This window comes from Oreochromis niloticus, linkage group LG22 (genome assembly GCF_001858045.2).
Source record: "Oreochromis niloticus isolate F11D_XX linkage group LG22, O_niloticus_UMD_NMBU, whole genome shotgun sequence".
Classification (NCBI taxonomy): Eukaryota; Metazoa; Chordata; class Actinopteri; order Cichliformes; family Cichlidae; genus Oreochromis; species Oreochromis niloticus.
This window is the reverse complement of record NC_031985.2, coordinates 38,854,001-38,987,445: the sequence shown is the minus strand read 5'-3', so window position 1 is coordinate 38,987,445 and position 133,445 is coordinate 38,854,001. Positions and strand designations below refer to the sequence as shown.

General features: G+C 41.3%; 1 protein-coding gene across 4 annotated transcripts; it reads left to right on the top strand.

Annotated features, from left to right (window-relative positions):
• The first annotated feature begins 24,312 nt into the window (after positions 1 to 24,312).
• Positions 24,313 to 131,957, top strand: thrb (thyroid hormone receptor beta). 4 transcript variants are annotated; one of them, XM_005459724.4, is made up of 11 exons: positions 24,313 to 24,691; positions 85,248 to 85,311; positions 103,421 to 103,490; positions 105,608 to 105,658; positions 121,503 to 121,603; positions 121,679 to 121,826; positions 122,503 to 122,708; positions 123,685 to 123,771; positions 123,920 to 124,066; positions 124,225 to 124,483; positions 126,038 to 131,957. In XM_005459724.4, the coding sequence occupies exons 3-11, from the start codon at positions 103,484 to 103,486 to the stop codon at positions 126,277 to 126,279; spliced, it is 1,248 nt and encodes a 415-aa protein (XP_005459781.1). In that variant the 5' UTR covers positions 24,313 to 24,691; positions 85,248 to 85,311; positions 103,421 to 103,483; the 3' UTR covers positions 126,280 to 131,957.
• Positions 131,958 to 133,445: the final 1,488 nt, after the last annotated feature.

The window sequence follows — 133,445 nt, the reverse complement described above, 5'->3', positions numbered from 1 at the left end:
TGTTGATTCGGTTGTTTATTATCATTGGAGAGAATATTCCAATTAGTCATTAAATATTTTTATGCTTTTGTTTTTACAGATTTGTATTCCTCCTGTGTCAGGACCTGCTGGGACATTTATAACATCTTTCCACTAGTACCTACTCGACTTGACTCTGTTCAGTTTATTACATTTTCCATTACAACTGAGTACCACCTCAATGGGCGTGGTGTCACTATAGCAGCTAAAAGCCCCGCGACACAAACATAACACAACAATGGAGGGCGTAGAGTCGATGGTACAGCTGTTGCTCTGTCTATCTGGTGGTTTTGACTTTTGTGAAGGAGTCCCTCTCATGACTCATGACTATTTTCCTCCACTGCTGAAAGTGTACTGTGCCAGACAGAGGGCCTATGGTCAACACATGAAGGACCTCTTGGATAGACTCGATTAAGACCAAGGGACGTTGGTAAGCGATCTGTGGCCACTACAAAGACCTCAGCAGGTCTGAGCTTATGTATAAATTCATATTTAGTTAGTTTGTGTCACATGGAGGCATCAGAGCAAGCTGAAAATAAATATCCTCTTGCTATGGTTAGCGTTAGTTCTGTTGTACTTTGAGCATAAAACAATGTCATTCATTTGAAACTGTGTCTCTGACTATCTGATGATAGTCTGTCTTCTGTTCCCTGATTTAAACCAACTTTGAGAGAATTTTATCTCCCTTTAAATCCTAAAAGCTTTACTGTGTTAAGCAGTTAAACAGTTTAGTGGCGGTTCAAGTATTCACCTGAGAGGTGTATTCACTGTTGTTAGACGATTAACTGAAAAACAAAAACAATAGTAAAAAATGAATTCAGACACTGTCCAGGGTTATTTGAGTAAAGATTACATTAATAATATACCACAGTAATTAACTTGGACGCTCAGTACAGTTACAGTGAGGTGCTTTAGCATAATAACTGGAGGAAAATAATCAGAGCATTAAAACGTGTGTAAACGTATATATTCAGAGATACAGTATACACTTGTTCTCTTCAGGTACTGCAGATGCACAGGGTGCCTCACATACTGCACTGCTTGCCACTGACTTCCTAATGTACACCCCCCCCCCCCAGCCCATCCCACTGCCCATTCAGTGGCAAAAGATGATGCTGTTATCAACATTAAGGGCTGAGAGTGCATTCCTCTTCCTAGGAACATTATCTGAGCCCTACTGCAGACAGCCAGAGAAAGGAAAGAGTGATTGCAGCAAAGAGGGAGAAAACTCCTCTTTTTGATGCCATATCAACTTGGCACTACTTATCACTCCCATTTGCTGCTGAGCCAGACTATTACCAGAGTGGCTTTATTCACATAGTTCCGACACTCAATTAGTCTCCCACACCCACTTGCTCTGTAGAGCTCGGCACCAGAGACCCACAACAACAGACACGGAGCAGGGAAATGCAGATGAGTTGGCCCACATCAACAGATCAAAGCTCAGTGTTTTGAGGAAAATTCACACCTCGCTTGTGTCTGAGGGAGCGATTGCTTTGTACAAAATAAATGAGGAGTCAGGTCTGTGTCAGTTCAGTATTTACACTGTGATAGAAACAAAAACATAAATAGTGTATATCTGACGTACCACACAAACATTGACCAGCTATATAACTGCTTCACCACATAGTTATCCAGTCATTCAGTGATATGACAGCCAGTCCTGAAACAACAGATTCAGATGTAGCCCAGAAACATTAAAGCACTGCTGAGTTTTTTCAAAGGATTACAAACCAGGTAACATCCATTTTTCTTTTTTACATGACTATATTTGTATATTTGATCTATTTCTGTGAGTTTGTTAGCACCCTTCTCCTTCTATACAGCTGGATAAGGCTCCAACACCTCCACTGCCCAGAACTGGAGTGAATGAATGAATGAATTATTAGGATTTTATTGAATTGTTGTGATCTTGTGGATTATCTATTAACCCTTTCACACACAGTGGTCACTACAGTGGACAGCTATTCAAAGGCTGTTTCCTTGTATTTGTGTCAGTGTTGATGGTATCCTTGCACATAAACCACTACATTGGACACTGATGTGTCACTCCACAGCCTGCCACCCACTGGCTGTTTAATGTTACTATAGATGTATGACGCGTTTCATTGTAATTATTGTTATTTAACCCTGTCATACATGAATTATGACAACCTCAATCAGGATTTTTTCTTAACTACTGAGGGGTCTGAAAAAATGCTTTTGCCATGATGTAATCTGTAATTTCTACAAAGTATGCTGATCAGTGTAATTTTCAATGATTGAACTGTAGTAGAGACGAGCAAACATATTGGTACATCTGAGAAGAGAGAACTTTTGTTATGAAAATGATTTTAATCTTTTACACATGATTGCATTTGAGCTTATTAAAGAGCTGTGGCTCCTGGTCAAGTGAAGGTCAGAAACTCTTGGCAGGCGTTAAGGATCAGCCAATACACGGTGAGGACAGGAGCTCTGAAAGGAATGGTAACACACCTGCTTACATACGCCTGGAGTGATTTTTTATCTTTTATTACTTATATTCTTTAGAGTTAAGATTTAAGTTTTTATCATTTATACCTTATATCTTTTGAGTAAGTTTTAAGTTTCAGTTCAGTTTGAGTAAGTTTCCTTCATGGTTCGAGTGTGACATTTACCCTAGAAATCACACAGAGTTCAGCTGTGTAGGTGCACAGGCCTGATGTCTGGCTAAGACGAGCAGTGTGAGGAGCAGAGGTGCAGACGGGGGTCATGACACATACATAGCCTACACAGCAGGCACCCACACATACACACACACTCACATCCACACACACACACACCATAACAGATCTATTTTGGTAGGTAAGAAGTCAAGATGTGTTTTTGCTGCAATTGCAAATTGTGCCGGCAGATTGTCAGATGCTTACAGGAAGTGTACCTGATCTACGGGAAGATAAGGAAGCGTACGTGGGGCGACACCGGGATGGAGATGAGACGTGATGTTCTGTAGACTATGTTAAAGTTAGCAGGAACATTTTGTGGTTTAAGTGATGTAAGCTGTACTTTGTCTATTTTTGCAAAAGAGGGGGCTTTGTTATTGTACCCATATAAAACCTTTGTTTAATCATCGTGAGTTCAGTTCGATTGCTGACTTTGCCCAGCGTCGGACTCCACGCGTGTAATCAATAAATCTTTGCTTTGATCACATCTTCCGGACCAGAGTTGTTATTTGCTTGTGAGCCCTCCGTACTCCTTTTCTCCAACTTTTGAACCTTAACACTACTTTATTCATCTTTATTCATCTTTTTAATGCCTAAAGATGAATAAAAATACTTAAGAAAAAAAATCCTCATGTCCTGATGTCATGCATGAAAGGGTTAAGCTACACTGCTCAAAGATTAAAGCAAGGCTTCATAAATACAAGGATCTCAGTGGGGAAAAATCATTCTGGATATATTAACTGGGTAATGTATGCCACATTATTTGATGGAAAATTATCAACCTACAGAAGGCTGAATTCACAGACCAAAAATCAACATGCAGGCCTATCTGTTTTGCCAAAATGTCATTACAGCAACTCAAAATGGTCTCAGCAGTTTATATGATGGTATGCAAAATCCAATTCTTCATCCTTTATGAACTGCTCATATACTCCACATAAGGCCACACATTATTGTACACCAGGAGGAACCAGCGTAGGGTTGCCTAGCCTGTATAAGTCTGTGCATCCCTCCATGGATATACCTCACTGACCCATCACCAAACTGGTCATGCTAAATGATGTTACAGGCAGCATAACGTTATCCACAGGGTCTTCAGTCCCCTTCACGTCTGTGACCTGTGCTCAGAGCGAACCTGCTGCCATCTGTGAAACACAGGGCACCAGTGGAGGACCTAACAATTCTGGTGTTCTATGTGAAATGCAATCAGGTTCCACAGTACAGGGCTCACTAGAAGATGCTGGGCCCTCAGGCCACCTTCATTGTTTGATCAGAGATATTCACACCAGTGGCCTGCTGGAGGTTATTTTGTAGAGCACTGTTCCTCCCTTTCTTGGGTGTTCAGGGGTCAGGGTTGTCACCGAGAATGGCTCAGACCTCGCAGAACTGCTTATATGGCTTTTACTTACAGAATGTGTGTGAACTCTTCTTTTTTTGTTTCTTTGCATTTTGTAAAAATCTTTAGTAGATATACTTTAACCTTAACTCTGTGGGGCATGATTACAAAGGTTTCACATCAGTTAAAACAGAGGAAATCATGTGAAATCTGTGGCTATGATGGATGACTTTGTGCCTTGGTTTTATCAAACTCTGGCTGATGTAATTGGGTCCTCCTTTGGGTCTGGGGAGCTTTGAGGTAGGGGTGGACAGGAGAGCAATAAGTACAGGAGTCTCGATACAGAGACTGAACCATGAATGCATCATCACAGAAACAGAAGAATTTATCACCATCAGATGAAAATACTGACAGTGGAGGTTTATCAAAGGCCCCAGCATTCGTGAGTTGCTCACTTCATCTCAAATTCAGAAACCACATGTGTATCCATCTCCTTCCTTCGCCCTTTCTGGATTTTCCCAACCTTTTCACTGTGTCGCAGTAGTTAAATGACATTGTTCCAAGCTTTTTGTCGAGAACAACACCCCTCATTTCAAATGGATGATGGTCTATGTTCACCCTGTGGTGCATGATTTCTTATCTTTGTCGGCAGGCAGTGGTATAAACTCACCAGGCACCAGAGGACCATCTATTTGCACTACAGCTCAGGGGAAGAGGTCAGTGTGAGGGCATCCCAGGAAACAATAACACAGAGCAAATAATGACACAATACAATAGAGTCCTCTGAAAATGGCTGAATTGTCATCAGGGTTATCATATGTTGGGAAACATTGTGACAGAGATACGGAAAACAAGTACTCCCCCTAGTGTTGAAACACAGCTGGTCTGATCATACTTTATAAACCCCACCTTCAGCAGCATGATGATGCAGTGGACTAACACTGTTACCTCACAGGGTCTGAGTGTCCAACCACCTTTCTGTGTGGATGTTGCATTTTTATGCTTTTTCATTAAAACTAGATTCTTCAAAGAGTCTGAAGACATTTATTTTAGGATAACAGCTGATTGTAAACTGGCCCTGTGTGGTGTTCGCTCTCTCTCCCCAGTACCCCTGTGTTAGACTCTATCTGCTACATATCTATCATGGACAATTACAAATAGGGAACTAAATAATTTTGTTCACCACACACTAACAGAACAGCTTCACTGAACTCTACCATTGACTCTCCCGGGAACCAAGTCTCTGGAAGTCTACTACAAAATGTATTCCTTTGTTTGCTGTTGTGATGATGAAGCTGAGTGTTGTCTAATATGTCGGTGCAAGATCTCACATATGCACATTTACACTACCAGTCTAAGGTTTGGACACAGCTTCTCATTTAATGGTTTCTGAGGTCATCACCTGAAATGGTTTCCAACAGTCTTGAAGGAGTTCCCAGAGATGCTGAGCACTTGTTGGTCCTTTTGCCTTCATCCCAAACCGTCTCCACTGGGTTTAGGTCAGGTGACTGTGGAGGCCAGGCCATCAGGTGCAGCACTCCATCACTCTCCTTCTTGGTCACAGAGCCCTTACACAGCCTGGAGGTGTGTTTGGGGTCATTGTCCTGTTGAAGAATAAATGATGGGATGGCATGTGGCTGCAGGATGCTGAGGTAGCCATGCTGGTTCAGTCTGCCTTCAGTTTTGAATAAATCCCCAACAGTGTCACCATCAAAGCCCCCCACACCATCACACCTCCTCCTCCTGCTTCACGGTGGGAACCATGCATGTAGAGACCATCGTTCACCTTTTCTGCCTCACACAAACACACGGCAGGTGGAACCAAAGATCGCAGATTTGGACTCATCATCAGATGAATGTATCCTCAGCAGCAGAGGGGACTCTTGGTCTTCCTTTCCTGGGGCGTCCTCATGGGAGCCAGTTTCATTGTAGTCTTGATGTTTTGTGCGACTGCACTTGGGGACACGTTTAAAGTTTTAGCAGTTTTCCAGACTGACTGACCTTCAGTTCTTACAGTAGTGATGGACTGTTGTTTCTCTTTACTTAGCTGATTGGTTCTTGCCATAATATGAATTCTAACAGTTGTGCACCAACCTGACTGCTGCACAACACAACTGATGGTCCCAACCCCATTAAGAAGGCATAAACTCCACAAATGAGCCCTGACAGGCACACCTGTGAGGTGAAACCATGTCAGGTGACTGCATCATGAAGCTTATTGAGAGAAGGTCGAGGGTCTGCAGGACTGTCAACAAAGCAAAGGGATCTAAAATATAAGACATATTTTGAGTTATTTTTCAATTTTTTCTTTGCTACATAATTCTTCAGTTTGTATAATGTGAAATAAAAACAGAAGCACTGAACATTATAACCTCTGAGATGGGGACTTTGGTTTGGGTGAAAAAGAAATGGTTGGACACAAAACTGGAAGCAAACCAAGAATGCTTGAAAAAAACTAGAAAGAAAACAGGTGGAGGACAATGGCCGTCAGCCCAAGATGAGAGACATGTAGAAATTACTGGGCAATCATCCATAAGTGGAATATAACCCAGGCATGAGGGTTAAAGTGATGACATCCTGCTAGGACTTTTAATTTGTAGTTGGAATGTTTTATATCCCCTGCCTGTCTGTTAAATCAATGTGAATTAACAGTAAGGGCTTAATTGCCAGTTTACTAGACCTGGTGAGGTGTGGCTACAGTAAAAGCATGCGTTTGGTGACTTTGGAGAGTCACCACTTTCAGATTTTATGTTCTTTGGGGTACCAACTGCTTTAGCTCAGCTTATTAAGTAAAAGACCTGGTGTCAGTGTTGACACCAGGTCTTTTGAGTCTGTGAAGTCTGTTTTGTTTTTTGTTTTATCAGTTTTGTTGCTGGGATTTCCTTATATTCTTTTTTGAATTGCCATTACAGTCATAACATATGAGGTGTTTCTTTGTTTTTTGCTGTTGTTAATTGAAATATAAAATTTTAGGTTTTTGTAAATAAATACAGACACACTATTTATTCTGACCATATAGATATGAGCTTAGAAATATGAGGTTTGATTCAAGTAATTTTGTGCCAAAAAAAAATATTTAACAACCCTTCTAATTCCACATTTTTCAGTATTTGAGTGGAGAACAGTTCCTGTGTATCAACACTTGATGGTAGCAGCTGACCATGGATTTCATGTTATACAGTTTGACACGGTATCACCAGATAAAACCATTTGTACCATAAAGCTGCCACACAAGCAAATAACATATGTGACCACCTCCTGTTTTATATGTGCTTATACCCTTCAGTCAGGAAAGACACTGTCATAAACGATCTGAAGTAAGAGTGTGTGTGTGTGTGTGTGTGTGTGTGTGTGTGTGTGTGTGTGACAATAAACAGCAAGATTCATAGATATCTCAATGGGTCAGAAGTCCTACTTGTGTCTTTAATAGATTTGTGGGCTTAATCAAACCCAGCAGATAATAAATGCGACCAATCAATAACCACATGCTTTGAACGTCTTGATGCATTCTCAATCATCCAGGAAAGTAAATCTCCAAAAGTTGAATCTGTTCATCTGGACGTAGCGTTTTTTGGGAGAAACGTTTCGTCACTCATCCAAGTGACTTCTTCAGTCTCAGCTGACTGCAGGTTTCCCCAAACCTTATAAACAGTACATTTACATAATGACTGAAACCAGCCCACTGAAGGTTCAGATATGTGGATGACACCTGGGTGAAAATCAAATCTCAGGACGTTCCACATTTCACGGATCACTTTAACTCGGTGAACCGACACATCAAATTCACCAGGGAGGATATGAAAAGTGGCAGGTTGGCCTTCTTAGACTGTGAGATTTCCATCAGTAATGGGGGACATCTAAAAGCTGACGTGTACCGTAAACCTATGCATACAGATCAGTATCTAAGGTTTGACTCTCATCTTCCACTGGAGCACAAACTGAGTGTCATCAGGACGCTACAACACAGAGCGAACACCATCCCCACTGACACAGCGGCCAGGGAGGCAGAAGGACAGCACATCAAGAAGGCCCTGAGTAAATGTGGTTATCCCAGCTGGACTTTTGTCAAAGCTGGGAAGGCACCTAAAGAAAGCTCCAGCCAATCCAGGAGAGAAGGACAACCGCTGCCCAGGCGAAAACCTGTAGTGATCCCATATGTGTCAGGAGTATTGGAGCAGTTGAGACGCATTTTTTCTAAACACCGGGTCTCTGTGGCTTTTAAACCCCAAAATACGCTGCGCCAAAAACTGGTCCACCCCAAGGATCGGGTCCCCCGACACAAACAGAGTAACATAGTGTACGCTGTTAAGTGCCAGGAGGATTGCCAGGATTTATACATCGGGGAAACCAAACAACCTCTAGCGAAGCGGATGGCACAACACAGAAGAGCAACCTCATCAGGCCAGGACTCTGCAGTTTATTTACACCTACAGGCCAGTGGACTCTTTCAATGATGAGGATGTACACATCCTGGACAGGGAAGAACGCTGGTTTGAGCGCGGAGTCAAGGAGGCCATTTACGTGAAAAGGGAAAGACCATCTCTGAATCGAGGAGGGGGCCTAAGGGTACATCTGTCACCATCTTACAATGCTGTGATTGCAGCCATTCCCCAACTCTCTGTGAATGGGACTCGTGGACATTGATCAGTGTTCTTTGATCAGTGGGTTTTGGTCAGTGATTGTTGATCAATGGTCATGGGAATTTGCATAATTATGATTAAGGAACTGACCTCACAGCCCATTGTTCCTTCAGTGGGCTGGTTTCAGTCATTATGCAAATGTACTGTTTATAAGGTTTGGGGAAACCTGCAGTCAGCTGAGACTGAAGAAGTCACTTGGATGAGTGACGAAACGTTTCTCCCACCAAACGCTACGTCCAGATGAACAGATTCAACTTTTGGAGACACATGCTTTGAACACGGTTCCAGAACATAGTTGGGACATATGCCATGTTTCCAAGACCTTGCATAATAGGGCATTGTGTGTCCTCATGTCCACACTTGATATGTTTATTACCTGAGTCAAATACTTTGAAAGATGGAACAATGTCTTACTCTCTCTTTCATTTTGTTTATATTGAAGATTTTAAAAAATACCTTAATCAAATTACAAGATGGTCTTCATGCAGTCAAACATGAAGATTTTCTGTAAGTTGTACAGTTTGTAAGTTTAGTAAATTTATTCATCTAAATGTGTTTAGAAATTAAATATGACAGCAAAACTAAGTTTGATGTCTGTTACATTCACAAGAACGTCAGGACCGAAGTCAGCAGAAAACCATTCAGCCAACATTAGATTCTTCTTCTTTTAGACATGTGTGCTTGTATTTTTCTCATATTTTTAAAGTTTTCAACCTTATTCAACACAAATGTATAATGTGGGGAGTCTCTTCAATCCTCTTTCAACTCTGCTTCCACTTACGTTCATCTACAGATACCATTCAGAGACCCCATTCAAACTTTAAAGTGAAGACAAGACATTGAACTATTTGGCTTGTATTTATCCTTTTAATGTCTTTTATAGTTTTTCTTCAGTTCCAGTTTAAGTGTCATGCTTTTTTTCACCAGTTTCACCCAAATATTCTGGTTTGTCATTTAAGATTGTTGAGTTTAGACATTTAAAATACACAATTCCACTATTCCAGTGATTTAAAGAATATGAGCTTTTAATATTCATTCAAATGTTTTCTGCCTCTAGAAAAACTGACTAATGACAAAAGAACAAAAAGAACAAAAGAACATTTTAAAGAATGTACATTAAATGAAAGAGGTTCTTCAGTTGGTGGAACATCACACACTGGTGGCCGCACTGGTTATCTAGAGTCACCAAAGCGGCCGGGGCGCCTCCGAGAGGACGCCCCGCATGGGTTTTGGGTCTGATAAATGCACGCATACCCGGAGGGTCAGCTCTCGTTTGCATGTATTAGCTCTAGAATTGCCACAGTTATCCAAGTAACGGATGAGCGATCAAAGGAACCATAAGTGATTTAATGAGCCATTCGCAGTTTCACTGTACCGGCCGCGTGTACTTAGACCTGCATGGCTTAATCTTTGAGACAAGCATATGCTACTGGCAGGATCAACCAGGTAGCCCCTCGAGTGGCGGCACAGCTGTGTGCGTGCTCATTCGAGGCTACTGAGCCCTCCGAGGCCCCTTGCGGGGCCCCGACCAGGGTGAGGCTTTCCGGACGCAGACGGACCGGGTGGTCCCCGGTGTTTGTGGCTGGGGGATGCCCGGTCTCCGAGTGGGCAGGGTTTGAGGAACCGTGTGTGCTGGAAGGGCGCCTTCTCTGAGTTTAAAACAATGCTTAGAAAACACTGGAGTGTGGACAGGACTAATGCATAAATTGGAAGCCTGACAGCATCTGGTATATATACATCTTTGGCCATTTGGATAAACTGGCCCTTTAAACAACCCAGAGGGAGAGACCTGTGTAATCTCTAGGGTCTAAAGCCCCACAGCTCCATAACAATAACAATAATATTAATAATAATACCCTGAATAATTAACGCATGAATCATCATCACTGATTCACAAGCTCCCGATTCGATTCGGGGATATTTTGCCTCAGACAGTCAGAAATATTATAATTCTGATCATTTATCAGTACATATTCATATTTTTATATCTATAAAAAGAAAGCTGACACTTGTGAGACTTTATCAGAGGTGTAAGCAGCAGATGCCCTTGTGCCAAAGAAACAGAGCATAAAACAGAAAAAACATGAAGGAGATTTTCCTGTCCTGTCTTTTTATAGCAGATAACCTTAAAAATATTCTGCAGTAGAACAAAAACAGAAGAAAACCATGAATCAACATATAAACATTACCTGATGCTGCTGAAGTGAAGCAGAGCAAAGTTACAGAGGTTTTATTGGAGACACAGCAAAGTGTTTTGCAATTTGGCATCATTTTAAAAAGTTTAAATTTCTTCAGTATTGAACAGCAGAAATGAGGCTTTCTGCTCGAAAGTCAGTTAAATTAAAAAAAAAAAAAACAGCGGCTGACAGCGCTGTGAACAACGGTAGACTTGTGCATGATAAGCAAGTGAATAATGCAGAAAACAGATTTTTAGATGGGAAACTTATCTTAAAGTACACAGACAGAGAGAGAGATGTGCAGGAAGTGTGATTTTATCCTGGTGGAAGCAAAACAGCAAAAGTCAGACAGCTCATTGGCTGTATCCCAATTCAGGGTCTGCAGCCTTTTCGCAGCCTCAACGGTCCTCAAGGGCCGCGTACTCAAAGACCGCTAAGGCCGGAAGTGCTAGGCTTGTGAAATGGGACAGTCTAGCCTCCGTTGCGCTGCCCAGGTTGCCTAGCAACCATGATACCTGGAAACATGTAGTTGACAGAAATGAAGGAGAACATATTTTGTTCATTTGTTTCTACAAGAGCTCTGTGTGATTTAATAAGTATCTGAGGCTGAGACCACAGGACTGTAAAACATGATTGTTGGCCTTCATATCTGTACTGAACAGTCATTTAAGATTAGCTAGTAAATAACAATTAGTTAATGTTGTTCATGAGACTAAAGTCAGTGTAAATTTGATATGGCCAATATCATAGTTATTATATTAATCATTATTAGTTATTACAGCAGTGAGTTTGAACTCTCAAATCAAATCACTTTTATTGTCACATCACATGTGCAGGTACACTGGTACAGCACATGTGAGTGAACTGTGTGTCAAATACTGAGCTTCAGTAAAGATTCAAGTTGCAGTTATTTATATGTCCTATCACCTTAAATCTTCACTCAAAGACACTCAAGTATCTCTGACAGTGTATATGTAGGTGTATTATATGAGACAAATATTGTTCCTTCGGTATGTTGGCATTACTGAATTTGGCTCAATGCTTACATATATGTGTAAAAAGCAAATGTACGAGCTGTGATAACTGTTTCTGACAGAATGAAGAGTAGACTGATATATTAAATATTCCTTTATTGGGTGAGAAAATCAGACCATGTCATAACTGCTTTAAGTCATACAGAATAGATATCAGAGCCTTAAACAGGCTGACTTCTGCTAAATGGGTCAAACTGGGCAGAAAGTCTACAAACACATAACATCCTTATAGAATATGATGTAACACTATAGATCAACTTAGCTCAGAATATATAAAGCATATAAACAATTACAGCAATATGATGCAACAAACACAGCAGTGCTACTAATCCAAAATACTCAAAGCTTCATAGAACTGAAACAAACATTTATTTTTAGCTCCATTCTGCTGCTGATACATACTTTAGGTTTCTGAATATGAAACTTGTTGCTGCCTTTCATAGTGTGTAACTTGAAGGCCCTGAGTACTTTCTCCCACACTGAAAACACTGGGATGATCAAATTATTTGAACATTACCTAATAAGACTGATTCAGGACAGACAATTAGTTATGTTAAACTTTCCTAGCAGTCCTTCACAAACAGGGAACAGTCTGTCTATTCTCTCCATCTGTCAGCTGCTGCTGGCTCTTCCTCCTCCTCTTCCTCACACACTGCTGAGTTTGTCCTGGTGGATCATCAGGGGTGCAAAGCCTCACAGATGATGTGCAGCAGTGGGTCCCTCAGTCTGTCCTCACTCTGGACACTTGCAGTTGTCACACATGGAAATCAAATGTGTGATAAGCTGCAGGACTCAAACACAAGTGTAACTTATAAATACATGTTCATACTTTTATTCCACAATCAGAGAGAAAGAAACAGAGAGAGAGTGCAGGACAGACAGACAGGTGACAGTCTCAGGTGTACACACTGCTACAAAACAGCACAAGAGAAGGAGGATTTAGTGTTTGTGTTATTACGAGTGCTAAACAAGAAGAGTTCCCAGATGGTCCAGTGGACACATGTGTGACTGCTGTGATTAAAGCATCTTTCTTTCAGCTTAACGAGTGAACCGTCAGCTCGTTCAAACACACGTTAAAGTCCGTTTGGCTCGACACCACCGAACAGAGGCAGCAATATAACATAGCTAACATTAACAGTGCAGTGAATCCTGCTTGTGCCGTCATATTCAGGACTGCAAACCGAGCAGCATCACTGACTTTCAGCTTGTTGTGTTTGTGGATATATGACTGACTTTAATTATCCATAAAATCATCACATTCTCTGTAAGACTAGGGTCAACTATTGAACGGCGTATATTTTAAAGGCTTTAAAACCAAGTTAACGCTTAAAGTACAAACATCACTAATGTCACATAAGTCTGCCAACATGTGGCCAACAGTAATGTTTTAATGTTCTTTATTATTAAACATTTGCACATAAATAAGTGACATAATATTCAGTACTTACTTTTAACAGTTTACTCTTTGGCCGCTCCGCTTCTGCCATCTGCGGCAAAATTATCCACACCGACTGCCGCGCTATGAATTGTGGGATATGTTGGGCCACGAAGTCTACACCGCCACGTCCTTAAAATTCAGGGAAATGAAGGACGCATTTGAGAGCATTTCGAGCAGCCTTTGAATTGGGACAGCCTTCGGCGCGTCGCTGTGACGTAATCGGCCTTAAAATGCGGCCTTTAAGGCTGCAGACCCTGAAATGGGATACAGCCATTGATTCTGAAGCTGCAGGTTTTGTCTCTCCAACCAAATTTGACTGAACCAGCTCACTGATTCTGATGCGTCAGCGGGTCCGCGCTTTGTGTTCAGGTCTTTGTGCAGAATCCATGTACCTGCTCTCATTTACGTTTATAGCTGTTTGGTGGTTGTCGAAATTTGGTGAGGTTTAACCTGAGATTCTGGTGTTTCTGGCAAAATAAATTTATATTTAAAAATCGATTCAGGATTTTAATGAATCGATATCGTTTTATTCAAGCTAGAATCGATTTTAATCGGAGAATCGATAATCAAAACCCACCCCTATTCACAGGAGTTCAGGAGTGAGCCATGAAAGTGATGCTGCATTAGAGTCTGTCTCTGGACTGGCTGTTTGCTGCTCTGTGAGTTCAGCAGGAGGTGAACCCACAGCTTGGGGCGACTCCTTGGTGAGTGGAAGGATCATACTTCAGGTTCAATATTACAGTTACGTTCTTGCTGGTCTGAACCTCAGACAAGAAGTGGTCAGAAGAATTGAGTCAGCTTTTTGAAGTTCTGCTACAGAAAGAGAACTAAGGCAGCCACACCTACACCTGTGCCTGACAACACATGTTAATGATTTGTCTTCTCAGTGTTTCCATAATATTTCTGGTTGCTAAATACAAATAAAAGCAGAAAATTCAGTTTTCAAAATTCAATACTAAAGTCCAACATTATGAAAAGTTACTCCAAACAGTGTACAAAGGATTTTTTCTGTCCACCAAAGTAAATATGAGTCAAGAGGTTTTTGTAACTTTAACGGCAGTCAGAATTACCAGTGTTAGCAGAGCTACCTACCTACTGTAGCTGACTGCAGTCTGCAATCTACTGGCATCTAATGGTGAAATCCTGTAACTTTAATAATGCTTGAAAATAGGCCAGGCGCTGCACTGCTTCAGCCTGAGCCTCTTCGGTCAGCACACAGTCTGTTTCTGACCTTCAGCACGATGGCGCTGTGGCTTTTGTTTGCTTTGTTTTGTTTTTTTAAACACACTGTACTACACTGTACATTGTAATTACTGTAATTCCAATGTCTGAAAGATTACTCTAGAGATTCAAAGTCTACTTTTGGACACAAAAACCATTAACTGAAGTATAAACGAATGTGCTCCAAGGTTCGGTCAGAGCCCACACTGGGTCAGGATGAAATTAGATTTAGTCACTATCTGCAGCAAATCAATTCAATTTACCACCAGAACTAACAAATATTTCTATAATTAACACACTTTCCATTGTGTGAAGACATCATTAAGACATCTGCAGGGATGTGTTATGTGCTCACTGCAGTTAGAGTAGTGTTACTAGAAATATTAAGACCGAAATGGCAACAATACATTTTAAAGGGCCTAATGACTAAAATACACTCACTGGCCACTGTTTCAGGTACACTTGCTCACCTACTCATTAACACAAATATCTAATCAGGTGGTCACGTGGCTTGAAATCAGTGCATTTAGAGGTGGGAAGTACAAAATTCGGGTATCTGTACTTTACTTAAGTTTTTTTTTCTGACTACTTTTTACTTTTACTGCCTAAGTTTTTTAACAAGTACCTTTACTTTGTACACTTTATATTTTCAAAACAGGCTCGTTACTTCTGCGTTAACCCGTTTGGGTTGAGTTATTATTTCCTCACTGCGAGCCTCCAAACATCAAACCAATTTGAGCATAAACACTAACATATGAGAGGCAGTCCTGGTCATGTAATAACCAGCAGAGGATGTGGCACGAGCCAAAGTCAGGGGTTAAAGGTGTGATGTTTTTTTGTTGTTGTCGTTTGTTTGTTTGTTTTGCCACGACACAGGAACAGCTGCAGGTGTCCGTAACCTGCGACTGCGATACTACTGCATCTAGCTAGCGGTACTGAAGAGGAGCGAGCATAAAGGGAGTAACATTTCTGAAGTGGGAGGTAATTTCAAATATAACGTTTCTATCAGCTCAACAAACAAAAACTGTTGTCTCACAGTGTGCTGCAGCTAAAGGTCCAGCTGCTGTAGTTCACAGGGAGAGAAGACAGAGAGCTAACTTCACTCAGAGATGGAGAAAGATAAAGAAAAAAAAAAAACAGGAGAGGAAGAAGAGAGCTTAGATTTAAAGGTTATATCTATATTATCTTATTTTTATTGGGTTATATTTTAGTATAGTTTTTGAGTTCAGGAGAATATTATCTAACGTTAGATGTACCGGCATTGTTGTGTGCCAGGCATAGATTAATTAAATTAATTAATTAAAGTTAAAAAAATTACTAAAAATACTACTGTTAAAAAAACACTCCAGTAAAAGTACTGATTCAGCCTTTACTGTACAGACTCTGAAATGTACACAAAGTAAGAAAGTGAAAAGTAGCTCATTGCAGGAGGTTTCTATTTTAGTGCACAGCTAACTGAACCTTGTGCAAACATAATGAAATAATATCAGTAGATGGGAATACAACCTTTAGTTAGAGCTGGGCGATATAAGATTTTTTCATATCACGATATGTTTTTTTCATTTCAGGCGATAACGATATATATCACGATATAAGCCAAATAACTATATTTGTAAGATTTAAATGTGCCGTTGCTCACAAGTAAAATGTGAAATAATTAGCAGCCTGTTTTAATTAAAATATTTATTTCCCATAATAAGTTCAACAGGGTAGATGTACTTAAGGAACATGAGACTTCAGTTTCAGATAAAGGCAAATATTGTAAACTACACAAAAGGCAGCCGCTAAAGCGTTTAAGTTTCAAAATAGAACAAACAAAACAGACTACTAAATTGTCAATTCCACTTAGAAACAAAATTTTAATTCTAAAAATAAATCTTAGGTCGTTTTACAGAAGAACAGACAAAATTGACTAACTTTTGTCAATATCAAATAAACTGAGAACTAAAAGGAAATTCTCAGGCTACGTCCACACGTACACGGGTATTTTTGAAAACGGAGATTTTCCGTTTTCGTTTTAAAAAATAATCCCGTCCACACGTAAACGCAGAAATGAAGGAAAACGCTGCTAGGAACATGCCAAAGCAACAGGTGGCGATATATTCCTAACCGTGTAGAAATGTTGGCCAATCAGAAGTCTAGAAGCCTCGGTAGGAAATAGTAAACAAAGATGGGGCATAGAAACAGAACCGAGTCGTATGTGTGGAGGGACAGTAACTATGTGTGTATATGTAAGCATTTAAACACCGCAGAGAGTACAATTAACAGTAACAGTATTGTAGAAATTCATTTCACCGAAACAATAACGTGGCGCACAGTGTGACGTCAAAAAAGGCGCACACCTTTGACGCTGCGTTTTCTCTGTTTTTCTTGTCCACACGTAAATGCAAAAACGGAGTTTTCGAAAATATCCACCCTGGCAGGCGTTTTTAGAAATCTCCGTTTTCAGTGACTGAAAACGCCGTTTACGTGTGGACGAAAGGTGCAAACGCATAGAAAAATCTGCGTTTTCAAAAATACCCGGGTACGTGTGGACGTAGCATCAATCTCTCCTTGTTGTATAGCTTAGCTTTTCAAACAGTTTTAACAGTTACTTTAGTCTGACAAAAGCCGAATGACGAATTAGCGCTTTCAGTCAGAGATTGAGCATGCACCGCTTTATTGTATATCCAGACTTGCTTTCGGCACAATTTACAGTGCGCGCTACTGTTTTTTGTCAGACTTGAAATAGCCGAAATACCTTCACACTACGGAACTTCTGTGGCCCTTCCGTTCGACAAGCTCTCCAGCATTGGAACCATCATCTGTTTTTTCTTCGGTAACCTTCGCTCACGCTCTCGGTTGATTTTTCTGTAGTCGGCAAACTCATTTCCTTCATTACCTGGGCGGCCCGGCTGCAAAAACAAATACACATGTGCGCCTTGGCGCTTGTGCTGTACGTAACAAGTCATGTGACGTGACGCTGCGGCTGTGATTGGTTCGGCTCTGCGCTACTTAATTTGGATTGGCTGTTCTTTTTTTTTTTTTTTTTTTTTAAGAGGACAAGAGAGATGAGGTCTATCGCAATAGTTTAATTTTTCTATCGAGAAAAAGTTATTTCGCAATACATATCGTTATCGTTTTATCGCCCAGCTCTACCTTTAGTCTTTGTAAATTAGAATTATACTCAGCTTGAATCTGATGAAAAAAAAGGAAAATCATATATAGATATATATAGATATCTATATATGATTATATATATGTTGCCTACGTTGTAGAGGGTGACTTTGCCTCTAAACTTGAATATGTGAACAGTTAAAGTGGATTCAGCAGGTGGGGAAACCTAAAAATGGTTGTAATGGCTCAGCGTGGGAAAGAATCAAACTCACAATAATTTCTATCGAGTAGATTTTCTTAGTGTACAGGCTGTGATCAGCTGATCAGATGTACACACATGAATTCATCCAGATGTGAGCAGATGTTTCCTGAGCTGTCCTGGCTCATTTCCACCCTCTACACTGACAGTACACTGTTTATGCCGTCTGTTTTCTAGATGGTATAAAGTTGGTATGAATGTAGAATTCAGTCAGTGGATCTCAGCATCATCAGCTAAAATTCATATGAATCTCTGCGACACTGGATGTGACCTAACTGTCCGTGAAACCACAGCCACTGTGCAGCAGTCACACGCTGTTCTTTACTTTAAATCAATTTGTTCTCATGTAAATGTGTTTTCTTCCAACAGGATATCTGGCAATCACAGCATTTATCAATATTTAACAATGTTTGCACATTTAACAAAATCCAAAAACACACCTTTGATTACTGAATTGCATTCGTGTCATCAATGAATCTGAGTGAACATTTCTCCTACATTGACATTGTGGGGTCTTACAATATAAAGTGGATTGAGACAAGATTTGTTGAATAAAGCTGAAGGGATCTAAAGAAGGTGTTCCTGAAATCTGGGTTTATTAGACCAGGATGGATGGATGACCACAGCCCTCTCAGCACAGGGCTGACAGGACTTTTCCCCATATAATAAATAAAACACTGAATATATTAAGACAGATTACTATACCAAACTTACAGCACTACAATTCAAAGTGTTTGTTCTGATGAAGGCGTTTAAACTGTAAACAGCAGCGTAGTGAATAAGGATCTGTGTCCACACGTCTCCTGTGTCCACTAATCCTCAGCAGTCACAACGCTCAAACGCCATACTCCAAAATCCTCAGTGCAGCTTTTTCTCCACTGTGCTCAAGATGCTCTCAGCTGTTTAAGTTTGAAAAGTTTGACATATTTCACAACCAATAAATGTTAGAGAAGCCTCTGAAAGCGAGGTCACAGTTACTTCCCAAGCAAAAACCTCTGCTTGTGCTCACATAAATCGCAACAAATAATAGGACAAAACTGCAAAGTGACACAAGAGAGTAGGGGAAGAGCAAGCATGAAGTGAGACAGTGTGTCTCTGTGTACATGTGTGCACACATGTACACGGTACCGCTCTATAAACACAAATGTGAATCTCAAAGGAGAATAACAGAGAGCACAGATTTAAACCATGCAGAACGGAAGCTGTGACTCAAAGAAGGCGGTGAGAAGATGACTGGACTAGAGTAACGATGACAGTATTGAGATGGACAGCGTGGGAAAATGGTAGCGGTGTAATGAATAGACTAGCAGCCGAACAAGCAGGCGATTACAGATCTTTTTTAACTAACTCGAGAGGCCAAAGCAATATCTGCCTGGAAGTCAAGAATGTGCTCCTATCACCCCAATTGGTCCTGGAATGTGGAAGGCTAGAGTGCTATTTATAAACCCTCAACAGAAATGAAAACGTCTCCCCTATGCAGCTGTGCAAAGAACAGAGGTGTTCTGGGCACTAAATACAGGATGAACTTATACTAATTTAGCTAAGGGAAGCTACCAGTCCACTTTTTTAATTGTTTCCAATATCTCAAGTATCTCTCTATTTAGAAAGTTTTACATTTTTGTTGATAAAGAACAGTCTCTGAAATTGTTACATTATGTCTACACTGTAGCTCCCAGAACACTTAATTTGATGGATTTTCTATTCAAACTGATGAACACAAATAACTAAATGCTGTAACAAGAGGTTACACATGTAGCTGTGGGACCACCAGCTGATGGACTCAGTACCATACTTTAAAGTCCAGCTTACTTAATGTTACCCTCTCATGGCTGCTGGTCTGACCACATCTATAAAAGCCAGTATTAAGTTCTTGTTGAACCCTTGGTACAGTCATGCAGTGGTTAGCACTGCCAGCTCACAAAGTGCTGGGTTCAAATCTGCCATCTGGCTGGGTCTGTGTTTTTAGCTGCTAAATGTGTCATGTCTGCTTCTTTATTATAAAAATAAGACTGACATTAAAATACCAGTGTCTTAAAAAAATCTCGAGTCATGTGGTAAACTGTGGAGTGAACAAGGTGATGAGCATGGTCACCTCTTAATTCTGTCAAGTTTCTTAGAGCTCACCTTACAATGAAATGCCTGTTGGACAACATGATACATGACCTGATACATGATGCAGCATTTTGTCAAGCATTAAATAGATATCTCAGGATTACATCATCAGGTTGGCCAAGCAAACTATCAGGGGCATTTATACATTTATGGTTAATGTCAGTTGACCTGCATCATCATCTGTGAAACAACTGGGTAAGGTGTGTGTGTGTGTGTGTGTGTGTGTGTGTGTGTGTGTGTGTGTGTACTGGTCTAGAGGGATGTGTTGATGTTGACTGTAACACCATTTGACAGCTCCCAGAACAAAATGCCCTAGTTGCCAAAAGGACTCAACTGCACACAGATACTTTATAGGTGAAGAAGATCAGAGGGAAGATGGGTTCATGAGGTCAGCTGCTGACTGCATTAAAAGGCTTGTTAACTTAGTTTGTTAAGTTAACTTTACAAGGGTTAAGGGTTATGATTTCAGAAACCCTGAAAACTCTGTCCATATATAACAATAATAAATCTAAAAATCTAAACTTACAGTAAAATTTAAGTTAAATTATAACAATGGCCAGACAACTGTCATTGAGTTTAGGACTAGAACTGAACTAGACAGAAATAAACCAAGAATTTGCATGCTTATGCTCTCAAGAGACACAGCAGAACCCACAAGAAATGTGGAAACAGAAGCCTTCCTAGAGCAGGCTTTTCTTAGTGGAGTTTTATCAGCAATGACCGCCCAAGCAGCTCGATAGCTAAGGAGGCTTCATGGCCGTCACACCAGCAAATAGGCCCTATATTGACAAATTAACCAGATTTTCTCAAGAGATCACAAAAGTCTACACACCAACATTATCATGTGTTTAAAGCTTTGAGTTTTCTCCTCCACAGTTGTTATTGAGGCCATCTGCCTGAACTTTAAGTCTTGACCTGAATCCAAAAGGATAAATTATTATTTTTTTAAATGATTATTGTTTAACTGGACAGCTGAACTATGTGAGGTGGTGAAAAGATTGCAATTTACCATTATATCCTGATTATATCGCTATATAATAGTGAAGTCACTTATGCTGTTGGATGTGCACAAATACAAGCAACACTGTGTCATGGTGCTGGGTCCGGTGACCTAGTGTTCATGTTTTTTTGAGTTTTGTTAATATTCTTTGGTTTTGTGTCAGTCATGGTTTTGGTTCTCTTTATGTGTTTGTGCTTATGTTATAGTTTTTTTTTCTGTCTCTGTGTCATCCCGGTGTTTCTCGTTTTTAGTGTCTCCATGTTCCAGGGGCCCTCTCTGTCTCTTCAAATCAGTCACACACATGAATGTATGGACTGGGAATCTAAAAACTGTTTCCCAAGAGACTTTGCTTTTATCTGAAATCCTGCTTGAACCTTCTCCCCTGTCCGTCTGTGTCCCTGATCCCTGGGCAGCTCGGACGCAGCTCCTCCCTGCACCTGTACCACTTCCTCAGGTAGGAACAGCTGGCGTTCAGTCGTTTGCGGCTCCCCAGGTGAGGGCAATCGTAAGCCAGTCCTCCTCTGTACCCGTGCCTGTTTCTCAGGTGGAAGCGGGTGGTGTCTGGTGGGTCCCTGCAGCTGTGTCCAAGGCAAGGGCAGCTGTGACCCCATCCTCTCCCACACCAATATTTCTTCCTTGGGTGGAAGTGGCCGGCGCCCAGCTAGCTCCTGCGTCTGCTTTGGCTCCTAGGGGGAGGGCGGTCAGGACCCAGCCCATCCCTGCACCCATACATGCTCTTTGGGTGGGGGCAGCTGTTGCTTGACCAGTCCCGCCACCCACACCAGATCCCAGGAAGAAGATGGCCAATCCTCCACAGAAATGTTTTCTTCCTGTGGCATCTAGAGGCTCAGGAGAGCCTGTCCAGTGTCATGTCACATCGGCTGGAGGCTCAGGTCAACCCGTCCAGAATCCGGCCACGCCAGGCTGGGGGTTCAACTGAGCCTGCCCAGTCTCCTGCGGCCTCCACACCGCCACCTGCTCCAGCGACCAAGGTGGTGGGTCCGACTGCACCCGCGCTCATGGACCTGCACACCGCCAGGACCTGCTCCGCTCAAGTTGGAGGTCTGCACACCATTAAGACGTGCTCCACCCGAGCAGCCTGGGGTCGTCACCCATCTGGCCCAGTTGGCCATCAGGACCTGCACGTCCACGTCCTGCCAGGACACGTACTCTGAGCCACTGACCGTAAGGATTTTAGGATGGACAATGAGTTAATTATTTATCCATTTTTTCATTTAAGAAAATGTTTTCTTTAAAAAAATAAAATCAAATATGGCATGTAAATACAAAGGGGTTGTTTTTTTGACAAATGAAACAGATGATGGATGAAATATTCTTTTTTGAATATTTATTATTGCTCAAGTATTCTTATCTGATTATTCACTGGAATATTGAATAGATCAAATCAAATCAGATCAACTGCATGATCAGATTGTGATGTGGATTTTAGATGCTAGGCCAAAACCCTGGGATGTTTCTTTGTGGTGAGGGGTATTTCCTTACAGGTTCAAGTGACCACCCTCACTGAGTATGCTTGGGTGATGTGCTTGGTCTTCAGCAATATACAAAATAACAAAGTGTCCCAAAAAAAACTGTGCAACACCAGAAAGAACAGAACAATGTAGGCGCACAACAGTGCAATAGGAAAGTGCAACAATGACAGTGGGTTGTGCAAAAAAACTGAGCATTGTGCAAAAGGTACTGAGATGTATAAAGGTGTGTGTGTGTGTGTGTGTGTGTGTGTGTGTGTGTGTGTGCGTCAGTCCAGTCTCTGAGTGTTCAGCAGTCTGACGGCCTGTTTCGTAGTCTGGCCCGAATGCTCCGGTACCTCTTGCCAGAAGGCAGCAGGGTGAAGCCTTAAATGGTTTAAGGCAAGTCAACTAACTGAGGTTAAGAGTCTGAAGAGAGTGTGAAAGCAAAAGTGAAAAAAAGCTGGTTTAATATAATTACAAGAATTGCAAACTGGAGCTTTTGGAGTGACACTGACTCTTCTCATCAGTGAAAATGAGACCTTAAAAATGCTGTGCAATCTGACTATATGCTTGAAGTGATCTACAGGAATTAAGAACAAACACTACTTCGCTAGAAGCAAAATCCTTGTGAAAGCTGTGATAAGTGCCAAGCCAAGTCTTTTGTACAAACCACAGTTACACTGATCACTAACCAAAGCCCACATGTCACTGACTCTTAGTCTTAAAATGGTTAACAGATCATTTACAGTTGTATGAATCGTCCCTGTCAAGCTGTGATCAGACAGAATTCTGTCCAAGGTTTGAATATTCAGTCCTGCAAAAAATTCATTTAAAACTATTAATAACATAGTAGATGCACCTGTGGTATAAATGTGAAACTCATCAGTAATTTTCAGACCTCTTTGACCTTGACACCAAAGTACCTGAGATGAACCTATGGTAATAATTTCAAACTTCTGCATTGTCTCGTTCTCAAATGTTGACATTTACCAGATTTTCAGAAAACTTGACCTCTGATCTTTACCTTGAAGCTGTGGTAACTAAGATTCAAACTCATCCAAGACTTTAGTAGATCCACCTGTAGTGTCGATTTCAAACTCCGATGTCACCTCGCTCTCCAGTCATTACACTCACAACTTGGGGGGGTTGCCCGCCCACCTGGCACGGTGAGGAGGATCCCCACAAAAAGGAAAGGAGTGAGCGACAACCCAAAATGTTATATTTCTGGTAAAAAGAGTAACTTTTAAAGTCACAAATTTATTACATCACAGTATTTTGACATTCAAGTTCAGATGACCTAATTCTCTATGATACAGCCAGATTAACATGCTTCTTCTCATCAGTGGTTTACTTAAACAGTTTTCACTGTTGTTGCCGCAGTCTGTGAAAACAAGAGCATTGCTGTGGAAATTCTTCCTTATTTAATGTTCTACACACACACATGAAATAATGAATCAAGTAAATGATAGTTTATGTGAAACAAAGAAACGATTAGAAAACAGTATTCAGGTTTCTGCATAAAGCATTTGTTACATACTTGTGTGCACACGCATAACTTACAAATCTCTGAAAGGATGTATCTATAGAAAGTGACGCAAAAATGACTAAAGTGGAATAGAGTCCAATATATGTGCTATATTTAGGCCAGTGTTGCGTATATATACAGTAGTAGTGTATTACTAAGTAGCCCACCTCACACGAGTGCAGAATAAAGCTGGAGCGGCGTTTCCTGCCCTGTCGGCATGTACCAGGCGGGCCTACTGTACCAGCAGCCAACCGCCATCGAAAAAGAGCGAGGAGAAAAAAACTTGGAGTTTGTAATAAGGGCGAGGCTTATTTCGCTCAGTTCCTGCTCTGCTCTCTAATTCCCCACAGCGTTCAGTCGGAGAGCTGCAATTGTGTCGTCTGTAATGTGTCTGACCTCTTTCTTTTCAGCGTTTGTTTTCGCTTCCACGTTGAAGTTTTCAGCGTCCAGAGCAAACACTGACACAGTCGCTCACACCGTTAGCTCACCCTGCACTCAGTCCACTCCGCGCGCATAGACCTCGCCTGATTTGCACTGGCGCGGGTCATTTCAGGTTAAACCCTGGCGCTGTGTCCCGTTCACTTTAACCGACGGAGATCAACGCTGGTTCCAGTTGAGGCGGAATGCACACCCACTGGGACTCCAAGTGATATTTGGACACGGGCTTCGTCTTGCATATGCGGTATGTTTGTTTTAGAGGGTGGGGTTGGGGGTATTTTTGACAGCAGTCTTGCTATTAACAGCAGCCTCTCCAAAAACTAGCTGTGTGCCACTGTGGTAGCTAAATCGCGGTGCATCGCGCTTCCTAAGCTAATGTTCATATTAATTTTTAACATAGCCGCAAATGTGTTTATGTCCTATGAAGGGACGGCGTATAACGAACTTCATTCACAATTCGTGCAATTCATGTGCCTTGCTAATCGCTAGATTGTTCGTTCGTGGACAAACGTGACTTGGACCTCAGCAGAACTGTCGGGTTCTGTGTAGCAGTTCGGTGCGCAGTTCTTTTTGAAACAGCAACGTTTCATAACAAATATTTAAACATAACAGCGATCTGACCCTGCTCTCCATGTCCACGGCGGCTTGTGTTGTCGGAGTGAGACAGCAGGAATAAAAGAAGAATTTCGCTACAAGTTAAAGTTTTATTCCTTTCCCGGTGCGTTTTACCGTCGCCGAATTGTACACTTGCTTGTAATAATGCAGAAACTTTCATCTACGTTTTTTAATAGTTGGCTAATGTCAACAGAAAGCGAGAGGCCGTGCAGTTGTCAGATATTTGGCTCGAGGTTCTGTCAGGAAAACAGAACAGCACGTACCCCAGAATGGCTTTGATAAGGACTTGAGGGAGTTGCTTTCGGGCCCAAGTTATCGTTTCCCTCATAGCTCAAAGTATCCCACGAGCAATAAGCATGGCTCGGTTTACTTCTGTCACTTGACTTAAACTCATGTATGTCACCTAGATTTCCGCTTTAACCTTTGCTTTCGGTTTAACAACAGGAACTTTCACTCAAGTGTTCAGTTAACATCTGGCGTGTAAAACAAGCAGACCCCTCCACAGTGCATTAGCGACTTTAGTGTTTGGGATTACATGGAGTCGGCGGCGCTGGATGATTGGCTCTAGTGGAAAGAGTCGTTCCCAAGTTACAAACAAGCGTCACCTGTCCTATGTGCCTTGCCGTAGTGCGATATTCGTTTAACAAGCTGTAGTGATACCTTCACGGACTGTTAGAGAGGGCGGGGGGTGCTAACGCGTGCAAGGCTGAGCGAGAGAGCTGATTGTGGGAATTTGTGTTCGTTTGTTTTTGTTTCGTTTTTGCCTTGATGCTGGGATGAGAGGCTTTATGGGCTGCACAGCACTTAGTATATGACTGCAGCTGTTGTTCCAAGTAAACAGTTACTCCATTAATTCAAGTAAAAACGTTGTCTCTGTGCCCAAAACATCGAAAGATCATTTCAATTATAGAATTCGGAATTAACAGACATTTTCAAGCACGATACGTTTTATTTCAAAAAGGGAGAAAGTAAAGGAAGCAGTGGTTTTGAATGAATGGTATTTAAGGTCATTCTGTCTTTGGGACTTTTTGCTAGAGCGTGTGAGGACAGTATCTAGTCACTTGTGATATCAGTATATCCAATCTGCACTGTATGTAGTTTGCAGCAGAACCAGCTACAGCAAATAGATGTAATGTGTTGGTTGGTTGTTGTTAAGCATTTGATGTGTGCATTGAAACCTGTTTGAATGTATTTAAGGTGGAGCCTTGACAGTTGTCAGTTTTGTCCCCTAATAAAGAAAAGCTGAGGGGTAATATGGCGTGCCGCAAAGTAGGTTTTTGACAAGTCCGTTAAGAAAATTCTGAGAGATCAAAGGTATTGTGCAGATTTCATTTCTAAGAAGCTTCTATCAGCTGTTCCATTATTCACAAGGGGTCGTGGCAGCAAATAGCTCTGCATATTTGATTTGGCAGATAATTATACCAGATGCCCTTCCTGATGCAATGCCAGGGACCTTTTGCATGTTAGACAACTGTGTAAACTATTACACTATTTTGCTACTGTGCTCAGTGACCGTGTACATTCTTATTTGTAGAGTCTACATGTTTCTGGGTCATGTTTATCAACCAGGGTAAGAATCCAGATCAATTCAGAAGATGGAATTTCAGAGTTCCCAGTCTGAATAGGGTTTCTTACTTGGAAAGTCAGAGCAGCACTACCAACAATCCAAGATGGCGGCAATGAACATAAACAGTAATAAAACTGAAACTTTGAAACTGTCATGCCACTTTTTCCATTTGTGACTCACTAAATAAGCACTGACCAGGCTCTATCATGAATGTACTGCAGCAGTCCAAAAACCCCAAATACAAGTCTTATGCTGCGATGCTTGTGATGCATGACGGCTCTACCTTACTAAGAAGCTTTCTTTTGAATGCACAAACTCGGGACTGAAAACACTTCCAAGTTCCGACATCCAATTTCCGAGGGAACTGTGACACAGTCTCTTGTTTGTCCATTACTTGAAGTGATGATATAACAATGAGCAATAACATTACAGACCAGCCAACAATGCCCCTGTGATGAGTTCACACAGCAAGACTGTGTGAACTTATCTGTGTACGCAGTTAATGGGCATGCTAATGCAAACAAGGCACATTAAAACCACAAATACTATTTGAATTTAATGGGAGCGATTTGACTTTTTTACTACCGAAGACCTCAAACATCTCCCAGATGACTGCGCGTAGTTGTGGCAGACTGGCTAGCTTTGCCTGACAGTTTGCACTTGACCTCATTTACTAATTATTATTTAAAGAAGTTCCACACAGGGCTTATTGAAGCTGTAGTCACCTATGGTTTTATACTTTTACTCTTTTCATGTTTGTACAGTGCCAATAAATCTAATCAGTGTCACACTATCTCACAGTATATTTGCTTGAAGTTGGTAGTCCATTCTTTTATTTGTGTTGTTTGCAAACAGCATTGCTAGGTGCCACCTTCCATTGCCACTAGATCGTCACATCTCACCAGGCACCGGTAAGAATGAGAGGAAAATGGATGTTTTAGAGCAGCGGTCCCCAACCTCCGGGCCACGGACCGGTACCGGTCTGTGAGTCGTTGGGTATCAGGCCCTGAGAGTTGAGGCTCGGGTGTGAAATTGATGGTTTTCAGGGTTTGTATCGTTAACTCGGTTTCCCTGGGTCTTTCCCGTGTTGTAGTTGTGCGTCTTATTTTGAAAGAAACGTTTACGCGTTACCACAGCGACCAGAGAGCATTAAGGGGCAGAGAGGAGGATGGTACTCTCAGTGTTGTTGGTGCATTTCAGGAGGACGCTGCTAATAAAGTTACACAATTACACAGTGAATTCACCTTTATTGTTATATTTACAAAGTACCACCGTTTTTGTCTCGGTCGTATCGTTTTATTTTGTTGTATTTATCCGCCACACCTTAAAGGCCGGTCCGTGAAAATACTGCCTGACGTTAAACCGTCCGTGGAGCAACAAAGGTTGGGGACCGCTGCTTTAGACAAAAAAAGGACTATTTGGTTAAAACCCATTCTCATCCTAGTGTGCAGCTAAAACGCACATTTCTCTTGTTTCCTCTGCTGTGGCTTATGTTAAATTTATTGAGTGTGGTGTGTGCAAAGTCTTTGGATACTTTCAGTATCTTTTTTTCTTTGGCCTGATTGTTTTTCGTGTCTAGAAGCCTTATTAAAATTTGTGTGCACATTCTTTTAATAACCATGCTGTGGTAGTCGTAATCATCATTTTTGCTTACAGAATGAGAAGTTTGGTTTGCTTGAACAAAGCAGTCTGGGTTGGAGTGAAATTCAGAGTTCATGGAAATGCACTAATTGTAATTTTTTTGGACTGATTTGAAGTGTATAAAGTGTATAAATTCCAGTTGTCTTTCTAAGAACTATACCTGACAGCATATACCAAGAAATTCTATTTTCTTTAATGCAAAATCTAATTTTCATTGTAAAATAAATTATTAAATGTATCCCAGATTGCTCTAATTTAAAGCATCTTCTCTCACTGGAACAGCAGATAATAAAGTCACCTGCTTCTGGGAGGAGGGTTAAATTGTTAACTGAAAATGAGTCGCTGTGCAGCCAACTTCACCATTTTACTTTACCAAACAAGTACTTTGGATTATTTTGTGTCTTTGCTGACAGTGAGGAAATCCCATGCTAAGGACATGTTAGCGTGTAGGCGTGTGTGTGTGTGTGGCTACTTGCTTGTGCCACTGTGCATGTGTTGTGCATGGATGAAACAGACGGGCTTATAAATAGTTATATGGGAGGCTGAGCGACGATCACCGGTCCAGGAACGGTGAAATCTGCTGATTCTGGTCCCTGGTGGTCTGATTGGTGCGTCTCCAGAGTCTCCAGTGTCCCTGCATTAAATGTTTAGGATGATCTTCACCAGGTTGCTCTTACTCAGATGATGTAATGGAGGCCTTCACTGTCTCATTCAAAGTTTCAGTTGGCCATTCAAATGAGAAGCATTCAGCTGTGATTTAAGAGACCTTATAACTATGCTGAAATACCTGCGCTGTGCACCTGCTCCTCTTCTGTTCTGAGTGCTGTTGGCTTTGCAAGTCAGAGTGTGCATTTACATGCAAGTGCATGCAGACTTGGTTGAAGCTGTGCAATCCTCATTATGGTTCTTATGTGATAACCTTGTTGCATTCCAACGGATATGAATTTATCAGTTTTTTAAAGAGAAAATGTGATTCTGTGGTAGCAGAAACATTTTGGATCAGCCTGTATTTATTGACAGCTGCAAAGATATTAAGTGCAGTTGTTGGCCTGATATCTTAAGCCAAGAGTTTAAGATATTTGTTTGTTTTTGTGGTGAGCTAGGTGTTGGAAGATGTAATGGCACAGAGAGCTGGATGTCAGGGCTTCATCACAGCCTAAAATCAATACTCCAGTCCCTGAATTAGTCCAGGAATCAATCATAGAGTATTGTACTGAGAAGAACTGAACTGCACCTAATCACGGCCTACTACAATAACTGACTTACAAGATCACTACAAAAGAGCTCCTCTCATAGCAGAGTGCATTACACTCACTTTTTAGATGACTATAAACACAGTCTGGAAGCTCAAAGCTGACAGAAGGCAAAGTCTAAGTTAAAAATAATAATACAAGTGTAATGGTACCTACTTAAACTGTTTCTGTTAAGTTTATCTTTAGATTTTCACTTGGGAATAAAAACCTTTAATTGTTGTTGTTAAGGGGACATTTTGACCCGTTGGCATTTTAAAAATGGTAAAACTGTTAAAATAAAACCCATCTTTTGCTAAAATGGGCTAAAGCTTTAAATCCACAATTTGTTAATTTAGTTTTTGGTGTGTGGGCTGAAAAAACAAACAAACCACTTTTACTTAGAACAGCTAACCACGTCATTTTGATCCAATACAAATAAATGTCAAACTGCTGCTACCACTGGGTTACTTACCAACATGATCATTTGCACACATTTTGATGGTAAGCTAGCTAAATGTGATTGGTAAATATACTGGACTTCTTCAGCTAGCTGCTTATTTATGATTTGGAAGACTGAAGGCTTACCATAGGGTTTTTTTGTCCTCCTAAGGAAGTCGTGATTTAAACTCTTATAGTACAATAAAATTCATGATTGCGTCATCATGAGGCCTAATGTGCCCTCTTCCGTCCTAAAATAATTTATTGCAGTTACCTTCATTTGTCTTGCAATTTTCAATATTCAGTAATGGGCACGAGTTAATGTTGTCCGTCCCGTTCAGCACTGGGACTTGTAAGGAGAGATTGGCTGGTTATTCGATCTAATAGACAAAGCTTTGTCTGGCTGTAATCAACTTCTCATGCATTTTGCAGGTGTTAGATTGGTGACACATCAACTGGGAGCTCAAGTGCAGGGATCCAAATGTCCACACTGAGACAGGTCTGATGGCACTTCCCTTGGTCAGTGAGGGAGGATTAGAGCGGATGAAATCCTGGTTGTAGACTGAGTTTGTGCAACATGTCAAACTGAAAGATGGCTCTAATCGTTGCATTATGGCTTCCATAGTTGCATTGCCACACCATGTGCGCAGTGACAGTGAGAATATGTCAGTCTCTGCTACATCAGTTTTCACTATTTTTATTTGACCCTGTGATGTTTGGTTATAACAGGATTTTAGACAGGTTACTGGTAGCCACTTTTAAAATGAGCTAGCTGCCTGCTGTCGGTTTATTACTGAACACAGTGATGCCCATAGAGGCAGCTGTTGTTATGGAGTTTCCTGTTTGGCTCTGGTGAGAGCTCGACCGACAGAACCTTGCTTAGCACCAGTACTTCAGGCAGCTGGGCCGTGGTATGCTGTGACTACACAGGGGGAAAACATAAAGTCTATCGATATACATCACTTATAGGAATAGGGGTGGAGTGGTCTAGTTCCTTGGGATTGTTAGTCTGCCTCCGTGTCCGTCCCACCTATCGGGTCTTGCACTCGTGCTACAATCAGCTGATTTCAGTTGGTGTGTCAGAGAAGGGAAATAGCGACACAGGCTAAAGCATGGATTATTTTTATTGCACAAAAGGACACGATAAATGGTAAATGTCCTGCATCCAGGATAGAAACAACCTCACTGTGCTGCTAACACAACTTTGGTTCTCTGCAAGCATCTGCACAGACAGCATGCTAACGCTAAGCTAGCCAAGAACCCAGAGTGAAACCTGAGTGAATGCTGAACACGAGCAGCCAGACCCTGAACGTCAACAGGTAACAAACAGATGAGCAGTCAGGCTGCAGCCTCCCCTTCTCCCTGTTCAGGTTCCTAAAGCAGAATCACTGTGTCGATCACTTTTTGTGCTGCTTTTCAGTTTCACGTTGTGCGGTCAGCTTTGTATTCACTAAGATCTTAGAGACGTGTGTGTCCTCATCAGGGATTTGAGTTGGTGTGTGAGGGTGTAGCCTCAGGTTTATATTGTTAAATTATGAGACCGTGTGTTTCACAGAGTAACATGAAAGTAACGTTACGAGTAGAGTAATGAATTACTTTTCCCTGGGAGTGATTACGTAATGTACTGCATTACTTTTAAGAAAAGTGTTCTGTGTAATATGTGTAATCATGACAAATAGAAAGGAGCATACCTCCACAAACATGCACAGCATCATATTCATTTGCATCAATGGAATTTCTTTATTGCTGCTTAGTGATGAGGGTGACTCTCAAAACGGAGCCAATGAGAATCAATAATTCATATAAATCAAATCATTGGAAAGCTTGAAAGTTCATTTTCACTCCAAAGTGAAGGTATAAGTCATTTATTTATTTTCTGTCAAAAGTTAAACAATGTACAGATAAATGTACTATGGAACATCATACCACAGTATTTTAAATATAAAAAAATATGAGTTGAATAAAATAAATGTTAAAATAAATAAATTCTGACCAAAAACAACCAAAATGGAAAACTACATTCTTTGGTCACTTCCAAATAAGTAATGTAGATATTAGTACATAATACTATAGCATTTCTATATATTCAATGAACTTTTAGACGTAAACAAAGGGGAACATAAAGAAAACTGACGACTGTGTCAGGCTAAATAAATAAAATAATAAATAAAACTTCAAAGAGGCACAAAAAGGCGGCGCTGCCTCAGTGAGGTGGGCTGTGAGGCTTGTAGCTGTGATCCACTCTGTGGCACAAACTGTACCTGGATCAGTGAACTTAGTGTGTGTGCAGGTCACGCGTGCACTTATGTTGCCTTTGTGAAAAAATGCTCTGAACATGGCCGCAGAGTACGCTATTCTGCTTCTTTGTCTGACTTTAAATAGATAATAATCCTAATGTAAGTCAGTTATTCTCTCGATAATTATATATATCACAGTGTAGTGCATTTTCTGTAACTTCTTTTACATTTAAATTAAGTCATCAAAAATGTCATTATTTGGCGTTATGTCGCACATGCACAGGAGCTGAGCTATCAGGGAGAGACGAGCTGTCGGCAGGAAACCAGCCGTCTGTCTCTGGACACGCTGTTTGACTATGTTGCTGTGTACTGGGCCACGTTGCGGATTTCCTCCAATACTTTGGCCTGTGATATACACTTGTGTGAAGTGTTTTCAGCTGGGCGTTGTGTACCTGGAGTCGAATGCTTTGACCAATGCACAGAACCCCATAGTTATCAAAATAAGTTGTCAAGTCTTTATTTTATGGTGCGCTGCGTCTGTCACAATGTGGCTAGAATGAGTTCTGTCGACTTTATTTTGACAATCTCTCATATTTCTATAGAGGAAAAGTTATTTTGAAATGATTATCATTTCATTGCCCTGTCCTACAAACTCACAACTCACTAACTGGCCTTGAGGAGTCAGATGAGCTTGGGCATAATAGAGATGATCATGTGTGGTAAATCAGTCCTAGCTAACCTCCCTGTGGTCCCGCGTTGTTGCTGACACAGCACTTAATCTGCTGTGTTTTTTATAAAAGGCCTTTGGATCTCAGTTCCCATCCACATGAATGCAGCATTCCTTCAGTTGTGCTTGTCAATGAGCTGATGCCTTAAATGTTCTTCAGGATAAACACGTTCACTAAGTTTTCATGTGTCTAAGAGAAGCTGGTAAAATATGAATGCCTCAGTTATTTCCACTTTGAGCAATGAACTTAGTGAGCAGCAGTAAGAGCACGGTGACGTCTGAGCCTTTAGGTTTTTTCTCTCACTGTTGGCTGCCCTTACTTATTGCCCTAAGTAGATGTGGGGTCTTGTTGAAGCTGAAGGCAAGACCTGCAAGCAGTACTCAAACATGCAGTATTTTGTAGGTTGTAAACCCTTTAAACTAGTGGCAGCTAGTTTTTTCGTTACTCAAACGACTGGAGAACTGGGCAGGTCTTAACTGGTTCAAAACATACTTAGAAAACAGGAAATACTTTGTATCAATAGGTAACTTCACATCTGAGCAGACAAGTATCACATGTGGAGTTCCCCAAGGTTCCATCTTGGGACCCCTTCTGTTTAACATTTACATGCTCCCACTGGCACAGATTATAAAGAACAACAAAATAAACTATCATAGCTACGCAGATGACACACAAATATATATCACAATGTCACCAGGAGACCGAGGCCCTGTACAGGCTCTTGGTAAATGCATTGAGGAAATTAATGACTGGCTGTGCCACAATTTTCTCCAGCTAAACAAAAATAAAACTGAGGTAATAGTCTTTGGTGCAAAAGAAAAACGATTACAGGTCACCAGAGAACTTCAATCTATACACCTAAAAACCACAAACCAGGCGAGAAATTTGGGTGTAGTGATGGATGCAGACCTAAACTTAGAAAATATATACTGTTTTGTTTGTTTGTTTGTTTGTTTGCTTGTTTTAATCAAATTTAAATCATGCTTTTTGTTTTTGTTTTTAATGTCTCTGTAAAGCACTTTGAATCACCTTGTTGTTGAATTGTGCTATATAAATAAACTTGCCTTGCCTAAAACACTTGAAAGTCTCCGTCAGGATGGAAACTGAAACAAACCTGATAAACTGTTTTATGTTTCTGTGCTGGAGTTTCACACAGTTTCATTGGATGACTGAGTGAGTGGTTAATTAAGTGGCTGTACAAACCAAACAGGTGAGCTGAACAGGTGTAAAAAGACAAAGCTCAGTAACAGCCTTTCTAGTTTGAACATTATGCTCTTTTTATTGGACCTGATACTTCATATATCCCACAGACCACATCTGTCTGTGTTCTGATCAAAGGATTTATCCAGCTGATGGCTCAGACATGTTGTGTTTCATCACACTGGCTCTTTCTTTCAAATGCAAACCTCTGCTGTTCTTGACCGTAGTTAAAGCTCAGCTTTATGCCTCAGGGATGTGCGATTGGGAAATCTTATCTTCAAAAGACAGCTGAAGTCTCATCCCTGTGAACCCAACACGGGGTTCTATGAACTTGTTATGGATTTCATTATTTCATGGCAGAACTGTTGTATTTTGCATTTTACTATGGTTGGGATTGTTGTTCCTAACGTTTTCTCCCTGCTGCAACATCTTTGGCAGTTACTAAAAGTTTGACTAATGCAACAGTTAGTGTCCAAAATGCTACGATTATGTGTTCTTTTATGGAATTCAAATAGTGGTGTTGCCACTCTGCTCAGGAATGCTTGGACACAGCTGGAGCGTGCTGCAGCAGCTGTTTAGAAGATCAAATCTGTCAGTTTTTGCTGTGCAGAGATGTACTCGTCATAAACACAAACCTTTGTGTTACATTGGTCATTATCAGGGCATCAAGTAAACAAAATGTATACCCTTTGGAATATGGAACCTCACATAACATGGCAAAGGTTAAATGTAGTGCGTGAATAGGCAGGGGGATTTCAGGCACAGCTAGTGTCTGTTTGGATACATGACATCAGTCCATCAAACCTGTCAGTGTTGCCACATCTGTAACGAGATCTTTGTGTCTCCTGGAGGTTTTCCAACAGTTAACTAAAGCTAACACTTATGCTAAGCAATATTTGGCTGCCTTTCTTTCAGTACTTACTGCAAACCATGCTCAGCTGGATCCAAGCCTGAACTCTGATTGTTAAGTTAAAATGGTCCAACTAAACGTCTTTTCATAATATGGATCACTGCAAAAGTCTGCTTGCTATGTACTTGAACAGTATGTTCTCAAAAAATGTAGACGGATAGAAATCCTGCCAGTTCTTTTTTTGCCGATGGTGTGCAAAGCTGTCAGCTGAGCGATCAGCAAAGATCTCGTCTCTCAAAGTTGATTTTTGATTTTGTTTCTGTTTTCTCTTTCTGTGATTTTCTTTTCTTGCTTGATGATTGCCAGAAACAGTACATTTAGTTTTCTTTACACTCTTTCTTATTACTACATAAGTCCATATGTGTTATTTAATCTGAGCCTGACATATACTTCCCCTTAAGTGCTTCCCATGGAAGGATTTCTACACTTTGGGGGGTAATTGGACAGTTCCTGTCTGCTGTGTTAACAAGTAATGGGGGACTTGATTGAAATTAACCCAGAGCTTGTTGGTTTGAGTCCCTGTTCAGTTTAACATCAAAGGCTGAGTGATTTGATTAATGAACGGCTATTAGTATTACTATCATTAGTAGTAGTAGTATAACACACACAAGGACTTTCTTATATAAAATAATAATGTGATTGTGCACAAAGTCAGATTGGTGTTATTACATTTTTTTAAATGAATTTTCAATGAATTCCCTGACAGTCACATTAGCCGTCTGTTGTCATTAACGTAGCAGACTGCAGTTATATAAAAGATGACAGATAGCAGATGGAATATTGAGCTGTGGCATGCTGAGGATTGCTGGCTGTGCAGAGCAGCGAGGGAACCACAGCTGGACTGAGGAGAGTCCAGAGTGTGGAGAACCAACCTGAGCAAATAGAAATACAGAGCAGCCCGGTCAGATGTGCTTCGGCCTGAGGAGCAGAGGGGGGCAGGTGGGGCAGCGTGAGGCCCACGCTTACATTGATTTATTAAAATGTGCTTTTTATGTTGTTGTAGCCAGCTTTGGGTCAGTTTAAGCACTCAGTCAGTTTAGTCGTTCACACACACGTTAGCGTTATGCTAATGCTGTCCTTCTGCAATAATAGAATATGAGTTGATGGAGACGTACATCAGATGTACACGTCTGTGTGCCTTCCTGCAAGATGAAATCTGTGAATCCTACGAGGGACGGAGAGAAAGCATGAACATAGTGAGACTGCCTTAATTTCGTGGGATTTTCCCGCGTTACAAGTGCTACATTTGCAGGATTTGATGACATAATATTGGCAATGTAAGTCTCGCCCTGTACACGGTCCCGTTGTCTATAGAAAGTATTTGGTTGGCACTACAATAATGTGTGAAACTGTCATAGTGACGAGGAGGAATAAGTCTTGACAAACTGTGCTGGGTGGTGTGATCTGTGCCTGGCTGTACATACTGTACTCTGCAGCTGTCAAAAACAACTGCTCACATACAGACACAACTGTCCAACCTGTTAAGTCATGAAAACATGCGCCCTCGTGTTGTCTCGGCTATCAAGTGTAGCAAGTTCATTGAATTTTAACTGTGAAATGTGTCCTTTACACGTTATTTTTCAAGAAAAACAATGAGTGACAAAGAAAATAAAAGGCCACAGTTGACCTTTGCAATGATGCCACACGTTATCAAACGATCACTGCTGCCAGTGAGTAGAACATCAGTTGGGCAGTATCATTTGTGCCCACGTGTGCTCTGTGCTTAGAAATAATGTGAATTTGGCTGAGTATGCTCATTAAAAAACACAATGTTAAGAGGTCTGGTACTCCGCGCACACGTGGGATTATGCTTAGAGCGCGCACCTTGGCATTGCAGATTATAAGCTGTGAAAAACGTGGTGTTAAAATTGGCTTTAAGTGGCCTTATTGGCCCTATTAAAGGAGTAGCTATGGTTAACATTAAGGCAACAGCATTAACATTTGCTGCTCTTTCAGTATTATCAGTCGTACCTGTCAGTCATTACTAGTTCATAAACTGTGTTAATGTAACAGGTAACGAGGTTGTTTGTTCTAAAAAGTATTGTGTTGCTTTGAAAGAGCCAGACTGAGGCTGAAGGCTGGCAGCCTTTGGTAACAACTGTATTTGATCAGCAATGTAGTGTCATGTCAACACAAGCACAGCACTGCCTGACACAACCAGAAATACTCCTTTGTTTTTGCAAAAGGTATGTTACTGTAGTTTTTGCACTACGTTAGACAGCTTAAATAGTGTCGTCTGTGTATGGAATATACCTGATTAGTTTGGTCTTTTTGGTTCAACAAGCATTAAAGATGTACGGATTTTATCGTTGTCCTGATCCTATCCACTGCTCTGTGTTTTACACAACCACAGCACTGTAGTGAGGCATAACAAAAGCAGTGCTGTCTGTGTGTCTCTGACTCCTCTTTGACACACAACGTCAGGCTTTGGCAACTCCCTGTAAACCTGCCTACAGGCTGAGATGGTAACCACTTCTTCTCTTAATACCTGCAGGCAGGGGTGTGTCTCAGAGGGGCCTGGTTCAAACTCATTGTGAGCTGTTGTAATAGAATTATAATTATTTCTTGGGCTGCAATGGTTCATTGATAGACTTGATGCTTCATATGATGCATGAGTCTGTAGAGCTCACCACGTAAGTCGCATGCTTTTCACCCACATTTGCACCTAGACATGCATTTGAAATGTATCCAGGAGCAAACCTTTGAATAAACGGTATGACGTTAAGCCCAAGCAGCTCCGCGTTTTCTCAACCGAATGTCTGATAGCACAGCAGCAGCAGTGAAGATGCTGCCGTAGTTTAACGTGGAGTCTTTCTAAAACTGCAAAAAGCAAAATGCCCAACTGTTACCAAGACGGTGAGCTCAAGTGGTGTGAAAGGAAACTTTTTTTGTTCTCTTTTGCAACTATAATCAGCATTGAGGTCTTTACTGAGAAAAGCTGCCAGGAGTCCTTAATCAAACCGCCTGGTTAACAAGCTCCAGCGTGAAGGAAAGCTGCTCCCATCTGCTGCCATTTGTTTTCAAATCATCCAGGAGACACAAAAGACTCACAAAAATTCTTTTTTGCTTCTTTTAATATAGGAAAGGATTCCAAGAAGACAGACTAAAGGCAGGATATTAGGTATACCTCACTGCGCTATTTTTCAAGTTCAGAAAATATTTTCTTCAAAATAAAAATGATCGTTTTTGGCACATAAACACAGTGAAAGGATGTAATTCTGTAACTTTTTATACAATATGTTTGTCTGAAACAGGTCTGTCCTGTAAATGAGACGCTGAGTCAGTGAGACTACTACTATAAATAAAGGTTAAATTAAAAAAACTGTATATAAAATGTATGAAAACTATGAAAACATTGCTGCCAATGAACAAAAACCAATGAACAGTTTATTTTGCTTTTGAATATTTAGTATTGCTCATTAATAAGACAAAAGTATTATCAGATTAGTCGGTGTCATAATTGATATAATACTCAGTTACTAAAGTTATAAATAGCTACGGGCCTATTTTGAACTAAAAGTGAACAGCAGTAAATGTCAGTATTGATGAGCAGTGTCAATGTGAGTATTAATAATATTGTATCAGTCCCTGTCTATGAGTTTGACATAAGCCTCATCAGGACAGAATAGCAGGCAGAAACCATTAAGCCTTTGGCAACGTCCTATTTTCTTTTAGACAAGCAGCTCAAACTTCAGGGCGTGACTGCTACTTTACCCTAGTTTGGATCATATTTCCTTTTTTGTGCATTTATATTACTCCTGGTTAACTAAGTCAGCACTTGGAACATCCCTAATCACATTACATTTTGAATCTGTAGAACTACATTGGTTTGGATTTTTAGCAGATATTTCAGTAATACTATATGTGTTTTAATACTTAAAAAATCCTTAACACATCAGCTTGCCCAAAGGCATCTCTGTATTATATAAAGGGTTGAATTGTTCATTTACCAACCTGGAAATGTGGAGTAATAATCAGCTGGATGACGATGGAGACTGTTCAACAAAATTAAAGGAGCACTTTGAAAAAGTAATGCTGGATATTGGTACTGATACAGCCTGGATCATTTTCTGTCGATGGAGTTATAAATTACTAACAAACAGAGGGCTACATTCAAAGAGACACTTTGTGTGGCCCCCACGTGCTTGTGTATTGTGGGGTTGGGGCATGCTCCTGATGAGATGACAGACGGTGTCCCGGGGCACGGCCTCCCACGTTTGAGCCAGGGAGCATAACGTTCTCTCCGGCTTTTCCAGACCCCTTCACATCTGTCACCTGTGCTCCAGGGGAACCTGCTCTTGTCTGTGGAAAGCAGCGGGTGCCAGTGGTGGACCTGCACATTCTCAATACCAGTGCTGGGCAGTGCGCACAGGGCCAATGAGGAGGACGTTGGGCCCTCAGGCCACCCTCATGAAGTCTGACTATTTGGCCATATTCACGCTGCCGTACTGGTGGTCATTTTGTAGGGGTCTGGTTTCTGGAGTAAATACTGACACCACTGATGGGTTAAGCAGCTTGTATGGCCCTGTGCAGCTCCTAGAGTAACTGCCTGTCCCATGGAAGCTTTTCCATGCTCTTGAGACGGTGCTGGGAGACACAGCAAACCTTCTGACAATGGCACGTATTGATGTGCTGTTGTGGAGGAGTTGAACTATCCGTGCAACCTCAGCAGGTATCGCCTCATGCTACCAGCAGTGACCCTAAAACTGAGTCGTCCAATCGTCAGTGTGCACAGCACAGTCCGATAATTGGTCCATCAGGGTCACACATGTCGGATTACAAGCTGGTCTCTTTCTTGCATACACAACACCCTCACAGCTACATGCTAACACGTCGTTCCTGTTGGAGCTCCTCACTGTAAGTGCGGACACAAACTTCCCCATAGTAAAGTATAGGTGGACCAGCACAACAGTGTTCATAACAACAATCCTAACTGGGCGCTAACCCTTGCCCAGCTGGAAAGACATTTTAAAAGTTAACAAGGGAAAATCACTGAAACAAGAGAGACGGCCACAAGCTGCAGCCTCAGTAAAGCAATGTTATGAGCAAAGGATCAAAGCAGTCGGAGTGAAAAGAGAAGTAAAAACCAATGAATGAAAAAAGACCAAAGGGTTGATGTCCTGAAAACTTAAGCAAGTATCTGAAACCTTTAATAATGGGTTTAATGTCTGTTTCACATCAGAAATGTTGATATCAGTTACAGGAACTTGAAATGTTGTCATTGACAAGAGTTAACGAATGAAGAAACTCTGAGGCTTTACAGAGCACACGTTTGCAAAGAAACTGTACTGAAATAGAAATCTGCTGTTAGAGATATGAAAAATGTCTTTTTCTACTTCTTTTGTTGTTCTGTCTTATTAGTATGGAAGTGGAAACTAACAATATGTCACGACTCTGGGCTCGTTGTTATTGGCTGTTATTCCATCTATTAAAAGAGATGACGTCATGTGTTTGGGCCTATATAAGCTGGTTTTCTTCCAGGATGGCAGTCCTCCTCCCAGGAGGCTAGGCCCTTTCAGGCACCCAACGCTGGTTGTCCTTATTCTTTGGATTTGGTTGTGTTGTAGTCCTTTCTAGTTTCAGTCACTTGTTGGTTAAAGATTAGCACCTAGTTTTCGTTCACTCTCGTTTCCCCTCAAGTTAGGGTAAGTAATAGTGCTAATAATGCTAAAGTTGTTGCTGTCTGGATCTTTATGTCCTAAACAACACGAGCATAACATGAGTAATTGCTGTGGCTAATGTTAGTATTTGCACCGGTCATATGTTGGTTTTTGTTTTAGAAATAGTAATGTTTTAATAGTTTTTATAAAATGTCAAAACCTAGGTACACCTGCTGTTAGTGTCTGTCTGCAGTGGTGCTGTGCAAAGTTGTGTGTCGGCTGGAGGAGGCCAACGCAACACTGTTGGTGTTGATACTGTTGCAAACGAGTATCTCCATTCAGTATTAGTTTTTGTATCAATTAGAATCCAAGTATGTTTTCTTTTTTCTGACTGATACTCTCTTGATCTGAGCCCTCAGAAACTCTTTCTAATGATATGGAAACAAATACTTCATTTCTGAGCAGTGACTACTCCATGAACATCGGGTCAGCTGATGTTTCCATTTATCAAAAAAAGCATATGTATATTTTATTATAAGACATGGCAGGATGAAACTGTTTTTTAAATATCCTGCATAATCAAAATTAAAATGACAGTCTGTATTACAGCCTGTGCTAACATCATCAACCAGTCTGTTAAGTATTTAGTAGTAGATGATTTAGTTTCTTCCAACACTGCACAGCCCAAATATTTGGGACATAATGTTAAAAAATGTGAGTTGAAACCCAGAAACATTAAGTTTACCAGGAGGAGTCTTCTTTTACAAAGAGCTGACGAGGCTGTGGCCCAGCAACAGACAGAACAGCCTGCTGCTGTGTTGTTGGGTCAGTTACTAAATGCCAAACACAACTGAGCTTCCTGTAGGTGTTTTGTAACATTTCTATATTCCACTAGTTTAGAGGAGTTTCATTTTATTAGAGAAGCGCTTTGCCTTTAATGTGTAATAGTAGGAAGTCATAGTAATCGTGTGTAATAGTAGAAAGTTGAGGCTTGTTGAGTTTGCCTCTGCATGACTCTCATTTTTGCCCTGAAGAGTTTTTTTCCACAGTTGAAGCGAATCGTTACTTCAGTGTGATCTTTGAGTCTCAGTACATGTAGCCGAGTCCAAACTCCGGATGGGTCATGTAAGGATACTCAAACTTAAAGCTGGTCCAGCTTTGTTTTGGCTCACTGCCTCAGCCACTCGTGCTCTGCCTTTCTGAGGCTGTTTGCAGCAGTTTACTTCTAATATCTGTATGTTTGGCTGCGTGTACAGTAGTGCCCTCAGTCCTGACCAGACTTCCTGCCAGTGTCATTCATAATAGAATAGTAAGTAAGTGTATATATAGTTCAATTCCACCATCAGGCCAGGTCTTTCTGTGTGGAGTTTGCATGGGTTCTTCCCGGGTCCTCCGGCTTCCTCCCAGCGCCCCCTGCCACCCTGAAGAAAAAAAAAATTAAAAAAAATCTACATATATATAATTTCTACAGTCATTGGTATAGTCCCACTATAAAGCCATGACATTACTATTTTTCTGATCTGAGCTGACAAGGCCAAAGTGAGTAATACACACCTTAAACATATAGACATAGATCAGTTGTGCTCTAACTTTATTCAGTAAAAGTTCAACTGAATGACTGAGCCCATAAACTCATCAGGATGTTCACAGATGTCAGGACGAGCGGTCTGTTTTTATTGTGTTATTGTAGAGTCTTTACCTTATACTATAAAGAGCCTTGAGGCAAGTGTTGTTGTCATTTGGTGATGTATAAATAAAATGTAATAATGTAAACTTCCTAGCGACTTGTATTGTTTACACACATTGTGATCTGAAGGCTGCGATTATCTGAGCCAGAGCTAGCTGGCTATGACAGATCGATGTATATGGGGGCCTGTCTGTAGATAGAAGATAAATACATACTGCAGGGTTGAACGATTGGCAGATGGAAACTTGACATAGCAGGCCAGGACGGGGGAATGTGTGACAGAACCCATGAAGGCTCGGGCAGGTTGTTGGCTGCAGAGCAGCAGGGGAAACAGCTGCAGTGAACAGTGAGTCTAGAATGGGGCTAATTCTGGCCAAGAGTAAAATATGGAGCAGTTCATCTGAAATGGACCGGTTTGAGGTGGAACAATGTGGACAGTGGATGCGAGGCTCATGTGAACGTCATGATAAACTTTCAGTGCTCTAGATATACAATCATGACTTTATTAAAATGTTTTTTATTTAATTGTAGCCAAATGTGAAGGCAATTCTAAAATGAAAGCAATGACCGGTTCACCTTCTGACCTTCTGAACCTTAGTGTGGCCTATCCCAGCTATCACAGGGTGAGAGGCAGGGTCCACCCTGGACAGGTCGTCAGTCTGCCGCAGGGCTAACACATAGAGACAACCATTCACACTCACATTCACACCTATGGGCAATTTAGAGTGACCAGTTAACCTAACCCCACTAACTGCATGTTGTGGAGTCAGACAGAAATCGTATCATCTGTAACGGTGACAGGAGGTTTGTTGAAACAGTAGATGATGTGTAATAGCTTCCTTCAACAGAAAAAGGCAAAGATCAGAGAAATTAAAAAAACTTGAAAAAACTATTTTTTCTGCCTTTTATTGGGTAGTTTTTCAGAGAAGAAAGGCGGGACATGTGGGAAAGAGAGCATTAGACTACCATGCAGCACCGGTCCAGCCCAGTGGGCGTGGGATTGGGACCTCTGCTGTTTGGGACACTTTCACCCATGTGGAATGTCCCTAACCACTCACTCAGTCTTTTTAAATGAAATGTGGCTTTTTATTCACTGTGGACTGTGCAGTCCTTTGCTCTCAGGCAGTGCCAGCAGTTGGCTGATTCTTTTGATATTTTCAGGCAAAATGACTGCAGATCACGAGACACTGATCGGTGATGTATCAGTCTGTGTCAGTCGGGCTGCAGACTGGATCTATTTGACCTCAGAGTACTGAGGCGAAAGTCAAGCGTCACATTGGGAGGTAGTTTACCTTGTATTATAAAACAAATGATGCCTTTTAAGTTGTAGCAGTCATGCTAGAGCAGCATGATGTGAGAGAAAGTTTACTGTAGAAATGCTTACCGTATCTTCACGACCATAAGGTGCACATTAAAGTCTTAGATTGTATTCAAAAAGTGCGGCGCGCCCTATAGTGCAGTGCGCCCTGTGTGTTGTAAGGAGGACGTAATAGAGAACACCATGAGAACGCTAAAGGGGGAAGTGTGGGCATAGATTGTACCGGTATATAAAACCCGCGCCCTATAATCAGGTGCGCCTTATGTGTGTGTTAAATATAGTAATGGCACACATAACCGAGACTGCGCCTTTTAGTACGGTGCGTCTTATGGTCGTGAAAATACGGTATTGAAGGCAGTCTAGCAGTCTAGCTTTGGACTGCACCTAAACGACCTCTAATGTAAACAATGTCATTTTCTTTTGCTTCTCACATTAGAGGAGAATCATTTTTAAAGCATCTCTGTTAAATCATGTCACAGCCTTAACAGGAAACAGGAAGTCCACAGGTTGAAAGGGATGAGGGCTCACTTGGAGAAAACTCATAATTGCCCCCAAAACGTCAAGTTTCCTGGGAAGTTAAGTGTAAACTAAGCCGACTAAATAGTTTAAAAGCATTGCATTTAATTATGATCTTCAGACAATCTTGTTCTTTCTATTGCATTTCCTCACCCCCTCCTCAGCATAGCACTGAGCCAGCCAAACAGAAGGAAGTACACATGACAGCGAGGCACAGAGGAAACCATCACAGTGTCCTGGGTCCTGTCTCACTTCCTGTTTCTTTGTTGTTTGCTGTTAACTGGCTCTGTATTTTCTCCAGTATATAGAATAACATGGGCTGAGCAGTCTGGTATTTTGTACTCAGCTCCCCTCAAGTCTGCTTTCTTTTATGACTTATTTTTTTTTTTTATTCCATCTATTGCGTGTGTGTGTGTGTGTGTGTGTCTTTTCATTATAAAACTGGGTGAACAGGAAATAAAATATGAAGATATGGCAAAATGTATTTTTGTAATTGATCAAAAAATGTATCAAAATTACAAAGGACTAAGAGCCTGATAGTTTGATCAGCACTGCAAAGAAAGAATACTTTTAGCATTTCACTTTCAGCATTTAGAAAATAAAGACGACACATTGTTGACCAATACTGGGAGAGAAAATTCTCAGTGTCAGTGTTCAGTAATTGGGGTTTTGAGAGACATAAGGCTAATTAGATTTACAGGCATCTAAGTAATCAGATGACTCAGCCAGATTTGGAGGAAATGGCTGAGAAGTAAACAAAAGGCTTTGGTGCTTCTGTCGCGGCTCTCCAACTGCTCTTAATGTTGGATTGAGAACAAATCAGATTTGGCCTCGCACCTTAACCTTTTTACTGCGATTAGTTCCAAGTGTTTTTATTTGAGCTAAACCTGCTTTGGTATTTGCTTTGATAGAGGAAATGAATATGGAAGTTGAAAATCTAAAACAAGTATAATCATTTGGAAAATAATAATAAAATTAATAGAAACATTTGGAACTTTATCAAAAATTGGTTTTCCTGGGATTGTGCTAGAAAAGGTTGTAACCTATGCAAGGCATCTAAAAATGGCCTTGATGGTCCAGGTACAAGGCAATGTGTGTGTGTGTGTGTGTGTGTGTGTGTGTGTGTGTGTGTGTGTGTGTGTGTGTGTGTGTCTACTATAGATGCCTTGATAAAACTGGGAGTAAATGGAATAAATAGATGTCATGTTCAGTTGCAAACCATGTAAATTAGACAACAGTGCACCGGATTGCTACGAAAGCACAGCCTGACTTTCTCGCTCACCTTCTGGAACCACAAAGCTTTAAATATTCTCTTATAACTAATAATTTTGAGTCACTCAACAGTTTGGATCATTTGCTCGACTAAATGTTGCTGCCCTTGCTAATCAGCCCCTCACAGTCTGATGGTGGTTACCTGTGAGTTTGAAGATGTTGCTGTGCAGCAGTCTCTACAGTGCCTACCTGCCTGCAGACATGTGCTCTGCTCTCTCTCTGTGACAGTAGGATGAAAGTAAACAGAACAGTACTTGGAGTGGTTGTAGGTCAGTTGTGTTAGAGTAAATTGACACATGACCAGCTGACCAAAGGGCAAACTTGTGTACCTGGTGCTTCTTTTTTAAACTCCTTGTGATTCTGTACAATGATTCAGCCTAATCATTTAAATTAAGCAAATTAGCAGTCACAGGCAAGTAATGTCTGTCTATCTAGTGTCTCTGCAAACTTATGATATATATATATATCACAGTTTTGGATCAATGTGATCACTATCGCTGTACTGCAAAGCAGGGGTGCAATATTAGTTTAAATGAACTTCCTGTTTACTGAGGCTGTCATATGAGGCTATGGCTTTTGTCATTTTCTAACAGTTGAGTAGTGCATTCTTAGCTTACTTAGCCTCCAGGGTGGTTTTTAATTGGCATTTCAGCAAAATGGCTCAGAACTAATGTGTCCTTTATTCTGTTGGGAAGAAAAAGTTCTTTGACATTTCTTTAAGTGTAACCCCTGTGGATTTAAAAAACACTGATGTTGATCACAGAGGTTACTGTGCAGCATACAAATGTAAGGTTTATTAATGAGAGAAAACTGCAACAGTTTCCAGAAAGCACACACGCACACACACACACACACACACTCACTCAAAGAAAACACTGAAGTGCCATTGGATACATTAAGTAAAAGATGTAGCCATGTTTTAGAATTGTTGATGTTTATAGTTTTAGTCTGTATGCGCCCAGTTGTTTTTGCACACAGCTTTCTGTAATTTGTTGTTCTTCCTAAAACCTTATCCTGCAAGGCTAACATCTAAATAGGCAGTGCTGCTAAATCACACCACAATTTGGAAAGCCAAGTACCTCACACCTACATTATAAGTGTAGTTTAGTCCATGGACTTGTACAGTAACGTGCATAAAGTCTCGAGCCACTCATTTCTCTGCATTGTGCTTCCAAGAAAACAGATTTTCTAGTAACTTGTGGTCTTGGCCAGTCGTTCCCCAGGCTTCCTGAAGGCCTTTCAAAGTTTGTCTTTGGATATTGGCTCCTTTTTTATTTTGTTTATGTTTAACCTGCCTCAGAGTTTAAACCAGTGTTTTATCTAGAGCAGGGCGATATGGCCAAAAATATTTATCACGATATACATTTGAAAATTTGCGATAACGATATAACTGACGATATAATTTCTGTGAGACAAAATACAACTCCACAACTTTACTAGCGCAAAAAAACCCCATCCATTTATTTTCACTTCAACAAGCAGCTGTTTTTTATGTGCATTAAAGCTATACAAACAGCGAGCTAACTTCCGCTAACTTCCTGCTAACTTCTAATTCCGTTAAATGTAATGAATTCTGTTTTCATGGATGCCTGGATGTTAAGCATCATTGTTACACCTGGTAAAGCAGCAACGCTGATCGTTTTATTAAAGATGAAAGAATTTAGACAGTTTTTAACTCTCAGTGATGCTGCAGTGTTCGTTTGACTTGGACCTGAAGCGGACGGAGTTTAGGACCCAGGTTACTCTCAGATTTATGAGCACAAATACGGCAATAACGACGGCCCGCTTGCATGTTCTACAAAAAAAAATTGCTTTGTTGTGTATCTGACGGACAAACACCAAACCAGTTAAGCTGCACCATTTTTACAAACCAATTCTGGTTCATCCGTTTCACTCAACAACCCGCTTTCACCCTTCTCATTCTCCGTTGCTGCCGTGCTTTTTCATCCATGTGTGTATGAAAACAAAGGCACTGCACATGCGCGTTTTACCCATATTCTATCGCGATATTTCATTTTCTTATCGTTGCCTAGCATTGTACCGGTATTAACGTGAACGATATAATATGGCCCAGCCCTAGTTTTATCTACACATAAAACCACTTCTTTGATAAGTTGTCTTAACTTGGATCTTTAAATAGTCAAGATCTCTTTTTTTAGTTACAAGGTTTTAGGCACATTAAACACGTTTCTTTGGCGAATGAACACTCCCAAAGATTAGTTTGACAGGTATAAAACAGTATTTTTCCATAGTGTAAGAACATGATTCCCAAAGCGCTTTTAGCTGTTGGCAGTGGAACATTGTCATGGACTGACCTCCCCAGAGCTCAACGGTACTGAAAGAGTGCGGGATGATGTTGACAGAATGCAATAAAAGGCAGTAAACTTCAAAAGAAGAGCTTTCTAATGTTCCTAAAAAGCCTGGAGAACATAAATAAATTACAATAAGGCTCACCTGAGAGTTCAGGCTGCGTTGAAGAAAAGGCGCTCATACCAAATAGTCTTTCAGGCTACTCTGAAAGCAAACTCTACTTCTACCTTCTGTGTTTGCATGTTTCAATGAATTGCTGCACCTATTTCCCATTTTCCTGGCAAAATATAGGAGAGAGGTGGATGAAATGTGTTTAATACGTGGTAGGGGAAAATATTCCACTGTTCCCTGACCAGGTAGAAAGAAGTCTATTACCTCCACCAGAGAAGTGTTTGGCAGCGTCTGTTTGTGCTTGCATGTTTTAATTCTGTCAGTAAACATGATGGCTCAAATCTTAAAATAAATTCTGATTTAAAACCTCAGTAGGGACGTAGAGTGGGGTCATGTTAACTGTCCATTCAAATCTGGCTTACATCCACCACGGTCCTCCAGGTCAGCTTCATTATTTATTGGGCGAATATTGACAAATAGCCTTATAACTTAAAAACAAGTTTGGCGTGTATTAGCTAAATAAAGTTGAAGAAATGAAATAGTCACTGACTGCCACTGAAACTTAATCAGTGCTGTTAAGCTTGAGACATCCTCAGTGAGTAATATGCTGATAAAGCATGTGTCGCTAAGCTTCTGCTGGGATTACTTTTACAGTGGTAATCTTTGAAAAGCCTGTTAAACGGTAATAAATACTCCAGGAGATTTCTGTGGTGATATCTATTCTGAAGAAACGGGTTACCACAAAAATGTAACAGACAACTTTGTTGTCATTATACAATCTTTTCACTTTCAACTGGGGACAGCTCTCTTAACCAAAGTGTGTGGGAAGATACTGTCACAGGAATTTAGCATTTTCAAATTATAGACTTCATTTACAAAAGACAAAGATGGCCAGCGGGACGCTGATTTTGGAATCCGATGCCCACATCAGTTTTCTAACAACGCGTCAGTATCCTGAGGAGTTTGATAATCGAGCCTGTTCAAGGTGAAACATTCAGGAAAGGGAAATTCTTTTTGGAAATGTGCCTACTTCAGCAGATTAAAACCAGTAGTTATTTTTGTGGAGTGAGTGGTGACAGGAGCAGTGCTGCGCTTTACCATCATATGGAGGGAACATGTATGTTGGATGTACAGTGGTGCAGTCTTCATGTTCGTTTAATTCACTCTTTCCTTTCAGTCACGATACATTTATTGTGATACACGAGTTCATCTAAATGTGCCCGTTTATATAATGTTAACTAAGCGACCACAACGATGACTGTGTTAACGAGACTTAACAGCCAGGCTGTGTCGTAGCTTCCTTTCCTTTATGAAGAACTCTGTTGTGCAACAAATGAAGTGAGCAAACAGTTTAACCTAACTGGAGGAAAATGACAGAGATCTTTACTGACACTGATAACGGATCACTCAGTGGACCAATCAGCTTTCAAGCTTGCTGCTGACAGTTTTCTTTATTTAATGCATTTCATGTCACTGATAGCTCAGTGGTGTAGTGGTTAGCACTGCTGCCTCACAGCAACAAGGTCCTGGGTTAAAATCCAGGACCTGGGTTTATTCACCTTCCCAGTTTATCTTTGTAATCTCTCTGGCTATAGTAGTAGCTTTCTGAGGTCTGCACTGATGTGACAGAACTTGAGTCAGAATGATAGGAAAGAACTGTTGGTTGCCAAGAATTCACCCTGTCACATATCATGGATACTGTATGTGGTATTGCAGGTTTGCAGGTCTCAGTGACTGCATGGCTTTGATTAATGGCCTTTGCAGTTGTTCTAAATCAAAGAAGAACCCAGATAATAACACGTGCGTGTCTGGAACTGCCTTTGGAGCGAATCTCTGAGCGTCACTGAGACAAACACAGCTCACGTGTCTGTTCCAACATCAGTGTCACTTCTGACAGTTGGCTCAGCTTTTGTGTTTCATTGTATCAGATCATCTCTGCTGCTTTGAATATGTACCTAACTTTATCCATGCCAGACTCTCTGTCCTATAGTGGAGTAACAGGTCCAAAGACATGTTGCATTTGAATTTTTGTCTTTATTGCATTATCATTTTTTGCAGAGATAAGTAATAAATGAGTACCTACCCCACTGTGACTGGAAAATATATGTTAAAATTGTCATTTGCTACAAAGAGGCACGTTTGCGTCGTCCACAGCAGCTAACCCTGTGTGGTGTGGTTCAAACACACACTTCCTTCACTGTTGTTGCCGGCAGCATTTCATCATAGATGTGTTGTCTGTTCACCGCATGCAGAGCAGCTGCACAAAGCTCGCCTTTACCAGACAGCCAAGGCCAATACTGATATTTCAGAAGTTTGATGGTTTGATTTCTGAAGATATTTGTCTCTTGTAACCTAGAATTATGTTTTTGAAATTTTTCATGTCTCACTGCTTATGAAACGTTTCAGTTTTTGGCGTTTACATCCCGGCACCTGTCAGTTTGGTTGGGCTTTAAAGAAGATACTGGCAAAAGTCGGTCCAAAGATATCTTTATGTATATATAAATGTATTTAACGCTCAATTCATTGAAATAACTAGACTGGTTTCTTTGACCAAAGCCAATCGTTCTTAGCAAAGAACAATTTGTCATGCATCTGAAACAGGAGGGCTGACTGACACGAGAAACTGATGTCTGTTTGTTTTCTTTCTTCTTCTATGTGACTGGATAATGGGAACCATCCACTGACACCACCACAGGTAAGTTTTATTCATGGTTTTATTTCATGTTGAAGGAGAACCGAGTACCTCAGCTGTCAGGTTTAACAGTGTTGTATTTCCTGTGCGGCAAGAAATATTCCATTCCCATTTGGTTTTTGTGTATTGCTGTTAAGTTGAGTTTGTCCTGGATGGTTGTTTGGCTTCCAGCTGGAATGTGTCATTTGTGCAAAATTGTAAAAAGCAAAGTTTGAAATCTGACATTTAGCATCTCTTCATATTCATGTTTAATTTGCTTGGAGTTGAGTTGTTTGCTTGCGTGGTATATGTTGATGCTCAACATATCTGCTTTAGTTTCAGGTCACAGGAGTTGCTGGTCCGCTCTGTGCACTGAGATCATTTAACTGGTCACTGGTGATTCTATAAAAACAACCTATTTAAATACCATGCCTGATATTTAAATAGGTTGTTTTTATAGAATCACTTGAACTGTTTTGCCATCAGATTTGTCATATAGTTTATCAGTTTCTGTAGTATTCCTGAGCAGATAACACAGGGCCTTGTGTGCATTTAAACACTATATGCGTATCTGTGCTTACAGCACGAGCTCTAGTTGTGTGGCCTGATGTGATCTTATTATAATCAGGAGTGGATTTATGTTAGGTATGAGGAGCTTATGAACCCCCTGGCAGCCACCGTGGAGTCTGCGCTGTCTTTTCATGCTTCAAGGAACGTTGGAGAAAAAAATGGTCTCAGGCTTAGATGGAGTTGAATTATTCATGGCGATAGAGTGAGAGGAGAAGTAAAAGCCTTCATTTTTGCTTTCTGCCCCTGGCTGTGCTGCTCTTTGGTGTGATTGGGTGAGTAGGGGTAAGAAGGCACATGATTATGCTTGTAGAGTATCAGTAGCACATGGACTATCAGGGTAAGAGCGTTAAGAGGGTAGGGCTGCTCGATTATGGCAAAAATGATAATCACGATTATTTTCACTGAAATTGAGATCTCGATTATTTGACGATATTTATTTAACAATAACAATGTATTGAATAATGGCTTTAAAGATTGTCAAAAAATAATATAAAATAGTGTGCAAATACTGATTACAGTGCAAATGTTTGCAATATAAAAAATAAATGAAAAATGTAAACATCTATGTTTAGTGAACTTCAAAATCCTGCATAATATTTGATCCACGTCTGACTCCGCGAACCCATAATGTTTCCACACCACTGAAGTCGTTTTACCTCTTTTCAACCAGCGGCATTCTTTCTTCAGCAGCCATTATCCTCTCCTCTACAAATAACTTCTGCTTAGCTTTCCGAGCTTTCCGAGCTTCCCTCGGGTCCTCTTAATTGTTGTGACGCGTGTTCGAAACGCAGAGAGGTGCGCTCGATTTGCCACACAGAGCAGCGCGAGAGTAAAGCACGAGGGAGGTGCTAATAATCGGCTCAGTCATTTTTAATGATCGCTGAAAGCCCAGATCGTAATCTAGATTAAAATTCGATTAATTGAGCAGCCCTAGCGGAGCGTATCAAGACCCAGTAAACCCACTGGGTACCAGTCTGTAAGAGCTGTGAAGGATGTCAAGGATACCGATTTCTCCACAAGCAACAGTGGCTGGCTACTCTAACTAATTACTAATGATTCTGCTGATTCACTACCATTAGGGAGGTTTGATGTCTTTGGCATTGGCACAAAGTGGACCTGATGTAAAATTCCTGTTACCTGTGGATATGCATAGCCTGGGAGGAATGACTGTTTTTGACCTGTATATATTTGTCTAGACTGGTCAGTTTATCCTAAATCAGAGATTTTCTATTGAACAGAATGAACTGTTTGTCACCCAAGTGTCATACAGGCCTTCTGGACTTATTTTGTACTTTTGGCTATAAATTTACAAAATAACTCAAATCTTTGAATCTCTTTCTTGAATTTTCTCTCTAGCCCATAACAGTTAAACAGTTACCTGATGTGACGTGCAGTAAAATCGTCTTTCTGAATTTTGTTTCTAGCACAGGCTGTAATGGAGTTACTGGTAGAGTTAAAGAGAAGGCTTAGTCAAAGCAGTCAGATTAAAAGGACACCATTTACCTTTTTAAATAAGGTGAATATCACACACGCTTAAACAATGTCAGAGCACAACTGCAAATATGCTTTTGTGTGGGGAATTCAAACCTGTGCAGCAGCCTTACAGTCTGTGGGTCATCTGCTCAAATCTGTGAGCAAAGGTTGCACCTCAACAAATCTGCCCGTCTTTGTGAAATATGGCCATTACAGTTTATATAATAACAGCTTCTGTCTGTACTGCACATGCTCAGCTCACCTGTTGATAAATAAGCTCACTTTCCCCCATGTATATCTCTACAATACTGTGTAATAATAATCATAACTGTTGTTGTTGTTGGTATTAACAAATGGTCCACAGTTGATGTGTTCATCCACCTCAGTGCTCAGTCCTGAAAGTTTCAGTGAAGTCTGTTATATTCTATGAAATGTATCATCACTAATGTAAATGCTCAGCAGTGAAAGTCAGTATTAGGTCTGCAACACTGTAACAGCACTAAAGTCCATATTTACCTGTGAACGTGGTGACTGTGGACCAAAAGAGCCACACCGAGACCCTTTGGAGGACGTGGTCTGTGGAGTGGTTGGTTTATAGTGTGGACGTAGGGCTGCTCAATTAATCAAATTTTAATCTAGATTACGATCTGGGCGTTCAGCGATCATTAAAAATGACCGAGCCGATTATTAGCACCTCCCTCGTGCTTTACTCTCGCGCTGCTCCGTGTGGCAAATCGAGCGCACCTCTCTGCGTTTCGAACACGCGTCACAACAATTAAGAGGACCCGAGGGAAGCTCGGAAAGCTCGGAAAGCTAAGCAGAAGTTATTTGTAGAGGAGAGGATAATGGCTGCTGAAGAAAGAATGCCGCTGGTTGAAAAGAGGTAAAACGACTTCAGTGGTGTGGAAACATTATGGGTTCGCGGAGTCAGACGTGGATCAAGTAGACATAGTGTGGAAACTTTGCTACGGTGTCGTAGCTGCACCACAGAGCAACACTACAAATTTATCAATCATTTGAAGACCGCTCACAAAGTGACATACGATCAAACAGGAACATAGAGAAAAACTCTTGACAACACCTGCTTCATCCTCACAGACCTCCATTCACGCTACCCTGTACAACGCGACTAAATATCCCACCAGCTCCCAGAGACACAAGGAGATAACAAACGCGGTAACGTTTCCCTCGCCAAAGACCACTGCTCAAATAACACAGTGAACAACCAGTATTATGCAGGATTTTGAAGTTCACTAAACATAGATGTTTACATTTTTCATTTATTTTTTATATTGCAAACATTTGCACTGTAATCAGTATTTGCACACTATTTTATATTATTTTTTGACAATCTTTAAAGCCATTATTCAATACATTGTTATTGTTAAATAAATATCGTCAAATAATCGAGATCTCAATTTCAGTGAAAATAATCGTGATTATCATTTTTGCCATAATCGAGCAGCCCTATGTGGACGTGATTTGAGCTGTCCACCAGGTATCTGGTGTATTTTAGCTGAATGCCATCCTGTAGCCAGGGATGCTTTGCATTCTGGGACACAGCACACGCCTTTCTTTCTCTTGCCCCAGACACATCTGACCAATAAGAGGACTAAATGTGATGTGTAGTGACACATTTTTCAGTTTTTTTCTCTGAGAAGAAAACCCCGGGATAAATCTACAAGTTTACAAACTGACCAAACGTAATGAACTATAGGTGTGAAAAGACCTTTAAATGGCGTGGAGTGTTTTCCATTGAGATACTGTGGGCAGAGATGCTTTAAACTAAAGAAGACAGCAAACCAAAACAAAGCAGCAGGGTGTTGTTTTATTGGGGTTTTTCCCCCAGCTGTACAAAATACAAACATGGATTTGTTCTTTGTTTTTCAGGCTTGGGGGATTTTGTATTTTCTTCCTGTATATGTAGATCTATATGTGTGTGTTGCAAATGTATTGGTAGCTGTGTCATGGTGGCTGTGATATCTTTTTAATCTTATATATTGTAGAGCAAGTTGAATGACAGTGGAAGGAGCTGTATAAATCTATTGAACACTGTGCAGCTTTATATTCAAACTCACGCTCTTCTTTCTTATCTTAGGTTCGTACACTTTTTCCATTCCAAGTGTAACTAACATGTAACATTAACCATAGATATGCAGCTAGAAAGGCGCTTTTGTCCGTCTTTTTGGCTCGTGGCTGGTGTGCCTTCACCTTTAAGAGGTGCTGGAATGGGAGCTTTCAGCGCTGTTGCCTGTTATGTAAGACTTTGGCTGTGGCGCTCAGAGCTGCGTGGTCCCTGGGCTGTTCCACTGCCAACAAGCACAGGAGGTTTCATCACCCTGCTGTTTCAAAGGGCCCTCTGGACTCTGGATATTATTCAGCACTGCTCTGTAGTTTGCCTATTTCATTTTCTACTTTCCTCTCTCCTTTACACCAGCCATCTGTCATCCTCCCTAGTAGTCTCTCTCTTTTAAACCCTCTCCCTTTTCCTCATTTGCTCTCCTCTTCTGCTGACTCATTGCACTCTCTGAAATTATAATGCACTGAAATAGCTGACTCCCTTTCTGTCTGTCTGTCTCTCCCTCTCTCACTCACTCACACACACACACAGACACACACACACACACACACACACACACAGACACACACACACACACACACAGTGTTATTGCACCATTTTGTTTTTATATCTACTTGTCCTCTGTGGTTTGCACTGCACTGAGAGTGTGCCTGACAAGAACCTGTGAGCATGGATTAGGCACTCAGATTTGGTTATAATGGTTGATGCCAACTGATTGTCTCTGCCATGATGATGTGCTCAAGCTCACTGGAACTTAAAACCTCCGGTCCAAGCAAGCGTATTTCCATTATAGTGGGAGCGAGGCATGAAGGTTGGGAATCATTTTCCTTGGTGGTGGTCTGCAATAACATAATGTTTTAATTTCAGTCGCCATCATGGCAGCACAGGCTCAGCATTCAGAACCAAATTATGACATCAGATATGAAAATTTGTCTGTTGGAACAAATTGCCTTTAATGATCAAATGCACCAGTTTAAATCCGTTAAGGCTTTATGCACATACCAGTTCAGCTGTCACTGTGTGGGGAAAAACATTTAGCTTCCTTGTCCGTTGTTGGCATGAAAAGTGGCTGCAGGGTTAGCATATTTGTACACCTTTTTAACTCCATGCCATTTATCCATACGTTTTCTTCCACTTAACTGCAGCCAGGTCGCAGGTACAGCAGCTTAAGCACAGTAGCTCCCTCTCATCAGACAGTTCTTCCAAATTATCCAGGTGGGAGGACTGAGGCTTTTCTAGGCCAGCTGAGAGCGACTGAAGTTCTCACCCTATCTCTAAGGAGAGAGGCCAGATACCCTCCAGAGAAAGCTGATTTCAACCTCTTTTGCCCACAATTTAATTCTTCTGGTCACTAACCAAAGCTCGTGATCAGCAGGAACATAGATCATCGAGTATCAGGCCCTGACATACATTTTGTCCTTGACCCAGAATGAGCACTCCAGCTGCTTCAAACTGTTCTGCAGACCACTTCAGTGTGGAGGTCATCACCTGATGAGGCCAACAGCATCCACAAAAGTAGAGATAAAATTCTGAGCTTACTAAATGAAAGCCTTTCTCCACTTACCGCTACAAGTTCATAAAAATTATGACTAGAATCTGTGTCACAGGGGAAGCCCTGACGAAGTGCAACACCCACTGGGATCGAGTTGGCAGCAATGCAGACCGAGCTCTCACTGAATGGCTTGTAGGGGTGATATACCCCAAACTCTTGAAGCACCTGAGAAGGTGTCCTGTGTTTCTATAATGAAATATGCAGCCAAGGATGTTTGTTTGTTTATGTTCATTTAAAGACAAATTAAGCAGAATTTTCAGAATACTTGAACCTTCATCCCACCGTCTGGGGTCCATGAACACTTCAGAGGGAATAATCTTTGTCATATCTCAGGTGGGTTTTTGGGATTTTTCCTATAAATTTTGTCATTCCAATTTTTTGTGACTTTGTCAACTTGTTCCTAATGGTGTCACATCATTGGTTTCTATTTCTGCTTTGAATGTTGTGTTTTTAAAATACAAATGTTTTGGGGTCAGGGAGGTGGGGCATGTCTCCGGTCATACTACATATGAAAAGAAAAACTGATTCTATGACATTACGAGTCCCAGTCTGAGCAGCAGTAACCTTAGGAAAACTCTACTTGACATAGGTGTGTCTGCTCCTCCTGTCACAGCCAGCATGCCCAAAGCAAAGCAGACTGGGTGATATAACTGCATATTGTGTCCTGTAAGCTTTGGTTTTTGTTGGTGTTGTTGTCTCTGATCCTTGTACAACCACAGTAAGACTTGGTTAGCAGACAGCAGAGGATGGAGTCATCTCAGGATTTCATCTCTTTTTGCAGATGATGCTGTTCTCTTGTCTTCATCAGATGATGACTTACAGCTTAGGTTGGAGCAGTTTACCACTCAGTGTGGGAAAAGTGTGGATTAACCCCTTCAGGTCAGGGACAAGGGGCTGCCCCAGGTGGAAGAGCTCCAGTATCTCGATGTCTTGTTCATGAATGAGGGGAGAGTAGAATGGGACAGATTAATGTGACCTGTATAACAGCACAGGACAGTATCCCGTTAGTGTAATATAATATTATACTGCATGGGTTTAAACCTTGCACTTCTAGTGTAGTAGTAGTGTCTTTTTATACTGGAGACCTGCAGTTAAAAATTTATCAATTTATGATCTGTTTTTAAAGTTAAGTGCAGATCGGTAATATTTGTGGTGTACTGATACAGTGATGGTGCATTGTTAATCAGTGTATTCAGTTTTTGTTTGTTTGTTTTTTACTCTTTTCAGTATTTTACTCACAATAGAACATTGGAAAAATCAAACTGAGAAAATGTGTAATTTTAATAAAAATAAATAAAAAGTATTTAGAATTGATGGCAGCAACATGTCTCAGTTAGTACAGTGTGTTACCAGTGTGTAGCATCCTATGTTCTTTTAGCAGTCCATAAACATTTAGGAATTGTCCCAGGTTTGAGACGGATTTCTCAACAGTCCTGGGCGGTCTTGGTCATAATTTTCTTTCATGATACTCCAAATGTTTTCAATATGTGAACGATCTGGACCAGGGGTGGAAATTAGCACCCGCCACTGGCCAGATGCGGGTAAATTTATAAAGTGACGTGTAAACTTGAACAATGCAGAAGCCACCATGGCGGATTTAAGTTTGAACAGAAAAAACTAAGTTCGATCTGCACTCCTGACCTGTCGGGGGCAGCAGTGTGCCTGGGTTGCTGCTAGTCTGCTCCAAACGCCATTATGTGATCCAAGCAGGTACTAAAATGTGACGTCAGTAGCGTCACTCGATGAGTCATGAGCACGTCTCTTTCACGAAAATTTAAACCACCAGTTTTGAAACCGGGCAGCGAGGGAAATGGTTACAAAAAACAAAGCACGAAAAGCCACCGACTGAGCAGCAGGTATATCGTCACCTCGACGTCCATCTTTTTTGTAGCGTTTGTGTCGCTTACTAATTGCGTCATAGGATCCTTGGATGCATTGATATGACGACAACCACGCAGCTGCGATCCAAGTAGGTACTAATGGAAAAGGGGCTTTAGAAGGAAGCAGTAACTTTAGTAATGAGGCGTTACATTTGTGGAGTTGAGCAGGCGGCAGAAACAAACACGCTTCTCAAGAGGTGTTACGTTAAACGGCAGTTTTTAAATGAAAAATGGAAAAGAAGTGACAACGGTGAGTTACACGACTGGCTGGTTTTTGATGAGAGCAGCCAGTAAGTGTTTTGTTCAAACTGTCGGCAGCTGCGCCTTCCAGCAGCAAGACTGATAGCTTTATTGTGGGGACAAAATACTCTAAATTATCGGCCACCGAGGACCTCGGATTGTCTAAAGGCCATAAGGAGGTGAAATGCATCATTCAAGGAATTGTGGCCCTGGAGAAAACAGGCTGTGTTGTGTTGCATCAATTTTTAATTTCCACCCTTGGTCTGGGCTTCAGGCAGCCCATTTCAGCACCATGGCTCTTCTACTATGAGGCCATGCTGTTGTAATAAATGTGGTTTAGCATTGTTTTCCTGACATATGCAAGGTTTCCATGAAAAAGATGTAATCTGATGGGAGCATATTTTGTTTTAAAACCTGTGTATACTTCTCATCATTGATGATGCACCCCCTATACCAGCCAACATGCAGGCTTTTGAAATGAGTGCTGATAACAAGCCTCCTGTTTAGCCTGCGGGACGCAGCATCCATGTCTTACCAACATCATTTCAGATGTTAGTTCTTTTGACCGTAAAACAGTTTTGTACATTTAAAAAAAGGAAAAACATCTTTGCCTTTCCATTCCAGAATCATGCTTATTTTTCCTTTCTTTTTTTTTTTAGCGCAGGGCCAATCATGGCCATCCAGTATTGAATTTTGGCCTTGTCCACTGTGCACACAGATTCCTCTGGATTCTTGGAATCTTGTGATATTATTGTAGATCCCAAATATTTGCAGTTTTATTTGATATATTTTAATCTGAAATTGTTCCAAGATTTTGGGAGTTTTTGCATATTGCTGAATCTCTGCTAATCTGCTTCTGAAGTAGTTTGCCTCTCTAAGACACACGTTCTGTTAGGGCTGTTCGATATAACGATATATATCGGATGACGATATAAAAACTTCTATCGTTTCATTTTACGCTATCGTTTGTTTCGTGGTGTCGCAAAATAAACTGTTTACGGCAATATTTTTTCATCGTTTTGATGGTCACTGTAGCGGCTATATGAATTTCCTAAAGTTCTCTCTTTCTCTTATATTTAATATAACCACACTACAGACGGACAAGTGCTTGTTTTTATGCGTTGTCGTTAGCAACAACGACGGTAAAACCACCTCGTGTCCGCTTGTTTATTTTCCACATAAACCTTTCACAATAAAGCTCAAGATCCTGTTGAGACTTTTCAAAATAAACTGAATCACGTGAAAGATGCAGAGTATTTACGGATGAGAAGCAAAAAAGGTCTCCATGGGAGATGGAGGCTAAAATCAACATATCAGAGGACAGTTGGTTAAATACATGTGGAACACAGATGGAAACTACTAGTTCGGGTTATTGGAGGGAATTCACATGGAAAAATTTTATTAGGTTTTTTATAACCCCCCAAATAAAATACAAACAAAAAGGTCAACCGACAGATGGATACTGCTGGAGAAACTGTGGGGAAAACATGGCAGATCATTTTCATATATTTTGGAAATGCCCAATAATCCAACCATACTGGAGTGAAATGGTCGAATCAATTTACTTGGTGACTGGTCTCAAATTAAATTTGGATTTCTGTACTGTGTATTTGGGCGATATCCCACCAGCAGTCTCCTTAAGGGACAAATATTTGATAAAAATCCTGTTGGGAGCGGGCAAAAAAGCGCTTACCAGGAAGTGGCTGGAGAAAGAGCCCCCAACAAAGAAAGATTGGATAGGAATAATGGAGCAAATATATAGAATGGAAAAACATACATCTCTTTTGAACCTCAAAATGGACCAATTTCATAAAAACTGGAGGAAGTGGGAGAGATTTGTTGAATGTGGGATGATGGGGGGTGGGTTATATAACCAGAGCTTAGCTAAGTATTTTCACACAACCACTGGAAGAAGGAAAGCCTGCTAAGGCCGTGGCCACTGTTTTTAGAAGGCAGCTCATAAAATAGACTGGAAATACCCTTCCGAATATCATCAGGGGTGGACCGTAAAGTGCTACGTGGACAGTAGCAAAAACCTGACGACATGGGACCTGAAAAGAGGTGGAGGGGAGCTCCCCCAGACCGGGCAGATCTGAGGGTTTCACTGTGCCAATAAGTTATTGCCAGTGTGTATTACGTTTTTTGTTTGTTTGTTTTTTGTTTTTTGTTGTTTTTGTTTTTTATGTGGATGATTGTCAAAATTATAAAACTTTCAATAAAAATAGAGTATAAAAAAAAAGAAATACATTTTCTGTGCTTTCTGTGAGATTCAAATATGGATTTAATATTTGCACATTACTGCTTTGTGTTTTTATTTAAATTTGCACAGCATTTTTGAGATTGGACAGTGTTAATATACAACCTCAATGTCAAAACTCCAGGTAGTTGAGTGAAGATACGGAGAAACCTCTTTAGTTTCTTTTGCAACTACTTCTGTAGTTTGCTGTCACCATGGCGAGCAACACAGAGTTTTTAAGGACAGAATGATAAATAATTCCAATGTTCATTTGTGTCGCATTGTTCATCGAGATGAACCTTTGGGATGGGTTTTATAGGCTGGATTTAACTTTTTTCCCTCCATATTTTCCATTTCATTAAAGAGCGTTAATCAGCCAAGGTCTGCTTATTAGCCTAATTTCACCTTTTTGTGTGGCTGTACTCTGTACAACTGAGCAAAATGACTGCTGACAAAGATTAGAAAGAAAATTGCCTATGTTAGGAACTCACTCCCCTTTTAAGTGTTCAAACTGTTGTTTTTCATGAAGGAAGATGAAAACAAATTGGCACACCAGGCCAGAATACAAATGTGAATTACTATTGGCAGCCTGTTGGCAAGAAAAGATTGGCCACGGTCAAATTTCCTCAACTAACAAACTAGCTCACACACTACCAGCAGACCTAACTTATGTCAGCCTCTTAGCTGATGTTGATGGTGTGAGTGTGAGCAGTTTCCCTGGCTGGGAGTCCGGGGGGATGCAGTAATGTGACCCAGCACTAATGTAGAATGAGATAATGGGGATATTTATCAGGGAAGACAGCAGTGAAGACCTTACACTTGGCTTTAGATATTCAAAATGTGCTCATTATTCTGCTATACTACTCTGTCTTATATAGTGACTTACAGTTTTATTGTTCCTTCAGGGGCCGTGAATGTAGCCCAACACAAAGGCCTCTTCTAGACTTGCAGCTGTGCATGAGGCTTCAGCTGGACTTACTGCCCTAGTTTGGCCACACACACACATACACACATACACACACACACACACACACACACACACACACACAGAGGGAGAGAGAATTGAAAGAGTGAGACAAAGCTTTCAGGTTAAACAAGTAATGTGAAAACACTGAATATCCACACTGACCAAAAAAGAGCCCGTTTGTCCTACTTGTTGCAGTTGGTGTTATTACTTGTTATGATGTGCTCCAGATTTCCAAAACTGGGTGTTGTGGTTAAAACCAGCATTTTTGTCGGGGCTCCAAGATGCCTTGAATCAGTTACATCTTGCCAGAGTGGTTGTAGTCACTTCCAAGAGGATATGGGTTGGAAAAAGGAATTGGTTTTAAGAATAATGTGACATTTGCTTGGATGGTCAAAACTTGTTTCAAAACCCAAAGAAAATTCATGCACAACCTCTGTCAGGAACATATTTGAGGGGAGTTCTCTTTGGTGGTTTCCATTGTTTGGTAATTTAAGCATCCTAATTTTACGAGGATGTGTGATTTCAAAACAGGATCAAAACCGACGTGAATCTCTATAACGTGGAATTATTAAGATGATTACAAACAATTCTTTGGAAAGACATTGAGCTGGTAGCCTGTTCCACTTCAGAGGGATTTCTCCCACTCTGCATTGGAATTACTTGGTGTGCTAAGTAGAGGACAGTATCTCAGGTTCTTATTCATGAGAAAAGAAGGCAGTTGGAAGATTTAATGGTTCCTACGCTCAGCTGACTCCACCAATCCTCTGTAGCAACAGGAGCAACAGACGGCTGATGCAAGCAGCAGGTGACCTCCAAAGCATTTCGGTGAGGAGCTCGGTTATTTGGGAGGGACTCAGGGAAGCGCTGCTGCGCTTCTCTATATCAGAAGCCTGTTGAGGCAGTTTGTGTGTTCGACTAGGATGGACCTCCTAGGTCAGGTGTTTCGGGCATGTCTGTATGATGATATATGGCAATATGCTAGCTCTATCTGATGGAGTTTGCACTGAATTTCATTTTGCTTATTTTTCGGAACTTTTAATGGCTATAGTTTCACTTTGGATTTAAGGTTTCAGTGCAGTAGTATCTAATACATCTGCATTACTGGTCCTTCATCAGTCCAGTAAGGAGTAAACTTTTTTTTTGTTGTTTTTTAGTTGTTTAGTGATGGTTTGAAACCGTGTTCTTGCTGCATTACTGCCATCTTCTGGAGGATGGGATGCATTATTCACCATCAAGTGCCGGCACAGACAGGCGAAATGGATTTAGACCAGAAAGAAGCTCATAAACTAATTTGATTGTTTAAAGCATTTCATGTTGAGAGACGACATCCAATGTATGGCACAGCAGAAGAGGTCGTTTATAACATTAAATGGTATATGGCTGACACATATTATATGTACTTGCTATGGTTCGGCAAAATTGCAAACTTTAAACCTCCTTATCATCCAGAAGAACTCTCATTAGTAAATTCCCATCATTAAACTGCTGCTACAAAAAGCAGTGAAGCTCAAGTAGGGTTAGAACTAATGTGCTTTTTATACAATCTAAAGGTGACATTTTTAACATCTTCTCCAGTGTTTGCTGGCCCTCATTTTCATAAAATTGCATGAACTGAATTTACAGTCACACTAATGGCCTGCTCAAAGTCCTTTAATAGAATAGAATAGAATTCAACTTTATTGTCATGTCACAGGTACAGGGCAACGAAATGCAGTTTACATCCATCCAGAAGTGCTTTAGCCATGATATAGATATATTACAATATATATTAGCAATAATATAGATATGTAAGTATATTACAGAAATGGGTCTATTATGGTATGTTATAATGTACACGGTATGAAGTATGTTATGAATATTCTATAAGTATGTACAGGCTGTAGTGAGTACAAGCTATGTACAGGCTATGAACAGGATATAAATATGAAAAACTATACAGAATATGAAATAAAAAACTATACAGAAATATGAGATATACAGTTATACAGAAATGTGAACTATGCAAGTTATGAACAGTTGTAGGATTAAAAATTATCGTATGTACAGAATGATTATTTACACAGAACTATACAGTAGTGCAGTTAAGATAAGTGAGATATGTGGATAATTTCTACAGAGGCTATATAAAGTGCTAGTGGTTGTGAGTGGTGGTTCAGTCCATGTTATTATTGTGTGTTTGAGGGTACGGTTGTCCATTGTGTGTGTGTGTGTGTGTGTGTGTGTAGGTGGTTGTGTGTGTGTGTATGTTCAGTCCATGAGTTTAACGTGGGTCAGATGTCAGGAGGCAGAGTTCAGGAGTCTGACAGCTGTGGGGAAGAAGCTGTTCTGGTACCTGGTGGTCTTAGTCCGGAGGCTCCTGTAGCGCCTCCCAGAGGGCAGGTGGGTGAAGAGTCTATGTGATGGGTGACTGGGGTCTCTGATGATTTTCCCAGCCCTTTTCAGATACCGCTTCCTGTAGATGTCTTTTATGGCAGGAAGTGGTGCTCCGGCGATGCGCTGGGCAGTTTTCATGACCCTCTGCAACGCCTTCCGGTCCGAGGCAGAGCAGTTCCCGTACCAGACTGTTATACAGTTGGTCAGGATGCTCTCGATGGTGCAGCGATAGAAGTTCACCAGGATGTCTGAGGACAGGTGGTTCTTCCTCAGAGTCCTCAAGAAGAAGAGGCGCTGGTGAGCCTTCTTGACCAGCTTGCAGCAGTTGGTCGTCAAGATGTGATCCTCTGAGATGTGGACTCCCAGGAACTTGAAGCTGTTCACACGCTCCACAGCCATCCCCTTAATGTGGATGGGTGGATGTGGGTCAGCATTCCTCCTGTAGTCCACGATGAGCTCCTTAGTCTTCTCAGTGTTAAGCAGCAGGTTGTTTGTGTCGCACCACTCAGCCAGACGATCCACCTCCTCCCTGTAGGCGTTCCCATCGTTGTCACTGATGAGGCCAATCACCGTGGTGTCATCTGCAAACTTAATGATGGTGCTGGAACCATCAGCAGGTCTGCAGTCATGGGTGAAGAGGGAGTAGAGGAAAGGGCTCATCACACAGCCTTGTGGTACACCGGTGTTCATTGTGATTGTAGATGAGCAGCGGTTATCCAGCCGGACATGTTGGGGGCGGTTGGTCAGGAAGTCCAGTAACCATTTGCAGATGAGGGAACTGATGCCCAGGTCTGTCAGTTTCCTGATGAGTTGTGAGGGGTGGATTGTATTGAATGCTGAACTGAAGTCTATAAACAGCATTCTGGCGTAGGTGTTGTTGTTGTCCAGGTGTGAGAGGACAGAGTGCAGTGCGATGGAGACTGCATCCTCTGTGCTCCTGTTCTGGCGGTATGCGAATTGGTGGGGGTCCAGGGTGGGGGGGAGACAGGATTTGAAGTGTGCTAGGACCAGCTGCTCTAAGCACTTAGTGATTATGGGGGTGAGGGCTACTGGGCGGTAGTCATTGAGGCTAGATGGGTTGGAGTTTTTGGGTATCGGGACGATGGAGGTGGATTTGAAGCAGGCCGGTACCACAGCGTGGGCCAAGGACAGGTTGAATATGTCTGTGAGCACTCGGCTCTGGTAGTGATCATTCTGTTCCTTCTTGCACAAAAGAGAAAATACCAGTCCTACTGACGAGTTAAGGACTTTGCAGATCCCTCACCTGGACAGGTGTCTGTCTTCTGGAATCTCCTGTATGCTCTTGTGACTGTGGCAGAGTGATTACAGACAGAACAGGTCTGGCTTTGCAGAGAAATGGCGATGATAGCTGAACTGAGCATCAAGTCCAGACTGTGGAGAATTCGTTCGAGCACAGAGTGAAACAAACAAATATCTTTCATAGTTGTGATGTTGGAGATGATCTAAAGAGAATATAGGCCTGACATGGGATTAAATGTATTTTAAAGATTCTTTGAATGCAGGACGTCTGTGTTCTGAAGACTTCATGTTGAATTTGTTCACAGACTGAATCTCAATGAAATTATGTTTATGATTCAGGTTAATGATGTCAAACAACTTTTGGAAGAGTATAGTGTCTGAACCTCAACGTGAAAATGACCTAAATGAGTCTCAGTGGGCAGACTCCATGACAGAACAACAGACATCGTTTTTCTTTCTTTGTTTTTGACTTTCTGTACTGGATGGGTCCAAAATGGACAATGAGCATGGATTCACGCCCAGATCCAGTTCACACGGGCTTATTTTAAAATAGCTCATCTGTATCTGTTTACGGAAATATTTAACGTCTATACAAGGCTAGACATTTCTTATGAAATGTTTGCCTAACTACAGAAAACTGTACATTCATTAAGACTTAAGAAGCTGCCCTGTATTACTGAGTTAAATGTGAAACAGTTACGAAAATGAACTCTAACTATTAACTATTACCTCACTAAAACATCTCTGTTATGGGTTAGAGAGAGCCATTATTTGTCAGCACAGGGTGATATTAGATGAAATTATTAATGGGTATACTGGGAAATATTAAAACAAACCTTTTCTGTAAATCTCATTATATACTTTTATCCAGTAATGGTAGAAATAATGAATATTGTCTATATAAAAAGGTGAGGTTGTTACATCCCATCAGTACATTAAATTGGTATGACAGTAAAGTTTCTTGTTTTTGTGTGTGTGTTTAAATAAAATTGACTCTAATATTTGTTACAGTGATTAGAACATGCTGTAGGTATTACAGGTACTGCACTGCAGTGGTTTGTATCATATCTATCTAATAGACTCCAGTTTGTACATGTAAATGGAGAGTCCTCTTCACACACTAAGGTCAACTATGGTGTTCCACAGGGTTCAGTGCTAGGACCAATTCTGTTTACATTATACATGCTTCCCTTAGGCAGCATCATTAGAAGACATAGCATACATTTTCACTCCTATGCAGATGACACCCAGCTCTTTCGATCTATGAAGCCAGGTAACACACACTAATTAGTTAAACTGCAGGAATGTCTTAAAGACATAAAGACCTGGATGACCGCTAACTTTCTGCTTCTTAATTCAGATCAAACTGAGGTTATTGTACTCGGCCCTGAAAATCTTAGAACTCTGCATGGCACTACTCTGGCCTCCTGTAACATTGTGAAGAATCTTGGAGTTGGTTTTGACCAGGATATCTCCTTAAATGCACATATTAATCTCCCCATTAGAGCACTTCGCTCTCAAACTGCAGGCTTACTTGTTGTTCCTAGAGTATTTAAAAGTAGAATGGGAGGCAGAGCCTTCAGTTTTCAGGCCCCTCTTCTGTGGAACCAGCTTCCAGTTTGGATTCGGGAGACAGACACTATCTCTACTTTGAGTATTAGACGTAAATCTTTCCTTTTTGACAAACCATTCCTGGTGACCCTGAATCCTCCCTTAGTTATGCTGCAATACGCCTACGCTGCTGCAGGTTTTTCCCATCATGCAAGCAGGTCTGGCCCGGATCTGGTGTCAAGCCGGCACTGCTGGCTGACTTCTGGCACGATAAGACGTATGTCATCCAGATATGGCCAAGGCCTGGCATAGATGACACTGTCTATGTGATGTCATGCCACATCTGGCCCGATTGTGGTTTGGTTTATGTGGCCCAGGCTCATAGAAAAAAGGTCTGGCCCGGATCTGGCATCAAGCTGGCACTTCTGACTGACTGGTGTCATGGCAGGGTGTATGTCAACCAGATGTGGGTCAGGTCTGGCAATGATGGCACTATTTATGTTCCTATTTTCCTATTTTAGTTAGAAGATCCAAATGCCATGTTGCAATTCTATACTGCTATGGTAAGGTTTCAAATGCAGGGTTGACAGGTTTGTGAGTGTACACTTTATCCAAAACCTAGTAAGGGTTTACTCATCATTGCCAGTGGGTGGCTGTAGCTCAGGAGGTAGAGCGGGTCACCTATTGTTTGGAAGGTTGGTGGTTCGATCCCTGGCTCCTCCAGTCTGCATGTCAAGAGTGTGAATGTGTATGAATGTAGTTAGGAAGCACTCAGTTTAGAGAAAGTGTGTGTGATTGTGGCATGTTGTATAGAGCGCTTTTAGTAATCCAGGAGAGTAGAAAAGCATTATATAAGAATCAGTCCATTTACTGTCTGAACAGAGTTTCTTCATGTTTCTTTTGCACTATTATGTTCCTGCACATGTTGTTATTACATGGCTTGATTAAGGTACACATTAGGCTGACATCTGGGGCCAGAGCTGAAACTGTTCTGGGCCAGCACAGGGCCAGCAGTGTGTCTGCAACTGGCCTGTGGCTGCACACCACTTACCGATGGCCCACATACAGCAAAGAATGATGGCCCTTTGGTGGCCCAGACCAGGTTTGCCAGAGTTAATCCACACATGAGCCAGCACAGGACCACCAGTGTGTCTGCAACTGGCCTTGTGCTGGCCCATGTGTGGGCCACCTCTGGCAAACCAGACCTGGGCCACCAAAGGGCCGTCATTCTTTGCGGTATGTGGGCCATCGGTAAGCACATTGTGTGGGCCAGATCCGGGCCATACCAATTTTGCTATGTGGGCTGGGTGTTTCTTCTTCTCTGACCTCTTATCATTCACTGTGTGTGTTTATACACTACTTTGCATTTGATCATTAGTTATTATTAATCTTTGGCTCTCTTCCACAGCATGTCTTTATCCTGTCTTCCTTCTCTCACCCCAACCGGTCGCAGCAGATGGCCTCGCCCCTCCCTGACCCTGGTTCTGCCAGAGGTTTCTTCCTGATAAAAGGGAGTTTTTCCTTCCCACTGTCGCCAAAGTGCTTGCTCATAGGGGGTCATTTGATTATTATAGGGTCTACCTTACAATATAAAGTTGCTTGAGAAAATGCTGTGATTTGGGGCTGTATAAATACAATTAAATTGAATTGAAGTCGGGGGTTTTGGGGGGGGGTTTAATGCTGAAATTTGAAAATGAGTAATTTTACGTGTGAGAAAAGTTGTCTTCGTTGTTTATTTGTTTGTTTTCTTAGTTTAAAAAAATAGTTTTGGTCCATTGATGTAAAAACAAAAGCAGAATTTGATGTGGATTCAGTACTTGGAGCAGGAGAGGGAAAATAGCAAAGCGTCTGCCAAAATATGTGGAGGAAGTGGGAAAAGGAGGAGATTGAGAGGCTGAGGGAATGAAGGAAGTACTGGATTAAAAAAATACAAGGGTGAGAAACATATTGTGAAGCTATTTTCCAAATGCTGGGATCGCAGATCACAATCAAAGCACACACATGTTGTATCAGCCATCAGGCTGGTGGGAGAAACAGCTTTTTGCCTTCTAATAACACATTAGAGCCCATTGATTTCTATGTTTGTTTTTCTATTTTGGTCTTAATTGGAGGCTGACTCTGGCCTGGCACCATCTCCACCCCCTCTTTCTGTGTGGTTTCTCAGGTCAGAAATGATTTCTTCTCAGTCTCTGCAGTCCATACGCTGCTGTAATTAGCCACAGATCCAGCAATATGACTCAATATGTCTTTGTTACATTCTCCAGAATGAATGTCCAGGGGAAACGGGGAAGTAACAACAAGTGTCGAGGACACGAGGAGGCTGAATCGGAGCGAAATAAAAACCCATTGTTTTAGGAAACAAACACCTCAAACCTATTTTTATTTTTAAAAGCAAAGACAAACGCTTAAAATTTTTTTTTTAAAAAGATGTAGTTAGTGTAACACGCTATTCACCACAGAGCAGCCATAAACTTGCAGCATACTGTAAGGACTGAAGTCCTCCACTCTCCCTGACCTTAAGTGCTCCCAGGCCTCAGTGCTAAGAGGAGTCAGCTGCATTGAAGGGTGGTACCTCAGACTGGAGGAGAGCACAGACCACACCCACACAGGAAACAGTCGGTCTGTTATGGCTTCTGATCAAACGGGATTGGTGAGGTCAATGACTGTAAGAGGAACTCAAAGGTTCTTCTAATCATAACTGTTGTGACGTTGTAGTTTGCAGATATAGATGTATAATTAATTAATAGTGGATAATTCTAAGGAAGTTCATTCAGCTTCCAGTAAATAGGATATGTTTAAAAAAAACATGTCAAATGGCAGGCAGGAGTAAAATAGTACATCCATCTTAGTGAACAAATCACCTGTACACTTCACCAAAGAGAGTTTGGAGTCATTTCATGGATCATCCACATCATTGGTGCTGTGCCGTCTAAAGAACATGTGGGGCTCATACAGCAGGCTAAATCGATTTATCGTCAGACTGGGATTCTCACTGTACTGAGTTCTATCTAAAAGGCTGTTTCCTGTTAACGCACACTCAACTGAATATAAAGTAATATTTTTTCAGAGTAACTATCATGGAGGAATCACAAGATTATCTGCTGGCCAGGAGCAAAGGGGGCTGGCCTCTTGTTTCATTCTCTGCTAAGATGATCTGATGCTGCTTCAGTAATGTTGAGGTCTGGGCTGTGGGGAGGCCGGTCCACGACTGATAGGTTCTGCTGTGCTTTTACTGCATCCACACTCTGTTTTGGCTCATTGCCCTGCTGTAAAATGAAGCTGTTGCCAGTACTGACAGTCCCTTTCTGTATCTATAATTCCATCAACAAAAAGCACTTAACAAAAAGACAGGAAGCCGAGCTGGTGGTGGCAGAGATGAAGAGGCTCAGATCTTCACTGGGAGGAGCTATCTAAGTAAAGCTGAATATGATGGTGTTTGAATGTTAGATTTAAGTGTAGAAAAAAAGTCCCTGTGTGATTCAGGCATGTTGTATGAAGCGCTTTGAGTACTGGATTAGAAAGGTACTTTATAAGAACAAGTCCATTAGCATTTACCTCTCTGTTTCTGTCTCTTGAAGAATGACTGTCACATGTTTTGTGTCATATTATCTCATAGTTTATCATATATGCTAAATTATATTTTGCACAGGTTTCCATTATGACCTAACTCAGCTTAATACATCATAACAAAAATGATCTTTCTCTTTTTAGTTTAAATAAATGCAAACTCCAGCTGTCAATTTTACTGTTACTAAGAAAATGAAATATGCTGCTGCAGTTACATTAACAACTATAATTTTCATTTAAACGTTGTGCTTCATTAGCTATGGCTATATTGAACATTACATAAAACATATAACATCTGTTTTCTTTTTTAATTCGAGGTCCCAGCTTCCATTGGGTGAGAGGCGGGGTATACCTGAGAAAGGTTACCCGTCTATTGCAGGGCTAACACACAGACAGCTGTTCACACCTTTGGCTAATTTAGAGTCATCATTTTTATCCCTCGCCTGTAGGATTTGAACCCAGGACCGTTTTGCTGTAAGGCAGTGGGACTGACCACCACAGCACAAAATAAATGATTTTAACCCATGACACCTGACGACTTTTAATTTAGCATAAACCAGCTTCTGTAAAGCGATACAGCTTATTATAAAACAATTAAAACTAAACTGTTTTCATACTCAACAACGTGTTGTAATCTAAAACTAAAGCTAACTTAGTTAATGCCATACTTTAAAATAAAGCAGGGACTGCTGTAAGGCTTGTATCCTCATGTGAATAACTACAAAACAGCTCCAGGTTTAAAATTAATGTACCGGTACAGATTTCTAAGAACTAGGGTGAAGTACAAAGGTGTAGTATCTACAGTGGGATAAAGTTGATGACAGGTACCAAGAAGCTATAGGTTGTTAAAGGTAGTTCATAAAGAGAGGGGATGATTAGCAAGGCTTTGTGCCAGTAAAGACCATTGAAGTGTTTGCTTTGAGACTGTTCATGAAGACATATCGAGGTCAGAAAAGAGTTACACTTTGCCTTAGTGGATCTAAGCATACGCTAGGCTGCCTGCAGAGGAGGTAGCAACACATTTATTGGCATTTGGTCACATTGGTGGAGGAGCAGCTGTTATGCATACAGTGCATACAGGACAAGACATCAACAACAAAACAGCTTGCGTTCTAACTTTGTTTGGATATTTTCTTCTACTTCTTCGTTATATCACATTCTTTAAGTACAACTATGACTCAAGCGTGGAGGTTATCAATGTGAGGACAGTTTCCTGTTGGTCAAAAGTGCAGATTTCATGTTGACTGGCATTAAAGTTAAACTTGACCTATATACAATATTTGTACAGCATTAGAACAGTAGGGCACAGTTGAATAAAGTGCTCGTTTGTATACAGGTCTGTGTAGTAAACTGGTTTGTGTCCTGTCTGTCCTGACCTGCAGGCAAAGACTGATTAGTGGCAGCTGTCCATTCTTTCATGTCTCCCTGAGAAAGTCTTTCTTGTACTTGAACTGTAATGATTGTCTCAAGACAAGAGCTCAGAGATCTGATGTAGTAGTGAAAGAACAGCATTAACTGTACAGCTGAAAAGAACATACAGATCTTCCAGGGTTTGAAGCAGAATGTTTAAGATCCAAGATCAGAGGTGTTAGTACACAGTTTATCCTGGGCTGACATCAACACTTTCACATACTTGTATGTGATGTGACTGGATACTGGATGTTTTGTCTGGGTGTGTGTGGGAGCTGTTGTGCCCCAAATGCATGTAAAGTTGTGGAGAGTTATAGCTAAATGTGTGTGCGTACACATGTGCTTCCTAAAATCTGGCAGGGCTCCTAGAAAAAGCAGGGGTTGTGTTTGTGTGATATCCAGGTTTCTGCCCCAGAGACATGGAAACTACCCAATCAGAGGAAGAGCTTTGGAGAAAATCCTAGGCTGACCATTACTGACCTATTTGCAGTCAGGCAGGCTTTGACATTATTTGAACACAAGTCAAACCAACGCTTTGTGAATGACTCGTAGAGGTTCTTTACTTTAGTTTTAGCTCGGCCTTCTCCCCATGAACCTTTTTTTAAAAGGACTCGTTTTACTCTTTTTCTCTGTTTTTACGAGTGTCTGTTGGATTTGTGGTGCCTGAAATGCTACACCAAACATCTACCGCTATGGAAAAACAACTTGTTTATCCAATTCCTTGGTAGGGGAAGGTTGCCACCCATCTTACTTATTAGCTTACCTTTTTTCTATTCTGTCCCTGCCAAGACAACCCAGTGTGTTCTACAGGGAACCTGGCAACACTACAGCACAAGTGTGGGCTCTCCTATAGGTGTCTTGGTTTAGTGATTAGATCACTTCCTACTCTTTGCATTTGTGATAAAGAGCAGAATGCTTGTTCTAGATGTATGGGGAAGGGGTGGGCAACATTTTTGTTTGTGGCTGGTTGAAGCAAAAGGTCGCACATTTTAAAAAAAAACAAAAAAAAACAGATAGAAGCTGCAGAGCATAATGGTCAGCGACTGGAGCCTGGATGATGGCAGAGATTTTCTGGAGCAGTTTACATGGACGTGTTTAAGACTTTGTGCACCAACCCGCCTCTGCATATGTAGCCTAAATGGATTTTTAGATGGTTAAGTGTTAAATTTCCATGATCTTCCCACACTTGTGTGGATTCTCTACATATAGTTCAGCTTCGTTCTACAGTCAAAAATCATACATGGCATTTGGTTCATTGGTGATTGGCCATAGGTGTCATGTCTTTGTGTTAGCGCTGCAGTAGATTGGCGACCTTTCCGGCGTCTGTCTTGCCATTTGCCCGGTGATGCCTTGGATAGGCGCCACCCTTCTTGCTCTTCTGATAAATGTTTAGTTTTCCTTGTATGATTGCAGGCCCGGCTTAGACGTGTTCCACGGAACATTTCTGCCCCTTGGACCCTATTTTTTTTACCCATGTGTTGTTATATAATGTAGGTCAAAGCTCTCATAGTGCAGCATGTTCTGTGAACAGACTTTGAGCTGATATTACTGGGTGAACTTTGCTCTTACATAAAACAATTACAGAATGAAAGGAGCTAAAATACTAACAAAAAGGTCAGCAGTTCGAGTCCAAAGGTCCTTTCTTCAAATCAGTTTTGTTCTGCGCACAAATAACAGCATAATGATACTGATTAAAACGTTTTTGTTTGTTTGTTTGTTTGAGGACTTTATTGTGTTGTTTATCAGCAGAAATAATGTTTTTAAATGCACATTGTGCTTTTAAGGCTTATGTTCATATAATGAAAAAAAACATGCTCTCCTCATGTTTTTGTGTTGGGTAGACTCCCAGACTTCACACTGGCTGATAAGCTAACTGTGACTGTGAGCAGTGTTATCACATGCTTGCACTTTTATTTATGCTTTAGCTTTTGGTCCTGTGGTTGTTTTGCACTGATAGTTCTGCATAAACATACACATCTAAACTTATTATTAATAATTATGTGCACTGCTACTATGATCAATGTGCAGTTTCTTGACAAAGCTTGGCTGATGGAAATCAGAGTAAAAATGATCATTCAAACTAATACACTGACAGATTCTGTCCTTCTGTTGTGCTTCTTATGATGCATCCATTGTCAAAGTGCTCAATGGGAAACTTCATGAGAAATTTTGTCACACAGATTTACACAGATTTACTAAGCAAGGCCAACTGGCCCTCGTTAGGTGATCTGCCAACAGGATGTAATTTTATGAACAAACAGACTGTTCATGTCAGTGATGGTCCATCTACCAAGACTAGCTCATATTAAAAGGTTGACAGTACATATAATCTGCTAACAAAGGTACAGTTTGTTATTTGTAATCTGACCATAAACTTTCACCATATAACCCAGTATTTGTTTTCCATCAGCAACAATATATCGAGTTAGAGCAGAGCGAGTATGTTCTGTGACTGGGAAGAAATGTTTGTTCCCAGTCTAGAGCTGCTGTTCCACATGAACCCCGGCAGCTTACATGCAGCGTTTCCCCTGGATAAACCTGTAATCTGTGTAGACGAAGACTGAACATTACTGCCCACCACATCGGACTAATCCAGTGTTTGGAATGATTGTGCGACATGTTTCAGATGTTCCTGAGTAACTTTCATCTTTGAACTGTACCTGGAATCTGGTACCAGTAGGCAGCAGTATCCTTTTCCATATTTCCATGGATCAGAAATAATGAATCCAATTTTCTTTCCTCCAAAGCAGGTCCGCATTTCTCAACTGAAGCATTTTGTTTTGTTTCAGTTTCAGAAACCACGCCAGCCTTCGTCTGTGACAGTTCTGTGACGTTGATGTTATTGTTGGCTGTATGTACATGTTGCAGTATTAAATGATACTTTGAGCGGGACTATTATCGCTCATGGTTACATACTGAGGGTTTGGACACACGTCTCACGTAATATGTTTCTTTCTGAGTAAACAGCACTCTGAAAAGAAACTTCAGCCAGTCTAAAAATGCTGCAAACACAGTGAAAAAGTCATTAAGCTGTCAATACCTCACTACAAGTTTCATCTTCTTCTTCTTTTTAAATATTGCAGAGATACAGACACGTGAAAGTCAGGAAATATGACAGGCTGTCAAATACACTGCACTCTATATTTTGTGTTTGATTGTCTTGCTATGGTCAGCTTTGCATTTTGCATCACAAATGTTGCAGACAGCGTTGTCTGTGTCGACTTTTGAAGAGTGTAACCACACTCGGTACTGCTTTAGTTTCTCCAGCCGGTGTGTTTGTTGCTCGCTAACACACAGTCACATGGTCTCATTTTTATTCCTTTTCTAAGCTCGATGTGCTCTGGTACCGAAATTTGACACTAATTCGTTTAGAGTAAATCAGTACTCTGTGGTATTTATGTAATTTGGTTGTTACAATCAAACGTATCAGGCTGGTTACCCATCCATTGCTTGAACACACATACTGTGACAGGCATTATCACAACTGACACGATGCACCAGACAAAAACAGAAGGAACACACATTACAGCTGATTTGTAATGCCGATGAGAAATATGTTGTGTACAAACTGAAGACATGCAAAAAGTCATATGGACCAATATCTGTGCAGAGGTGAGATTAAAAACTGAAAAATCACTTTCTTGGCTTTTAAACGTCCATGCCCTGTGTGTGTCTGTGTATTCAGGAAGTCCACACACCTTCCTGCAACATTTGGTCTGTCCCGTCCTTTCTGACGATGCGACACACCTGCCAGATTTTCTTTCAACAGCTGCATTAAATGATCCAACAGATGGTTTAAAGGTAGATAATGACACAAATACCAGTAACCTGACTGACTCACATCTTAGTATCAGTCTTGTGTGATTCACTAAAATACTGTCAGCCCCAGATTTTGAATTTTGAAAACAAAAAAGTGTTATTTCGGTGTGCTATTTTAAACAAAACAAGAAACACAGAGTATGTGCTGACGGTACTTCTTGGTGCTAAAACAGGGCTTTGCATTCGTGCTGACTGTAAATCTGGCTGTGGGGTTAAACAGAGCAAGTCAGTATTAAACAAACCAACAAACCAAAACTTTGGATCTTCTATGTACAATCCAGTGGATCGTAGCTGTGCGTCGTGTCCAGTCACAGCTACTCCAGTCTCATTTTTCTCTCAAAAAGGAAGGAAGACTGTGTGGTGATGGTGAGGGACATCCTGAGCTATATGACCAATCTCGTCTTTAAAGTAACAATGTAACAAAAAAAAAAAAGATATTGTTTGGTGAGACATTAGCTCTGTGTGTTTACAAATCCTGCTTTTTGCTTAAATCTATGTAGTTTTGGTGTTAACAAACTGTCAGTCCCAGTCAAAGTTAAAGCTAATCCTGGCTGTCAGTGATAAGCTAGTTGTTTACTTTGTGTTGAAGTACTTTTTTTTTAAGCTAACAATAACAAGTACTTGAGTAAAGTGCTCTGAAAGGCTGCTTCGAGTGCAACAACTTCAGGGCACGGAGCCTTATTCAGAAAGTTTATTTAGACATTCAGACGTGTAATTAAATGTGCAGTCATTAATGCCGGCACAGTTTGTTGTTCAGTTAGAACGCAAATAAATACATAAAAACAGATACACCAGACATATTATACTGCTTATTTTTATACTCTGTATAACTTTTACATCAAAAAAGAAAATTGTAACTTTTGTATTTTAGTTTAATTTTTTTATTTTAATTTAAGCTCAGAGTCTCACAGGCCTACAGACCAACAACGCTGTATTCTCCAACCAGTTGGTGGTGTTTGCTGGACTTTGCTGGGAGTCGCTGTGAATAAACAGTTTGCTAAAGCCTCACGGGCCTAGAGACTGGTCAGTGACCCACTGGAAACCACTGGCTGCAACCAACTGCAACCAAACAAAAAGGTGCAACTTTTACTTTCTTGTGTTTGCGGCGGACACACTAGCACAAATTGTAAATGGTGACTTCCACGCTAACAGCAGGTGCCTGCAGCAGGGATGCTGGGAGATTGCTGACCATTCTCTAGGCCGGTGTGTCTGAGGCATGATCAGCTGAAGAAGCATTAAATGAAAAGCTCCCAAGATTAACTGAGTGAAAACAGGTTAAAATAATTGGTTCAGTGGGTAAACGATATGTCAGTTTTCTGAAAACTGCAGCACCTCCTGAGCTGGTTTTTGAATTTCAACTTGCAGGTCGTGATCAAGCCAAAAAACATCAAAACGCAAATTTGGATCCATTTGTCCCAGTCATACTGAACTGTATTCTTAGCTGTTTATGGCAACGATACGAAGGTCTCACTAGGTAATGTTTTTAACACTGTCACTGCACTGAGCTGCAGACATACATCCTTGGAATCAACAGAAAAATAATTCCCACTTCTATGTCAGTGCGCACACAACTCCTCCATCTCACGTAGCAACATCCAGCATATGCTTGTGTGTCAGAGCTGCGGCCGTCACTGTGGTGCTGGACTGTTAAAGGCCAGCAGCAGGACCGAAAAGAGCGAGCTGGCACACAAGGTCAATGTTAACAACACTGCCGGGTAAAACAGTGTAAACAAGGTTTGATGGAGCCCCTCAGCCTGTGGAAAGGAGGCTAAACGTTTAAAAGATATGATCGGGACAATCAGTTCATCAGATCTTTTTTTTACACCACTGTACCTGCTTGTCTTTGGCATCTTATGAAATTATTACATTTAATAAGATCAAACTCTGTATGCAGAAATCGATGTAAACACATAAAACAAATCGAATTCAGTGCAAAGTAAAATCTGGCATTTAATTATTCATTTTTTGGTCTTTCATTAATTAATCCATTTCTTATTATTTTATACATGTATTTTTATTCCCTATTATTCTTTGTTTCCAGTTATTCTTTATTTATTTTAAATGTATTGCTCTCATTTTGTTTGTCACTTGTTTTGTATTCCATCGTCCCTGCTGTTGTCTCACCAGCTCAGCCTAAAGATAGCGTACACAGAACTGAACTGAGCCCATCTCGTTTCCTCCAAATTTAGTTTAGGTTTTGGCGCGCACGTTTCAGAGAGACCACAATTCCCGTGTGGATAGTGTTAAAGGTCTGTCCGGTCTAAAGAGACCTGCTCTGTGTTTGGGGTGAATCGTTTGACACTGGATACTTTAACTGTCTTTAGGTGCCAGACAAAAAAAGACACAAAATGGGGGAAGAAAGGTGTGGACACGTGGCTGAAGGAGATACAGATCAAACTGTGGCTTATATGTCTAAGAATGACACGACTAAAGTGGGTTCTGTGTGAAGACATAAGTTTCATTAGGATTGGCTCAGCCTTTAAGTGGTATGGTAAAAATAATCTGGGTAATTGTTAATATTTAAAGGGAGTAGCAGAAGCAGTCGTTCATTCCAAATGATATATTTGTGCTTAGTTTAATCATGAAACGTATCAAACGCTTGTTGAAGTCCCCGCCCTTCACTAATCCAGTATTTCGGTATCTTTCCCCCTTTCATCACGTCTCCCATCCTTCCTCTGCAGCTTTCTCTCGCTCTTTTCTTCCTTTCTCCCTCCATTGTGAGCAGCTTACTGCAGTATCCTTAAAGTCCCTTGCTTATGTCCTTAGTTGTCCTCCCGTACCCAGCGTGCACTGGAGTGATCTGGAGCTCTGTCAGCTCGGGATGGGTGTGCACTTTTGATGTTGGAAGAGAGGATTGGGTGGTGGGCAGACGCTACGATGTTGCTTTATATATTCCTTTCAATAGTTTCCCTTCGCAGCCACTGCTGTCATCAATTTGTAAAGGACTCTTTTCTTCCCTCCTTTTTTCCCCCATTCTGGCCCCTCAGACAGTGTCCACGAGGCTGAAAAAATGGGGCGAAAAAAACACGCTATCGCTGCAAACAGTCTGCATGCAGGGGTATTGTCCTGATGTGACCCGTGCTCGCTCACAGAGGCAAAAGCAGCAGCGAGCTCGAAGGGAGGGGTCTGTGCATGAGTGCATGTGTGAAATGTGGGGATTTTAGCAGGCAAACAGATGCATGACATACTTGCCTACATATATTTTTAACACTTAGCATGTCCATGTCTTAGTGTGTGCACTCTATCCACACACTGTGTTCTCTGGAGCTGTAAATATTGAGCGTAGCTGATAGTGCTGACTGATACTGGCCTCTTCTTGATATTATAATTATGTCACTATGTGCAAATATCAAACCTATTTTTCGAGATCATCATGCAGAAATTGGTCACACCATAGTTTTTACATCACAGTGACTCCAACTCCAGCGTTTACAGTGTTCTCAGTACTTAATGTAGCACCAATGTTGGTAGACATCGGTGTAAGAATGAGTTGGTCCATTCCCATTCAGATATGTCATCGAACTGGGATTCGGGAAGTTTGAGGGCTGGGTTGATGAGCTGCTCTCTATGTTGTGTTTGTTCCTGGAGTGTCTGGACTTTTAGCAGATTGCTGGATTCTTATGAGCTGCCACAATATTAGGAACCTGGTTTTAGTGCCATCAGTATTGGTGCATGTTCACTCGCTGGTTTGTTCAGGGTTTGATAGAATTAACTCTGACAGTGTTTCCAGCCTGACTCACTGTGGTTCTCACTGTTTGATTGGGTCTCTCATTGGCCCATGACACTCACTCAGTTATCTGAAACCTTGAGTTTACGTTCTTCTGTTTTGATAGCTTGAAGGAATTCTTTAAAGAGTTCCTTTTAAGATTTATGTGTCTTCATTCTTAATCAGATTACTGCGTCTCTGTGGTTCCCATTCTTCATCTGTTACCACAGTTTAACTATGTAGAGCTTGTTTAGTCACCTTAAACTCCTTTTGTTATTGTTTGCTAGTCTTTCTTGCTGTAAAAAGTCTTTTTGGGGCTTTTATTTAGCTGTTAAATATAATGATGAGTTTTGCTTCTAGAGTTTGTACTGAGCACATCTTTTTTTTTCTTTTTTGCGTTCTTTTCAGGAATGATAAAAAAATGTTTCAAAGGTCATTTAATTCAGCGGCCCCCAACCCCCGGGCCACGGACCGGTTTGGTACCGGGCCGTGAGAGCTGAGGCTCGGGTGTGAAATTGATGGTTTTCAGGGTTTTTTATCGTTAACTCGGTTTCCCTGGGTCTTTGTTTACGCGTTACCATAGCGACCAGAGAGCATTAAGGGGCAGAGAGGAGGATGTTACTCTCAGTGTTGTTGGTGCATTTCAGGAGGACGCTGCTAATAAAGTTACACAATTACACAGTGAATTCACCTTTATTGTTATATTTACAAAATACCACCGTTTTTGTCTCGGTCGTATTTATTTTGTTGTATTTATCCGCCACACCTTAAAGTGAAAATACTGCCTGACGTTAAACCGTCCGTGGAGCAACTAAGGTTGGGGACCGCTGCTTTAAATTGGTTCAGAAAAGTTGTGTAGGCGTCCTGTTTGTCCAGTATGTCTCATAGTCTGTAAACTGGTTTCTTCCAAAATGTGGTAATGTTGGATAACATGACATTCAGAAACAGGACTCTGCAGAGTAGATACCTCGGTCTTGTGTAAAGCACAGTAGGTCAGAGTGCACAGTACCAGAGTCTGGGAGCCAATAGTGAAGGAACTGAGCACTCAGCACTCATCAGGCTGTAAGCAAAAAGTTTTGACTTGGGATCAATGGAGGATCAACAGATCTGCCCATCCAGAGGTTTAACCATTTATAACCATTACAGCTCAGCCCATCAGAGCCCATGTGACTGTCTTTTCTCTCCAGGCCCAGAGAGAAGCTCGTTCTTATCTCACTTTTCTTCCCTGTAAACCTTTCACATATTTAACTCATGAAGATGACTAACAGCAAAAGGCAAAAGTGAATGTTGAAATGTGCGTCACATTGTCAAATATAACTCAGATCACTATGGAAACTGAGTGTATCGTCTAGGGTCCCCCCCCCCAGTCACACTCACACACCTTCTTGTCATATCTTTGCTTTTCGCTTTTCTTCTCCAAGACACACACACACACACACACACACTTCTGGCTGATAACAGATGGCCCTCGGTCCAAAAACACTTGTTGGTTAAAGATATTTTGGAAGCAAAATTCTCGCTGTTATAGCTGCGCTCAAGTTTCACAAAGTAGAGCAATTTCATACAAACAATATATATATTATATTTTAATTTTACTACACCACAAAGACTATTGACATTAACCAGTCCAATAGGACTTCAGGTCACATGAGGCACAGCTGTAAGGCTACGTTCACACTGCAGGTCTTAATGCTCAATTCCGATTTTTTGATCAAATCCGATTTTTTTGTCTGCTTGTTCACACTACAAATAAAATGCGACAGCAAACGCGCTCTAGTGTGAACGCTCAAAGCGGCCCGCATGCGCATAAGAAGACGTCACACACAACGCGCTCTGTTTAGACCCAGAGCAAACAGTATTGTTTGACTGATGGCCCTTAATATAAAGACTTCGGACTTTATGTTTCCAAATTTTTGCTTTAAGTTATTTTGTTATTTACATAATAATGTAAATAACCTAATAATGATCCTTATTGCTGTTTTAGAGGAGCGGTGCTTCAAAGGATAATCTGCAGATTTCTGTCAGAATCTGCAGATTATACAGTACAAATAAAATGTTCACGTTTCTCCAACGTTGTCTTCCCAACAGTTTCACTAACATCTACACTGGATGGCCAGGAAGCGTTCACGATGTCTTCTCCGGCGCTGATAATTGGCGTCTGTCTTGTGTCAGTGACGTAAAAGACGGATTTAATGCGACATGACCGTTCAAACAGCAGTCGCTTTCTAAAACATCGGATATGTATCGGATTCAGTACCACATACGAAAGTGACCCAGATCGGATTTGTGCCGTTCACACTGTCATGATCGGATATGGGTCGCATAGGGTCAGAAAAGTCGGATTTGATGCGCTTTCGCCTGCAGTGTGAACGTAGCCTAAAATCCAAACACCCGGTAGGCTGCACCAGGCTGAGGTCATACGTTTGTAATAAAGCAAAACAAATCCAGTAGTGAGCCGAAGTTTGAAGCACGATTTGGAGCCTAGTGGAGTAGCTTTGGATTGAACTGCAGTTTTACATTCTCACAGATGTACACTGGAGAGTAACTTAGACTGCAGACCTGACCTTCTCCACAGCAGGTTATCTTTGAGATGAACATACAAAATGAACACCAATAAATTTTATGAACAATTGTGTGTTGATTCTTGCAGAAGCCCAGGTGTAGAAGTTTTAGAGACAGTAATGTTGATGTCTTTAGGACCTCCTGAGCACTCAGCTGGGTGACCAGCACGGCAAAGCCTTCGATGCACCGCCATGAGCCATTTTTAAATGTGTTTCTCCTCCTCGACAGCTCACCTGCCCAAGAAACATTTTGGTGTCAGTATCCTTACACATGTGGCACTAAAGACTGAATGACCAGAGTTAAATGTATTCCTGTGGCCAACTACTGGCAATGGATCAACGTAAAATTAGTAAAATTATAATTCAGCAGTAATGACACCCATCTGTTTCAGTCAGTGACCACTAAAATTAATAGTAGCATCACTGTGTTAATGTCAGACTCTGATGAGCCTCTGCCCAGTTTGACCAGTGACGACACGTGCAGTCGCAGGTCATCCTTCAACACAAACAATGTGAGCTTTCCCAGAATGGCTGTGAGAAAGAAGCCGTGTCTGCTTCTATCAGACCACGTAAAAAAAAACAAATATCAGCAAAAACATTATTTACACATACAAATTAACAAAGCATAACAGTTTCAACAGCACTGCAGAGCAAAACAATAAAATGTGCATGATTGAATTTGCTGGTAAAGAATGTAATAATTGACAGTCGTATTGGTTTTTGTCCTGTAGTTGCAATAAGAAGAAGAGTTTAAATGGATCAGTGCCTCGAAGCACAGGTCGGATCGGTGCAGCAGCATCAGTCTTTCACTCTGGATTTTCAATCAGCCAAAGACGTAGCCGTAGCTGTAATTCATTTTACACTTAGCTTTGTTCACCGTAACTATTGTTCGTCTGCCTGTCCTGTACTCAGTTTCTGATTTATTTCAGCCAGGCTGACAGAGTCCTACATTTCATTAGCTCCAACAGGTATATATTAGATCTATATTCACAGCCTTCCCACAGACATATCTATAATTGTAACAACTATAAAACTACTAACAGTACTGCTAATAATGCCAATAATCAGACTGCTTCCCTTGGGGTCAGATGACCCTGAACGATCAACTCATTATATGTTTAGTTGGTCTTCCCGTGATGCACTGAACACTTCTACACCACGACTACATGTCATTAAACTGTGTCCTCTCTCCCATACTGTGTGTTGTCCTGTCTCCCTGTGCTCTCCTAATTAACCAACTAATGAGCATCAGTCAAGAAACAGGTTTCCAGGACCAACTTCATTCCTGTTTTTAATGTTTGCTGCAAGTTTTAAAAATGAGTTCTATAAGCCTTAATTTAGAAAAATGATCCTAAAGCAGGACTAAGACTTTTACTTGCTGAGTGGATATAAAATTGGAAAGTATGCTATGGATGTAGCTAGGCTGGGCGATATGGCCCGAAATTCATATCTCTATATTCTTTAGCTGGATGGCGATATACATGGTAAATGGACTGGTTCTTATATAGCGCTTTTATACTCTGTACTCAAAGCGCTTTATACAACTAATTCATTCACTCATTCTAAGCTCTTAAGTGCTCTATCTAACATTCATACACATTCACACTCTGATGGATGCATCGGAGAGCAACATGGGGTTAGTATCTTGCCCAAGGATATTTGGCATGTAGACTGGAGCAGACTGGGATCGAACCACCGACCTTCTGGTTAGTGGCTGTCCTGCTCTGCCACCTGAGCTACAGCCACCCCAAATAAACGATATATCTCGATATTTTGTTTTAAAGCCATAAAGTAAGAACAAAAAGAGAGTTCTTAGTCAAAGCTGTGTCCCAGATGTCACACAGGCACTTTTATTAACATACAGCATAGATGTACATGAGAAAAATACTCAGAAATAAATTATCAGCATTTATTAAATAAAATGCTCCATAAATAAATAAAACAATGTTGTTTTTGTGCATAACAAAAAGCTCACAATTGTGCAGTCAAAGTGTAAACTAAAAAGACGCTACCCGTTAGCGCGGTCAGCTCGTTAACGCGTTGACGCCGTGCAGCCCCACGCACGGGGCGATCTGCAGTAACTTGTAACAGAGATTTGCCGCGTTAATGCAGTTATGGCGTTAACGTCACGCTGACAGCACTAAAATAGTAATCTCCAAATGTTTTCTTTTTACCGACCAGCTCCTCTTTGATAGCTGCCGTGTCCATCTTGTCGCTGCCTGCAGGTGAAGCGATGGGGGAGGAGGGGGAGTTGTGTTCAGTGAAGGAGAGGCGAGGCAGAGTAACGTTGTGTAGAGACAAAAGTGGAAGAAAGAGAGGCAAACTTGCGGCTCCGCAACTATAATTATAACGTAACATAGACTATATTGATATAAAGGATATTGTCACATCTTATATCTCGTATAAAAATATATCGATATATTTAAAAACTCGATATATCGCCCAGCCCTAGATGCAGTACATCCCATGACTCTGTTTTTGTGTTTGCTTTCCTTGCTCTCAGACTGTTTATGAATACAAGTGCATACACAGATACTATATTGCCTTCATAATCATAGTGTTGCAGGTGTCACGATTAGTTCCAATATGTAAAACCAATGTATAGACAGTAGAAATAACACCTGCAGTTTGCCTAAAACAGCGTGTGCTATCATTATGGGTAAAAAAAGTTGTCCTTATAATAACTTGCTGTAATAAATTGTTGTCACCTGTGATTGCAGCAAACAGTGAGCTAACACAACAGAGCTTTGAGCAGCTGACTCTGAGCTGCAGTTTCATTCACATGAATGAATGCATGTGAATGAAATCTGCAGCCGGTGTGACCCAGGCAGCTACAGCACTACATACTAATAAAGCCTGTGCAGTATTGTTTTGGATAGATGGCATTATTAAAACAATTACTGTCTGTCAGATGAAAGTGTGGCAGCAACGTTTCCCAGTGGAGATGCAGATGAGTGTGAAAAACACACATACACACTCCTGTGTGCAGACAGAACATCAGCTGTAAGTCTGATTACAAGTGATTAGTGTTTAATTGGAGAGGGATGATCACCACTGCCCTGCCACTGAATGTGTTCCTCTCACTCATCAGACCAGCTTTTCTCCTGTAGGCTTCTTTTAATCTTCCCCCATGATCTCACCATGAACTTAACAAATGATTTGTTTCTGCTTCCCTGCACATGTTGTGTTGTCATCACTATGATATTCATGGCCATTGTTGACTTCAAGGCTGGACACATACAAAAAAGACATATGGATCCATTTCAAGGCAGCCAGTCCAAAAAGGAAAAGCAAATTATAAAAAGGAAGAGCTTTCCCACATTGTGGCTGTTTCAGCGTGAGGTTTGCATTTCAGCTGTACCTACAGTTTAGTTCAATGTTTAATTCCAATGTTCCAAGCCTTACTGGGATCCTGCTGGTTTTCATAGCTAGACTGTGATTATCATCTTAGTTTCTCATTACTCTCCCTAATGTCAGTGTGTGTTTCCTTGTGTTTTCGTAGGTGTTTCTCTGGGGGAGCTCAGCAGCTCCTCAGCACGGCCCGGAGTCAGACTTGACTTTTTTTGGTAAGACCTTCATGTTGCTTCATTTTGCACACAGAGTCGTGCAGCTTGCAGAATGCCAATACACAGCATCTCACACACACACACACACACATTTTGCATATAATTAAACTCAAATCTTTGTTTATATCTTAGCCTAAGACATTACGTGCCACAGCAGGCTCTGTTTATTCTGTTTGTTGCCTTTGTGCACGTGTGTGTGTGTGTGTGTGTGTGTGTGTGTGTGTGTGTGTGGTAAATAAAAGTGGACATACATCAGCTGAAGAACTCGATGTCAAACATGTTGTCATGTTTACCTGCTTCTGCTTCTTCTGACTTTTGTCCTGATTGCTCTACTGACAGTCCAATCCGATCATATGTAACAGTCAACATTAGGCTGACAACATAAATTAACTAACTGTGGTTCCACCATTACAAAAGCAAATCTAGTTCTAGTCCTAATGGATAGCCTGCATTCTTCATGAAGACGGGAGATATAGACAGGTATGCTTGTGTCAGCACTGCAGTTCATTCAACAAAATAAAGGCTTAACAAAAGCTGTGGTGGTATCACTGCACACAACATGACTAATGCAGGTGCTATAATGGGCCCAGAACATGTGGTCAACGCATAGACAGTTTAGAAGAAGCATTAAAAAATGTGCTTGTAAAGTCTCCTTACAAAGTCTTTGGTGTCTTGAGATCAGATGTGATGAGTATGAGGTAGATCCTCTGTAAACCTGCATGCTCACTCAGGTTGTCAATCACAAATCATTAGCCAATGAGGATGCCCTGGATGATCCTCTTTCCTGACCATTATTTAGAAAACAGTTTTATTCTACATACCAAATGTTGACATGTGTTGGGTCATTGTCATGCTGGACGACCCATCCATTCCCCGTCTCCAGTGTTACAGCGCGTGGCCCCGTCCATTGGCCTCGATGCGGTGAGGTTGTCCTGTATCCTTGGCAGAAAAACAGCTCCAAAGCATATTTCCACCCTTGTGCTTGGCTATGAGGATTGTGTTCTTTGGGTCATACTTGGCATTTTCTTTCCTCCAAACAGAGCCGCTTGAGTCGGTGGCAGAGAGCTTGATTTTGGTTTCATCTGACCGTAGCGCTTTCTCCCAAGCCGCCTCTGAATCATTTACATAAGCTTAAGATGGGCACTGCCAAATACCAGTGGTGCATTGTGCATATTTACAGTCCTGTCCCTGGTGTCCTTTGACAGCTCTTTGGTCTGTGATAGGTGGAGAGATTGGAGTGGAAGAAATTCATTATGTGGACACACAATGAGCTGAGATCAACAGTGATTGACTGTAACAAGTCGACGGGAGCAAGAATTCTGGCCAGAAGATCAAATACTGGATCTCTGGTTTTTGTAGTTTTTAATGATAATTGAGAGAGAGACAGAATATCAACAGACTGGTTTTGTTTTTTTTAATGAGCAAATTTTAAAAATCACCAGGGGATCAAATAATTATTCCCCTCACTGTGTCTTTAAGTCTGAGCCCAGTCTTGGAAAATTGGACTTGGAAATTCATTGTGGCAGCTTGTATACAGACCTTACTCTGTCAGTCATTATAAAGGTTTTATTACCAGAGGTGATTGATCAAATAGAGATTTCCCCCACTGTTTGAACCCACAGGGCCTGAAGATATACCTAAAGAAACAAACACAGAGACTTTGTGTATAATAATAAGATGCATGAAGAGCGACTGAGCACATGGATTCATCACATTTGGTACACAGAGCTTTGCTCTCCTCTCTGCAGGACAATAAGGCTTTTTTGCAACCACAGATCTTCTCCCTGATGGACATTTAAAAGAGTTTAGGGCACATTTGCTTCAATGTCTCTTTTCAAACTCTGAAATTGCATCAATATTTTATACTTGGTTAAAGTTGTGAAAGGACATATTTTAACTGAAACCATACTCTAAGGTGGAACAAATCTGTGAAACTGAACAGGTAATTTTGGTTTCTTTGGTTTAAACATGGATTAAAAATCTAAATCACAGACACATGTCTGCAAATAGCAGACTGCAGCTAACTCATTTGGGTGGAAGTCCGGTGGTTTATGCTACTGTGCTACCAAGCCTGCTCATTAGACAAGCCTGTGTAAGCTTTTATTCATCATAGCAGGGTGCTAGGCTGGAGTGCTACATTGCACATTAAAGAATGATGCTAAGGTTAGAGGGAGACTGCCATCAGATGAGTCCTCATTCAGACAAACAAAACCTGAAAAAATATAAAAACGAACGAATCCTGATTGTTCTCTTCTATTCTTACTGTAGCTCAGGAGACAGAGCAGCTCATCTTCTTATTGAAAGGTTTGTGCTTCAGTCCTTGGCTGCTCCAGTCCAAGTGGCCCTGGGCAAGACGTCAAACCCCAAGTTACTCTCTGCTGCGTTTATCAGAGTGTGAATGTTAGACAGGAAGAACTGGGGTCTTGGAAAAAGTTCTTGTATAAGCTGGGTGTGAATGGATGAATGAGGCATGTTGTATAAAGGGCTTTGAGTAGAAAAGCACTGTATAAGAACCAGCCCATTTACCATATCACTGATTCGTAAATGCAAATTATTAGCTGTAACTTGAATTAATGAAGTTACGGTTACAGAGCTAAAAAGACACAACTCCAAGAGTACGGTGCATTTTGATTTAATGACTGAAATATTTTCATAGATAAGTAATATTATTTGCAATGATGAAATGGAATAAGAGTGAAATTATAGTGACCCCGTTTCTTTTTATTAAATCAATAAAAGGTTTTAATCAAGAATCAGGTTGTGATACGAAGCTCTGGGAGAATAATTCAAAAAATTTCCCTTTTGTTTTTTTGTCTTTGCCAATTATTAATGAAAATCTTCTAGTTTTAATCAGATAAATTGGGTAAGAGTGAATGTTTTACCTTCTGTTTTCCTACTTTTAAGCTTTTTCTCCAGTTAAGAGCCATAAAAGATGCTTTGAGAGTAATAACTGTACAACGCAGACGCCGTACTTCATGGTAATTAGGTCAGATAACATTTCATGTAAATCAGAAGGGATCTGAAAGTTAAGTTCCTCACTAAAAAGTTCCTTTTCTGCACCGTACACATATTTTAACACAAGTAGGTAGGAGCAGGTCTGCTCCAGTCTGCATGCCAAGTTTCCTTGGGTAAGATGCTACTGCCCAAATACTAAGGGCAGTAAATTTCTCCCTGCACTAGCTGTCTAACTGTGACTAATTTAACATCCTCTAATTAAAAAGAAACATAGATTTCAGTCTGCAGTTGTTTGGACAGTTATATAAAGCCACCAGCTACAGTCACAGACTTGTGCAACCATATAATTTTAGCTGTGGCCATTCCAACATTATGTACAGTATATTGCAAGCAGGAAATACAGCAGTAAGTACAGTACGTACAGTAAGTATAGAACACATCACCAGTTTTCTAAGTAAATATTTTTGTATTATATATTTGTAAAGGTGCTATTGATGTGAAATTCTCATCAGATGTTGCTAACAACCCATCCAAAGAAATCAAATCCATAAATTAACTTATGCGTAATAAGAAGAAATGAAACAGGGAAAAAGTATTGAACACATGAAGAAAGGGAGGTGCAAAAAGGCATTGACAGTCATGACACCAGCAGAAATCTGTCAGAAATTAGAAAGTAAGGCTGGTTCAGTCCCAACTGATGGCCTATAAAAACGTGTCTCATTACCAACATGTCACACAAGAAACATCTCATGATGGGTAAAACCAATTAAGACCTTCACAACCTTATTGTTGCAAAACCTACTGATGGCATTGGTTGCCGAGGAGTTTCTAAACTACTGAAAGTTCCAGTGAGCACTGTTGGGGCCATAATCTGGAAGTGGAAAGATCCTCATTTCACCATAAACTATCCACAGCCAGGCGCTCCCCACAAGACTTCAGACAGAGGAATATAAAGAATTATCAGAAGAGTTGTCCAAGAGCCGAGGAGCACCTGTGGAGAGCTACAGGAAGACCTGGAATCAACAGATACAATTGTTTTAAAGAAAACGATGAGTAGTGCACTCAACTAACATGGCCTGTACATGTGCTCACTCATGCAGGATCCATCACACTTAGACAAGCCAGTGAAATACTGGGAGCATATAGTCTGGTCAGATCAGACCAAAACCGAATGCTTTGGATGCTGCAATGCACACCATGGTTGGAGGTCAAAAGGCACTCATCCCAAAAACACTGTACCAACAGTGAAGTTTGGAGGTGGGAACATCATAGTGTGAGGCTGTTCTTCAGCATACGGCACTGGCACGTGTCATAATGTATATTATTGTTCAATTCAATTCAATTCAATTTTATTTATATAGCACCAAATCACAACAAAAGTCGCCTCAAGGCGCTTTATATTGTACAGTAGATAGCACAATAATAAATACAGAGAAAAACCCAACAATCATATGACCCCCTATGAGCAAGCACTTTGGCGACAGTGGGAAGGAAAAACTCCCTTTTAACAGGAAGAAACCTCCGGCAGAACCAGGCTCAGGGAGGGGCGGGGCCTCTGCTGTGACCGGTTGGGGTGAAAGAAGGAAAACAGGATGAAAGACATGCTGTGGAAGAGAGACAGAGATTAATAACAGATATGATTCGATGCAGAGAGGTCTATTAACACATAGTGAGTGAGAAAGGTGACTGGAAGGGAAAAACTCAATGCATCATGGGAATCCCCCGGCAGCCTACGTCTATTGCAGCATAACTAAGGGAGGATTCAGGGTCACCTGGTCCAGCCCTAACTATATGCTTTAGCAAAAAGGAAAGTTTGAAGCCTAATCTTGAAAGTAGAGATAGTGTCTGTCTCCTGAATCCAAACTGGAAGCTGGTTCCACAGAAGAGGGGCCTGAAAACTGAAGGCTCTGCCTCCCATTCTACTTTTAAATACTCTAGGAACAACAAGTAGGCCTGCAGAGCGAGAGCCAAGTGCTCTAATAGGGTGATATGGTACTACAAGGTCATTAAGATAAGATGGGGCCTGATTATTTAAGACCATTGTATGTTAATAATTAGTGCTGTCAAAATTAACGCGTTAGCGCAGATTAAGCCGTCACCACGATTAACACGATACAAAAACTTTAACGCTATTAATTCATCTGGAGTGCAGAATGACTCAAAATCCATGAAATGTTTCTGTCAACGGATTTCGGGCAGTTTGTCCAAGTAGAGTTCGCACATGTGCAAATGGGCAGGCAGTGACGGGCAGCTGAACCAATCAACTCAATATGGAAGATGATAAACGCACACTGGCCCTCTCGATGGGAAATTTGAGTATTAAAAAAATAACAAGACGGAACAGTCGACCAACATAGAGTATTATGCACATTGTGCACGAAGGAATTTTCTTTTCACCGAAGCACTTCCAGCTTAAAATATCACATTGACGAAAGCAAACGTTAGCCGGGGATGCTGCTAGCACTTTGGCTAACGCGTCACCCAGCTTGCAACAAACCACTCACGGAGCATCGGGGACGCAGTAAGTCTACCTCGGACATATTGACTGACACAAGTGGATTGCAACAAACTGCAGACCTGTTAATATCATTAAGAACACGCACTTTACATAGCTTTGGTTCCTCGTTTCAAGGACTTGAAGCCTCCCGGAGAGTGACAGAGGGAGAGGATACATGTTTACAGAGTTTACTGTTAACATGAATGTTCAAGATGTTCAATAAACATGTTAAGTGCGTATATTTTACCTTTTGTTCCCCGAGTTTGTTTGCTCATGCAAAATGAAATGCAAATAATATAGAATAAAAATGAATTATATTTAATCGTGATTATTCAAAATTAATCCACCGTAACCCTGAGATGAATCAGATTGAACATTTTGATTGTTTGAGAGTGCTAATATATATTATATATTAGTGTATACTTACATATTAGTATATAGTTTCTTTTTTAAAGTTGTATTTCACAGGAGAGAACCTGTGTTCAAAGACTGAAGAAAACTATTCATATTCTCTTTGAATTTAAGCATACGCTCTTTGTGTTTATTCTGCGTTTACTTCATTATATTGCATAAATGCCTGTTACAAGCTTAAGTATGAAGTTGAAAAAGTGTAACTGCAGCCAGGCTATTGATCAAGTAATTGCGATTAATCGCGATTAATTACAGAAAATTGTGAGATTAATTAGTTACATTTTTTATGTATTGACAGCACTATTAATAATCTAACTGAAGGAATGATTAATGGAAGAATGTACTGAGACAATCTTGATAAAAATCTGCTGCCAGGATGATGAAGCTGAAACAAGGGTGGATTAGGACTGGGCGATATATCGAGTTTTTAAATATATCGATATATTTTTATACGAGATATGAGATGTGACAATATCCTTTATATCGATATAAAGCCATGGCCAGAGGGGCCGATGGCGCGATATGGCAGCCTCGCTTCTGTCAGTCTGCCCCAGGGCAGCTGTGGCTACAACTGTAGCTGCCTCCACCAGTGTGTGAATGTGAGAGTGAATGAATAGTGGAATTGCAAAGTGCTTTGGGTGCCTTGAAAAGCGCTATATAAATCCAATCCATTATATGGTCTATGTTACGTTATAATTATACTTGTGGAGCTGCAAGTTTGCCTCTCTTTCGTCCACTTTTGTCTCTACGCAACGTTACTCTGTCTCCCCCTCCCCCATTGCTTCACCTGCAGGCAGCGACAAGATAGACATGGCAGCTATCAAAGAGGAGCTGGTCAGACAAAAGAAAACATTTGGAGATTACTAGTTTACTGCTGGTAGCGTTAATCTCGCTAAAATAACGTTAACGCCATAACTGCATTAACGCGGCAAATCTCCGTTAATGAGTTACCGCGGATTGTCCCGTACGTGGGGCTGGACGGCGTCAACGCGTTAACGGGCTAACCGCGCTAACCCGTTGACGCCATGCACGGCCTGAAATCCTTTCATTCTCTCAAAAGTTGGCTGCGCGCCTTTTGTATGAATTCTGGTTGTGCTTGATGACCGCGAACCGATTTTATGTGATACACGGCGCTCAGCAATCTGTCAAAAAATGTTTTAGTCCGACTTTGCTAAGCTACGGAGCTGCACCGCTTGATGGATTGTCGGAGCATTACGGCTACCGAGGAGCCTCGCGGAGTAATACGTACTGTGCTTCAACGTAATATTACCGTATTGTGTGTGTATAAGGACCATAAATGGCTCCTGTTCAGAGACATGGTTACGAAGCAGATTTCAAACTCCAGGCTGTCAGTCACGCAGTAGAAGTTGGGAACAGAGCAGCTGTGAAATCTGTCTTTGTTATTATGCTCAGCGTCTGTTAGTTTACATTTTGACTGCACAATTGTGAGCTCTTTGTTATGCACAAAACAACATAGTTTTATTTTATTTATAGAGCATCATTATTTAATAAATGCTCATAATTTATTTTGAGTAGTTTTTTTCATGTACATCTATGCTGTATGTTAATAAAAGTGCCTGTGTGACATCTGGGACACAGCTTTGACTAAGAACTCTCTTTTTGTTCTTACTTTATGGCTTTAAAAAAATATCGAGATATATATCTTATATCGCCATCCAGCTAAAAAATATCGAGATATATATCTTATATCGCCATCCAGCTAAAAAATATCGAGATATGAATTTTGAGTCATATCGCCCAGTCCTAGGGTGGACGTTTCAATGATCCCAAACACATCCAAGGAAACGCTCAGCTGGTTTCACAGAAAGAAAATAAAGAATGGCCCAGCCAATCAGTTGACCCCAATCCAACTGAAACTCTATGGAAGGACTGAAGCTCAGGGTTTATACGGCTGTTTGTGTGGCCGAATGGGCCGAAATCACACCTGAGCAATGCATGTGCATCGTGTTACCAACATCTGGTGAGAATTGCAGGTCAGAGGCACCTTCAGAAATGCATTTACTTAGAAAATTAAAGACGTGTACGGTATTGGTTTTACCTGCTGTACACATGACTGTGTGGCGGGCGTGGTTGTGGTCAATCCAAGGTGCAGGCACCTGCCGCGCCCCAGCTGCTCCCACCCGAGGAGTGGGTATGGGCGCTGAGGCAGGCTGCACCTTCTCCACTCCCACGCTGGTGGGGGTGGCGATGGTGTCGGCCAGGACCGGATCCAAGCTGCCAGATTCTTAATCACCTCCATATGACGCCCGGTCTGGTCCTGCAGCATGACACCGCTGCCTGCTCATGTTGCGTGGCCACCAGCTCGGCCACCATTTTGGCCAGCTCCTCCTTTGGCCGGCCTGGTCCTGGGTCTGCCATGCCCCCAACCTGGGTTTCGGCATCACTGTAATGAATGCACGCAGACCCGACCACACATCCATGCTTTCCAGCATCTTTTATTCGCCACACTATTTACGCACACGGTTGCTGTATACACACAGTGGCCGCAGCTCTCCCACTGCCAGCCGTACTCGCATCAACAACAAACCCCACACTCAGGACCCAGTACCATGTATGCAGGTCGGCGTGATGAGCCGATGCAGCTCCAGTGCGTCGGCTTCCTCTGCAGCCACGCCACAACCACGCCTGCCACAGACTGTCTATTAAAAATTAAGACTAACAGATGGGTTGTGTTGCTCTGTGGAGATTAGTAAGTGAAAATAAAAAGGTTTCACTTAAATAGGAATATTTATTGATGATGACTTTAGGCACCAAATAGCATTCATGTGTCTGCAGGTGATTGGCAGCTCCAGCTGTCATCCATGATGAGTGTGTTCTTGCTGCTGAGCATGACTTATTGGTCCTAGTACTCCCAGTAGATTATTTGGACCTACTCAACTCACGGTGCATGCAGTATAACAAAACACAGTGGGCAGCCTCTGTGTACAGAGAACTTAATGTAATATGATAAGTGCACTGGAGACTTGATCATTCAGCTGATTCTTCTGTCAGCTTGAATTCTTTAATGAAAGCACCATCTGCTCTCCCTTGTGTGATGCAGGTTGCCATGATGATGAGCGTGTATCACGTTGCATTGTGCGTTGCAGCTTTGTAAATCAAGTATTAGAGCTCCAGGCGTAGTGGCTGTCCGATGAAGATGGACTCTTATCTAAATGCCAGTTCAAATAAGATGCATATTGGTCATTATTGGATTATTGTTGACTGTTCCTTGTCAGTGCTGATTCATGATGCATGATGGAGGTAAACTGAAGACTGGAGAGGGCTGACATTTGGCTTTAGATATGGCTTTTTCAAAACAGCCACAGTTATCGTTTTTATTATCATTTATTTGTCTGTTTTGTACATTTAGTTTAAATTGTCAAGCAACACAAATTCAGTGCAGAGATGAGCTGTTGAACTATCGTTGAACTGTGGAAGTTACGCGGTTGTTTTACTATCAAAATGAGTAAAAACTGAAACTCCTGCCTCAGTACAGAAGTAGTTAGCAGCAAACTATACTTAAACCTCAGGTGACCAAGCTCTTATATACAACAAGTATAACTGGCTTGGGCCATTTTGCTCCCATTATTATTTATCACACCTATACTTTATCTGTGACAGGTATTCTAACATTTAAAAATTCTGTTAACATTTTTTCACCGATTACATTCATAATTTTTGTGGACAGATTGTCTTGGGGCAGCCTAAGGCTGGAAGGTGTTGTGTTTCGTGGCCATATGATCTCATCTCTGATTTATGCAGATGATGTGTGTAGCGGCCAGAATGAGAATTAGCACATTTGAGATCATTGTTCTCAGACAGAAAAATTCCCTGTGCCGTCTCCGGGTTGGTGTCCCAAGCAGAAGAGTTCAAGTATCTGGAGGACGCTCACAAGCATGAAAAGGATAAATGGGAAATGGATTGGACGCTGTAATGGTCTGGTGTGGTGAAGAGAGAGCTGTGTGTGAAAGTGAAGCTGTTGCTTGTTACTTGTTCTCACTCTCACATAAGGCCACAAGCTATGGGCTGTGACAACAAACAACAATGAAACCTTCATTGTCGGACCGTTTTTTAAATCCTTTATTTCCCTGCTTATTTCAAATATTTTATTCATGAACCCTTAAAATGAGAAATGTTAAAATCAGATGCCCTATAACAGATTAATTAGAAGGCAATTAAAAAACAGAAGTTGCTATAAAATCAAATAAATATAACTTCAATCACCCTGACTATACCAATGAGCTAATTCATGAAAAAAAAAAGAGAGAAATTCTTGTTGCTTGTTTTGTTGCTTGAAAATGGCAAAACATGACATATTTACGTGGATGCACCACCCACAGATATTTTATTTGGGTGTTGGTGGGTCTTTGAAGAGGCTCCACCTGCGGTCTCCATAGTTCTCCTGGGAGACTTTAACACTTTGACAGAGACCCGGAGAGGCACGATGGAAGGAAGAGTCTGCTTGATCCAAATCAATGTGGAGTTTTGACTTCTGTGCTAGGCATGGGTTGGCCATAACAAACACCATGCTCAAGCACAAGATATGCATAGTGTACATAGTCTACATGGCAATGATCGACTTTGCTGTTGTATCATCTGATAAGAGCAGACCTGTTATTTGATCACTGCCTAGTGAGTTAAATCAAAGTGCAGGGCGGCTGCCAGACGAACCTGAAGCTGAAGAAAGCAACAACAGTATTAAAGGGCCAAAAGGACTGCAGCTTTGGTAGAGGAGGTCATCGAAGAGGGCTTTTGAGAGCCCTGTTCTGGCAAGCTCTCCCGGGACTCAGGAAGGGAAACCAGGGCTTGGCTCAAGCAGTGCTCAGTCAGAGGGAAGAACTGGTGACCCAGATTTGGGATATTGTAGAGCGGTGGAAAAGGCACTTTGATGAACCGAGGCAAAACTTCCAACATAGAGAAGGCAGAGCCTGAAAACTCACGGGAAGCCACATCTATTACACTGACAGAGGTCGCTGCATTAGTTAAGAAGCTCCCTGGTAGTAGGTCTGGTTGAGATTCACTTTGAGAGTCTGTAACTTTGCTTGATGAGTAAACCATTAAAAACAAATATTTTTTGTGCTGGTAACCAACTCAGACACAGAAAACTGATTCTGAAATTATTCTAAGAAGGCTAAACCTAACGCAGCAAAATTAACTAAACGATAGGAGGAGCTAATGACCAAACTAAAACGAGACTTGGGCAACTGAACTAGCCAAAAGAATAATTAACGGGACTACAGTACAAGGAAATGAATTAAGGTGTGGTGATCGTGTTTATGAACATGACAGTAATGGCATGTTTACATTTCAGCACTTGTAAAAGTTGGCAGGAATGTTAATGTAGGCAAACCTGGAAATGCATTGTATGATTTTGTGTTGCTCTGTTAGCTAAACACCACTACAACGGTTTTACTAAGAAGTGTTGACCCAGACTTTCATGCAGCTTCAGTTTCTGTCAGCTGGGTCTGGTTTGAAGGATGTATGTGGTGACGGTACATTACAGTTAGAAAACTTGTTTAAAAGTGGAGCATGGTGATGCACAAGCATGCTTTTCATTTATTTTGTGTCCCTCGCGTATCCGTTACCCTCTGCCAAAAGGTTTTGCAAGGTAATTACACTGGAAGAAAATAAGTAAAACTAACTAATAACAGACAATAAAGATAATGAAGGGAAATTAAAATGCTCAGCAGTTAAAATCTGCAGTTCTCCAATTCAATGCTGAGAGAACAAGGTTACAAGTTCAGACATAGATCAGCTGAACTTTTATATAAAAGAAAGTATAAAGGAAATAAAAATGCACAATGAAATGTATACAGCCTCATTTTCCTGTAGTACTCGTCAGTAACTATCAGTTAATCTGGTCCTTGGATGATAGCAACGAGGAAGTGTACAGCATGTGCCTAACGACGGCCTATTTCCTGTTTCCTGCCTTACCTCAGGATTCTGAACACATACTTGTAAGTCACACGTCTTTCTTTATAGCCACTCTGTTTTCCCTCTGTTGTTGCCTCAGATGTGTCTGTGGCCTGGCTGTAAGTGACAGGTGGTAGAGCAGGTCACCTACTAACTGGGAGGTTGATGGTTCAATCCCAGTCTGCTCCAGTCTGCATGCCAAATATCCTTAACTGACTATGTTGCTCTCCGATGCATCCATCGGAGTGTGATGTTAGATAGGAAGCAGCGTAGAAAAAAAGTGAATGGGTAAATGTACAAGTTGTATAAAGTGCTTTGAGTGCTCAGATAGAGTAAGAACCAGGCCATTTACCCTCTGTTCAGTTCAGAGTAATTGTACCTGATGTAGTGTTGGTTTGTTAGTGTGTCTGTCTGGACATTTTGGAGAAGAAATTATTTTTAACACCAACAGTAAAATATCCATTAATAAGATAAATACCATCAGTAGTCCCACAGTGAGAGGCTTTTTGGTGTCCACTTCCATGTTACACCCAAACTGAAAGTAATTCATGGAAATCTATCGAATCCCTAATTCAGACTTCAGATTGTGGAAAAGCAGGTTTTACGGTACTTACCCTTACCCTCACCAAAAGTTCTCCATAAACAAGGACTGATGCTGAAACCATACCACATCACAGGAATTAAGATTTTATCATTATGTTTTTAAGGCCCTAATCAATTTGTACGGGTCTGATTTTTTTAGCTGATAAACAGGCATATACACAAAGGCTTATTTAGGATTGTAAACAAGACCCGTAGTCTTCAGCAAACTACTCTGTGTTCATCCACAGGGGGAAAAACACAGCCTCAAGGCAGTGCAAACCCTTGAGTAAACCTGGCTTCCAAGCAAATAGAGTTCAGTGTGCTTGCAGTTGTAAGATGTGACATCTGTAAAGGACAGTATGCACTGACTACGGTTTCACTTTGTGACCAGAGAAGATCACATGATTGTGATTTGACTCCAGCTGTGGCTCAAATCTGATTCCAACAGACAGAAGCTGCTTTCATGTGGGATCTGAAACTCGATGACTTTGGTGACCATTTGAGTTTCATTCATCTTTGTGTTCGACTGTGTTAGCCTAACTGTGGGTGATTGTGTCTTGGTCTGGATTTTCCCAAACCTGGTCTTCATTCACTCCATCAGCCCAGTCAAACTGAAGCACAACAAATGTGATCTTTAAATCCACCATACGTATTGAAGCCATTTGTATAGCATGTTGTGTCCTTACCCGAGCGTTTTTACATTTCTGACTTCAGTTACCTGATGAAAGTACAGCTATGAGAGAGTTTCACATTTATTTATGGTGTTTGTGTAGCACTCTGTACACAACCTGGTGCACAACTTGACACTCAGAGAAACAAAAGGCTACAGTTTAAATTGATGATCATCACAACTTGGTGCATTTTCAACAAGCAAAAAACAAAAGGTTGATTGTTTCAGGACCTCAGTGGGGCGTTTAGTTGTTCCAGGAAACTCTAGAGTAAAAATCAATACCTGCACATGCACTTCAAGCAGAGAAATATGAGAAATACCATCGCTCCACCGGTAGCAGTGCTTCTGTCCTTTCAAAAGCAGGTAGAAAAACTGTCTAGTAGGCTGTTCTGCTCTCAGCTATTGCAGCTAATGCTGCCTGCAGTGGAAGTCGGGACAGTAATGTGCAGAAATTGTAATTATCGAAAGTCATAAAGAGCACTGAGCTGTATAAACTCTGTATCCCTTTTACCATCTGTGGACCTCCTGTCTGATGGCATCAGGTTGTCTTGAAATACTTCCTCTGAAGAGTGCAGTACATGTGGCTGTTAAATGAAGATTATGCATTTCCTCATGCGGCATCAGTCTACATGTTTTTAACAAACCAAACATATTTGACCTGTTTGGATGGTCCTGGAACGTCACTATATAAGATTTGTCCATTACTCCCAAACTGCATTTACAGAAAAGGAATCAATCACTTAACGGTTGTGTATGTTACTTACACAGCAACATCACACCATAACCCTAACCCTACACCATTAAGGAACCTGCTCATGTGACATAATCTTATCTTTAGCCTAATCAAGGGCTGGACTGGGAATCTGGCATACTGGGCATTTGACAAACCTTTGGGCTGATGACTTAGTTTAAAGGGCTGCTGCACTCTGGATGTACAAGCACTGACAGTAGCCCATTAGTTCATGTTCATTAATGCCACTGGATTGCTCAGTCGAATGTCTTAACCCAGCCTCCCTCTCATAGCCTCATTGTGCGCTCATGCACCTTGTAGAACAGAGTTTAGTGTGTTTAGTTTAAGGGCACATACACAGGCGGCTGTTATTTCACAGATGACTTCAGTCATTTTAACAGAAGTCCCATTGAAATTAGCTCGCGCTTATTCAACAGGTTACAGTTAGCATCTGTCTAAAAAGATCAATGTTTCCTTCAGCAGTCAGGTCAAAAGGCCAGAGTTGAAACACTTCTGTGACTGAGGTCAACACGGAATTGTTCCAGTTTAACAATTTAAAAATGTTACAAAATATCAGGTACAGTGGGCCCTTGCTATAACGCGCTTCACCTTTCGCGGCCTCGCTGTTTCGCTGATTTTTTTAATGCAATTTTCTATGTTTGTTTCTTTTTTTCTTTTCTTTTTTTTAAAGCGCATTGTGTTCTGTGTCCTGATTGGCTGTAGACCACTGTCAATCAATCCCGTGCTGTGTCTCCTGTACAGTACAGAAAGCGTTCAGCTTGTCAAATTTACATAAATCTTCTATCCTAGCAGTGTGACTCTGAAGTGCTGCAATGTATGTTTGTAAGTTTTCTCCCCAACAAACAACAATGTCGACGAGACGTTTTGCACCGACAAAGGCTCCTGCGGGTTCCTTTGGTTTCAAGGTTTGAACTTTGAGAGTGTTTAAACAAGAGAGAAACGTGTGGAAATGTCGATGCCTGTCTGAGAAAAGTGTATAAAGTGTGTAGTGACGGGTTTTACAGCCTTAAAACATCTGTAATAATTGTAAAAAATAAAGTTGGCTACTTCGCAGATTTTACCTATTGCGGGTTATTTTTGGATCGTAACTCCCGCGATAAACGAGGGACCAGTGTAAATGTAAAAAAGTGTAAAAAGGAAATTTCAGTGGAAAACATTTTCAGGGTGAAAGAATTCACACCAGTAGCTCCAACACGGTGTCCGTACATTTTATGTGTTAAATATAGAGTAAGACTTCTTTCAGGACCCTGAAAAACTGCTAGGAGGGGTTTGTTAAGCATCACTATCAACAGCATAAAATTCATCATACAACAAACAGACTCATTCTAAAGTCTCAGATCTGCACTTATATTAACTCAAATTGTTTGGTACCTGAATTGAAGTTGTCACAGTGACGTCACCTCATTAGTCCGATGATCCTAGACCCAAACAGAAACAAGACTGTGGTAGAAAGCCCTGTTATCCATCATGGATCATCCTCTGCATCACTCACCAGGACATTTACTAACAGACTCATTAAGACTTTCACACCTCATACCACCATGTTTCCTCACTGTGTAATATTAATCTTGTCCATAGTGTTCTATTATTTATTTTAGTTTTTTATTAGAGGCAACATCATTGATCGATTGTACTAAAACCAAGACATTGATAACTAGCATATCTGATTCGGGTTATTGCTGCACAAGTGTCCCTGCGTCTCTGTTGGAACTGACTGCTTTTTCCACTTTGAGTTTATTGTTTCTATGGTTACAAAGGTTGTTTATAGAGGAAATGTACCCCATGAAGAATTTGCTTAGTTTAATAGTCATTTTCTTGGCTGGTTTGAAGCTTTTTGTTTTCCTCCATCGTCTCTGTGGTAGGATGGATCCAGTTGTGAGGCCTTCCCAGCTGTTGTCTCATATTAAATGTTCTTTAGGGTTAAAAAAAAAATAGCAAACTGAAGCAAAGTTTCCCATAATGCTCTAAGGCATCTGATTTTTTTTTCCTGAGCTTTTTGGGAATGAGCTTTTGAAACTGAATATAGAGTTACAAAGGGAACGTGATTGGCTGTTTTAATACTTGGTCTAATGGAGACCTGATCCTTACTTTTTAAAGGCCAAAGCCATGGCAGCATGATGACAGTAACCCAGACGGTTACACATCTTCTAAACCTGTGCAGCTATGCTGTGCATGATGTGTCTTGATTCATCTGACTGAAGTTCTGCCCATTGTCACCAGACTCGACACAATGAAATGATGAAGCTGCAAAACTCAAGGACAATATCGGCCTAACAGTACAGTTGTGTCCAGAAATACATTGACCCGAGGCAGTTTGGTTTTTCGCTGCTTAATAAAACATATTAGTTTCAGGTATATAATGGATTGAAGTGCAGATTGTATATAGGGCCTGACCAAACGATGTTACCACCACGTGTAACCTCAGATTCCAGGCACCTACGACCCAGGGAACAAACACTCAGGTATTCCTGTTTGCATCCAGACTTTTGGTGATCCTTATCTTGAGGTGGTCCTCAGGAATACCCACATGTGTGTTCAGTCAATGTTACCATGTAATACTTGACCTGACCTCTGTTTGACTTCATTTTTAATTCATTTCTTTTTAGTTATACTGTGTTGAAGGCTGCATCCTGACCTATTCATGATTATATTTGCATCCTCCAATCTTTTTTTTAATAAACCTTGAAGATATTTCATGCTGACGCTTTTTTATCCACTGTGCAAGTGTCAGGTGTGGATATTTAAAAGCACAGTGACAGTACTTTAAACGTGAGGTTTGATCAGCGTGCAGGGAGAGGATACATGCTTATGTGAGCAGAGAGCGCCCTTCCATGTTCTAATCAGTCCAATCTCAATCAGGTGGAGTCCTCTTGTTGTGGCTTCAGCTACAGGAAAGTGTGATGCGTATATGTGGAGGTGGCCTCCTGAGCACAGCTGCTCAAGGACATTCAGCTTCCTGCTTTCTCGTCTTACTGTGGCAAGTTACAGTTTCAGCTGCACGCTGTGACTCTGTGCTGCTGCACTGTGCACTGTGTATGTGCTGCTGTGGCCTTGGTTCATTTATTATTTATTATTCATTTTTCAATAAACTGTTGCACTGACAGTTGTTTATCAGACAAACACTCAGCATCAGATGTATCGCCCTGTGAAAGGAAAAGAGACATTATCTGAATTTTGAAAGGCAAATAGTGAAGTTTACATTTTGTGTGGATCCTTGTTGGTCTCTGTGGCTGTTAAGCCTCTCACCACAACCCTGTGAGTCATTCTAGCATTAAAAGCTCAAAGGATGAACCAGTGTTATGTCTACACATAAGACAATTTAGCAAAGAACAACCAAAAAGTTGGACCAGTGAAACCATCCTGTCAGTGTAAAACATTTAATCCCTGAGATATTTTAATGTAACAGTACATCTGAGTTTCTTTACATGATAACGATGTAAACGTTAGCTCATCCCCCAGACTGTTTATAAAACAGGTTTTGTTAATTAACTGTGAGACCACTAGGATAAAAACATAAATTTTATAGTAGATGATGGAAAACAAAACCTTGTCTCTCATCCAAGTGTTTGTCGTTACTTCGTCTTTCACTACTGTGGTGTCCTGTGAATGGCAAAGCCAGGCAGAGTCTTTATCGTCAGAGAAAGCTGTGAAACGTGCTTCGAGCAGGCTGGATTGGAGTCTTTGCCAAACCAATTCTGGGCCCCGGGCCTTATGTTTGACACCATGATTCTGATGATGTCACATGATCTTTGTTGGCACATGAAGTTGTTACATGAGTGCAGTTGTTTTAAGTGCTGTATGCATTATAAACACCTATTTTGCATAAACGAGCATGAAACATAAGCGCAAATAAGAACTACTGCTGAGAGTAACCTTGAGCTGACAAACAGTGAAACAAGGACGTTGCAGCAGAGATGACAGCTGATTGAAAGCCTGCTGTGTACAGTGTGTTGTTTCTGTGTTGTTTGTGTGTTGGATGCACAGCAAAATCAACTGTCAGCAAATTACAGTGCAAAACAAAACCTCAGAGGGAAAGAAATGATACCTGGACCCTGAGACGTTACATGAACTGAGTGTTAGCGTTTAACCACTAGATGTCATCCTGCACAGAGGAAAAGAACTGAGAGCTGGCAGCCTGTGCTGAGTTTCATTTAATATAACGATGACAGAAACATTGGCTGATCATGTCTCACCCAGTTTTCTCCTGTAACTTTATGTTTTTAAAATGATACAGGAGAGAAGGACGAGCTGTGAGGAAATGTGTGTAGAAGTGTGAAGTTGCTCTGTTAAGATAAAGAATGACTGAAGGTTTGTTTCTGTGTTTGGGTAGGTAGGAACCCAGATGTCTGATGAGGCTCTGAGGATGACGTCTTTGCCTTGAAGCCCCACCAGTATGTCAGGTAAGCCTCACACTGCCAGCTTCACTCCAAATATGATGGAACCTAAAGAAAAGTCTTATTATTCTCTATTTTTTTAGTTGGTGTGAAAGTTGATGTGAAAACTAAAAGAACAGCAAATACTCTGTTTTGCTCGTTAATTCTGATCACGTCGGGGAAACAATACTCCGGCAACATTAAGCAAAATACAAGTATACAGGTTAGCACTTCTGTAACGCCAGTAATCCGTCGAGTACTTTCCGAACACCGTGTTAGATAACATGAGTAAAGCACATATTTGACCTGCTACACAATAACCAGTAGAATGACTTTGTGTCAGCGCTGTGTGACTTCTCACTGAGCCGGTTTGACATCAGGACCTCTGGTTCACAGTTTATTTGTCAGCTGCTCGGCAACGAGGTCAGAAATGAAGTGTGAGGTTTACTGTGGCACCCCACAGTTTCCACACATAATCTGACAGCAGTCAGTCATTCAGCCTGTGAAAGAGCTGGTGCTAAACAAACACTACTGGAACTGTTTAAAGTCTGACATAATAACCTATTAACTCCTCAACAGAATTCTTTAAAAATCCGTTTTTATTGCAGTTCAGGATCGAATCAGCAGTGTGCAACCCCATTAAGCTAATGAGTGCTTTAACATGTACAGTATGACAGAGCTGAATCAGTCAGACTCGATGTACAGATCCAGGACAGACTGCATGATAGTGTTACGAGCTGTGGAAGCAAATTTTCGTCAGAGAAGAAGCAAAAGGGAGTCAAGACCTAATAATAAGTTTAAGTGTTTGAATTATGACCATCCTTTTAAAAGAAGTGATTTGGAAAGTACAACAAATGAAATTGCAACAGTAGGAACTTGATTCGTATCATAGCTGCAGTTAAAACTGCTGCTGCATTACCATGAAACGGAACTTTTCTAAAACCTATTTTTAAACTGCATTTTCATATTATGACAGCAAAGAAACAGAAACAAGCACATAACAAATGTTAGTGAACAAGAAATCACCAAATATCAGCACTGCTCTTAGAAGTAATCCACTTTTTCCATTTGTCAGGGAATTTCCTGACCGTGTGTCTGTTATTAAGTGATCGTGCTCAGCCAGTTTTTCCCTCTGTAGCTGTTGGAAATGGCTTTAAAAACATGGTCAGGTCTCAATAATCAGTTTGTAAAGATGACCTAACATTTTAACCTGGTAGCTGTAACTGACAGAAGATGCTCACACTCATAGCAGGAAAGCCCCTTCGAGCAGCAGGACTGATGCACAGTGATCCTCTTTTTCTCCAAAGTGTTTGTTGGCAGAGATCAGTGACGAGTATAAAACCCCGAACACTGCATGTCAGACAGTTTGAAGTCTACACTTTGGTTGGACAGTGATAGTCTGCCCTCACCACCAGAGGTCCACGTTGTGTTAAAGTGATAACAATGTTTCAATAAGTTCAGCAGAAACAGGTGAAATCACTGCAACTGTGTCTCACTGTGAAAGTGATCATTGTTAAACTGTGAAATGTTTCAAGATCAAAAAGGTCTCAGCTTGAACCTCATGGCAAAATCAACTCTTTTCCACACACACACATACTAACCATTCATTTCTATAACATGATTCATCCTGTCCACACACACAGCAGTGCTAACCACTTCATCTGGCCAAATCAAAGCATCAAAAAGGCAACCAAAGAAATGTGAAGATGGCAGGACGCTGCATGCAGCCATGCTGCCCTATATTAAACAGCCAGGACAGGATGTAGCTCTGCATTTATTTACTTAACTAGCAAATTGGGCATCAGTGAGGTCAGCGGGGCTGGAATTGGATTTAACCAGCCTGGGTGACCTCAGTGACCTGGCGATCCCTACATAGCCAACAGACTTACACTCACATGTATCACACTGACAAAATGAACTTAACCTTTCATTCACCATATAAGCTCCAAGGGGACAACGACCGCTTTGATATCTGAGATGCTGTTTTAGTTTTTACATGAACCTGCTGCTCTGTTAGACCAAAGTCTGAAAGCTTTTACGTTCATGTTCACAAAGCAGAGCAGCATTAGCCTCTCTCTCTCTCTCAGCTGTTTTAATGACAACGTAGCTTATGTTTTTTAAAGTGCCTCTCCCATCTATTTTAGAGCCAGCAGAAAAATGCTCCCCCCGCTGGAAAGATGAGGCCATTCAAAATGGTAATATTTCACCTCCCTCTCTACACTGCTGTTTCCTTCTTCTGTCAGCATGGCGTAGCTTTGGATGTACGGCTTTGTCAAGGAAAAGCTTCAAAAGGGCTTTTTATCTCCACATTTGATGTTTCTTCTCCAGAAAAGCCTAAAAGGATGTGACAGATTGTGTCATAGAGTTTGTGTCATTAGTCATTTTACCGTCACATGTGTTCTTGTTTCAAAAACTGGAATTATTTGATTTAAGAACATTTTTGTGTAGATTCAGTTCAATATAAATCATACCCTAGTCGTTTCAGTTTCACCGATGTTGGGAAGCTGCATACATCACGTTACAACATGCAGAGTAACTGAAGACAGTAAGTCAGATGTTTAAACATTTTGTTCTTTTTGAAGGACATGAGCTCATTTAGAGTTTGCTTTCACAAAGTGGGACATTCACCCACTGTAATAATAATGACAATAATAATAAAGAGCAAAGTGGTTAGTGATACATAGTTCAAAAACCAGATGTATAAGTAAGTAAAGCTTTATTTGCAGCTTTCAACCACAACACTGAAAACAAACGTCTTGATGCATTCTCAATCATCCAGGAAAGTAAATCTCCAAAAGTTGATTCTGTTCATCTGGACGTAGCGTTTTGTGGGAGAAACGTTTCGTCACTCATCCAGGTGACTTCTTCAGCCTCAGCTGACTGCAGGTTTCCCCAAACCTTCCCCAACTGAAAACAAATGTTGGTCAAACACAATTCTAAAAAGCTCTTTTAGCTGTTTGGAAGAGACCACAGAGCCCACAGAGATCACAGAGCCCACAGAGATCACAGAGCCCACAGAGCCCACAGAGATCACAGAGATCACAGAGACCACAGAGCCCACAGAGATCACAGAGCCCACAGAGATCACAGAGACCACAGAGATCACAGAGACCACAGAGCCCACAGAGATCACAGAGCCCACAGAGATCACAGAGCCCACAGAGCCCACAGAGATCACAGAGCCCACAGAGCCCACAGAGATCACAGAGATCACAGAGCCCACAGAGATCACAGAGCCCACAGAGCCCACAGAGATCACAGAGATCACAGAGCCCACAGAGCCCACAGAGATCACAGAGCCCACAGAGCCCACAGAGATCACAGAGATCACAGAGATCACAGAGCCCACAGAGATCACAGAGCCCACAGAGCCCACAGAGATCACAGAGATCACAGAGCCCACAGAGATCACAGAGACCACAGAGATCACAGAGCCCACAGAGCCCACAGAGATCACAGAGCCCACAGAGCCCACAGAGATCACAGAGACCACAGAGACCACAGAGCCCACAGAGATCACAGAGCCCACAGAGCCCACAGAGACCACAGAGCCCACAGAGATCACAGAGCCCACAGAGCCCACAGAGCCCACAGAGATCACAGAGCCCACAGAGCCCACAGAGATCACAGAGACCACAGAGCCCACAGAGATCACAGAGACCACAGAGCCCACAGAGATCACAGAGCCCACAGAGATCACAGAGCCCACAGAGCCCACAGAGATCACAGAGCCCACAGAGCCCACAGAGATCACAGAGACCACAGAGACCACAGAGCCCACAGAGATCACAGAGCCCACAGAGCCCACAGAGATCACAGAGACCACAGAGCCCACAGAGATCACAGAGCCCACAGAGCCCACAGAGCCCACAGAGATCACAGAGCCCACAGAGCCCACAGAGATCACAGAGACCACAGAGCCCACACAGCCCACAGAGATCACAGAGCCCACAGAGCCCACAGAGATCACAGAGCCCACAGAGCCCACAGAGATCACAGAGACCACAGAGCCCACAGAGACCACAGAGCCCACAGAGCCCACAGAGACCACAGAGCCCACAGAGATCACAGAGACCACAGAGCCCACAGAGATCACAGAGCCCACAGAGCCCACAGAGATCACAGAGCCCACAGAGACCACAGAGCCCACAGAGATCACAGAGCCCACAGAGCCCACAGAGATCACAGAGACCACAGAGATCACAGAGATCACAGAGATCACAGAGCCCACAGAGCCCACAGAGATCACAGAGCCCACAGAGCCCACAGAGCCCACAGAGATCACAGAGACCACAGAGCCCACAGAGATCACAGAGATCACAGAGCCCACAGAGATCACAGAGCCCACAGAGACCACAGAGACCACAGAGCCCACAGAGATCACAGAGCCCACAGAGATCACAGAGCCCACAGAGCCCACAGAGATCACAGAGCCCACAGAGCCCACAGAGATCACAGAGCCCACAGAGCCCACAGAGATCACAGAGACCACAGAGACCACAGCCACCAGGCTCAGAGGTAGAGAGTCTGGGGTCACTGTTACTCCTTCGTTTTCAGTGTAATGCACAGCCCTGATCACATGACCCAGGGACCTGCTGAGCACATACTCAGATGTGTGCAGGTTCTTTTCCATGCAGAGCTCCAAAAGTCAGTGCAGCTGTGATATGTGAGGATGTAGAAGCCTCACTGCAGCATTGTGAACATGCTGGAGACATTTGGCTTAGACAAGTGAACAGTGAATTACAATGATGCACATGTGATGAAATATATGCACCAATAACAGTTTACAGTTCAGAGTGTGACACTGTGGGACTTAACTTGGCAATATTTCTTAAGTGCTTTTAAAACAAAAAGCAGAGATTTGACACGGGCTTCAATGTAAAAGTGTAAAGTTACCCAGAGACAGAGGGTTTAGCAGATGTATGCAAGGGGACCAAAGGTTTCTATTACCTTAGACACAAATCTGTCAGGAGCACAAACTTCTGTCGGAGAAAGCTGTCAGCCATCCAAGCTTTAATAGAGTCTAAGCAGCTATGCAGGATCTGTAGCTTGGAATCATCTTGGGGCTTAAGGAGTGATAAGAAATGTCCTTAAAAGGGGACAAGGTTGCATAAGTGCACATGGCATGAGTAAATCTATAAAGATCCCATTATTATTATTATTATATTCAGAAGGAGCTTTCCTTCCTGAGACCACATTCTGCACACATGCCAACACCGTGGTTCCACAGCAGTGCAGCCCTGTCACCCACTGAAAACTGAAGAAGTCAACCCTGAACTGCTGAACAGATGAAATACTGTGTCAGCAACTATGAGAACACATGTGGCTCTTTAAAGTGGCTCCTCAGTTCCAGACACTTACAGAATGCTGTTCAATAAGTGATGCAGCGAAGCGATAAGGTGTTGTGTTTAAATGATTTTAGTGTGTGTGTGTGTGTGTGTGTGTGTGTGTGTGCTCATTTAAATTTTACAATAAGTCCCAGTGAAAACAAAGTATCCCCTCTTTCAGCTGCAGGGTTTCACATATCAGGAAGTAATACTAATCATCAGGTCATTAGCAGCTCCTAAAATCAAAAACCTCAGATAATAACGACACATGACCTATTATATCCTGCCATTATTTATTTAATAGAAATGAAGAAAACCTGCAAAAGCCATGTGTGAAAAATAAAGTCTGCAGCAGTAAAATTAGGAATCATTTTCTGTATGAAAGCATTTCAGTCAGGTTCAGACGTTGCCACGGCAACACATTGATTTTTCTTTCATAAGTAATTGTTTTATAGATTTGCTGGTGTGTTCAATCATTCTTACCCACACTAAATCCCTGTTGGATTTATGGGACGTGTTTTGGTTTTACCACCGTGCGTATGTAAATGAATCTGAACCACTCTGACCTGCCATCACTTTATTACACTCTGATACTTACAGCCTTACAAGTGAAGGAGAAGGTCTTTGTTCTTTTTAAAAATGTTACATTTTAAACATGTTTGTAATAAAGCTAAAGGTAAGTGGGTGTTTTTTTTGTATAAAAGTGCACTAAGCTGTTGAAATATTCATTGAATATTCATTCAAATTGTTGCAGTTTAACACGCCTACATAGGACTTCTTTCCTTTTTTCATCCCCTCAAATCATCATCGTTTGCTCTCAGGCCACCACAAGTCCTAAAAAAAATAGAAAATTGTAAAAATGTACAAAAAAAAGGATATATATATAATATATAATATAATGCTCTTAGCTGCACCAAAGAGTAAATCACTTATACATGGACTATTGAATTCGATCTCTGGCTTTTAAGACCCTACAGATTAATGATTAAAACATTTAACTAAACTAACATAAATATTTAAATTAATCAGTTTAAATAATCTTTCTGAGTTAAGATCAATACTCACCATCAGTGTCCCCATTAGACCCCTGCTGACATATTAGACTCAAAGAGGTTCTGTCATTAACTGATGCTTCATTTCTAAATATGATCAGTCTCTGATAAAGAGCTATGTACCTCAGGGTTTTAAGGTGTTGGTAATTGAACCAGAACTTAAAAATGGTTACTTAAAAAGCAGTAACTAGGCCAGTCTTTGTTTTATTTCTAAAATTCCTGAAAGAGTTGTTGTAAAAGAGCTAACTGATCAAATGCAGAAAAATGGTTTATTTGAAGAAAGAGGATTCAGAATTCATCACAGCCCTAAAAGTCGTAGAAACATCTGCATGACTTTGGCCTCCAGTAACACTGTGAGGAATCTTCTTCAGTGCACATATTAAATATGCAGGACTGCAAAAAGAAAATAAAAAGAAAAAACTCGGGGTGTTGCTGAAAAACTAGTTCATGTATTTATAACTCCAGACTGGACTAATGTAATTCATTATTATCAGGGTTTGGGGTGTTTTAAGGTTCCTGAAAAGCAGCTGAGCCAAAATGCTGCAGCGAGAGTAGAGTAGAATAAACCTCTGTACTGACAGGGACTAGAAACAGAGGGTAGATTTCTCTATATTAGGTTCTTTTTTAATTCCCACTGTACCCAAGCGCTTGCTCATAGGGGGTCATCTCACTGTTGGGGTTTTCTGTCTAATGTAAGGTCAAAAGTTAATTATAAAATAAAGTTTCCAATGACTTCAGCATGTCAATCATCTTCAAGAACTGAGTTAAATTTCTTTCATATGCTAATGAACAAAATAAGATCACTGAAAAAAAGAAAACTGCTATTTAAACCTGAATTAAAGACCCACAGTTCTTCTTAGAAATCCACATTTGGGTGGAGAATTCCTAAAATGTTCACACTGTGTTTGTGAGTACTCGGGGCGTGTAAGGGTTTCTTGAATTGCAAACACACTGATTAATCTGGTTGATTTGACTTATGCTTGCTACCACAAATAACCTCCAGTATGAATGAACTTTATGCAGGACAGCAAGGCCAGTCTCACAAGCAGGGAAAAGTTTCAATTAAGGTTGAATTCAGTCTGCATTTTTCATCATGTTTGATGAAACGATGTTTTATCCTCTCCATGTAACACTGCCGCATTCAGATGGTAGGGTAAGATTTAGTGTAAATAACAAAGCACAGACGTGTCCTGCGTGCTGTCAGTGGCTAAGGCTCGTGGTGATGTAATGGTGTGGGGGATATTTGGGCCCCGTATACCAATCATTTAAATACACAGCCTACCTAAGCATTGTTGCTTCCAACTGGATAACACGCTATAGCAAAGCTCAGATCATCTCTACCTGGACTCTTGAACATCACCGTACTAAAAATGCTCCATAGTCACTAGATTTAAATCCAACAGAGAACCTTTGGGATGTGTTTGAATGGATGGAAACTGTCATCGTGGCATGTGCAGCCAACAAATCTGCAAAAACTGTGTGATGTCTTAAAGGATATTCCCACAACATTGGTTAATCTGTACTGTGATGAATTCATTTGAGAAGGCAAAAGTGAGTTCACAATGATCACTCGACAGCTGAGAATGGGGTTATCCTAAGTCTCAGAACCAGGTGTATTAATATACTTAATATCACCTTCACAAATAGTTAATTTAGAACGGAAACATGCCGTGTCCTTGACTCACATTGTGTCTTAATGACAATGCACTGTGCTGTCTAATCCAGTTTTCTTTCAAATTCACAGATCTGACTAAAGGTAGATGTTTCTTTCTGTAGGTACTGTGGACACAACAGAAAACAGCAGCCATGCTTTGGCTCTTTGTTCAGTCCACAGTTAAGCTTTACTTCCTGTATGTGGTATACATATTTCCTATCAGGAGTACTTATACCAGTTAGCCTGAACTAGTTGTGGCTAAAACTGTGTTTGCTACGTCACCCAGTTAGTGGAATACTATGTTTCTGCAGATCGGTCTTCCTCTTCATACAACTTTTCCAGTATAGAAGACCTTGAACTACCTTCTCTCTTCGGTTCATATAATTTCTGTTGTACTGATGTCAGAACTATGAAGCTTTGCAAAGCATGAACGTTTTCCCTCTTTGACCGTTCTTTGATGTAACAACTTTGCATTGATCGAGATTATTTGGTTTGGTTCAGGGACAGATCCAGCCAAGTCAAGTTTACTAATACATACATACATATATACATATATATATATATATACACATAATCCTAGAGCTTCCTGTATTTTCTAAACTTCTATAGATTTAATTCCCAATAAATAAAGAAATACTGTAACATTTTTCTTTTATTTGATTAACTTTGTTCTCTGTCTACTTTTTGTGACAGTTTTCTGAAAATCTGTGGATGTCTCAGGTTGTATGTAAGCAGAAACATTGACTCTAAAGAGTTTGCAAGCATTCACGCATCACTGTAGCACCACTTTGAGTAGTTTCACCTGAAATTTGGGCTACATCCAGTCTGGTTGGTTATAATTCCTTTCCTTTTTGATGACCACTTCCTGAAAGGTCATCTTAGCATCAAACAGGAAGTTTTCATAATTATTTTGGACCAAAAGCCAGAACTGATGCCAGATGGAATGAATGTTTAATTGGAGATTAGGTTGAGCGTACAGTTAAACAGAGTTCAACACCAAATTAAAGAGTTGTCCTTTAACACATGAAGCACACAGACAGAGATGCACTGCATCTACACTTTCCACTCCTCTGTTTAGTTACAAAATGCTCTGGAAGGACACTGTGTGCCTAGTAACTGTCCTTTTAATAAGAAAAATCCCTTTTGCAGATTTAACTTTAATTAAACCCCCACTTAACCCCCACTTGCACTTGTATCATGTCCTGAATGTGGAGCGTTTTAAGTTTACCTGAAATGTTTTTGTCAGCTTTGTTTTCGTTTTCCAGTTGTGTATTATGCAAAATTGCATTCAGTAATATTTGGCTCTAAAAGTCTCTTCCCATGATGCTTTGCACTCTGACTCTCTTTCTCAGCAGCGGCTCCTCTCTAGACTTCTTAATAAAATCGGTGCTGAAAGCAGACACGGCTCTAAAGCAGCATTTTTTGTGTTTTTCAAACCAAATGTCTCGTTTACTGCCTGGAAAAACGTTTTTTGGGCTTTGCTGGTGATCTGCACTCGATCCCTCATAACAGGATCAGGTTGTGTAATATAAACACAACCCTAATAAGTTTGGCTAAATTCAGTGATTCGTGTTCATAAACAAGGTGATATTTCTTTAACAATATGATGATTCATTCAGCAAATATTTGCAGTTCTGTGCGTGTTGGGCGTCTGATCCTTGTGGAGTTGTGTAGAGAAGCCAATGACAGTATTTATAATGAGAAAAAAGGAAGAGCAGGATTCAAAACAAGTTCACCCACCTTATCCTAAAGTGCAGGATAATCCTCTCCAACTTTAACCTTTACTGAGGGTAGCCTTCTGTTGTTCCCCTCAGCTTACCCTGAACGTTAAGGGGAAAGGTTCACCAACTAATGTGGCCTCCTCAGGTAACAAAGAGTAGCCAGGGACAACTGGCACCGGAGATCATGTTAATTGAGGGCCTGTGGATAAAAGAGATTCCTCACACCCAAAAATTGTTCATGACCAGCTTTGAACCCCCGAGTCCTCAAACGATCAAGGGAGGGAATAGATGTGTACAAAAGCCCGCCGCAGGGCCACTGTGGGAAAGAGCCACTGGGAGCGAAGTTTGTCTCGTAGCTGCACGGCGCGGAAAGTTGGGGTGTTTTTTGGTCAAAGGCCTCGCTGGTTACTTTGGCAGGAATACCTCGAGTCATCTATTAGAGACGATGCTGGATTGTATTTGTACATTTGTATTTTTTAAATAGGTGAGGAAAAAAGAGACAGCTGGCATTTATGTGACTACCCCAGGTAAGTAGGAAAATTCATAGATGCTCTTAATTTACTGTTGATTTTCCCTTTTTATATCAACCGTAGTACTTGTTGTTCCCCAGTTACTAAAAGTGATCCACCGGGCATCTGAGTATATTACATTTTGCCATATTAACTTTCTCTACAGTATTTTAATAAAGACATAAGTGCTTTCAGATCTGCTACACTTGCTAGATTGTCTTCACAAAGCTCAGTGACAAAGATATATATTTAGAAGAAGAAATATATATATAAATATCTTAATAAATATAATTGTTTTACTTTATATTCAATATTTATGTGAATCATATGCAAATATTAACGTTATTTTCTATTTATGCTTTTTTAATACTGCATTTAAACAGTAAGTTTTACTTCAGCTTTTCAGCATCTAATAAAGCTTCACTTTATGTGACAAAGACAAAGAAGACAAAGAATTGGAAATTAAAAAATGTGACAAATGAATTAAATTCGTCCCTAAAAGTCCAAAACCTCGCATAGAAAAAAGCGTAGACAGTCACACCATCCACTCAGACAACAGATTGTTTCATTATTGACAGGCGTTAAACTCTGTCTGACAAATGCTTAACAGTTGTTAAGAAACTACAAACGAGATTAGTTCAGGACGAGGACATCACCTCATCAAAAAGTTAAACTGGTATCAAGCCCTCTTTGCAAGAAGATTTGCCTCATAGGACCAGCCTCTGACCAGCTGTTGCATGTTGATCACATCTACTTGTCACACACTCACACTTATTACATTAATGGAGTTGCTAATCCCACGATAAGCCTTTTTAACTGTTGGTCCGGGCAGATCAATCAAACGCTGAACACTGAAACGTATTTTTAACAGAACAAGTCAAAATGTTAAATCTTATTACACAGTCACTACTCTTTGTTTAAATAGATGGCACATGTGCTGCAATTCAGGGTTATTTTTAATAAAGCAGCTTTATAACTCACCTCCATGACAGGTATTTTTAGCTATGTATTATTATTTCTTATCACTTTGATTGTCTTTAAACCCTTATTGTTGTTGTTGTTATTACTGATTTCCAGCTGATCTCAGAAGAAGTTTTCCAACTTTCATTTTAATAAGAAGTCTTTGAGTCTTACAAGTACAGCAAAGCATGTTTGTGTTTCTTTGACAGCAGCCTGTATTTAACAGTTAAAGGCTTAACTGTTCTATCTGTTGTTCCTGTCTTTAATGAAGAACCAATTAACAATTAGAGAGCTTGCCACGGGTCAAAAATAAACAACAATCGAGGTCAAGGTCTTCTGTTAAAAAAAATTCAGTCACAGAGAGGCAGACATCAAGAAGACTTTTACAGAGAAAGAGAGAAATGGTAATGAGGCAACGCAAAGTTTATTAATAACACAGCACATCGTTTTCTTTTAGCACAGCAACAAAGCTTTCTAGTATTTCCCCATTAACTCTTTACTCATGCTGGTCTTACACTATGCAACTTCTGTCTATAAACACACACATGTAGATGCTATAGTATATGATCATCATTTTATGTAATGAGTTCCCTTTTTTGTACAAACTTTGTGAGTCTTGCACATGGGCATAGAAAAATGAGCACGCCCGATCTTGTCTGGGTTCAGGAGCTAAGCGGTGTTGGGCCTGGTTAGTACTTGGATGGAGATGTCTGTTACACATATTTATGTTTTGTGTGTGAGATGTATATTATTATTTATTACCTATTTGATTAAATATAAAATTAAGTGTGAAATTTGGTACACGGTGTGGTAGTTCTTCAAGAAGGGGGATCGGAGAAAGTGTACCAGCTTTAGGGGATCGTGCTTCTCAGCCTCCCTGGGACTATGTCAGGGTACTGGAGACGAGTGTCCACCTGGTACTCAAACCTCAGATTCTGCAGAAGCAGTTTTTGTCTTGGTCACAGAAACTGAGACCAGCTCTTCCTCCTGTCAAGGATATTTTAAGGTGGATGGGAGTAGTACTAGTAGTAGTAGTACCATTCAGCCACATCGCTTAAGTTATTCTGCAGGGCGGGTGCTTTGCGAGTATGGGATGTCATGCTCGTTGTTGCAAGCTATTTGTCCCTGTAACACCAGAGCTTGTTCCGAATTGGTCTGGTTATAAGTCTGACTCCTTCCTGGTGGGTGTTGGACTCTCCCAGGGCTGCTCTTTTACACCAATGCTCTGCATCATTTTTATGAACAGAATTGTAAGGACCGTCATGGGGCATATAGTGTCTGGTTCAGTTTTAACTTTGGCAGATGACGTGGTTTTGTTGGTTTCATGGAGTAATGACTGCCAGCTTGTACTGGAGTGGTTTGTGGCTGGATTGAGCTGTGCTCACCCACAGAGACAGGGTGTAGAGTCCAGACATTTGGGATCGGCTCAGAGTAGAGCCCGTGCTCTTCTGTGTCAACAGGAGGCAGTTGGCATGGTTCGGGAATTTGACCTGGGGCACCTCCTAGGTGGGGCGGTCCAGTAATGTCCCACCAGGCGGAGACCTCGGGGTAGACCCAGGATACGCTGGAGAGATGACATCTTTTGGTTGACTTGGATGGGTATGCAACATACCAAAACAGACTTTTAAACAGATTGTAATAGGTGATTGTGGCACTGTTACTATTTTCAGGTGGTCTACTTTTTTTGGTTAGTCTTAACTACAGATGTCGGTGATGCTAAATTGAAAAAGAAATTTGAGTTTTTATTTTAAAAGCTCCTCCATGGCATCATGCAGAGTTTCAATGATTTGACATGAAATGATAATTTACTGTAATTCATAAATGAACTATATTATTTGGTCATCTGCCTCGAGATGCATATTAACTTCAGTGACTTCCATTCTTATTCATATTTTCTAATAATGCTGACCCGCTGTTTTCAACTATAACACCTTCAGCTCTTCCGGGAAGGTTTTCCACGAGGTTTAGAAATTGGTTTATGGGAATTTGTGACCTTTAACAATTTAATTGTGACTCTAGGTGTCTGGAAAGCCTTATCATCATCAACAGCCAAGTCAGTCGTTAAGTAAACTATGATAGTTAGTCAAGCTAAGCAAGGTATTCAGATATCCTTCTACCTAGCAATAGGTTCCAGTTCCTTCTGTGGAATCTCAATCCAGTTACAGGGTAGAGGGGATACAGAATCTCTCCAGTGCATTCTGGGTACCCTAAAGTCATTTGGGCCTGCCTGAGAAACCTCCAAAAGGAGCCATCCTAACCAGATGCCTGAACCACATCACATGAGTCCTTCCAACACGGAGGAGCAGCTGCTCTACAGCACAGTCCCTGTAGACGTCACTGGCTCTCTCTCATGGCCATAGTTTTGCCTTCCTTTGCCAAACCCTCTCTTCATTACAACAGCCTTGTACAAAGCTTTATTCCTGACACCACACCAATCTGCCAGTCCACCTCTCACTCCACTTTCCCATCACTCCTGAATAAGATTGTAAGATATTTCTTTGCATAGATGCAGCCACTTTCCCAAAACCCGGAGGGAGCATCATTCTTTGGTACGGTACCATGACCTCAGACTTTGAGGTGCTGATCGTCATCACAGCCAATTCATACTCCGCTGCAAACCTCTCCAGGGAATGCTGAAGGTCACACTTGTTGGGGTTGAGGTAGAGGCTCAGTACAGACATTTCAGGTTCTCTCACACAAAACCCATCCAACCATGTTTTTATGGACCGTGCTTTCTGTCATAATCTAAACTGATAAACAAGCCTTGATGCTGTTATATTAGCTCTGCTTCAGAAGAGAAGAAAATCAGAATGATTCTGTTCATTTCATGGTTAAACTTTGCACAATAAGTGAGGCGTTAAATCTGCACAGCTATTACTGTGAACGCTTCACAGTCAGACTTGTCCCTCCAACCAGAGTTGGACAAGATGTTTGTCACTTTAAATGTTATAACTGGGCCATGATTTTGGTTTCCACTCACTGTGGCAGTGTATTTCAGTGAAAATCAGCAGTATTTTTTGCATGAAGATTTAACGTGTGATTTAAGTGTTACCATAATTTTTTAACTACAAATATACGAATAAGATTTTCTAGTAATCCTCAGTACATCAGTTTTTGTCTTTGTCTTTACTGTTGTAAACAAGTGTTTCTGTTGCAATTTGTCTCTAAATTTGAGTTTTCAGAACAGGAAAAAAGTGCAAAATTAAGTGAAAGTAACTATTAAAATTAAATTGGGTCACAGCAAACGTGTGTGTGTGTGTGAGTGTGTGTGTGTGTGTGTGAAAAAATATTGTTTACCATGCAAATTTTAAATACATTTCAAATCTCAAGGCTGCCATCATTATTGACGAGGACGCCTCATTAGTATGACTGAGCGTAACCTCTCTGGGATTAATAAGTGACTTTACAGAAACAGACCACACGATGTGTCATTGTTTAAATCTGTATATATAGATATATATAAATATATATAGATATCAATATATAAAACACTTTCAGACTCAACTAATTTTACAAAAAATGTGTTTTTTATAAGTAGGAAAAAAAATTGGACTTTTGGTTTACAGATTTCCACACTAAATGTTTTTCAGCATTTTAAAATTCTTTGCACTACAACTACAACAAAAAACAATAAATGTTAGTGCTACTTTGCACATTTATATGCATTTACACAGTTTTTCATGGCTCATTCCCTGAATTTGATTTAGCTGCTGATCTAAACCAACATGTTATTTTGGTTTTTGTGCAGATATTTATTATTCTAAGTAAATCCCAAATAATTGCACTAATATGTGCCCCATCTTTCCATAAGCTGCACAGCAGGATCTAAATACACATTAGAGTCTTATTGGTGAAAAATCAGGGCCATGTGTTAAAACCCCTCTTAGAACCTTCTTAGTGTTGTAGTACTCACCAAGTGGCTTCAAGAATAAATTGTGTAACTGACCTAAGGGAACTTGTTAGTCGGTGCTGTTAAAATACCCAGAGGATAAGCAATGGTCAAAATGTAAAGGCCAAGGTTATGAGGTTAGGAAAGGATCACGGTTAAGATAATTCTTGTATCATATGCGAACCCTCCTCAGTCAGATTTTTTAACCATTTGTGTTTTCTTGGACCAGCTTTTCTTTAGATTTGCTCTTCACTTTTGTGGTTGTTGTGAGATGTTTCTTACAGTAGGTGCACCATGTAATGTCTTAATCTGTGACATCGCCACTGTCTGTGGTACATCACGGATTTGTGAAGTGTAAGATTAGAGCCCTATGTCGTCATAAATCTCTGCTTCCCAATTCGGCCGGGTGGTGGCGGGTGGGGCAGTTGCAAGGTGTTGTTTGTGGTCTGTGGATTTGTTGGATAAAGCGTTTGCTCCTAAGTACGGTCAACTCCATCAAGTCCTTTCAGATCAGGAGTTATTTTCTTCATTTCTGTGGCTTGATGCCAGCTCAGGTTTTTCTTTTTTGAGAGCAGATAGTTCTCCGGGTAGACCCAGAAGTTTTTAAGGTGCTCTGCTGAAGTTCTTCATCATGAACTATTGCATTCCAGACATGTACGAGATGCCTCACACCGGCGTCGGAAGCTATTCAGTGCAGGGAGGTGGGGAACATTGCATGTACTCGGGCGAAGGGTCCGGCTATGGCAACTGTGAGCCTCAGCCGCTTCATCATCCACCCTGCATGGAGCAGGCTTGGTCCCCCAGCCAGCACTACTCGTGTTCCTACGCTGCTGGTCCTTCTGTTTTTAAGAGTGAGTTTTGCAGCATGGAGGTCCCTCTCAGTCACTTCCACCAGCCCGAGTACTTTCCCGAGATCAAACCTGAATTTTCACACCTGCGGTGGATGCAGGGTGCGCACAGGAAAGGTATGGCATGCAGGCTGTGATTATTTAGCTCTTTAACAAAGTATCTGAGGGGCTAGAACTGGACCTCCGACGTGTTTAAGTTGTTTAACTTGTTTAAGTTACAAGTAACTTGATCAGTCTCCACAGTTCTGTAATTAACTGGGTTTGTGTGTATGCAAGCGTGTGTGTGTGTGTGTGTGTGTGTGTGTGTGTGTGTGTGTGTGCGCGTGTGTGTGTGTGTGTGTATGCAAGCGTGTGTGTGTGTGTGTGTGTGTGCGTGTGTGTGTGTGTGTGTGTGTGTGCGCGTGTGTGTGTGTGTGTGTATGCAAGCGTGTGTGTGTGTGTGTGTATGCAAGCGTGTGTGTGTGTGTGCGTGTGTGTGCGTGTGTGTGTGTGTGTGTGTGCGTGCGTGCGTGTGTGCGTGCATGTGTGTGTGTGTGTGTGTGCGTGCGTGTGTGTGTGTGTGTGTGTGCGTGTGTGTGTGTGTGTGTGTGTGCGCGTGCGTGCATGTGTGCGTGCATGTGTGTGTGCGTGCGTGTGAGTGTGTGTGTGTGTGTGTGTGTGTGTGTGTCTATAATATAATAGACTTGTAATACACTTGCTCAAACTGATAACTGGTCACAAGTCCTTCTTGATCATCGATCAATGATGTCTGGGATTTTCGAATTAAGTCCGATAAGCATAAATCCAAGACATAAGGCCTCGTGCGTTGGAAGTCTGTGATCAGGGCTTGTTGCTGTGTTTGATTGAGGTAGACAGGGGTTCCTTATTGATTGCTGTTGAGGCAACAGAAGGCTGACAAAAGATATTGATCAGTTTGTTAACCTACTGTCCTGGTGACAGAACTCACTCAACCCAATCTCAAATACAGGATAGAGTCTACAAAGATTTTTCCATGAAGTGTGTTCGAAGCAGCAGAGTTTACCTGCCACTCCACACTCTGCTGTTAGCAAGTGTGACCACCTACAGAAAAGAACAGGTTTTGGCAGTTTGCTGATCTAGAGCATTCAGGTAACTGCTAACACAATTCCACAGGTTCCCAAGAGTCAAGGTCTCATCAAATTCACCCCATGGTCAAACTACGCAATATTCAGAAAATGCCAAAAATCCAAGACCAACATCTCAGACTCTACAGGCTTCAGTTAGCATGTTCATAGCAGTAGAATTAGAAAGAGCCTGAACAACTATTGCTTGTTTGTAAGAGTTTCCAGAAGAAAGCCTCTCCCCCCTAAAATAACATGACAGCATGGCTTAGACTTACAAAATTGCCTCAGCACCTCAAGAACTTTGCAAAGCAGCGATGTCTGGAGATGAAGCACCTCGTTTGGAGAAAACCAAACACAGCAGGGCAGTACAAATACTGCATACCAACTGTCAAGGACATCGGTGGAGGGGTGACGATTTGGACTCGTTAAGCAGCCACAGATCCTGGACACCTTATAGTCTCTGAGCTGACCATGAACTTCTCTGTATACCAAAGTATTCCAGACTCAAGCTAAAACTAAGGCTTGGCCTTGGGGCGGGGGGTTAAGGTGGTGCCTGATCTAGACCTCAACTCTGTTGAAAGGCTGTGGCAGGGCTGTGCATAAAAACATCCCTGCAAATCCGATGCAAATCCCTGAAATATTATAAAGAAGAATGGGCCTAAATTCTTCCACAGCGACGGACGTGTCCACTCAAGCTGCTGCTGCTAAAGGTGGTTTTACAGCTACTGAGTCATGGGGGGTGTAGTTTTTCACAGGACTACAAAGAGTCATGTTACATCATTCTGTAGTGTGTATTTTATGCAAATGCACACATTCATTCATATATATATGTGTGTGAGTGTGTATACATAGATATTTTTACTACTATGCAAAGAATAAACTTTGACATAAACTTTAACTAAAATATATTAAAAATGAATGTGTTTTGAAAAACTTCATTTGCCTTATTTTTTGAATTAAAACAAACAATCCAGTCATCTCCTTCTTTTCTCTCTAGGGTACATACCAAGTTACCTGGACAAGGATGAGCTATGCGTAGTGTGTGGGGACAAAGCTACAGGCTACCACTATCGCTGTATTACCTGTGAAGGTTGCAAGGTAAACCATGTGACCTCAGCTTCCGTCGGCCTTGGCGGTCTCCCTGTTCTGATCACATCGCCTTCTGTTTTCTAGGGATTCTTCAGACGGACAATCCAGAAGAATCTCAATCCAACTTATGCCTGTAAGTACGAGGGCAAATGTGTTATTGACAAAGTGACCAGAAACCAGTGCCAGGAATGTCGCTTCAAGAAGTGCATTGCAGTGGGAATGGCAACAGACTGTAAGTGGCCTCAGTAACAGGATATTTTACTCTTTATATCTTTTATGTCACTTTTGCATTTCTCCGGTTCTTCAGCTGGAAAAAAAAGAATTCTGACATTTAGATGCGAAAACAAAGACATTTATGAAGAAAGTGCAGAATTAGTAACAAAATCAGCAAAAAAAGTTGGATTTGAAGAATGTTCATCAGGGTTTGTCATCACCTGAAATGTATTTACTGGTTTTCAGAAACAGTGCTTGCACTCCAAATAAAAGCAGTGATGATTTTTCACCACATGGAAAAACAAATAATGGTTTCCATATTCACTTTTTGTTTGATTTAGTGCCTTACACATTTTTCATACAATGAAAAGTTTGTTGGTTTTTTTCCATGTGCGCGTCATTTGAATCTAAAGCCTCCTTCTACGTTGTAGCTGTGTCATTTTTGACCCTGAGCTTTCTGAAAGTCCAGAAAATAAAACGGTTCAAAACACTAGATCAGCCATGAGCATGAAGCATGAACAAGTGTCACCTCAGTGGGATGTCATGTTCTTGTGTTGTAACAACACTGCACCTCAGCGAGTCATCATTTTGTGCCCCCCCCCCCCCCCCCCCCCTCCTCTCCCTTATTCCTTTTCCTTCCCGTCTACTCTCTTGGTCTCCCTTTGCCCCCTGCTGACCCCCTTTATTTGCCCCAGTGGTGTTGGATGACAGCAAGCGGCTGGCCAAGCGGAAGCTAATCGAGGAGAACCGAGAGCGCCGTCGGAGGGAGGAACTGCAGAAAACGGCGTGGGACCGACTGGAGCCCACCCAAGAGGAGTGGGACCTCATCCGTATGGTGACCGAAGCCCATATGGCCACAAACGCCCAGGGCAACCACTGGAAGCAGAAGCGGAAATTCCTGGTGAGACATCGGCCTCCTCCTCCCTCCCTCCTCACCAAAGCCTTGATTGTATTGATTACTGTGCCTTGTTCAAACCACCAACCCCCCCGACCCCCACCTACCTCCCCTCCCGCCCATCTCAGCCCACTTCCAACCCGTCCCAGCCCCCTTCCGCATCATGCCCCCGTCTCCTCCTCTTCCACCACCACCACCATTGTTCCACTGTTCCCTATGTTAATATGTCCATGTGTTTTTTTGTATCTCCTTGTAGAGTGGGGAGAATTAGCTGGACGATGGAGAAAAGTGTTTCCTCAACGCAGCAGCACTAATTTATATTGGAACATCTTACTCTTGTCTTGTGTCTTGCCAAGCAGCAACTCTTAATTGCTAATACTAATGACTTGCTTTTTTTCGTGCTGTTTAATTTTCCTCTCTTTCTGTTTGTAGCTTTTGATTTCACACCTCACTCTGTTTTTGACTAATTTTGCTTTTTCTGTTAAGTTTGATTACTCTGTCCGGACTGAGAGTCTGTCAGCTGTTTGTTGACTTTATACTGAGTTTCTATGGCACGATTAAAAGGAACGCTCATTAATCGCAGAATTATTTGATCGGCCGGCGGGGTTTGGCAAAAATAAAGGGTTATTTTTCAGGATACTGGGGAACATGGGGGAAAGTCTCTTTCCCTGAAAAGACTTTCCCTGCGGCAACATGAACACAGCCTAATCTGTCTGCAGACGTTCATGGCCGCATCTGTTGTTTTTCATGCAATTTGTTTCAAAAAGTGTTGAAAACGTAACCAAAGTTTTGATTGAGGTCGCATACAAAGTTCCAGTAAAGAGCGTTCCCGAGGACCCGTTTGATCCATGGAAACTCTGTCTTTACCTGTTTTCTGTCTGCGCACTCTTTCATCTGTCTTCAGTTTTAACTTGTTTTCTTTTAGTTGGCTTGACACGGGTTCTTCATTGAAACTTCACGATTCCTGTTGATTATCCAACAGGTCGAGGAAGCAATGCTTCTTAATGAAATAACATGTAATTTATTCTATACTTCTGACCAGAGTGCAGCGGGGGTGAAGGAAGCTAAGGTAAGACACAGCAGATACACAGTTCAGTTGAGCCTAACGATGGCGACACAGGTTTTCAGTCATTTACATGTAAAAAGCAAACGATGGATAAATAACAAATGATGCGATGAAACCAGCAAACACTGACGTGCACTCCTCGTTCTTTCAGCCTGAGGATATTGGTCAAGCGTCCACGGGTAATGCACCTGAAGGAAGTAAAGTGGACATAGAAGCCTTCAGTCAGTTTACAAAAATTATCACCCCTGCCATAACCCGAGTGGTGGACTTTGCCAAAAAACTGCCTATGTTCTGTGAGGTAAGTTTGTTTGAGTGGAAACGGTGATTCTGAATGTGTCACTGAGTGGTTAAAGAGCTGTATATTCAGACTGAATATGAATTTTTCACTGTCTTTGACATAATGGAAGTTCCACCTGTCCATTCCTGCTAAATAAGCCGTTCTTCTCTGTAACCCAGCTGCCTTGTGAAGACCAGATCATCCTGTTGAAAGGCTGTTGCATGGAGATCATGTCGCTGCGAGCTGCTGTTCGCTACGATCCAGAAAGCGAGACCCTCACACTCAACGGCGAGATGGCAGTGACACGAGGTCAGCTCAAGAACGGAGGCTTGGGCGTAGTCTCAGACGCCATCTTTGACCTTGGCGTGTCGCTGTCCTCCTTTAACTTGGATGACTCTGAGGTGGCTCTTCTGCAAGCTGTTATCCTGCTTTCATCCGGTAATCACCTAGAGTGCACACTTGCCCGTGTACATAAGAGGTTATTAAAGGGTTTTCTTTCTCGCTCACTCTGTTTTAGCACACCAGAGTGTTACTGCGTTCTTATTACGCTGTTGGTAACGTTGGCTTACAGGGAACAGATTTTTAGGAAGTACAGCAGCGTGAATCTGCAGCTGCACAGCTTGTGTGAATACTTGGTTTTGACATGAAATCTATATCAAACCACAGTTTAATCAATTAATCACTGTAATCATTGTGAGGGGCTTTGGCCTGTTAGCTTGTTTTTGGCTCCACTGGCATTTCTCTGTAATACTCTCATTGAAGATCAATACTCGTGTGCTTTATGGTGCAGACATGAGACGGTTTAACCTGCCCATCTGTCCTGACACTTTACAGTATCCACTGATGGTTAGATAACACCGCTATTAGAGCAACAAGGACCATCATCTCTAAATTTGACTTTTTTTGTTTCGTACTATTTGTACCAAAAAAGAAAAATAATTGTGAATACTACAATAAATAATAACTAACACTGTAGTGTATACCCATCGAGCTGTCAGACTGAGCAGACAGGTACACGTGTGTTTAACTCAGTGCATGAACCAGTGTGTCCACACATGAACAAAATGTACACGGTTGTTCCAAAAACACGGTGTATTTGTACTGGATCTTTATTTTGAACATGTTTAAATAGTATAACAACAACAACAGAGAAAAAAAGAGACAAACAAACAAAACAATAATAATTATAAATAACTTACATGTTCAAAAACAAGCAGGAAGCAGCATGAGCTCATTTGATCCCAACTTCCTGTTTATGGCCTCTCCATCAGAAATTCTTCATTATAATTTGTTACATGCATTTTTTATTTTTTATAACTTCAGTAACATGTAGAAAGATGTATAAGTTTACAGATATATATACTTATATAAGCCACACACCTGATCAGAGCCCTACCTCCTCCACATTTGTTCCAAACCCAAATAATACAGGATTTGTGCAGTGTGTCCTTAAAATCAATGAGGACAAAAGAAGAAGAACAGTATTTGACAGTCAGTCGTGTTAAGGCTGCTTCCTCATGCACAGGGCTTCATCCAGCTACTGTTTCCTGAAGCCTCATCCCAGTCAAATGGTGGCTCTGAAGAAGCCATGCCTAAGTAAGGGAAACAGGAGAAATAGGCTCAGATATGCCAAATCACACAATAACTGGATGGAAGGAGGTGAGGGAGAGTCCGCACAGCAGACAGTCTGTGGTGGTCTGTGACTGCACTTCAGCCAGTGGTGTTGGAGATCCTGTTAAGTCAGATTTGGATCCAACTAGGATGATCTTCATATTCCAGTATGACAGTGATCCCAAACACATAATGTAATCAGTCATAGATAGAGCCTAGACCCTTGTGAGTTGCAATTAAGCTATTGTAAGCCATCCTTCCTATTAGCAAAGGAAGACGAAGGGTTATCAGGTTTCTCTCAGCTCTGTTTCTCAGGGACAAACGCTTTACAGCTCTGCAGGACGCTACATAACAACACTGTTGGTGTGCTTGTGTCTTCAGATCGTCCAGGCCTAACTAGTGTGGAGCGAATCGAGCGTTGCCAAGAGGAGTTCCTGTTGGCCTTTGAACATTATATCAACTACCGCAAACACAAAGTGGCACATTTCTGGCCCAAGCTGCTAATGAAGGTGACAGACCTGCGGATGATCGGCACCTGCCACGCCAGCCGATTCCTCCACATGAAAGTGGAGTGCCCCACCGAGCTGTTCCCTCCTCTGTTTCTGGAGGTCTTCGAGGACTGACCAGTGGATTTCTGTGTGTGTGTGTGTGTGTGTGTGTGTGTGTGTGTGTGTGTGTGCGCGCGCGTGCGCCTGGGCACCCTGGTGGTCTCAGGGGTGGAACCAGCAGAAAGCCCGTCACAACGAACCTTCTAACAGCACTACTGAGTGTCACTTCATTCCACACCTTAGAGTAGCTCTCTGGTCTATTTTTGGATGAAACCATTCCTGACAGTGCGGGTACATGTGAATAGCTTTTTGACTTTTCTGGTTTGTTCTGTTATTGTTGTCATGGATATAACATCTCACCTCAGATTTGACTTTAGGTTTTTTGTTTTCATTAGTGTACCGTTGCATCATGGTAATCTTATCAACACTTGTTTGTTCGTTAGAAGCCAAGCATATGTTGTATATTCCTTCCTTTATGTTAAAATACTCGGCTGCTCACCTCATCTGCGACACGAGACGTCGTCAGCAAACCGTCGGCCCTTCCCCAAACCCGCTCCACTTTACCGCACCCGTGATTAATATATCAACCTTCGTCCATCTGGTGAGTGTCCAGTCTGTCCGGTGCCTCGCCATCCTACTGTGACCGTTAAAATTGCGCACTCTAACGGACGGCAGCTCGCAGGTGTCTGCAAGTCTCTCGGCAGCCGCACATTACGAGGTTAAGTTGTAACGCTGCATTCCAGAGCTGTCGGAAAAACAAACGTCAGCTCAAGACACGCTCCGAGCGAGAAACCTGAGCAGGATTTTGCGATATTAAAGGGGACCTGTGTGTCTTTTCTCATTTGATGTTGCAATGCTGATTGTTCCTATTAAACCAATAACCAAAGTTTCAAATCATTTACTAAAGATATGTAAACAATCCCAGCACTTGGACTGCTATTAAATCGAGGTTTCCAAAGGTTTTTCTCACACCTTCTGTGACACTCGTTTGCTGCAGGCAGTAGAACTCGTCCTGAGCCAGGCTTCCCGAAGCCGTCCTATTGGAAGAAAGTGGCTCGTTAGGTGAGGCGAACCTTAACGAGGCAGAGCTAAACAGGATGTTTTTAGTCAAAGGATAAACTGACAGTCTGCATGAAGCACAAATCTAAGGACACTACTCTGTTGGAGTGTCTCTATTAGAGTAATGAGTCCCTTCAAACTTCACACGGTGGCACTGCACACTGTAAACACAACTTCTCTCTGGCCCTTCACACACACACACTTTCAGCTAACAGTAAGTCTGCTTACCCAACCCTTAAAATGATATGTGGCATTTTGCATAAATACTGTTGCACTACAACAGCATATATGGGCCAGCAAAATAGTCAAAAGTCAGCTCTGTGTTTATGAGCAGGAAGCATCTTTGTGTCTGGTTGAAAGCAAAGAATGTTGATGAGAACGATGTTACTAAATCAGAGTGTGGACACTAATAAACTGAGAGAGTGTGAGTCTCTCGCGTTGTCGTTGTTAATTGCCTTTGGACTTATTGTCAGACAACATGACCAGTGCTTTGATACTTTATAGACTAATGATTAATTAGCACAACCTCAAAGCATTTCATATGCAACTCTGACAGATTAACTCAAAATGCAGAAGTTCTGTGCAGCCGTGTTCAAACCTGTACAGTGGAAAAAATCTTGCTCGAGTTTCTGTTTGTTTGCCTTTATTTCGACAAGAAACAACACAATGAAACAACAAAACCAAAACTTCGATGTAGACTTGAGCGACAGTGAATGGAATGCAGAAGCAGCGTTAAAATGAGCCGCTCGTCGTGCCGGAGGCTCGTCACACGGTGGCACTGAGGCCAGGATCGTCTGTGTGTCACAGTACTGCATGTTGTGCCAAAACCAGGTGAACAATGCCCTCATTACATCCTCCCTGCACTTCCTTAGTTGAGTATAAATTGGCTCCCTGTTGGTCCTGCCACACACAGGCTGTCCTCTTTGCTGTGTTTCAGTCTGCAGTTGGAACTTCAACTATAAGACCAGCATAAGATTTCAGTGTTTCATCTCAGCCATGTTGCCTCAAAGTCAAATAATTAGTCAGCATTTTTTTCTGTTTGTTTAGTGTCTCCGTGAGTGGAGGTGAACTTTCTATTAAAGCAGCGAGGTCATGGTGCTATGGTGAGTTGGGGCTATGGCTGATTGAAGTGTATTGTTATTTACATGTGTGAATAAGAGCCCAGCACCCTCGCAGGATGGCATGCATATAGTACAGTAACACACATGCACATATACAGAATGTACAGTACATCTGTGCAGCTGTTGTGCAGCAGCTGATCAGCCACAACAATAAGACTGGCACAGATGCTGGGTCCCACTCTGGTACTGGCAGTGGTTTTCGGAGTGGGCCTCTGTCTGCCTCAGTTGGAGGGTTGGTAAATGGGAGGGTTTACCAGCAGAGAAGACCAGTGTTCACCTGTAACTGGTTTTAGTGATGTGGCTGATTGGTGTATCGCTCACACAGATAACACATGAGTCCGACTCCACGACTGTGACCGACCGGTGGCATTCGGAGGCCAAGTAAACTGTATGCTTCGCCATCACCAAGGTACACTGACGAGGCTGGTGAGATTGTGAAAAGTAGAACTCTTTCTTTGTTCTTTAGCCTCTGGTTTTGTTTTGTTTCTTGAAAAAGCCTCGGTGTGGTATTGTCGTTTGCAATGTGACAGACCTCGGCTCTTTATATCTCGCTTTTTCGAGCTTCACACTACTCCTCAAAGCAGCTTGTATTTTATTTTGTTTCTTCTCATTTCTGTGAAGTGATGCCTTTTTATCAAAGCAATAGAATTGCTGCAGTGTTTGAATGACCCGGACCTCACACATATACACCTCGCAAACTGTACAGATTCAGATAAATGCACAGACAATCAGAGGGAGAGGTACCCGAGCTCAGGCTGGCCCCCGTCGACATGAAGGGCCGTGCCGGGCCCTGCTGAGACGGAGCCATTCGGAAACGTAACGGTTGGCCACGTTTACATGCACCCCTGCGCCTGCAGTCAGCAAAAGACTTTGTTATGTGAAGAAGCCTTTGACGAAAGCTGTCAGAACATGCATCCAACATCAACGTGCTAGACTCATTAACGTAACATAACCTGTTTTTCTTTGTTTGTTTTTCTAATGAAATGAATGTGTCTCAGTAGCAGGGGCTGGCTGCACAAACACATCAGAAGTTAGCTGACTATGTTCAACCCAACAGTCCCAGGATCTCAGCTCAGGACCTCAATGTCCCTTTGGTGTGCTTCTGTTTGTTAGAACATGTAGATTGAACAAAGTCATGTAAAAAGCATCATTTTTATGCAGTAAACATGGTTTGTTGTTGCACGTTCCCAGTTTTTAGGCTCTCTTCCACGTCTTGTTTTAACTAAAGACTTTTAGTCTAGTCTCAGGAATTTGGCAGTGTAACTTTTCAGACATTCAGCTAAAGTAGCAGCAACTATTGTTTGCAGCCCGAAAAACAAAAAGCTGTGTTTGCTCTTTGTTTGGCCTGCCAGTCCTCCACCAAGACAGTTGTTGGGCTGTGATTACCCGCTACCTCATGGGCAGGGAATTTTGGCCTGGGAATCAAAACTGGAACTTTGTTACTGCTGTCAAATGTAATAACAGTTCCTGAGTTTGTGTAGATGATTCTGTTTTCCTGTGCAGGTAAAGAGACACTAAGAAAGCTGCACAGATTTGAACCACTGAAAGTCCAAAATCAGGTGATTAACAACCTTATGTTTAATGTGTTTTTGTAGATTTAACAAAGGTTTCTTTAGCAGGCTGATGATATTGCTGTGAAACCACACCCCCTCTCTGAAGCTGCCCGACAGTGCAGTCATTCTCTTTGGTGGCTTCCTACGCGACACGTCCGTTCATGTTCAGGATACTCATTATAACCATAAAATGAGCCACTGTGTGATCAGGACAGTGACAGCCGTCAGTTTCTTTCACATCTGCCCGTGTTCCTCCTTTCTTTCTAGTTTGTTGCATTTTTCAATTTGCTGACTTCAGCTGCAACGAGGGGATTACTGAGACCACCTCCCTCATGCTAAACATACAGTTTAAATATTGCCCGATGGTTTATAGGTCAGTGTTGAGTGGCTTAACAAAAAGAAGAAGAAATGAAAATGGTCAAGTGAGACTTTGAAAGCCTTACAGGATTACAGGCAAAACATAAAGACATCAAGGGTGGCTCAAAACTTTTGCACAGTACTGTATCTAAAGCCTAGCCCTGTGATTGGATGGATGGAGCCAGCCTGTCTGTGCAGCCAGCCCCATTGTCAGAGTATGAACTTGAAGGTAGAGACGTCTCACAGTTATCATAAAAGTCACATAGATACTGTAAAACTAAAGCAGGTCACAGTTAAAGAACTGCTGAGGAACACAGCAATCATGAAGAAGAAACTTCAGTATTTTTGTAAAATGTGTGCGTTTCAAACAGTGACCTGGATAAAAAAAAATGAGGTTATTTGGTTTATGTAACAAAATATAAATAACCTGTCAGTAATACATTCCCTCATAAATGTAGTAAAGTCGAGCAGTTCATAACAATAAACCTGTCAGTTTTATGGTTGAGACAAATGATGGCCTTGGTGTAGTAATATGTCAACAAACTTGTAGACATAAAGTTATTTCAGTCTGTGGACGCTCTAATATGAAATGTGAGCGTTTAGCTTAAAAAGCTGAAGAGCAGCCGGGCTCTTTGACAGCTCCCACGTTCCTTTGGGTTCTCCCGATGACTTTGTTGGCTTGGCATGTTGATCAGTTATCTGAGCATTTTACTGAAAAAAGCAAACCTGATAAGTCACTGATGAGACAGTGAAACCAAAACAAGGAGTTAAAACTTGCAAAGGTCTGCTGGATAGTGAACTTCATGAACAGTCAAATAGTTCACAGCAGGACGATGAATGCAGCTTTAATCCAAAATTATCAGTATGTGTTTTTTACACTATGATACAAATAGTTTCATTTTTTTTCTTTTTTTGCGGGACAGCTATAGAGTGGGCATCCTGTGTCCTGGCCGTGTGCGTTGAGCACATACGCAGAGCTGTGGTGCATGTAAACGTCGTCATTGCAGGAATGCGATGGGAACATGTTTATGTGAACATGTGAAAGGTGGCCGTGATCTCTCCCGTGAGTTGTTGCTCGTAAGGTTTCTCAGTTACAACCAATAACAAGAGTTGCGCCATAGAGAAGCTATTTTACAGTACAAAGGAAAAGGATGTATATTTTCAGACTGCAGATTTTTTTTACAGATGTTAGCATAATATGAACATATTGTTTTTGCATAGTGTTAAAAAGATACAGTGTTGCTCTCAAATGTATTTCCATGTCTGATGGAGACGTATTTAAAAAAACAAATGATAAAAACAGTTAAATTAGTTGGATTCACATCCAAAAGAAACTACACATGAGCACGTTTAGGGACACCGTGGTCAGCGGGAGGCGGTCATCCACAGTCGGCACAGATTTCTCTTCTCTCCTTGTGTGTTTGAGTGTCTTCTTGTTTAAGTCATCTGTTTAATGCAAACCGGGAATTCGACCAGGAGGTGCAGAGAGATGTGAAAGTGAATCTGTGGCAGTAAAAAAGACAAAGAACAAAGAATATTGTGTTCCTCAAACGGCTGTTGGACATTTTCAGCTTGGAGGACTGATGATTTTGATTTTTCCTGACGGGCAATGATTGCAGAATTTGTGATTTGGCTCTTGAGAATAAAGATGGTTTTGACAGAATTTGATTTGGTGTCTTCACTTATTCAGACTTTGTAGGTGCTCTGTATGGCTGTTTGAATGGTTCACTGTGTGCCCATTTTATGAAACACAGGTTAATGTGCAGTACTGTGCAAAAGACTTGAGCCCAACTCATTCTTTGTATTTTGCTTTTAATACATAAAAAGTGGTCTTAAGTAATATTTCTCTGAGCTTTCTGAAGTTTTTCTTTGGCTCCTAATTTTCATTCCAGTTCTTCTACCTTTGTTGTTGTTAGTTAAACCATTAAACACTGACCTATCGATCATTAAAGCATAAAACGGGAATTTAACGTAAGAGAGGAATCAGTGTTGTGTCTACACACGAGGGACAACGTTAAATGATATCATTTGTTCCCATTTCTTTAGGTGAATCTCCATAAAATGCCAAATATAATTTAAATATCAAACAGTGCTTGACAAGCATAACATTGTATTTGTGCAACAGGTGATTGTCCATAAAGAGCTCTGTCAGCAGGTGTGCAGTCCTTAAAATGAGACAAGCAGAGAACAAAAACAGTCAGACCTAAAAAAAAGACTGACAGCAGAAGAGCAGCATCTTAAAGTGAAGTCACGGACCTGCTGCTGTTGACCTGTAAGGTATGGTCTCGTTTGGAGGGGGGCCGTCAAGAGGTCATTCTTAACGAAGGGAAACGGGGAGAAAAGGCTGAGGTTTGCCTTACACTAGTTTGGAAATCAGTCAAATTTTTTAATGTTTGTTTTGAATTGTCATCGATATGTGTGGACGAGGACAAGGGAAGGTGAGGGTCTACAGTCATCTATAAAATATGGTGGAGCCTCTTTCATAGTTTGACCCAGTTATGAACAGAAAAGTCAGACTTTGATCCAGCATGTAAAACCATCTGGAAATCACCTTATTGGCAATGATGATGATTCCAGTGCAATGAAAGAATAGCTGGAAACACAAACACAGTGGAGCACTCTGAGGGAGCCAGGGTCCCTGAAGAAGTGTGGATCGCAGACAGAGCAGAACAAAATGTAGCCAACCTACAAAGCAGCACTTTGGAGTGATCTTCAGGAGATGCGGAGCGTTGTTCCTGAAGGCTGCTTAAAGGACAGCTGCCTGAGAGAGTTCAGGCTGTGCTGAAGAATAAAGGTGCTGCTCATAGCAAATGTTGACTATCATTGGTGTGTCTGCACATTTCAATACATTTATGAACTAATTTCCTGTTTTCCTTGTAAAATAGAAAATATAAAGACACAGCACTGCGTCTAGCTCCTGTCCTGTGAAGTCATAAGTGAACAGACGATACAGAGGGTGTTTGAACAGACAGATTTCAGATTGTCTCTGTTTACAGGACAGCAATCAAACTGAGGCGGACACGTGGGTGGAGCTGATGGTTCTCACTGACTATCACAGACAGAGGTCTGAGTTTAAAACCGTAAGTGTAAACTCTACAAACAGAAGCCTTTTCCATCACAGTGGTAACACTGGAGCTCTGTCTGATTTGGT

What these genes read in the sequence shown, in the direction of transcription:
- thrb (XM_025902020.1), top strand. Translation starts at nt 119,207, where the DNA reads ATGAACTATTGCATTCCAGACATGTACGAGATGCCTCACACCGGCGTC. An exon ending in AGTGGGAATGGCAACAGACT is followed by an intron (nt 121,827 to 122,502) that starts GTAAGTGGCCTC and finishes TATTTGCCCCAG; the next exon opens with TGGTGTTGGATGACAGCAAG. An exon ending in TGTTATCCTGCTTTCATCCG is followed by an intron (nt 124,484 to 126,037) that starts GTAATCACCTAG and finishes TTGTGTCTTCAG; the next exon opens with ATCGTCCAGGCCTAACTAGT.